At 40.0% G+C, this 144,179-nt stretch overlaps 2 protein-coding genes across 2 annotated transcripts; both read left to right on the top strand.

The window, feature by feature from the left end:
- Positions 1 to 35,877: 35,877 nt before the first annotated feature.
- arhgdig (Rho GDP dissociation inhibitor (GDI) gamma) lies at positions 35,878 to 90,143 on the top strand. Its single transcript, XM_060840240.1, has 6 exons — positions 35,878 to 35,950; positions 46,548 to 46,724; positions 58,168 to 58,251; positions 86,540 to 86,616; positions 87,716 to 87,779; positions 89,754 to 90,143. The coding sequence occupies exons 1-6, from the start codon at positions 35,878 to 35,880 to the stop codon at positions 89,951 to 89,953; spliced, it is 675 nt and encodes a 224-aa protein (XP_060696223.1). The 3' UTR covers positions 89,954 to 90,143.
- A 17,432-nt stretch (positions 90,144 to 107,575) lies between these two features.
- LOC132825592 (protein disulfide-isomerase A2-like) lies at positions 107,576 to 136,553 on the top strand. The gene is made up of 11 exons (XM_060840973.1): positions 107,576 to 107,780; positions 109,443 to 109,649; positions 114,543 to 114,676; positions 114,806 to 114,943; positions 120,042 to 120,158; positions 122,667 to 122,792; positions 123,350 to 123,544; positions 123,873 to 123,993; positions 134,596 to 134,777; positions 136,246 to 136,350; positions 136,455 to 136,553. The coding sequence occupies exons 1-11, from the start codon at positions 107,576 to 107,578 to the stop codon at positions 136,551 to 136,553; spliced, it is 1,629 nt and encodes a 542-aa protein (XP_060696956.1).
- Positions 136,554 to 144,179: the final 7,626 nt, after the last annotated feature.

Here is a 144,179-nt window from a genome sequence, read left to right as displayed (position 1 = left end):
GATGAAGACTGGAGATCAGAAGGACTCAGAATTATGTGACCATAATTCTGTAACTTAAGTTCCTTATGGATAAGGGTGAGAGTTGTCCTCCAGTGAAAATACTAAATTGGGGGAAGATTAACTATCACATATAGAATCAAATATCCTTTATTGTCAAAGTTTTTACAATGGCTGCCTTTAATTGCGCCATCTTAGGTCAAATATTGGCAGAAATTGGGGAATGTAGTTCGTGTGTGTGTGTGCGTGCATGTGCGCGTGCGTGTGTGTGTTTGTGTGACCTCGATTAGAGTTTAGCATCAACATGTTCCTGTGAAAATGAAGGAAAAGGGTGGCAAGATTCAGGAACCTTTGATCACAAGAGAAATTGTGAGCTTAGTCAAAAATGGAAAAATGGCATATGCAAGCTTTAGGAAACTGAAGACAGATATACCCTTGAAGAATACAAAAATAGCAGGAAAGAACTCAAACAAGGAATTAGGAAGGCAAAAAGGAGTAATGAAATATCTTTGGCAAATAGGATTAAGGCAAATTCCAATGTGTCTTATATAGATATAAAGAACAAGAGTGTAGCTTTGGAAAGGTTATGATCACTGAAGGACAAAGTAGGGAATTTATGTGTGGAGTCAGAGGAAGCCGGTAAGGTTATGAAAAGCATTGAGGTAGATAAGTCCCCAGGACCTGATGGAATCTATCCCAACATGCTGAGGGAAGCAGTTGAGGAAATTGCTGGGAGCTTTCATGAAATGTTTATATCCTCTTTAGTCACAGAAGAGGAACCAGTGGACTGAAGAATAGCCAGTGTTGTTCCTTTGTTTAAGAAGAGTAAAAGGATATTCTGGGAAATTACAGGTTGATAAGCCTTATGTTAATGATAGGGAAATTATTGGGGAAGATTTAGGGATAGGATTTATTTAAATTTGGGAAAATATGGACTTATTAGCAGTAGGCAACGTGAGTGGTCATGCCTCACAGACTAGATTGAGTTTTTTGAGGAAATGACAAAAATGATTGATGACGGCTGTGCAGCAAATGCTGTCTCTATGATCTTTAGCAAGGATTTGACAAAGTCCCTCATGGCAGGCTCATACAAAAGGTGAAGTCACATGGGATCCACAGTGAGTGGTAAGATGGATATAGAACTAACTTTGTTGTAGAAGACAGAGAGTAGTGGTAGAGGGGTATTTTTCTGACTGGAGACTTATGACCAGTGGTGTTCTGCAGGTATCAGTGCTGGGATCCTTGTTGTGTGTATTATGTGTAAATGGTTTCCAGGAGAATGCAATTGGCCTGATTAGTAAGTTTATGGATGCCACAAAGATTGAGGGAGCTGCAGATAGTGAGGAAGATATCCAGAGGCTACAGCAGAATAGATAAGAGAAATTGTTAAAATTTTTTTTTTCAGGACAAATGCAAGATGTTGCATTTTGGAATATCTAATGCAAGAGGGAAGTATATAGTAAGTGGCAGAACTCTGAGTAACATGAACACATGGGGGATCTTGGCATGCAGCTCCATAGTTCTCTGAAAATAGCAACATAAATGGATCAGGTGGTCAAGAAGGTATATAGCATGTTTGGCTTCATCTGTTGGAGTATAGGGTAAAGAAATTGGGAAGTTGTGTTGCAGCTGTGCAGAATTTAGTTAGGATACATTTGGAATATTATGTCCTGTTCTGTTCATCACACTATCAGAAGGATGTGTAAGCTTTGGAGAGGGTACGGAAGTGATGTAACAGGATGTTGCCTGTTTTGAAGGGTGTTAGCTATGAGGAGAGATTGGACAAACTTGGTTTGTTTTCACTTGAACACCAAAGAATGAGGGGGCTACCTAATGGAGGTTTCCAAAATTATGAGAGATGTGGATAGAATGGATAATCTGTGACTTTTTCTCAGGGTAGAAATGTTCATTACTAGAGGACATAGGTTTAAGGTGGAAGGGAGTAAGTTTAAAGAAGAGGTGAGAGGCAAATTTTTTTTAACATAGAGGATGATAAGTACCTGGAATGTGCTGCCAGAGGAAGGGATGGAGGCAAATAGAACAGCAGTATTTAAGAGACATCTTGACAGATATATGAATAGGCAGGGGTTAGAGGGATACAGACCTTGTTGAAGCAGAGGGTTTTGAGTTTATAAAGGCATCATGTAATAGAATCATACAGTTATTGAGATATACGGCATGGAAACAACCCTTCGGTCCAACTCGTCTATGCCAACCACATATCCTAGAAAAATCTAGTCCCATTTGCCAACATTTAGCCCATATCCCTCTAAACCCTATCTATTCACATATCCATCCAGATGCATTTTAAACATTGCAATTGTACCAGTCTCCACAACTTCCTCTGGCAGCTCATTTTGTACACTCACCACCCTCTGTGTGAAAAAGTTTCCCATTAGGTCCCTTTTAAATCTTTTCCCTCTCACCTTAAACCTATAGCCTCTGTGTACAGAACTGCACATAGTATTCCAAAAGTGGCCTAACCAATGTTTTGTACAGTTGACCTCCCAACTCCTATACTCGATGCACTGACCAATGTTGGCACAAACTTGGTAGGATCCGTTGTTGTGCTGCACTGTTCTTTGTTCAAAGAAGAATGCAAAAGCCATTGAACTGTGTTCCGCTAACATTATTTTCTACATGCATTAATATCTCATTTCATTTATCTATAGCTGTCTGCCTGTGTGTATGGAAGAATTTAAGAAGGGGTTGTGTTTCAATGAGACAGTTATAAGCTGATCATTCATATTTTGTTTGTCTGTTGTTAGAACTGATTTATTTGTAATGGATAATAATTTCTTGTTAAGTTGGAAATCAGATTGGTATTTTCTATTAACCTGAGCTTATCAGACAGGAGAATTGGGAATTTGGAGTAACGTTTGTGATGATCCTGGGAGTAGTGGGATTCAAGTGTCAACACATTTACTTAGGACGATTATGACAATTTTAGACATTTATTTCAATGCTACAGTATGTGGTGACATCCATGTGTGTAAGTAAGAAAGCCATAAGTCAGCAATGTCTGGATACCTAATTCTTTGGGAAAAATTAGATCTACTGAAACATCTTCTAACGCAGGCAAATCCATTGCTGCTCACACTTCCTAAAACTCTTTCTCATCAGCTGGATCACTTAGGCATAAAAATCACAAGTTTATCTTCATTTCATTTCATACAAGAAACCTGGTTCCAGACATCTTCCCACTCAATAGAGGAATATTTAAAAAGAAAAGTATTAAAATTAGCAGCTTATATAAAGACCAACAGAAAGGTTTGGAAATATGATAATAGACAACACTATTCCTTAAAAATGATGGTTCCCTCCACCATGCAATAGCAAAATACATTATTGCTTTTAATAATTCTATGCTGCTGTCTATTCCCAGAGAAACTTGTTTGATCAAGACATATAACACTGAAGTCACGCTGATGAAGAGGGAATTGCTGTATGCTCTTTCAAAGTTCAATGGATATGTGGATGCCAAGAATACAACCTTGGGCTGGCATGGTAACTCAGTGGTCAGCACTGCTGCCTCACAGCGCCAGGGATCTGTGCAATTCTGTTCGTGCAGAGTTTGCACACTCTCCCTGCGTCTGTGTGGATTTCCTTGGCGTGCTCTGGTTTCCTCTCACAGACCAAAGGTGTGCAGGTTAGGTGGATTTGCAATGGGAACTGCAGTGATGGAATGGTTCTGGGTATGATGCTCTTTGAAGGGTAGATGTGGACTCAATGGGCTGAATGGCCTGCTTCCATATTTTCAGGATTCTATGATTCTAAGAGTATGATCTTCTTGATGCCCTAGCACTGTACTATTAAAATATACTATGCAGCCTGCATCTGGCTCTTAGGTGTCGGTATTTAACTTTCTGTCTACTTTTGCCTCAAGTAAAATTGACTCAAATAAATTATTTAAGAATACATATACTGTAATGGAAGCATTTGCTTCCTTACTTCAAACCAGATATTATAATTACTTATTCATGTGCACATTTCTGTGAAAATATTTAAAACCACATGTTGTTATTATTGCTGTTGAGAAATTCGGGACTCTTCAGAGATCCAATTTCCCATTAGAAAGATCTTCATGTTATCTCAGTAAATTGTATCTGTAAAATGCTGTCCTAGTTTCTAATGATTAGATCCATATCAATGTATTCTGAATAACTTAAGTCAGATTGAAAATGCTGCTTACTATTAAATCCAATTTACCCTTCATACACTGTTGGATGTAGGGAATATTGTTATCCATGCTGAGAGAAAGCACCAGTTACAGTTCAATTTTTCAAAAGCCCAGTGGTGCATGATACAATGTACTTGTCAAAAGTTGTGTTTGTCAGAAAATAATTGAAATTTATAATTTCTTAAATATGGCAGCGTTCTTCTTTAAACAAGAAACAGTGATTAAACTGACTTGTCATAACAAGTGCAAACGCAAAAGGAAGAGGTAATATGATACGATGATTTTTTTTCTGAAAAGGATCATGTAACTCACAGAACTAAGTAACGATGCAGCACAGAGGAAGTCTCTTTGGTAAAGCCAACATATTAATCCCACTGTTCTTCTCTCCTTCCCCGCCCCCACTTTGCATTTCTTTTCATCTCAAATGTTAGTTCAATCAATCTTGAAAGTACTTCTAGTACCATTTCAAGCAGCTCATTTGCTATCAGAACAACTTACAGCATAAAAGAGCTTCCTCCGTTCACTTCTGCTCCTTTTCAAAATCAACTTAATCCTGTACCTTTTGGATGACTGGCCGTCCTGTCACTGGAAACAGCTTCTCTCTATTTACAAGAGATCGGGGTGTCCAGATACATGAATCATGATAAAAGATAGTTGCCAGGTACAACAAGTGATTAAGGAGGGAAATGGAATGTTAGCTTTTATTGCGAGGGGAATGGAATATAAAAGAAGGAATTTCTATGGCAGAGTCTTGGCTAAGTCTGCACCTGGAATATTGTGTTTAGTCTTGGCCTACTTGATGGGAAAGGATCAAATAGCTTTGAAGCAGTTTGGAGAATGTTCACTTATGAAGCATTGGATGGTATTTTCATGGAACTTGAGGCAAACCTTTGTGAGATGATAAAATTCCTACCTCTGAGCCAGGAGGCCTACATTCAAGCCTCATCTTGTTCCAGTGTGTGTCATAACATCATTGAACAGGTTGATTAGAAAGCATCTACAAGATCTTGAGTGGGTGTAATTGGGTGGATAACAAACAGATATTTACTCTTGAGGACAAATGAGATTTAGCGGTCACAGTTTTGAGATAAGAGCTCTCCCTTTTAAAATGGAGATGAGGATGTTTTTTTCTCTCAAAGGGTCTTTGGTCTGTGAAAATCTCTTTTCCACGAAGCAATGGGAGCACATTCATTGAATTTATTTGAGATGGAATTTGATAGCTTTTTGATAGACAATGGGCATGAGGTTTATGGATGGTCAACAGGAAAGTGGAACATGAGACCGCTACAAGATCAGCCATGATCTTATTAAGCAGCAGGACAGCCTCAGATGGCTTAAGGCCCACTCTGGTTCTAAGTGTCACATTTCCATACACTCAACATAATCATCCATGACTTTGAATATCTCCTTCAAGTCTCTTTCCAACTTTCTTTGATCTAAGATGAGTAACCCTAGCTTCTTCTTCACTCCATTTAACAGAAGTTCCTCATCTCTGATGCCGCAATTGCAAATCAAGGTCTTCACATCCTTCATGGGTGGCAAGGTGGCTCTGCTGCCTCATAGCGTCAGGGACCAAGGTATGATTCCAGCCCTGGGCGACTGTCTGTGTGGAATTTGCACTTTCTCTCCGTGTCTGCGTGGGTTTCCTCCGGCTGCTCTGATTTCCTCCCACAGTCCAAAGATGTGCAGGCCAGGTGAATTGGCCATTCTAAATTGCCCATAGTGTTAGAAGCATTAGTCAGAGGGAAATGAATCTGAGTAGGTTACTCTTCGAGGGTTGGTGTGGACTTGTTGGACTGAAGGGCCTGTTTCCACATTGTAGGGAATCAATCTAATCTAACCTTCATAAAGCACAATCCCTAGAAATGAACAAAATGTCTAGAATTTATTGGCCGACTGGAGGTGAATTTGAAGGTCAGGTGGTATTTAAACAGGTGAGAAGGGGTGATTTTGGGCATCTATCATTTTTCTGCTTCCACCCAGTTGAGCCTGCAGTGTGGATGGCTCTCCTGCTCAGATTCCAACTGAGGTCTTTCAATGGCAGTTTTGGAGAGTTTTTTTGGCACAGTGACAGTGAATCCAGACGTTGAGGCTGATTCTCTAGGGACTTAGGTTCAAATCACACCATGACAATGCTAGAATTCAAATTCATTTAATAAATGTGGAATTGAAAACTAATCTCAGTAATGTTGACTGTGAAACTGTTATCAATAAATTGGTCAAGTATGATTTCCCGTTCACATTCATTCTGATTCTCTCTGATAAACTTGAATTTAACCAAATATACTGCCACAACTTCTTTAATAATAGTATCAACATTCCCTGTGATAGATGTTAAGCTGTTTTCTGTTATGGAAAACCCATGTGGTTCCCTATTGTTCTCTGGACAAGAAATTCACCATCCTTACTGATCCTAGACCTACACATGATTCCAATGTGGTTACTCTTAACTGCTGGCCTCAATGCCCTCATCTCATTAATGACTCAAACAAAAATTAGCTGATGTACTAACGAGGAATAGATTCCTTCTCATCTTATCTTTCGAACACAATGAGAGAAATGCTTCTGCCATCCTTACCAAGCCACTGTATTGTGAAGAATGATCTTAATTTAAAATAATTACAATCTCTTAGGGTTAACCTTTCCTCTATTCGTTATTTTTACTGGAAGCATAGATGCAATGGGAATCACTGCTCTATAGTGAAACACAAACTGAAACAACAGCATCTTTGAGAACAAAAGCCAGGTTTTTATATCAATTTAATATATTTTAAATACTGTAAATTCATCCACTGAAACAGAAAAGGTGAAGAGGCAATTTCAAATGATGTAAAGCTTTTGAGAAAGTAAAGAGGAATAGGTTATTTCCTCTGAATCAGTAGCTTATAACATCAATTTATGATGTCATTAGGAGAACAAAGAGAGAGATTAAGGAAAATCTATTTACAAATGACATTGTTAGAACAGGGAATATTTTATCACAATGATTAGTTTAGGAAGGGATCTTTGTTTAAGCTAAAACTTTAGCATTTTGTCGATGCAGGGCTGTCAGGAGGAGCAGGGAATTCCAGGGACAAGTCAATGTAGAGATGATGGTCTGAATAACTTCCTTCTGTAGTGTATATGCCTGTGATTCATCAAGCACATCCTTTGGCAAGAGACCGTTTTATATTTATTTCTTTGTTTATTTATTTCATAAACATAACTACATTTTGTTGCTAGACATTGTCAATGAAGGAACATACAAGACTGCTATTGAATGATCCTACTAAATGCTCATAGCATCCCTGCTTTGACTTGCCTTGCTTTGCGTGGATCCTCCCAGGCATTGCGACTTGCTTCACAATACCTCGGACTTGCAAAACTGTTTAGCACAGAAGCACACTCAGGAAACTTCTTGTTGTCAGCAGTCCTCGGTCAAGTCAGAGGAGGCAGCCCTCAGTCAGGAGCTGCCATGACAGTAAGTAATTTCTATCTGACGATATTTGTCCATCTTGGACAAGATCACCCATCTTGGCTCTTTCTGCCCTGATGTGGGCTGCTTTCTCCTGGAATAAGAGAAAGGGAGGGATTGAGTGAAATGAAAGTGAGCGGCACAATCATTAGTGAGTGAGTAGGTAATGCAGAGAGTATGCAGGTTAGGAGGTCAGTGTGGTTGGGGTGAGTTGGGAAGATGTTGCAGGCAATGGTGGGAGAACATGAGTATTGGTCGAAGTGGGTGCAGTATCAGTGATAGACTGAGTATAAGGTAACAGAAAGAAGATGGAGGAGGTCATTTTTTTTCTTCCTTCACAGTTGGCCATTTTGTCAGAGACCAGAAACCACATGCCTTAGGTGGCAACATTGCACCAGGCTGACACAGTCAGCTGGAGAACTTCCTGTGTTAGGCCTGGAGGAAGAGGATGTCCATCTTTGGTGCCACCATGTCAACCAGGACCTCCTGCAGCTGCCTGACTGCAATGCATGGTGCCAGTTTACTCTTCTCTGCCCTGTCTGGGGCAAATGTGATGAACCAGCAGGGCAGCTCTAGACTGGTAGTTCTTGTCTAGGTGCACAAAATTGTTATGGACTCCAGGAATGCTGGTCTTTTCTGTCAGTGGCAAATTGCTTTGGGTATGGTGAAGGTTAGAATTGGGCTGACGTCAGATATGAGGAGCACCATAGGGCTGGTGTTGGTTGTTAATGAGGTGAGCTGAAAATGTGTTGCTGGAAAAGCGCAGCAGGTCAGGCAGCATCCAAGGAGCAGGAGAATTGACGTTTTGGGCATGAGCCCTTCTTCAGGAATGAGGAAAGTGTGTCCAGCAGGCTAAGATAAAAGGTAGGGAGGAGGGACTTGGGGGAGGGGTGTTGGAAATGCGATAGGTGTTCGGAGGTCAAGGTGAGGATGACAGTCCTTCCACCTCCTTCCACCTATCACATTTCCAACACCCCTCCCCCAAGTCCCTCCTCCCTACCTTTTATCTTAGCCTGCTGGACACACTTTCCTCATCCTTGAAGAAAGGCTCATGCCCAAAACGTCGATTCTCCTGCTCCTTGGATGCTGCCTGACCTGCTGTGCTTTTCCAGCAACACATTTTCAGCTCTAATCTCCAGCATCTGCAGTCCTCACTTTCTCCCCGTTAATGAGGTGAGTTTAGATGATAGTTGTGAAAAATCTCAATAGGCCTCATGGAAAGAATCTCTCCATGAAGCTCAATAAACTCACCACTTAGTCAAAAACGCATAGCATTCTGCCCACTGTTTTAAAGGATTGTATATAATCTATCTCATGGTCTTCATTTCAGCTTTTAGCTAAGCCACCTTTGGAAGCCATGATTGTTGAAACTTGTTCGAATTATTTCTTTCAATGTTTACAGCTCAACTAATTGAACCATAGCACAAGCTGCCCAACAGTAACAACCTTGTCTGATAAATTGAGAATTGAAGCATTTCAGACATTTTGAGGTGGATGCAATTTAAAGGAGGAAAAGTAGAAGCAGATTGCTAATAAATTCAGCTGCACAGTTAGATATTAGATTCTGCATTGATCTTTTGATCTTACATGAAAATGTACCAATTAAGATTCTACATATTTATCAAAATATTCATGACCTTTCCTCTGATTAGCACATTGGCTTTTATGATAACATTTTTAAACAGTTTGAAATGGCTTTTAATTGCTTTCTAAATGGCTTACATATTTTGTTCCATAGTACAGTAAACATTAACTGTATTTGACAAAGTACAAGTTGGGTTTAGAATTGTTATAGTGAAAAACAAAATATAGGCATGGGAGAGTTCAAACCTTATTCCTTATGAACATGCTTCTGCTAATGTTACTGTGCAGATATATAACTGTAACATTCTTAAGTTGAAAACTTAAAGTTTGATGTCTAGAAGGACGCTGCGACAATTCCTCTTTCCTTGACTAGGTCTAAGGGCCTATTTGGTTTACAATGATAGGGAACAACTACTAATAAGCCTTAACAAGATATCATTCATTGCATGATCACAATTAGGTACAAGTAACATTAGATATTTAGACATTGTTATTAAGACTATTACAGACTTAGATGGCACATCTGTCCCTTCTGTGAATCCAATTAATCTCCCAATTTCCTTAGCCAAGATTGTATGAGATTGTCTGATTGGGTGAACTAAATGCAGTCTTTAACTTGAACTCTTTTAGAGTTGTTATTTTGTAGAGCATCTGTCATCTGTAGTAGGATGTCCTGTGTGTGAGACTTGAGTTTGACTTTATGCACAGACACTTATTGCATCAGATAGTCTATATTCATTAAGGTAAAGACAGACAAAAAATAAACATGAGTCCCAGCACAAGTAACCATGAAATGGCACAAACGTGCTGCGAATCTATTTCAAACAGGAGAGAAAGGTGAGCTGTGCTGACATTTAAAGGCAGATCCTTTGAAGTCAGAGGTAACTATCAGCAGCCAAGGAATGGTAGCAGAGAGCATGAGCAAATGGACAATCATGTTAGGGACATGAGTTAGAGAATCAGGTAAGGCACAGGAGCATTTCAGTTCTGGAGTGAGAGGGGACTATCTCATTTGAACTATGTGGGGGGAAATAGCATTGGTGATAAATGAAACAGTCCTAACAAGAAGGATATTCCTGTATTGTCATGAAAGGTTCAAACATTTAACAAGGGCTGCAAATGGTGTAATAGCAGCTGAGGACAATAAAGACTAATTAATGCCTTACCGCACCAGAGGAAAATTGTACATTGCATACGTAAGTATTCCAACATTACTCTGTGGGATATCACCCTGATCAAAAGCTTAACAGCTGCAGTTACTGCATTTATGCATGCATGCCTAACGTCTTAGATGTCACCTGTTATGCACAGGAAGAGTGTCAAGAGTTGATGCAGCGCCACAGGAGAGATTAAAACATTTAAAGGAAAAAAGACTGGGTAAATTTGCAAATACAACATTGCAAGCTGAAGCAGTCTATTTAATTCAGGCTACTGATAACAAAATAAATTCAAAAAAAGACTAGAGCAGACTGTGACTTGAATGTTCCTCTGACTAGACATTTCCACTGGCATAATGACTAAGAAGTCCTTATGGGGACCCTGAGGAATCCCATTCATAGCACACACTGAAGCAATTGCCTGGGATATTGAGTTTTCCATTGAGCAATTCCTCTATTCATGGAACCCTCTGACCAAGTTTTCATTTAAATTGGAGACTTTGGATGGTTCTGATGAAATTATGTAAAATAGTTGTTCTGGAAAAGTTAGACTATTAAGTCCAATTTATAATTTCTGGGCATCTATTAAACTAACCCCATACATACCTCACACACACCGCAACTACACTTCCTCCAGGTCAGTTACACCCCTAGACCCTAAGCTGTCATGATCCAGGGATCCTCCCCCGCCCCCATCCATTTGGATTGGAATGGAGAAAACCTCCTGCCATCAGAACCAATCTGAGCCATTCACTGCCCCACTCACCACCCTAAGTTAAACCCTGCATATCCTGTAGTCAAACTCCCTCCACCCCCACCACTGAGTATGGCATCTCCTCACCCTGCTAGACTTGACACATCTTTCTTCCCACCTGGTCACAAGTTTCTCACTGTCAAAGTGAATACTAAATTCCATCATGTTATGATCACTACTTCCTAGGGCATCCTTTACTTGGAGGTCATTTACTAAATCTACCCATTTCCATGTCCAGGATAGCTTGTTCCCTTGTTAGCTTCATGACATGTTGCTCTAGGAAATTTTGCTGATGTGCTCTATGAATTATTTGTTGCAGCTTTCCTTTTCAATCTGATTGTAGCAAATAACATGAAAATTAAAGTCACTCATAATTATTGATCTATTATATTTACATGCCGCTATTATTCATTGATTTATATTCTGTTTCATGATGTGGACCTTGTTTGGGAGGTCTATGCATGAATTTTTCATTGTTTTTATTTTCTTTCTCATTTCTGATTTGGAAATGCAAACTGAAGTTGAGAAGTAAGCTTTGAACTTTGAATAGAAGCTTGTTTTAAAAAAAGAGAGCAAACAAATTGGGAATTGGCCAAGAAAATTAATTTCAAATTAGTTATTATTCTAAGAAGACAGCAGACCCTTTTCGGCACCAGAGTATGTTATGCTGAAGGACTGGAATCTAGTTGGATGTTGAATGGGTCAATAAAAAAAAAGTTCTGGAGAAACTGCTATAATCTATGGAGAGAGAAAAACAGAATAAAGATTTGAGTCCAAAATGATTGTTTTTGGAACTGAAGAGAGAGTTTACAAAAAGCTTGTATGTTGTTGTAAATGATGGAGAGGAGAAAGTGGAGCAGAAGGCAGGGTCAGGGAAAGATTAGAGGTGAGGGAGATTCATGATCATGGTGTCAAGTTTTACCTTTTAAGACATTTGCTGTAAAATCCAAATGATGATCAGCATTGACTAAACATTAAAATAAAGCAAGGAATCTGAAATAAAAACTTTAGGTGCTGGAGATACTTCGTAGTGAGTCATTTGGAAATTTAAAACTCTCTTTATAAATTAGCAGCCATATGGGGATTGTAATACAATATAGCTAGGATTAGGGAGGAGATTCTTTGATTGAGTAGTATTTTCAAAAGCATTTGAGAGCAACAATCTCCAGAATATTGCCCACATCATATGCAAATATACAAAAACCAGTGGAACAGGAGAATTAACACAATTATTGTGAGTGGAGAGGAAGGAAAGAGGGATTCCTTTGCATGGGACAGTGGAACTAGTTATGCAAAAGAATGGAGCTGTATTGATGGAATGAGTTCTGCCAGAAGCAGATGGACTTAGTGACCTGCTGGAAAAGGTAAGTAAAGAAGCGGTAGTGACTTAAACTGATAAAATGGTAAGAGGTATGTACAAAAATTGAAAAAAGGCTAAATATAAGGGAGACAGGAAAGCGGAACATAGGATGGATGATCTAAGGTGTACATAAATGATCAGAGAATGAATACAGTCATGGAAGAGGATTGTAGAAGTATACTTACAGTTAAAATGAATGGAACTGCTATTAAAAAATAAGTTGTACAACAATGCATGTAGTGTGTAATAAAACAAGAGAACTGAGCTATTATGTTGTGAACAATCAGATGTGATGTAGATTAATGAGGCATGCAGAAAAATCAGGACTGAGAATTATACAGTACAGGTTACAATATAATTAGAAAATATAGAGAGGCAAAAAAGAGGGATGTAGAGTTGAAATACTTATTTCAAGCAATACAATGACATAGAAAAAAGTGCCAGAAGACAGAAATAGAATCCACATGAATTGAGATAAAAGTTAAGAATGGAGAAGCACACAAACAGGGGGCAGTCTGCAGGCCACCAAATAATGGAAGTAAAGTGGAAGACATGGTCACAAAACTAGGGAAATGAGAAACAATCATAGAATACTAATCACAGAGGATTTCAATTAATTGCTCGGACAGGGAACATAAAAGAGACAAGGGAATGGAATTTCTGCAATATGTACTGAACGCTTTTCTACTGCCGTATATAAGAAGGCCAACATGGCAGGATTCACAACTGGATTTAGAAATGGGAAGTAAATCAGGCAACAGCAGGTGCAATTTAATCTGGTTTAAAGCAATAAGTCAGAGGGCCATAAGCATGACAAAGACCAGGGTAATAACTGTAGAAAAGCAGGATTTGAAGAATTGAAAAAATAATTTGGGAAAATAAAATGTACAACAATTATGGCAAACAATGATATAGAACAGCCATGGGAAACATTTAAAATGGTATTCAATAGAGTCCAGGATATAAAAGATATTGTGCTAAAAACAATATGAATCTAAACACTGATAAGACAAAATGAATGAATACATAAGGGAAACATTGAAGCAGAGGGAAGAGACACATGCAAAGTACAGCAGAGCAGAGCATGACAATGGAGAATAGGAAGAGATAAGGCAAAATGGAAAAAAATAGTCAGTTTGGCAAGGAGGAACCATGACATTCAATTATCAAAGACAATAAAACAAAATAGTCAAATTGTCTGCAGGCACAATCATTTGTTTTAGAAAGCGTTTTGGAGGTGGGACTGACAGTACAAAGTCACATGCAGTGATAGCAACATGGCAGAAATAGTCAACAATTATTTTGTTTCATTATTTGTCAGGGAAATATATCACATAGGAATGACATCAAAAGATCAGTTTTGGAATGATGTAGCCACATTTAAAATAAATATGAAATAAATTAATCCAACTCAAAGAGGATAAAATCATTAGTTTGATCAGATTGCATCTATGCATTTTAAGAGAATCTGAAAAGGAATAGCAGAGGCACCTTGACAAACATTTGGTAGGAAGTGGCATGGTGTCAGAAGGCTAACACATGGATAACATAGAGATATATTGAAGAATTGTTCCAAATTTGGACACCACAGGTCCTGACAAATCTGTACCACTTATTCTGTGTGCAATCTCTACATTTTTGGAAGTGATTCCACTCTCCTGATTTTCTGCCAGTTTTTGTACTGAGCCATTTCCATGTATGGAGAGATAACACAATTTTAAAGAAACACAGCAAAGAAACAGACAGTTGCTTTCCCTGTGGGAATATTGTCATTCCATGATTGTGATAGCTTCAGATGCCTTTAAACTTCACAGGCAAACGGCAATGCATTTTCCTTCCTTAGTAATTTTGCTCTGTGATGTAATCATGGTGATCACTCACTATTTAGAGTCATAGAGTCATACAACATGGAAACAGACCCTTCGGTCCAACCTGTCCATGCTGACCAGATATCCCAACCCAATCTAGTCCCACCTGCCAGCACTGGCCCATATCCCTCCAAACCCTTCCTATTCATATTCCCATCCAAATGCCTCTTAAATGTTGCAATTCTACCAGCCTCCACCACATCCTCTGGCAGCTCATTCCATACACGTACCACACTCTGCGTGTAAAAGTTGCCCCTTAGGTCTTTTTTATATCTTTCCCCTCTCACCCTAAACCTATGCCCTCTAGTTCTGGACTTCCCGACCCCAGGGAAATGACTTTGTCTATTTATCCAATCCATGCCTCTCATAATTTTGTTAACCTCTATAAGGTCACCCCTCAGCCTCCGACACTCCAGGGAAGACAGCTCCAGCTTCTTCAGCCTCTCCCTATAGTTCAGATTCTCCAACCCTGGCAACATCCTTGTAAATCTTTTCTGAACCCTTTCAAGTTTCACAACATCTTTCTGATAGGAAGGAGACCAGAATTGCAAGCAATATTCCAACAGTGGCCTAACCAATGTCCTGTACAGCTTCAACATGACCTCCCAACTTCTATACTCAATACTCTGACCAATAAAGGAAAGCATACCAAATGCCTTCTTCACTATCCTATCTACCTGTGACTCCACTTTCAAGGAGCTATGAACCTGCACTCCAACTTCTCTTTGTTCAGCAACACTCCCTAGGACCTTACCATTAAGTGTATAAGTCCTGCTAAGATTTGCTTTCCCAAAATGCAGCCCCTCTCATTTATCTGAATTAAATTCCATCTGCCACTTCTCAGCCCATTGGCCCATCTGGTCCAGATCCTGTTGTAATCTGAGGTAACCCTCTTTGCTGTCCACTACATCACCAATTTTGGAGTCATCTGCAAACTTACTAACTGAAACCCTTATGCTCACATCCAAATCATTTATGTAAATGACAAAAAATAGAGGATGCACTGATTCTTGTGGTACTCCACTGGTCATAGGCCTCCAGTCTGAAAAATGATCCTCCACCACCACCCTTTGTCTTCTACCTTTGAGCCAGTTCTGTATCCAACTGGCTAGTTCTCCCTGTATTCCATGAGATCTAACCCTGCTAATCAGTCTCCCATGGGAAACCCTTGTGGAACGCCTTACTGAAGTCCATATAGATCACATCTACTGCCCTGCCCTCATCAATCTTCTTTGTTACCTCTTCAAAAAACTCAATCAAGTTTGTGAGACATGATTTCCCACACACAAAGCCATATTGATTTCCTCCATAATAATTCTGATTTGTGTCTAAATCGCTTCCTAACAACATGAATTTCTATGTAGTTTTCTGTCGTGGCTAGATAAAACAAAACATTACAGCATCATTGGAAACAGATATCACTGAGAGAACAGCTATGTTATCTTGAAAGGCCCGGGTTGGATAAAATAGTATGGAATGTTTATAATAGATGGATACTGTGGTAGCTGGAACTCAGGACCAGCGCTATATCACCATATACCTCAACCATTGGTGTAATGTGCATTGGACCAGTGGCTGCCAGCTGTTCATACACATTAACACAAGAGGTACAAACTTCAATTGGCATTTTATCTTGTATCGTCTTATTTCTTGCAATAGATCTTATTCCTTTTCTCTAGGTGTACAACAGTGGCAATCTCAGCAGGCCACAGTAACAAAAATTAACTGCATCATTAACTACCTTCTAATCTGTGTCTATAGACAGCGGCAATCAAATCTCAATTTGTTTGAACATTAGTGCCTCAGGAAGCAATGTTTCATCAGAGCGGTTGTGGCCAAGTTTTACTTGATGCTTCAAGTAAGCTTCCAGTCATGCTTACCATAGTAATAGCATTGCCAAGAGCAAGAATAACAAACAGCAGGGCAACTTTGATCTTGGGTTTCAGTTCCCTACTTGCGTAATTAAAAATACTGCAGATTTTTCACTTCACTCCAGTTTTTCTATTTAAGTACTTGTTTGTAATGGCTAGATTATATGGTCCCATAGTGGCAGGTTCGAGGATGGGGCAGGGGGCATAAAATCCAACCAGCACCATGCCAACTACCTGCTTTATGCTACACTTTATACAAACCCTGCTGTGAGCCAGTCTTAGAAAGTTTTCCTTTGTATACTTGCGCTCTGAGTGCCTATATACGCACTCTTATAGGCTACTCTATTTTAATATGTTACTACAATCCTTGGTCTCTCACATTTCTAATTTGACCCCATCCTATGCTGCTGTCTTTCATCTTCTTGCCTCTTGTCCAGACTTTCTGATCTGGTGTCAAAATTGACCGTATGTCAAGTTCTGTTGCTTACTTCTATGGCATGGTGTTTTCCTGTCTTAACCTTCTTATGCGCCAGAGACATTATGTTTGGTGTAAAATTGTACCTTAAGAAAAGTATTTCTGTTTTTCATCTTCTCCCTACATGTGGTTCCCCTGGTGAATATTCATTGTTTAATAGTGTCGATCTGTAGCTGAGTAATACCAATTCCTAGTCTCGTTCTTGGAAATTAATAGCTTTCTGATTTTCACTGCCCTCTCTGCATCTCCATTTGACTAAGGAAGAAGTGAGTAAAATTACAAAGGGATATTAATAGATTTAAGTGAATGGGAAAAATTGTGGCAGATGGAGCTTAATATAAGCAAGTGTGAGGATATCCATTCTGGGCTGCAAAAGGATAGATCAGGGTACTCTTTCAATGGTATGAAGTTCAATGCACTGATGTCCAAAGAGACTTAGTGATTCAAGTACATAGATCTTTAACATGTCATGAACAGGTGCAGAAAATAATCAAAATAAGCTAATGGAGTGTTGGTCTTCATATCTAGAGGATTGGAGGACAATGATCCAGAATATATTTTGCAGTTGCACAAAACTCTGTTTAGACACCACTTGGAGTACTATGAGCAGATCTGGGGACCACACCTCAGGAAAGATATATTGACCTAAGAGGTACAACATAGGTTTAAGAATGACACAAAAACAGAAATTGCTGGAGAAACTCAGCAGCCCTGGCAGAATCTGTGGGAAGAAAGTAAAGTTAAAATTTTGAGTCCCGTGACACTTCAACAGACCTGATATCTGGACTTGAGATTATGAGGAGAGATTATACAAATTAGGCATGTTTTCTCTGGGGTAATCTGATTAAACTATTCAAGGTAGTAACAGGAAAAAACAGGATAGATAAAGATAAACCATTTCCTCTGGTTGGGGATTCCAGAACTAGGGGGCATAATCTGGTGAGTTAGGCCCAGACAATTCAGGAGATATATTCGGAAGCATTTCTACACTCATAGGGTGTTTGAAACTCTGTTCCACCAATGACAGTGGATGCATGACCAGTTGTTAATTTTAAATCTGAGATAGTTAAACTTTTCTTATGTAAAGGTGTTAAGGAATATGGGCCCAAGATAGGTATATGGTGTTAGGCCACAGAACAACCATGATCGCATTGAATGGTGGAACCGGCTTAGACCATAAGACCAGAAGACCATAAGACATAGGAGTGGAAGTAAAGCCATTTGGCCCATTGAGTTCACTCCGCCATTCAATCATGGCTGATGGGCATTTCAACCCCACTTACCGCATTCTCCCTGTAGCCCTTAATTCCTTGTGACATCATGGATTTATCAATCTCTGCCTTGAAGACATTTAGCATCCCGGCTTCCACTGCACTCTACTGCAATGAATTCCACAGGCCCACCATTCTCTGGCTGAAGAAATGTCTCCGCATTTCTGTTCTGAATTTACCCCCTCTAATTCTAAGGCTGTGTCCATGGGTCCTAGTCTCCTCGCCTAACGGAAACAATTTCCCAGCGTCCACCCTTTCCAAGCCATGTATTATCTTGTAAGTTTCTATTAGATTTTCCCTTAATCTTCTAAACTCCAATGAATACAATCCCAGGATCCTCAGCCGTTCCTCGTATGTTAGACCAATCATTCCAGGGATCATCTGTGTGAATCTCTGCTGGACACGCTCCAGTGCCAGTATGTCCTTCCTGAGGTGTGGGGACCAAAACTGGACACAGTACTCCAAATGGGGCCTAACCAGAGCTTTATAAAGTCTCAGTAGCACAATGGTGTTTTTATGTTCCTCTGGAGATAAATGACAACATTGCGTTCACTTTTTTAATCAACCTGCATGTTTACCTTTAGAGAATCCTCGACTAGCACTCCCAGATCCCTTTGTACTTTGGCTTTATGAATTTTCTCACCATTTAGAAAGTAGTCCATGCTTATATTCTTTTTTCCAAAGTGCAAGACGTCGCATTTGCTCACATTGAATTCCATCAGCCATTTCCTGGACCACTCTCCCAAACTGTCTAGATCCTTCTGCAGCCTCTCCACTTCCTCAGTACTACCTGCCTGTCCAGCTAACTTCGTATCATCGGCAAACTTCACTAGAATGCCCCCAGTCCCTTCATCCAGATCATTAATATATAACATGAACAGCTGCGGCCCCAACACTGAACCCTGTGGGACACCGCTTGTCACCGGCTGCCATTCCGAAAAAGAACCTCTTATCCCAACTCTCTGCCTTCTGTCAGACAGCCAATCCTCAATCCATGCCAGTTGCTCACCTCGAACACCATGGGCCCTCACCTTGCTCAGCAGCCTCCCGTGTGGCACCTTATCAAAGGCCTTTTGGAAGTCTAGATAGACCACATCCACTGGGTTTCCCTGATCTAACCTACTTGTCACCTCTTCAAAGAATTCCAACAAGTTTGTCAGGCACGACCTCCCCTTACTAAATCCATGTTGACTTGTTCTAATCCGACCCTGCTCTTCCAAGAATTTAGAAACCTCATCCTTAATGATGGATACTAGAATTTTACCAACAACCGAGGTTAGGCTAATTGGCCTATAATTTTCCGTCTTTTGTCTTGATCCTTTCTTGAACTAAGGGGGTTACAACAGCGATCTTCCAATCATCCGGGATTTTCCCTGACTCCAGTGACTTTTGAAATATCTCAACCAACGCCTCCACTATTTCCTCAGCCACCTCCCTTAGAACTCTAGGATGTAGTCCATCGGGACCAGGAGATTTACCAATTTTAAGACCTTTTAGCTTTCCTAGCACTTCCTCTTTTGTAATGACAAGTTTCCTCAACTCAGCCCCCTGACTCCCTTTAATTGTTGGGATATTACTCATGTCTTCCACTGTGAAGACTGATGCAAAGTACTTATTAAATTCTCCAGCTATTTCCTTATCTCCCAACACTAGGCTTCCAGCATCAGTTTGAAGTGGCCCAATGTCTACTTTTGCCTGTCATTTGTTTCTTATGTATTGAAAGAAACTTTTACTAACATTTCTAATATTACTGGCTAGCCTACCTTCATATTTGATCCTCTCCTTCCTTATTTCTTTCTTTGTTATCATAAGTTTGTTTTTGTAACCTTCCCAATCTTCTGATTTCCCAGTGCTCTTGGCCACTTTATAGGATCTCTCTTTTTCTTTAATACATTTCCTGACTTCCTTTGTCAGCCATGGCGGTCAAATCTCGCCCTGGATAATTTTTCTTTTCTTGGGGATGAACCTCTGTATATTGTCCTCAATTATACCCACAAACTCCTGTCATTTTTGCTCTACTGTCTTCCCCGCTAGGCTCTGCTTCCATTCTATTTTCGTCAGTTCCTCTCTCATGCATTCATAATTACCTTTGTTTAACTGTAACACCATTACATCCGAGGGCTTGAGGGGCTGAATGGCCTACTCCTGTTCCTATGTTGTCACCGGATTGATACTTGTGTCTACTGTGAATTTCTTAAAATTCTCATTCACAAATTGAGGTTTGTTATTCTTGTGTTCCAAGAACTTGCTTCAATGCATTAATCACTGGCTCTGCTGTAGTTGTATAAGATCTTGAAACTCGATTCCTTTGTCTTGAATAATAGTCTACCAGGATTAAATAAGCCTTCCCTCTGATGTTGAACAGAGGGAATCTAATGTTAGCCTCTCCCAGGCTTTTCTCGAAATGTTGACACCATCAATGACTCTGATGGCACTTTCCTATTGATGTCACAAGTCATCAAGATAACATTTTTTATTTCCTTTGAAATACAGGCATTTTTTGTTCATTAATGGAATGTGGGTATCACTAGATAGGTAAGGATTTATTGCCCATCCCCAGTTGCTCACAGGCGCGGTTAAGAATCAATTACATTGCTACGGATCTGGAGTCACATGTAGATCAGGTAAGGATGGCAGATTTTCTTCCCAAAAAGGCATGAGTGATCAAGTAAGGTTTTTACAGCAACTGAAAATAGTTTCATGGCTGTCTCTGCCATTTCATGGCTGACTATTAACTGTCTTTATTTCAGTTTTTTTTATTGAACTCAAATTTCACCAGCTGCCATGATGGCAGTGTGAATTATAGGGGTTTCCTTGTTCCGTCATTTTGCATCTCAATGAGAACTGCTCCTAGGCCCGTCAACCTTCCTTCCAGGCTTAACATTTTAAGTAATTCTGGATTTTAGTAAGCAAAGGCATTTGAAGAGAATTGCTTCTACTTATTCTTCTGAAAAGCTGCAAACTGTTTCATGACTCCAACGCAGTTGCTGGCCTTTCTTCAAAACTTCCCTTATGCGTTGAGTAAGACTGTGTAAATTAGTGGTGGACCTTCCCACTTGGTGCGCAATATCTAAGGATTACGCTCTGGTGCTGGATGTTCATTTATGGTACTTATTTTTCTGAAATCCACAGCGATACCTTATTATTGCTTTGCATAGTCTAAACATACATGGTTGTTATCCCTTGAGAATTAATATTTCTTGTTGCGTGTAAGGACTACATTCTGTAATGTTCTGAGCAGCATTTTGATTCTGTGTTCATGTTTCTTTTTTGTCTAATCATGCACTAGGATATCATCCATGTGATAAATAGTCCCTTGCTTTCTTATAAGAATTCTTGACATTGCTCACTAAAAGATTTCAGGTGCTGACAAAATTCTGAAAGGAGACTGATTAAAATGAAATTGTTCAAGTGATACGATGCTGTCAGCAATCTTGACTTGGAGCGGTGGGATATCTGTTAAAATCTACTGTTTGTGTTATTTGGTAAAAATAAGATTCTTCTGATTAACCTGACAAAGCTGTCATAGACTGATGAAATTATGTGGTCTTCTGTTTGTACTTCTTTCTTCAACAGAGTGACTACTTTCTTCCAAGATTTGCCTTATGAGAACATCATCTGATATAAGCTCTGCAGTGTATAAAGATGAGCTATTCCTCTGCATGCAGGTTCTGTTGTGCTGTTACTGCTGATTCCAAAGCCCCCCTTTCTGGTCTCATTGTGAGCTTTCCATGTTTTGAATTTCAGTGACAATGGTAATGTTGCTACTGGAGCTGTCATCCTTCTAGATGACTGCATCACGCTGACATACGTGAGTACCTGAAGCTTTACTTTCTTCACTCAAAGTCTTCCAGTTAACTGGAGTCTTTCTGATGTGCTGTTTTGATTTCAAAGTTTTCCGAGGCTATCTCCTGCCTTTTGGAATATTTATGCAATGCTTTTTGTGAACTCTGCTGCTTGCCTAGTCAGATGTTTCTCCATAGCATCTCTCGATGTGGCAGCCTGCACATACTCTCTTAGGGGTTGCTGGCTTTATCAGGTTAAAACTGTTTTTGATCTCAAGCATCTTCAGTTCATCCTTATCCTTATTCCAACATAAAGTTTTCCACTCTCTTCAATACTGCCACACTGTTTATTTACATATATCCATTACAGCTTACTGAATAATTTCTGTACTATTGAATCTGAGAATCCTTTCTCTTTACATCTCCTTATCTCTCTGTTTTGCTCTCAGTTTGTTGATGTCAGAGTAATATCATCAGTTACATTATCATTATTTGATACAACATTATATTAACCATCCTCCCAACTACCTCATTCCCGATTACACAGGGATGGGGCTTGAATAGCATCGGTAGCCTGGCCACTATTGGACCTACTGAGGATCCTACATTACAAATCAATTGCTAAAGGGGCTTAATTCACCACTCCAGGTATTATTATAAATGAGGCATAGAGGAGGCCTATCTAGCCAAGAAGTTCAACAGCTTTAATGGCATGTACTATAATCAGTAGGGGACTTCCATTGTGGGACACTCGGCCCGTCAGAAGTGCCCCATATCCCAGGTCATCCCCTGCTTGTTTGTGGGGTCCTTACAGCTTGAAATGATCTCTTGTTGAGTAAACAATATGAGACTATTGCATTACTGCAACTATTTCCAGGTTATAAGAAAATGACCTCCAGATACCGTAAGAAGCTGCATGTCCTCTGTCTCAAACAAGTGCGATCTTTCCTTTGATCAAGTTGCCATGAATCCATCAGTGAGTAATTCTCACTGCATTTACTCAAATAATAACCATTTCAGACTCCTATATCACTCTCATTTAACCTTTCTCCTTTCAGTCTCTTGAACCCATCCATCAAACCCCTTGTTGGGGCTTACCAACCAGACCTAAGTAGACTCCAGATTTATCTGATAGTCCATGCTCCTCAGCATGTTGGTTTGTCTGTAGACCAATTTCAATAGAATTATATCAATATACATTGTCTTTGTATGTGTTGAACAGTCCAGTAACTTCCTTCTTGCTTCTGGAATAGTTAATTGCCTCTGTTGTGACATGTGCCAGTAAAATTCACTAGTCTCATGGACTACTTTGCTGGTAACAGCATATATAAGGTTCCAAGTTTCAAAATATTAGATTAGATTAGATTCCCTACAGTGTGGAAACAGGCCCTTCGGCCCAACAAGTCCACACCAACCCTCCGAAGAATAACCCACCCCCTATTGGAGTCATAGGTTTGCTTGTGGAATTTCGTTTTACAAATAAAACAGAGTTAAAAAAGATTTGAATTCTATCAGCAGCTTTAATCAGCATTGCGGGGGTGGGGTGGTGAGGGTGGAAATGGCCTAGTGGTATTATCACTGATCTGTTAGTCTAGAGATCCAGCTAATGTTTCTGGGACCCATGTTCAAATCCTACCATGGCAGAAGGTGGAATTTGAGTTCAATAAGAATAAATCTGGAACAAAGTATCTAATGATAACCATGAATCCATTCTAAACTGTTAGAAAAACCCATCTGGTAATCCACGCCCTTTAGGGAAGGAAACTGCCAACCTTACCTGGTCTGGCCTATGTTTGACTCCAGACTCACAGCAATGTGGTTGACTCTTAACTGCTCTCAAGGAAATTAAAAATGGGCAATAAATGCTGTATTGTTATTGAATAATTGAAAAAAAAATAGTTTTGCTATAAAATCCCAACTGGTTAAATTTTCTGGTCCCTACTAATTTATAAATGACATACACATAGTCAATTATTAATATCAAAAATTGCAATTTCTTAAGTTTAGATTATTTTGTTGAACTTTGATAGACAGTTGAATCCATTTGTATAAGTTTCCAATAAAAATGTGTTGCATTCAATTCAAAATGTATGGAACTTGGAAACCCTCTGCCTCATTCATTTAAGCCTCACTTAGTGTGACTTGGGAGGTAGGAACTCTGTGATTAGGGCAAACAGGGCATCATTCAGACTGAAGGATTCTCTTTGATGCACATGGAGTCAAAATCAGGAAGTAAGTTAAATAATTAATGAAATTTAAAATTATATGCAGAGCGCACATTAAGGAGAGGGGAAGTAGGATGGGATTAAGATAAAGATAAAATAAGCAAAAAATGTGAAGAAAAGCACTTTAGTTTTTAGTTTTCGGTAAAACCTCCAAACATGATTAAAGTTGAAGGAATTAAATTCCTGAGAGGTTGTTTGATTATGGTCAAGGCTACACCATTAAAATGAGCATACACTTGAATGAGCCAGGTCTAACATAATTATATGTGTTTTAATGCCAAACGTCTTGGTAAGTTACAAGTGTGGAGAGGGTTCTGCAGGGGCAGGGCAACTTACACAGCAAATTCTTAATATGTGTGTTTCATTGCACAAGTATGGATGCACAAGGTTGCATCAACCACAAAATCAAAGAGCTAAATCATTTTTTTTTAACTAAAACCATTTTGCATCAAGTATTTTGGAGGGTTTTCCACAGCAATGTTTGGTCAGTTCTCTCACAGTATCTTACCAAACATCGGTGCATTAACTACCTACCCTTGTGTTCTTCCTCTCATCTGGCCCCCATCATACCATGCAACATTCCCAGAATAACTTGTCACTCAGCAGATATCTGCCAAAAAAAACAGCACCCTTGCACTTTAAGAGGCTGCCGTACTCCTGAATGAGCACTGGGATTCTGAAGCTGCCCCGCTCTGTCATTCTGAACATTCCGGACAAGGGGAAGATAGCATTATGATTCTCCAGCAGGTACCTGAATGTCCTCATGGATAGAGTGTTGCCACCACAGCTGGGCAGATTGGACCATGGTCACCAACCAGATCAGTGCTGTACCCATAGTCTGGAGGAATGGCCAACAATGCCTTAAGAAGGTCAATGATCTTCTCTGGTGCACCAAGGTAAGTGCTAAAGTCTACTTCACCAACTCATATTCACTGTATCTCTGCTATGCACCCACCTCTGACCCTGCTCTGCCACTCGAGTTATTGCCTACAACATCTATTCTTACTCACTCTTAATTCCCCCCTTCCCTACCTCCACAACTCCTACATCCCTGCATACTCTCTGTGCTGCCTCGTCACAACTTCAGAACACCTCCATACCTTTCTCCCAACTGCACCATCGCTAACAGCTGTTTGATCCACTTTTATCTCACTCAATTCCTTACTTTCTCTCCTTCCAGGAGAGGACAGGCCATTATAAGTCAGATCCAGCCCTTAGGGTCTAACAGTGCTGTATGTTAGACCCTCATCCTATAAGGTGAAGAAACAGGGATTGCTTTTGCGGGAATGCTACTTCATTTTGCTACTCTCACATTAACCCCACTGTCTGTGTCATCTATTACACACTGCATCTAACCACTGGCTGTGATACCTTCTCGCTTTTATCTTGCAGGTTAAGCCAATATATTTACCACCATCATGGCAAATATAAAGACTGGAACATTCTGTTCTCACATGGACATTTTCTCAGGAAATCCTCTGTGAAAAATGGAAAAACATTTTTATAAAGCAAGGGAATCCTCTATTACAACCATAAAATTGTGGGCATCTTACATTAAATCCACCAAGACAGAGAAAACCCTTAAACAGTGCAGCATAGCATAAGAGGACTGGCATGACAGTCAAATAAAATCCTTAAAGAGGAAATGTCTAATCACATTCGGAAGTCATAACATCAGCATTGACATTACTAGGAAGGTTTAGTTTCAGAGATGAGCCAAATAGAACACAAAATTGGACATCCCAGAGAAAATAATTCTTGAGATATAGAACACATTTTCAAATGGATCCTATAAATATAGTGACAGTATAGGAGATGTTATTGCTCACCAAGGTGTTAAAGAAGAAACAAATGCATTTGAAGCGGCACCAAAAATCTTTGGCAATTACGTCAGCTTTAGAACTGATATATTTCCTGAAAAAGCAAGATTAAACTGAAGAATACACGTCTAGGGGAACTCATAGTCTATCTCATCAATGATATCTACAGTCTCGGGGAGACATGTGACTATGATGTCTTGAAATCAGAATTCAAATGAAATCGAATTATTGTAAATATTACAGATACATCTTTGTCAAATGTATTAGAGTTCATAAAATCGCTCGAGAGAAAGCCATTCAGATGGGGAAATGAAGCAAAGGGTCAGAAGCAACACATTCAATCCAAAAGGGTGAAGATCAAACTTATGTCAAAACGTCATGCGAATACATTCAGTTCTACGGTGCATAAAAAGTATTTAACTACAAAAGACATATGTAATGAGACAATGCAATGCTAAGGACATGTATCAGACTCTAAAAGTCCTTGCCAATAGTGTGGAGCAAAGAAATTCACAGGCACAAACAATGGTCAACTTTTGAAATGGAATGCCTTTATTGTGTAACATTCAATCACTTGCAGAAAATGTGCTGAAGCAGGATCTAGCTGCAGACCAGCAAAAGATCAAAGAACTATCTCTTTGATGAAGTAAATGAACTAGAATAGTTCAACAATAGAAGGTAAATGCAAGATTTTCTAAGATAAATCAGTGGTCCAGGCAGAACATTTTAGAAAGCTGACGTTTGCCAATGGACATCTCATGAATTTCAATTAATGTGAGAGCAAGCATCGCAGTATTATTGGATATCAAATCTTGGTTGACAAATTACTGTTCATAGGAGAAAGTGAGGACTGCAGATGATGATCAGAGCTTAAAAATGTGTTGCTGGAAAAGCGCAGCAGGTCAGGCAGCATCAAAGGAACAGGAGAACCGACGTTTCGGGCATAAACCCTTCTTCAGGAATGAGGAGGGTGTGCCAAGCAGGCTAAGATAAAAGGTAGGGAGGAGGGACTTGAATGAGGGACATTGGGAATACAATAGATGGAAGGAGGTTAAGGTGAGGGTGATAGGCTGGAGAGGGGTTTGGAGCGGAGAGGTCAGGAAGAAGATTGCAGGTCAAGAAGGCAGTGCGGAGTCTGAGGGTTGGGACAGGGAAAAGGTGGGGGGGAGGGGAAATGAGAAAGCTGGAGAAATCTGCATTCATCCCTTGTGGTTGGAGAGTTCCTAGGCGGAAGATGAGGTGCCCTTCCTCCAGGTGTCGTGTTGCCATGGTCTGGCAATGGAGGAGGCCAAGGAGTGGGAGGGGGAGTTAAAGTGTTCAGCCACAGGGCGGTTGGGTTGGTTGGTGTGGGTGTCCCAGAGGTGTCCTCTGAAACGTTCTGCAAGTAGGAGGCCTGTCTCCCCAATGTATAGGAGGCCACATCAGGTGCAGCGGATGCAGTAAATGATGTGTGTGGAGGTGCGGTTGAATTTCTGACTGATATGGAATAATCCCTTGGGGCCTTGGAGGGAAGTGAGGGGGGAGATGTGGGCGCAAATTTTGCATTTCTTGCGGTTGCAGGGGAAGGTGCCAGGAGTGGAGGTTGGGTTGGTGGGGGTGTGTGGATCTGATGAGGGAGTCGCGGAGGGAGTGATCTTTCTGGAACGCTGATAGGGATGGGGAGGGAAATATATACTTGATGGTGGGGTCTGTTTGGAGGTGGCAGAAATGACGAAGGATGATACGATGTATCTGGAGGTTGGTGGGATGGTAGGTGAGGACCACTGGGGTTCTGTCCTGGTGGCGATTGGAGGGGCAGGGTTCAAGGGCGGAGGAGCGCTTTAAAAATGCCATCCCATATTCCCAATTCCTTCGCCTTCGCCGCATCTGCTCCCTGGAGGACCAATTCCAATACCGAACAACCCAAATGGCCTCCTTCTTCAAAGACCGCAATTTCCCCTCAGACGTGGTTGACAATGCTCTCCACTGTGTCTCCTCCACTTCCCGCTCCTCCGCCCTTGAACCCCGCCCCTCCAATCGCCACCAGGACAGAACTGAAAATGTGTTGCTGGAAAAGCGCAGCAGGTCAGGCAGCATCCAAGGAGCAGGAGAATCAACGTTTCGGGCATAAGCCCTTCTTCAGGAATCAGCTATATGTACTTCATAACCAGTAATTTACAATTGAAAGTTACATACTGACCTTAATCGTATTCAAAAGCTGGAAAGGGTTTAACAAAAAAAAATTCAAGCAATAATTGACAGATAATTTTATAGTGTGGTGTAAGCTCATGATGGAATCTAAAGAAAATGCAAAATCCTCTGAGATTAATAGCATTGAAATAGGAAATTTGTTGAATGCTATGAATGAGTTGGAAAGCTATAACCATACTCATTTGGCAGAAATGTTTTCCATTGCTGTGTGAACTGAAGAGAATTCTGATTTGAAGTGCCAAGAAACTTCAAAAAGAAAATGAAGCAAACAGGCAGCAACAGAACAGTATGTCCCACTCAAAAGCAACTGAAGAATCGACAACTGAATTGAGTCAGATTACAGCACAGCACAGTGAACAAATAATAAATCCAAGTTACGCATTACGATTCTGAGTTGACTGGGAAGAGATAAGTTTCAGGTTGAATATCCAAGGTCCTTACTTTCCAACGAAGAATCCCCCCTGCATTGGATTTCATGTCAAGCAAGAAGGAATCTTCAGTTAACACAATTTAAGAACCGAACAAATTAGTTTCGCCAATAGTTCAAGCACAGTGGGTGAACAAGGAAGTCCAAACTAATCAATCAGTTGAAGAACAATGTCTACTGACTTCTGCACTGATCTGTAGGCAAGTTTGGAGCAAAACTCCACTCATACAAATTGAATATGTAGAACTTATGAGGTGGAAAAAAAACACTAACAAGAGAGGAGCAATGTCTAAAGATTCAAGATACTGGAAAGAAATACACCTGCTGTAACAGGGCTGGAAATATGAGCGATTAAATGTCCACCAGTTCAGAAGAAGACATTAGATTTCAAACGACAATAAAGACGATCCCAAGACAATGATTTTCTACCCAAAAAATTAACATTTTTCCAAGTCTGAAGAGAAGAAGTCCAGGAGGAATAGTAAAATCTCTGGATCATCTGTATTTATAAAGTCAAAGACTTGGGAGGATGTGGAATAGTGGCAAATGTGATGATATTTAAAAAAGGTATAACAATAATAGTTAACTGAAAAGGTTTGGAAGAAAAGTTGTGTGTGGGTCTAGAAGTTTTAATTCATGATCAGATGTATTCATTACCATCCTCTGATGACATAATGAGGACTTGGTGAAAGAGTAAAGTAGGTCTCATGCGAGAGAGATTTAAACTTTCATTCTTTCACCACTTTTGTAATAATGTAGGTCCTTTTCTTACAACATGCAAATAATCCCAGAGATACAATTAACTCCATCTTCTTCACTACACGAGATTATTATTGTTAGACCAGAAAGTGGTTATTGCTAGACCATCTCATGCACTCTAGACTATGTAAGACACTACAGAAGCACATGTTTAGAAGATATGGATAGCTGCACACCAAAAAAATGGAGTAATCTTTCTCCTTGACATTTGTCCTGCAAATCTGCTCCATGATGCTCCAGCTCAGTTCTTCACTGACAAGTGTTCCCTACTTGGCAACCATTCCAATCATTGTGCACACTGTTATGATCCCAACTGATGTCATTACCATCCAACTCAGATCCTAGACAGAAACCTGGCTTAATAGACTGTATTTCGATTTCTTTTGGTTTTAACCTTGTGGTCTCTCACTGAAACATAAGCACACAATGCAGACCAGGCAATATTTCTTCTGACTTATGGATGTGGTGTATTACAAAACTTTTGAATTGTTACAATAAATAAAGAACTGTGGATGCTGGAAATCAGAAACAAAAACAGAAAAAAAACTGGAGAAACTCAGCAGGTCAGAACTGAAGAAAGTTCCCTGCACGTGCAATGTTGACTCTGCTTTCTCTCCACAGTTGCTGCAGACCTGTGCGTTTTTCCAACTATTTCTGAATTGTTACAATGCTGGTTTTAAAGATTAGCCAAGCATTGTATACAATGATTAAAATGAGCACAGGTTATAATATTTATTGCATTACAGTTTAATGACAACAGCACAACTGTTTGAGCAACTAGAGTTTAGACATAATAAGATTAGCTATTTTGGAAGTATACTCACTCCTTTAAAGCAGAAAGTGTTCCTAATGATCAGAGCCTGATTTTGATGGCAAAATGCATGGAACAATTTGCAATAATTACAAGAAATCTACTTGTTGGTGTGCCTTGGTCTGGATTTACACCCTTTAGGTCTTTCAGGCTGTTATGAGTTAGTTTCCTAGAGGAGGTTCCACACTTTAGGTCTTTAGTTGTGAGTTAGACTGTCAGTTTACATTCATTCCCATCCAAAACTGTCTTGCATTGACACAAAAATGGTTATACAAATACAGCATTAGTGACACAATGTTGAATTATTTATTTCACTTATTTTAAACTGTCTTTCCTTTCAGGTTCCTTTGCATTGTACAGATGACAAGCTCCCATGAGTCTGCCAATTCCAATATAGAACCGGTTACTGCGAGTTGTGAATTTGCTTTCCATTCTTCTCTCTTCGTTATCTGAGCAAGCCACAGGCTTTTGTTCACTTCTACTCTTGATATAGTTTGCAGGTGGTGGGGGTGATGGGAGAAGGTTGATTGTGGGTACAGAGAGCCAATTTGTATTGAAACATGCCATTGATCCAAAGGCGATTGGCTGCAAAATAACTTAGTCTTAAACGAGGTTTTATTTTTGAAAAACTTGTTCTGTCTCACAATATTCAGCGTTACTTTGAAAAATAAACCCAAACAAACTTTGAAAAATCGAAGTAGTAGTCATTTCATAAAACGGAGGAAGTGCTTGTTCAGAAGGGTCTCCAGTTTAGAGGCCGGGCACAAGTGACAAAGTTGGTGCCAGGTTTGGTTTTAATGAAGGAAGAAGCTTGCTGACCTGGCTAAAGTTGCTCATATAAGACTCCCAACTCTTTATTCTGTTACTCTCCTGGGTCCTGTCACCTATAGCCCCACTACTCTGAAAACATGCCTCTCCACTTGCCCTTCACTCTCCTCCTATCACTGTAACATGTTTCACTCCACCTCTTTTTATTGGTCCTGCCCCATTCTGTACTGGTTACCACCCTCATGATTACTGTATTTACTTTGCCACAGCTCTCCCACATTTATCCTGATATGCAAGTCCTCAAAACACTAAAACAGTCCTTATTATCTTATAGGAGAAGATACTGCAAGGTACAGGGATACAGGGGAGTAGACAGACACACATGAGACAGACAGCATACTTGCATGTTTTTTTTTTGCAAATAGAGGAGGAGACATTAGACATTGCAAATAGAGGTCAGATCAGGTCCAGGACAGCTAGAAAAGCTGAATGACGATTCCTGCCATCTTTCCTTCACTGTCACTGGGTCAAAATCCTAGACTCCCCTTCCCAAAGGCACTGATCCCTAGTCCAGATAAACTGCAGCAGTTTGAGAAGGCAGCTCAACATTATCTTCTCAAGGACAGTTAACAATGTGATGTCAGTGATACTCACACATCATGAAAGAAGTGAAAATGGCGTAGATCAGAGAGCATTAATGTGTTGGGATGTAAGGACCTTGAAGGGAGGAATTTATTTTGGCTCATTTGAAAGTGGAAGAATGATATAAGTAAATTTCTGCTCGATGATTTTTCTGCCTTACATCTAATGTGTTTGCTGTCATCCTGATCTTCCTGTTTTTCTACACCAGGTATATGTCTTAGGACTGATCACTTTCTCGGGTAAAGGATTAGCAAGCAACTTGGTATGGACCTGGATTCGAAGACACCTCCAAATTGTCAAGATGGTTAAGTCACCTGTACAAACCAAGAGCCTTTGATCTAAGCTTAAGGGCTGTATCGTCACCTTAATTGTTTACAATCCTGATGCAAACTCCTGTTGATCCTGCAACATGGAAGAGAGCTCAGTGGTTATCACCATTATGAAGGAGATGTGTCTCACATAGTACACCTACTCAGATTTGTAACAAATTCCAGTTCCTGAATATATGCATTGTGAGTCAGTTCCTTTTTTTTTATCCTTTCATGTAGCATCTCCATGTCTTTTCCTTTCTGGTGCAGCTCTGGTTAATTTTATTCTCCAATAGCAGACCCAGCAATACACTGTGTTTAAAAACAATTATCCTGAAGACTCTCACATACCTTGAGAAAGTTTTAAGAGTCAAAGGAGGCAAAAAAACTTATAGGCCCACTAGCCACATCTGACCAGAAACTGAACATAATTGTTGTTTCTATAGCCTGTTTCTACCTCATATGATGGGTAGGCTTTAGAATTAGACAACTTGACACAGAACCAAATTGCGAAAGGGTTGATATCTATTTTGCACTGAAGAGTGGTTGCAACAAGATTGACTTTCACTCCTATTAACTTTGAAGTTCCATTACTATATTGTCTTTATATAAGTCACAAGGTGTTTGCCATTTTAACATTGGTGTGATTGGATATACATACATTCCAATAGCTACAGCTGCCAAATTAATTAATTCACTAAATAAAATATCTGCATTCCATCAGAAAATGCAGTACGATGAACCTTTCTGCTAATGTCAAACTTAATAATTGTAATTTTTTTATGCTATCATAATGGAGAACTTAATGTAAAATGATAAGTAACCATTTAAAATATTGATTATAATTTATGGTATTATTTCAATGTCAGCATTTATATAGCTGTTAACAAGGAGACCTGTTTAGATCAAGCATGTCACATGTCATGGTGAAATACTGGGCAGAAAATAAATATTAGCTAGTACGGTCAATATTATTAACATGGTAATCAGGAAAGGAAGTTGTGTGAACCAGTGTTGAATGGCGAGGAAATTCAGAAAGAGAGTACGAGAAGTCTCATTGATGAGTTGAGCTGGAAGTGGATAGGGAGGGGATGATTGAGAGATTTCAGAAGAAGGGTCGATGTTTAAATTGTTAGGGAATTCATTGTTGGGTGAAGAGGGGATGGGAAACTGGAGACTGGGGTCAAAGGACAGAGAGGGAACAATGTAATACATGGGGGTTCTGACATTTACAGGATGTAGGGAAACTATGGGCAAAATCAGAAATGCTGAAGAACCACCTGAGGCTGAGAATGCAGATTTCCAATAAAACTTTAAGCTGTGGCCTCATTATTTTTTGACCCATTCTTGTTGATCAGTCATCCACATTGATAGCTTGTCTGATGCAAGGGATGGAAATTAATAACGGGAGGCCATAACTAGGAGACTTGACGATGATCCCCAACAATGACAATGGATGTTTTGGGAGAGGTTGGCAAATGGTGTTTGAGGAGGAGGCTGAAATGGAGGGGGAGGAGGGAGGTTGTGATATGAAGGGAAGATGACAAAAGTTGGCCATCAGAGAATTTGAAGGTTTTCTTCAAAGCCAGTGGGACCATTCTTACTGATCTTGATTCATAGAAGGAGAGGCAAAGATATGAGAGTTTTATGGTGCATTTCTTTCAAGATCAAGCCTGTTCTGTGGCACTGGCTGCTCCTTCATCCCTTTTACTGCTCAGATTCCTGACCCCTGAAAGAAGCTTCTCTAATATCAGTGATTCTTAAGTCAAGCTCCTGGTTACAGCACATCAACACAAATTAAATATGTTAATGAAGTGACTTGCCCCATTTCGAGAGAGTAATAGTTGTTTGGTCTCTTAGGCGAGCATGTATATTCAGACTTTGGTGAGAGATCAAGCACCACTATTCTCTTGAAAAACCTGAGGCCCTACTTGATAGACAACTCTGACTCTCTGACCTTTGCTAATAATTTTACATTTTTTAAAAAAGCGTTTGTGCCATGTCAGCTATTGAAAGTTTAAAGGGTTTGGATGATCAACACTTTTATTAGCTTATATTAAGAAGGAATTCCTTTTAAAACATAATAGAGAGTATCAATAATTTATTAAAAGAATTTCAAAATGAATTTAACTGTCAATATGAGGCTGTTTAATGATATAAAGTGTATTATGGATGAATAGATGTAAATTTCCTGGCCTGGCACGGGAGATGACAGGGTTGTGGGAAATGACTGGAAGGGCAAGGCTGGATAGGAGGCTATAAGGCAAAATAGATAGGGTGAGTGATGGGTATTGTCTGATAAAACAGGCCATGGAACTTGTTTGGAGGACATACATTTTACACAGAAAGTTTGATGGACAATGTAAGTTATGAGGAGAGCAGAAGGTGGGTTGGATGGGTTTTGTGAAGAGCTTAGGGGCTAAGGGTGTGAATGAGTGCATGGGATGGGATTCTACAAGGCCCTTCTGTTTTTATTGTTAATGTGAGGAAGTTGAACTAGTTTAGCCTTTTAAATATCTGCCCTTGATTGTCTCTGAACCTGATTGCAGCCAGCAGTAACTGCCCAGTGATGAAAGTCTCGCCTTGCCTGAATTAGGCAGGCTGACCCAAGAATACCCAACTGCCACTATTTGTCTCAAGGGTGAAATTTGGACCTTAAATCTTTAGTCCTGTTCACTGATTCTCTCTCACACCCATCAGTGGGAGGCAGGGATGTTAACTAGTGAAGGTAGTATCACGACCTGGGAGGGAGCCTGTTGTATTGCTGGATGAATGGGGACATGTTTGATTCTGCTCAGTTCTGTGAACAAAATGTGTGTACCTCACAATATAACACATGTAATTCCTCCATTTTCACAGGGCCAACTGCTTAGAAACTGCTACAAAACTGCCAGTAGTCTGCCTCTGATTAGCAAGAAGAAATACATTAGGAGCAGAATGATGTCACTTTTTCCGTCCTGTGAGATGGAAATCCCAGCCCTCACATCCTACTTCATCAAGTGGCTCGAAAGAGCTCTGATTAGAAACCAAACCGAAGCAAGTGAGCTTGAATGATCGATAGCCATAATCATGCAATTTTCAACCTTGTTGAGCCCAGTCTTGTGTGTAACAGCTTAAGTCATGTTGCTGATGTAGTCCACAAAAAAGCTGCTGGTACTGTAATTATAATGTAAAGAAATCATCATTGACATGCACATAATGCGATGTCCGCTCGCTGGGAGAAGCTAATTCAAAATGTTCTGCATTCTTGTTTATGGTTGAGCCTATAAATTATGCAGAATATACTTTCAAATATCATTTCACTTGTAGCAGATTTGTCATGCTTAGAGGGGCTTTAATACATCTGGCAGCAAAATGCTTACAATAGTATTTTGGTGCATGAAAATTTAATGTGGTTTTTAAAAGTATATGCATTACTATTTTTAATCGTATGCAGTTGTGACCAGGTGATGCATTGTAATGGAGGGGGGAGATAATGAGAAAATGAAAACAATGGTCTCAGTATATTTGTAAGGATTGACTTTGGCATAAACAAGAGCAAATTATCCTTAGTTTCATTAAATCACCCTAATAACAATTTTACACTTACTTTTTGTGTGAAAGAATAAAATATAAGGCAGAGTTCAGGAAATGGGGGAGCATAGATTAAAGACATAGGATTTCTTAATTTTTCTGTGGGGAGAGGACTATTGCATTGCTCCTTTAACACTGCTGGAGCGGATATATTATTGTTTTCTCCCAGGTAGCGTAACAGGGTTGTACAAACCTCAGGATTACAAACACCAGTCGGTGAATTGGGAGCATTACATATTCTCTCTACATGGGGAAGCATTGTGTTTGTATTCAAGTGTGCGCTGCATGTGGTGGGAGGGAGATGAGATCATAGACATCTGCGAGATAATGACTGATGGGAGTTGAGAGCAGCATAGCATTAGGGCAGCTAGCAAATCAATAGCGTCTGCAGACGAATAGGATTTTTACATTACAGTTCCATTGCAGTCAATGTGTAGCATGTGAAATTTCTCATATCCAGGATTACTTTTCTTTTTAGATATTTTTCTCTTCATATACTTTATGGGTGCAGTGTAAAAAACATTTTGCTCTGGTTGTTTTTTTTATTGTATCCGTTTTTGAGTGAGACAGCATCCACACTGCTTGGAGACAGATTACCATGCTGGGTTTGGATGTATGTGAGTTTGGCAGCCAGCTCCTGGAACTTATGTGGTTGACAGTATGCTACAAAGGTGAGGCAAGAGTTTTTAAATTACTGTTCTGTGCTGTTAAAATTTCAAACCCAGAAGCCCATCCTTTGTTTGAAGAGCTATACCGTGGATTCCCTGTAAGAGCAAAGCCTGCACTCTTCACTGCTGACTGAGCAGATTCTCCTTAATGTCTCTGTTAAATATTCCAGTTCTTTTCACATTTCTGATCAGATGGCTTATTAATTTAGCCCTTGGCATGAAGTTGTATTATACTAATGTTACTTTGTGATGTAATGTGCTATATATATATGTGTAAATTAACATTGGTAAACCACACCCATATGCATCTTGCAGAGGAGAAATAACTTTCTGTTTCTCAGCATTACATCCAATATTTGAGATAATACTTCTTAATGTATTGAATAAGGCTCAAGAAATATATCTGGTGACTAGCTACAGTCATGTGATGGGCTACTATGATGACAGCTCAAGAATTATGCTTAACCCCAATTCCATTTACTTTAGTAAAGCTTGATATTTCTAACTCTGTGTGTATCTGTGAAAACAAAACTACTGAATTTTATGAGCGTCCTTTTTTCTTAGCAGTTTGAAATCTGATCCATTTAGAACCTTGTTTAACCTATCAGATTCACTTAAGTCAAAAAGCTATGTTTTGAAACCTAATGATAATCTTGAACACTGAAAATTCTTATGTCATGGCTTTCTCCAACTGAACCGAGCTGATTGGCGATTGCACTCACATTACCTGGGGCATGTGAAGTCTCTGGAACATAAAATATCACCATGATGCAGTTGTAATGAAGTAGTTTAACAATGAGAAGTATTTTTCATCAGTAATGTAGATTTATACTTAAAGGTGATAATGTTTGGTGTAAGCTACCAAAGGAAATGATGCAACAAGACATTTGAGGTACAACATTATAGCTGCATGTCCCTCCAAAAGTGTCTATTCTGATTAACATATGGTGCAGTTTAAGGCAGGGCTATCACATGTGTAGCTACAGGCTTTCAGTGTGTCGATTTCATGGTTGGAACAATGAGGGTTAAATCACAGGAACACAAAATTGTTACAGTGCAAAAGAAGACTATTCAGCCCATCATTTTGCGGATTCAATAGGAAAATTAATCTCAAGTTAACTCCTCACAATTATTATTCCTAGGCTGTGAATTCTGCACCATTTTGTTTTCTAACTGTTCAGTTATAAGAATACGGTTGTCTTAAAAGTGATACCCCATTTGCTGCTGTTGATTCTGAGGCACTGTTCACTTTGACTGTTTCAAATCAGAATCTAAGTTAGAATTTAAACATTGTAACACTCTGTTTATCCTGCTTAGCTGAAATCTTAGTATTGCGCCCTGTAAGGGATATCTCTGCTCATACGGCCTGGATAAAGCTTCTCCCAATGTTTGCATTATCTGAGTATTTCAGCTAATTGTAGGTGAATTTAAAATGTCCATCAGAGATCTAGGTAGACCCTTGATCAGCTGGCTGCAGTATGAATGTGTTGAACTAATGCTTCATGTGTGGTTTGAAACTTGCCCCCTCACATTTTGTTTCACACTGGATTCAAGTCTTTACTGTGGCTGCTTTATTCTGCTTCTCAGATTGTAGGCAAAATTAAATCTGTTTTAAAGTCTGAGGGAGCAATATACTTTTCAGTGTTTTCCACACCTCAGTACTTTGATAACAATGACTTCTCTCCTGGAAAGTAATCAATGCTTTTACAAAGGAAAGATAATTGGGAATGCCATCACTGGGATTATTTCCTGCAGAGATACAGAGAAGAAAGAAAACACTCAAGAGAGATTCAATTACCCTCCTTATAACTCCTCTTATGTTAGAATTATGCAGTGCATAAGTTGATTTGACAGAAGAAAATACTTGCATTTATATAGTACCTTTCAAAACCACCATGTGTCCCAAAGGACTTTGCAGCTGTGAAGTAATCTTTTGTGAAGTGTAATTACATTGTAATATAGGAAATACAAAAGTCAAATTGTGTATAGCGAGGTCCTGTCATGAACAGAACTGATATGTTCCGTTTACTGGGCATGATTAGTATGTTTGTATGTAAGAAGGATTTTCTTAATATCAGAGTGTGGATCCCAATTAAAATCATTATAATTTTAACAATTGTAATTATCTCAGTCTCTTTTGTTACAGACCTATAGTTTCTTAGATGGTTTTGAAGCTTGACAGATGAAGTCAGGGCCTTGAAAGATTCCCACCAGGTTCCCAGATGTTTTACAGTCAGGAGAGGTTGAGGAGAGTAAATGAAAACAGTTGATCCAGTTCAACCAATTTCTCCTCATAGGACAGTCCTGCCATCCTCTGCATCAACCCAGTGAACCCCTGTTGTACTCTCCCCAAGACAAGTAAATCCTTTCTTAGGAAGACTGAAACTCCTTGAAATATTTTAGATGTTGTCTCACCAAGGTTCTACATAACTGCAGTAAGACATTCCTTCTGAACTCAAATCCTCTTGCAATGAGAGCCAATATATCATCTTCCTTTTTAATTGTTGACTACACGTACCTGTCCATTTTCATTGCCTGGTGTACAAGGACACCCAGATCCCTTAGTATATTCACATCTTTCAATATACCACCATTTAAATAATACCCTTAATTAAAATACAAGTTACTGCTTTTCACACTGAAGTATATAGCTTCACAATTACTTGCATTATACTGCCTCTGCCATGTGTTTGCCCACTCACTCAACTTGGCTGAATCACCTTGAAGCCCTTTGCATCCTTTTCACAACTCACATCAAACCATCAAACCTTGGCCCCCACCCCCCCCACAACACCCCCAAGCCTTGTGTCATCAACAAATTTGGAGATGTTGCATTTTGTTTCCATATCCAGGTCATTTAACAATCATGAATATCCAAGCACTGATCCTTGCACAATCCCACTAGTCATTGGCTGCCACTTGTTCACAATCTCCATTTCCTCTGTTAACCAATTCTTGATCTATCCCAATTTATTATACACAATCATATGACCTTTAATTTTGCCCACAAATCTCTTATGAAGGACCATATTAAAAACTTTCTGAAAATCCAAATACACCCCATCCACTGGTTCTCGGTGATCTATTCTGCTAGTTACATTCTCAAAAAAACTCTATAGATTTGTTAAGCATGATTTCTCTTTCATAAGCCCCTACTAGCGTTTTCTCATCCCATTGATGTTTTCCAAATTTTCTGTTGTTATACCTTTTATAATAGATTGTGGCTTTTCCACTACATGTTGTGCTAACTGATCTGTAATCCCTGTGTGTTTTCTCCTTCCCATTTTAAATAGTGGATTTACTTTTGCCACTCTCCAATCTGTATGACCTGAACAATTCTCCTTTGTCCTACTGCCTTTATTACGGACTGGGTGATGCCCATTGACCCATTGACTGGTTTCCCCATTGTCTATCCCTTCCCCTCAGCTATCCTGAAACAGACAGGTGCTTAAATCTTTACTCCTTTAAATATTCCACCTCTCCCTTAACACATACAATTGGCCCAATGTAGAGGAGGATGTGATTCCAGCCCTCTCTACCCTGCTCTGGCACACTAAAATTGACACACCATCTGATGTTGTCATTTTCAGGCCCCCAGCACCACCTCAATATGCATCTTTCAGGGGAGGGAGTACAAAGAAATTTGACCCCAGTTAACTAACATGATGCAATAAGCAAATTCTGATTCCCATGAGCGCTGTCTGAAGTATCAGGTCTGTCAAGGGAATGGAAACACATCTGGTTTTCTTTTTTGTGAAGTGCAAATTAACAGGCAACTGCCTGGGTTTTCTCTGTAGTCAGTGACAGAGACATCAGAGGAGGCAAAATTACTTGTAAAAAGAGTCATTAATGACATTTTATTTAAATAAAATAAAAAGGATTTGATAATCTATGACCCATAATATTGCAAGAAACAAATTCATGGTAGGCATAATTATTTATATTCCTAACAGTGCATCACTGACTTAAAATGAACTTGTATTTTATGCTGCATGGGAGTATTGTTGTTTTCTCAGTTAGGGACACTTTGTTTAAGAAATATAAATTTGTTCAACTAGAAAATGGTATTCTCCAAAGCAAAGAGACCATTAGTAACAGTGTTGATTGCTTTGCATTGCATCACTGAAACCGTGCAATGGCCTATAATGGTGTTATAGAAATGTGAAGTTGTTAATGATGTAAAGCTGAAATCATCACTTAAAAATCTGAAGCATCTGCCTAATGTAACAGGACGACATAGAGACAGATTTCTAGTGTTTTATTAAAATTGCTGTTTATGTTTCTGTCCATTAATAAGATATATAACTTTCACACCATTGATTAACATTAGTTTCTTCCAACATCTTTCCTCACACTTTCCTGGGAGTGTGATTCTGTTGTTCCAATATTGTTAAATGTCAAACATGTTATCAATGGGGGGCAGCTCAAAACAAGAAATAGTCCCTTTTACACTTTGTAAATCAAGGCAGCAAAGTGCTATTTCTCATGCTTTGCTTCCCCAAAATGAATTTTACCTGCAATCAATTGTATTTAATTGCATTCTTCAGTCTTCAGAGCTTGCAGCACTGAATATTAGGCCTTAGTGAGTGATACAACATACAGAGTATATCTAAATCACCTTGACATTATGCACCCATTCATCCAATAAACGATTAAACATCTTTCGGCCCACAAACATGGCCACACCTGCAACACTCATAAGCAAATATCCTCAAATTAGGCTTATTTGGAAGGTATCTTATGTGACCAGAGTTCTAGACACAGAGGGAAGAAAGCTTTTTTTATGGTGTTTTGCTGCAAAATTTAGTTTTTTTTTGCTTCATTTAATGCATGTTTATGGCCTAAGCATGATTCATGTTAAAAATTGAAAAGTCTCCCAGATGACCAGGTCCTAAGTATGCTGTGCCGAATGTGCATACTTAGAGGATGTGATACCTTGTTAAGTCTTTGATTGTTGCTGTTAAGATATGACACCATTAGATATAGCAGCAGAAGTAGACCATTCAGTCTGTCAAGTCTACTTTGCTATCCAATGAGGTCATGGCTGGGTGGATAAACCTCACTTTCCTGACTTTTCTACATAAATATTGATTCTCTTAGGGATTAAACAGCAACTTTTAATGTAGCTGTATTTTAATAAAGTTGTGATGATACGTGGTCATAACCTCAAAAGAAGTACATTATGGGCTCATTTTATAATTCAACTCTGGGGTGCATCCACTGAAGAAGGTCCAGTCCTTTTTGCTTTTCGTGTCAACACAAATGTACAATTGCAACATTTAAAAGGCATCTGGATGGGTATATGAATAGGAAGGGGTTGAAAGGATATGGGCCAGGTGCTGGCAGGTGGGATTAGATTGGGTTGGAATATCTGGTCAGCATGGACGAGTTGGACCGAAGGGCCTGTTTCCTGTTGTACATCTCTATGACTCAGTGACTCTCTAAAGGTATTTCTCTGCAACTCTGCACTAAATTGTATTTGCAAACAAAATAATTTGTCAAATATCCCTAGGAACATGAATAAAAATACTTCGGCATGATTTGTCACTTTAATGTATTACAATGCTTGGCCTACTTTTTGTATTTCCTGCTTTTAATGTGTCGCTGAGCCATCGAGACATTTGTGCTAATGTAGGACACAGGATCAATTGTAGGACCTTCATTCAGAAATCAAACCTCCATTAGCATAAGCTGCACCCAGAGTCTGGTTTAATGAAGCTGAATCAACACAATTGCAGCAAATTACTACTGATAGTCAGACTTGGAAACAGTAAGTAATTACAATGTTGAGTGAGCAGCCAACCAAACATGGAAAGTTCAGGCTTTCTTTTGGAAAAAATGTGATGTAATAAATTAATTTAAGTAAAAAACACAGGCCAACGCAGCACATTTCATGACCTCAGGATGTAATGCTTTGCAGACAATGATGTACCTCTGAAGTCATAGCCACCTTGTAATGTGGGAAACATGGTGCTTAATGCCCACAAAGTGTGGTGAATAAATGGCCACATCATTTGTTATTGGCACTGGTTGAGAGAGAGAATTGTTGGTCAGAATGCCTGGCAAAGCTTATGCTCTTCTTCCATTCATGATGAGGGATATCTTGTGTGTGCCTGAGAAAGGGGATAGGAACATATAACATTTCACCTGAACCATAACAGTGATGTATTCGTGCACAACTGCACCAAAGTGCTAGCCTGAATTATGGTCTTGTACCCAAAATATTATAATCTCCTACCTGTGAGTTTGAAGGCTGGTGAGTTTGCGAAATGCAATGTCTGGCCTGCATGAGATCCATTTGCCCTATCCAGTCTCCTATATAGCTGTGGTTATGTTGGACAGAAAATCCATCCTTGTACTTGTTAAAGCCCTTAAGTGGCCAGTTAATTATCATTTAAGTGCCTAATCTTGCCCTCTGTCACTCAATGACCCAGGACCAGTAAAGGCCAGCTATTGATGGGTAGCCTGGCAGCTTTCACTGCATAGAATGGCATTGGGCAGGAGAGCAGACCAGCTTTAGGGATCTTCTGTGCCCATCCTACAAGGTCATGCCTCCTTTTTCATTCTCCTCCGATCTCTTAAATCTGGCCTCCCACTCCATCCACCCCACCTCATTGGGACTGGCACTCAGGCCTTGCTAATATGCCAGACTTACCTAAAAATCCAGGATTCATAATTTCCTCTTCTTAATGTCCCAGCATAGGTCACTGCTTGTAACTCTCATGCTGGGACTACAGAGCTGCTGGCCAATTGGATTGTCTGTCAGCTCTCTCTCAGGGAGAATGCCCTCCCCATAAAGAAGAGAAGGGGAGGAGTGTTTAAGCCTTAGGCAAAAATGCCCCATTGAGTGTTAAATGCCTGAGGAGCAGTTACATTCAGTGGGGATGTGTTCTTTATCAACTCTTCGAGGGATATGAAACTAAGCCATCAGAAAAAAACAGTCCATGCCGGGAGTGAAACTTCAACACAACAATATTTGACTCCAAAGCTAGAGTGGCGCCAGAGAGCCAAAATAAACACCTGAAGGGCACTTCCAACATGGGCAAGCAGATTGGATGGTGTGAGGGTGAGGACAATGCTGTGCTTCAATGTCCAACCTCATTTCTACATACCAAGATTACCAACTGAATATGGGGCAGACTGTAAGGTGAAGCCAGACCTTTGCAGATACCTGAACCTCTGCTTCAATTTTCCTGTGGCATGATCCAGAATCTTCCTGATGGGTCCTTCGTTTTGAGATAACCTGCACAACTTGGGTGCAGTGAGGTTGTAGACAGATGTTATAAGTCACTTATGATGCCTGCAAAATCTAGCCTGTAACAGATAAACTTAGAGAAGCCAATCAGTAGTCAAACCAATATTTCATAAATTGACATTTCTTGGCATCAAAGCATTATATAATATAGAAAATAAGATTAGTTAATTTTACAGAATTATTTACTCTTGTGTGTCTTATTTATTCTTAAGTGGGCAGCACTGCTGCCTCACAGCGCCAGAGACCCGGGTTCAATTCCCGACTCAGACGACTGACTGTGTGGAGTTTGCACGTTCTCCCTGTGTCTGCGCGGGTTTCCTCCAGGTGCTCTGGTTTCCTCCCACAGTCCAAAGATGTGCAGGTCAGGTGAATTGGCCATGCTAAATTGCCCGTAGTGTTAGGTAAAGGGGTGAATGGGTGGGTTGCGCTTCGGCGGGTCGGTGTGGACTTGTTGGGCCGAAGGGCCTGTTTCCACACTGTAAGAAATCTAATCTAAAGTCTTTCATGCGTGAGTGCTGGTGAACTGCAGCTTCAGGACTCTGATGAGGTCAGTTGAGATCATCCTGTTGCACTTGGTCTGATGGCTGAACAATAGCTGCCTGTCAGGAAAAGCAAAATCTGCTACAAATCCTACACATCACATTGTCTTTTGCCACTAAGGAAGGCTGACATCTGGTCACAATTAATGTTGCCTTTGACTTCAGTTCTCAGTTAGATTTTCCCACTTGTTGTAATCGATATTGAGGGCTTTCATATTATTATTTGACAGCATTCTTGAAGCAGAGCCTTTAGCCCCTGCAGAGTCTCTTGCCATGGGCTACCTTCTTACTTAGAGTTATAGAGATATACAGCACAGAAGCAGACCCTTCACTCCAATCATCTATGTTGACCAGAAATCTTAAATAAATCTAGTCCCATTTGCCAGCACTTGGCCTACATCCCTCAAAACCTATTCATGTACCCATCCAGAAGTCTTTTAAATGTTGTAATTGTACCAGCCTTAACCACTTCCTCTGGCAGCTCATTCCATAAAAGCACCACCCTCTGTGTGAAAAGTTGCCCTTTAGGTCCTTTTAGATCTTTCCCCTCTCAACCTAAACCTATGTTGTATAGTTTTTGACTCCCCTACCCCATGGTAAATACCCTATCCATGCCCCTCACGATTTATAAACCACTAAAAGGTCAGCCTCTGATCCTCCAGGAAAAATAGCCTCTCCCTGTAGCTCAAACCCTCTACTCTTAGCAACATCCTAGTAAACCATTTCTGAACCCTCTCATAACTCTTTATAATATATCTGTGGCGATATAGCCATCTTCTTCCCTGTGCACATTCCCAAGTCAACAAAGCCTTCTTTACTTGATGAAATATTAACATGCCTGTTTGTACTGGAAAGGGCTAGTTCATTGGTGAGTCCAGTATGATATCAATGATATGTGGTAGGTACTGGAGATAGAAGTCAATGAGCTTTTGCTTTTTGGTAGCTATAAGCTGCTACTCAGAGATGAAAACATTCTCTGTTTGATTCTATAACGTGCTAATGTAACCTCTTAAAATGCAATATTTCTCTCAGCACCATTCAACGAACAAATCCAAACACTTTAGTATCAAATCAATACAGCAGAGTGAAAACTTAGTTCATATTAATAAACATAAGTTTCATAACATTCATGCTGTTTTTCTTATTCAAGTAACTTCTTATTTTATGATTGTGCAGTCAGCATCACTTGCCCCCTCCATCAAATTTCACAGCATTGTATTAAATGCACCCTGAAACTGCAAATCATATCCCTTTCTAATAGACTGCATCTATCCCAAAACCCAAACATCAAGATTGCAGGGATTCAGTAGTGTGGGTACAGCTGTCGAAAAAGATGTTGTGAAACTTGAAAGGGTTCAGAAAAGATTTACAAGGATGTTGCCAGGGTTGGAGGATCTGAGCTACAGGGAGAGGCTGAACAGGCTGGGACTGTTTTCCCTGGAGTGTTGGAGGCTGAGGGGTGACCTTATAGAGCTTTATAAAATTATGAGGGGCATGGATAGGATAAATAGACAAAGTCTTTTCCTTGGGGTTGGGGAGTCCAGAACTAGAGGGCATAGGTTTAGGGTGAGAGGGGAAAGATATAAAAGAGACCTAAGGGGCAACTTTTTCACTCAGAGAGTAGTACGTGTATGGAATGAGCTGCCAGAGGATGTGGTGGAGGCTGATACAATTGCAACATTTAAGAGGCATTTGGATGGGAATATGAATGGGAAGGGTTTGGAGGGATATGGGCCGGGAGCTGGCAGGTGGGACTAGATTGGGTTGGGATATCAGGTCAGCATGGACGGGTTGCACCGAAGGGTCTGTTTCCATGCTATACAGCTCTATGCCTCTAATTGATTTTATAGGTACAATACACGTTACAGACTTACACTTCCACATAGTTTGCACTTGCACCTAATTATTTTCTACCATGCTTCACCAGTGGTTCTGACACTCAGTCCAAGTATTGACTGTTGTGCCAAGATCAGAAATACACGATTGGATCCTGGCAATGATAGATATCTTCCTGCTACCACACCATCAATACCTTCTGAAACCCAACTATTAAACTAGTAGCAGACATTGGCGGGAGAGTGATTGAGACTAATGAATTCTACCTTACCCCGATTCTTATCACAAGGCGGCAATTAAAATAACCATTATAGGACAAGCCAAACAGAGAGCAGCCAGGGAATTCCTAAAGGCATGGCACTCATCCACAGATTCAATCAATAAGCACATCGACCTGGACCCAATATACCGACCACTGCAACGGACAGCTGGAACTGACAACCGGAAGCGGCAGATTCAAACCACTACAAATGCCGGAGGAAAGATCACAGAAGTGCTTCACAGGAGGCTCCAAAGCACTGAGGATGTCACCTAGACTGGGGACGAAACGTCTGCAACACAAATTCTCAGCTCGGCGAACAGAACCACAACAATTAAAATAACTGTCTGATCATTTGAGAATTTGTACCTTTGTGCAAAAAAGGGCTATTTTACAATTTTGCAGAGTTAAAGTAGAATTAATTTGTCTGTTATCACTTTGTTTGTTCCTTTAGTTTGGAGATATGCACTGATCTGCAATGATGTAACCTATGTCTAACCTCAAACTAGTAAAGTGCTTGAAATAACATAAACCCAAATGTTCATGAGGATTAAGGTATTCTCAACGATTTGGACGCAATTATATGTTAAAATTAAAGTTTCTCACAGATGATATTGACATTATGTATTTGGAATTTTCAATTCCATTGATAAAATCCAACTATAGAACTGAAAGCTAACTAACAATAAATCGGTGTGCTTTTTCTCTAAGATATTTTGGCAGAAAAGGATCCAGAGCTGTATCCTGTAGAAGAGGATGCCTTGGTTGACTCAAGCTACAGAGCACCAGCACAGAAAACACTGAAAGAAATTCAGGAGATGGACAATGATGATGAGAGTTTGAATAAGTACAAACAGACTCTTCTTGGCCGTGGCCCTCTAGATATAGGTTAGTGTCTGGTTGATATTTGTGTACTCAGTTATATGACAGTCAAAGGGAAAACACTCCTATTTCCTATCTATGAATAATAGTTGAAGTAATAGTTTGAATTCTTTCTAAATCTTTAATTAATTTCTTGAAATGCTAATTACACTGTTATGCAAATTAAATGTTTAGACGAGTTGCCTCTCAATTAGCAAAAGTAATGGGAGGCTTGCATTAAAAGATATGGAACAGACAGGAAAGGGAAATATGAATGAACTAATTAAAATAATACTACACTCAGATAAAAATATAACTAGAAACTTGGATTTAATTGCAGAAATTGCTGGAAATATAAGGTCTGAAAAGAGAAAAGATTGCTCCTGTTGTTTTCAATGATTTGATTAATCTGTGTTTGATTGTTGTTATGCTCCTAGCTGATGTTTGTAATTGTTAATTGTCTCTCTGATCTATCTACCTGTACTTGATTGATTAAACCTACGGGTGAAACAAGAGAGCGAATTATGCAGAGAAGCTTCCATTGAAAGATCTGAGTTCTGGATGAGATCATGTGTATAGGAAATCATATAATTTCTGAGATGCTAAAAGTATTCGAAATAAATCTGTTCTGATCCAGAACTAGAATCTTCATTGCATTACACTGAGAGAAATCAGACATTTAAGGTAACAGCTCCATATTTTTGCTGGATTCATTTCATTTGGAATTATCAAAAGTATCTGAATGTCAGGGATCCTTCCTGCCAATCTGCAGACCTTCTCCCCACATACAGTGTCTCCCAAACGTCTGGTTTAATCTTCAGTTGAAAATTTGTTGGATTGTTACTTTATCTTTTTACTGCAGCCGGGTCATCTGTGTCTAATGAATTGGGATGGACAGTGGTGGGGAAGTGCTATCAAGACCAATTTTAAGATTTTGAGTGGAAAGTTTGGGGAAGGGTAAGAGAGCAGGGAGAGAGGTATAGGGGCCATGATTCATGATAAGAAAAAAGAAACCAGAGGCTACGTATAGCCTTCCATCCTGCGTCTTCCCATCTCCTCAATTGTTATAACTGAGTTGCAGGAAGAATGGGTTAGAATTGAACAGCCTCCGTAACTTTGGTGGAAGATTCATGAAAATCCTAAATCTGGTCCCAAGATTTCTTTTGGTAGTTTGGAGAACAACGGGAAAAATTCATTCCTTGAAGTGGTTAATTACTGTTAAATACAGAAAGCCTTTCGTGACATTTATCCAGACTTTGAAAGTGTTTGTTTCAGATCTCTCACTGCTGACAGTTGTAGTTGTATCATTACAATGCCGCCCCCCCCCCCCGCCCACACCCATGCCCAAATGGGGTGGAGGGTGATATATTCCCCCATTAATTGGTGGCCCCTGGCCCTACAGGGAATTGAAAGTCAGCCCAGTGATCAGGTTTGTACGTCATGATAAGACTTGTACAGCAATTTGCTGAATCTCTGTTGATTGTCATGGCTGTTTGTTACAATTAATCAATGAGGGAAATTGAAGTGTGCTTCTTAAACTGTTTGGACATGTATGTGGCGTGGTGACTCAGTTGTTAACACTGCTGCCTCACAGTGCCAAGGAGCTGAGTTCAATTTCACCTTTGGGTGATTGTCCGTGTGGAGTTTGCACATCCCCCCGTTTCTGTGTGTTTTTCCTTCGGGTGCTCTGGCTTCTTCTCACAGTCCAAAGATGTGCAGGTTGGATGGATTGGCAATGGGAAATTACCTGTAGCATCCAGAGATGTGAAAGCTATGGTAAATATAGGCTTATGGGGCAGGATAGGGGTTGGGTTGGGGTAGGATACTCTTCAGATGGTGGATGTGGACTCAATGGACTAAATAGCCTGCTTCCACATGGTAAGGATTCTATACAACGATTAACATGCAAATTAATTTAAAATTTCTTGCCAAGTTGCCAAGTATGAAATAACCTCTATCCAGTTTGGAGATCACGAGATGAAACTTTCACAATGCGAAATCTCCCCAGGCCTTGAATGAGGTGGGCTATGGCAAGAAATTTAATAGTATTGTATAAGATGGCAAGAGAGAAATCAACAAGTCACATTTTTGAATTAAATCCCAGATATTGAGACTCACAAGTGAGCGGCGAGAATCCTATTAAATGAGATTATCACTTATTATCACCCTCATTACCACCTAAAGCTCATCTCTTTAATATGCAGGCTCTCATTTCTCCAGCTGTCAGATAAGAAAAAGATGTCAAGTGTTCCTGCCAATGAAGGCCAGAGTGGGTAGCTAACAACTCCAGCTCTTGCTTCTCTGGACCTTTAGCTTGGATACACGACACCAACATTGTCGCACCCAGATTATTGGCAGAGACCTCACACACACCTTACATCTATGGATGCTGGAAACTGACACAAGCCATTACAATATGTTTCTGTCATTCGCTGTGCACTTCAGAGCACAAGGACACCTCTCATTGAAATACACTTATACGGACAATACTGAGAGACAGGCACACAGCTCATAAATCGAACTCACCTCAGGCTGCTTGTTTCCTCTTTTAGTGCTTACTCTTTTGCACCTACTGGGTTGCTCACGACACCCCTGCCTTGTGTTGTATTTCAATGCTTCCCCCCTTGGCTGCACTTTAAAGGCTCACAATATTTCTGACATACCGTGCAGTTTAATGCAGATACAAGATGGGAAAGTAGAGCATGGGAGGGGAAGGAATAAAAACAATGACTGCAGATGCGGGAAACCAGATTCTGGATTAGTGGTGCTGGAAGAGCACAGCAGTTCAGGCAGCATCCAAGGAGCAGCAAAAGCCCTTTGCCCGAAACGTTGATTTCATGGGCAGCATGGTGGCACAGTGGTTAGCACTGCTGCCTCACAGCGCCTGAGACCCGGGTTCATTTCCCGATTCAGGCGACTGACTGTGTGGAGTTTGCACGCTCTCGCCGTGTCTGCGTGGGTTTCCTCTGGGTGCTCCGGTTTCCTCCCACAGTCCAAAGATGTGCGGGTCAGGTGAATTGGCCGTGTTAAATTGCCTGTAGTGTTAGGTAAGGGGTAAATGTAGGGGTATGGGTGGGTTGCGCTTCAGCGGGTCGGTGTGGACTTGTTGGGCCAAAGGGCCTGTTTCCACACTGTAAGTAATCTAATCTAATCACCATTAGTCCAGAATGGGAGGGGAAGGGGTCATGTGAGGGTGTCATCCACCATAGGTAGTAAGCACTCGAGCTTCTATGGGAAGACTGTGCATGATTTTTTTTTGCTATGTCTGGAGCTTGAGGTATGAAGAAGGCAGATGCAAACTGAGATAGACTTCTTTGGTGGTGACTTGGGGAAGTGTAAAGCCAATAGACTTGAGGGAAAGGCGATATTTACACTTGGGGATTCACAAGGCAGAGACATGGAGCATGAGACTCACTGTTTGAAGAGGGACCACTGCTGCCTTCCATTGTGCTTCAAGTACCAAGGGCACAATGAAGATATAAATGGCAGCAACTGCACATGGAGTGGATGGGCAAAGTACTTTATTCTGTGATGGAGGGGACTTTAGCTTCAAGCAAAGTGAGTCCCTTCAAAGGACAACACATCTGCCTTACACTGAAGCTGAAAGACACTTAGAGCTGAGTTGCCAAAGTTGGAATCACCTGCCATTTACCCATTGTCTGCACATGGAGCAGCAACTGCTGTCATCCCAACTGGAGCACTGACTAACATGTAGCACTGACTAACATGTAGACTAACATACAGCATGTAACATGCTGTAATCATGGCTAGACAGGGACTCAGAAACACAGCTGGAAGTGGAAAGTGAGCATACATTTACAAAAGTGGAAACTTATTTACATTGATGACTCTCAGGCATGACCTCAGAAGGTTTTCTTTCTTTCCCTCCGACTGTGTCTCAGTGCGTTCCTGTGTTCTGGAGGGAGACTGATCTACAGTGAAGTACATTTACTTTGGAGATTTGGTGATCCTTTGGGTGTTTTTGTTTAACGTGCTGAGTGTCTCCTGTCCCTGTCCTTGACCTGAAGCCCCATCAGAGCTGTGGGTGGCAGGCAGGGAGAGGTGGAGGGACTTCCAGTGTGTCTGGGAGGAGGTGTCTGGGCGTGGGGCTGGTGTTAGCGCTGTGAATGGTTCCTTCTCTGGCTTGATGCCTGCTGTCCTACTTGTGGGGAAAAAGCACCTGATGTGAAGTCCTGGTCTCTCATTCCCTCATTGCTTTGCTGTTAGTGCTGAGCACTAAAGGCTGCATGTATATTTATCATTCTCTGAGATTTCTGGACCTGGCTTCCATGCAGCTGCCACCCTTTAGATAGAGGAAGTGGACAGCCTCATGCCTGAGGCAGTGGGATCCGAATAACAATGCTACAGCCTTTATGTCAGTTTGCGCAGTGTCTCTGACAAACTTAACCATTTTTCCTGTGCCTGATTATGTAATTGTATGAAGTTCCTGATAAACCAATATTATGAGGCCGTGCCCTACTAATGACTGAACGGGTGTCTGGTCTCCAGCAGTCTTCTGAGTGACAGTGACCTGGGTCTTTTCTCCTTCCAACTGCAGTCATAGCAGTCAATGCTCACCAGCATGTTGTCTTGACTCTAATCTAGAAAAGATACTCACCGAGATGTCAGTATCTGAGCTGATGAAGGATGGTGAAGACAGCTTTGCTTAGTACTTCCTCTGAGGCCTCTCTGTTCTCTTAGAAGATGATAAGGGGATATCCTGCAGGGGTCCTCATGTCTCCAGCCAAGTTGCTGTCAAAGGAGCAAAAGCTTGTCATGTTAATAAGAAATTCACAGTAGGCAATAGTGGGAGAATGGTACAACAATGACCAATTCTTCTTTCTTGGTTTCTGAAACATGGACGTGTCTGCATCTCAATGGGACTGGTCTTGATCTTTACCTCCAGGGCCGAACTCTCCTTGTAATGGATGAAGAGATGAATATTTCCACCATCGTGGGCTATTTTCTCCTGCAATGAGAGAAAGGAAAGGACTGAGTGAAGTGAAAGTGGATGGCATTCCTAGTGCTGATGCAGCTGGTAGAAGGGTAGGGAGCAGCTTGGGTGAGTGAGTAGGCAGCACAGAGCCCTGCAGGGTTGGTGGTGTCAGGGTTGAGGAGAGTGTCAGCGAGTGAGGAAAGCTGCTGCAGGCAATAGTAAGAGTGGTAGAGCATGAATGTAGGTGGGAAAGGAGTAAACAAAGATAAAGGAAGTATGGTATAGCACAGAGAAATGTGTAGCATTTAGCCATTGGAGCAGTGAAGGTTATTGACTTACTTCCTACACTGGTAGATATTTTTCCAGATGGTTCTGACCATATGACCTGGGTGCCAACTTTAGATCAGATTGGCAATGCCTGGCCTTCACTGCCAGCCCTGGGGAAGAGGTCAGCCCTTCTCTGCACCACTCTGTCACCAGGATGTCGAGGTGCCTGTCCACAACATGTGACACTGTCTTCAGGATAATTCACAGGGACTGTGCAGGGTAGATCTGGACTGATTTTATGGTACCGGCACCAGGGATGCTGGAATATCCTAGCAGCACCAAGTACTTCTGGCTATATTTAATAGGAGAATTGGGCTAACATCGGACAGGAGGAGAACCACAGGGGCCTGGTAGATACAGGTCATTCTGTTATAACGTGCATTTCGTCAATGCAAATTCGGTGTAATGCGATTGATGAATTGGGGATGCAGTTTCTACAGCGCGAACATTTAAAACGTATGTTGACTGTAATGCGATATAATGTTTTAAAAGCGTGAGTTTTCTATAATGCAGGGTTGTGCAAGAACACAACCATCATATTATAGAAGTACTGACTAGAGTTAGTGACTAGGCTTCACACTGAGAAATGGTACATTAAACTCAACAAAAATGACACAACCAGAATATGGGAAGATTTAACCCTTTATTTCATTCTTTTATTAAGGTTTTACTCACTGATTTCTCTATATATTGTCAGTTTTTCTATATCACGATGGTGCAATCTCATGTTATAGAAAAAAACGTGCTTTAGAAACAGCACTTAAAGTGTTGGTGATGTAATTGTGTTACAGCCAACACGTTTTAAAATTTGCCCTTTAGAAACAATGTCCCCAATTTGTTAATTGCGTTATAGCGCATTAATGTTAGCAAATTTCATTTGCTTCTTTTGATCTACCATACCAGGTTTCATTGTGGGATCTGATTAGTCCAATATTACTATCACCAGGTTTCATTGTGGGATCTGATTAGTCCAATATTACTATCAGCTGGGATCCTAACATTATTACTTTATCCTCTTCCTCCACTGTGAAAACATGTAGATGTGTTTCTGTAATAAATCTTCCATATTATAGTCTCACCTGCACTCATCTTTAATAGGCCACATTCTCCTTCTCAATTTATTTCAAATATATCCTACTCTTTCTCAACATATTACTTTAACTTTTGATGGTATCTCTGTCTTTTTAAGAATACTTCTGGTACTTTCTTTCTTTATATTCCTTTATTGCTATTTATAGCCTTTCTACCTCTGCTGGATTTGCACTTTCATAACCTTGACATTTGTGTAATATTCCTGAATACTTTTAATGGTAATGAACCTTTAAGCCAGTGAAGCCTGCCTTTAGTTCAAGATGGCAACTTGATTAAAGATTTGAAGTGTGCACTAGAAATGGTAGCTCTAAGGATCAAGTCTCCCATTGACAAACCACCATTGTGGTGTGAATTGGTGTGAATATTGTTCTGTTATCTATGACATCAGTTAACAACCCTTTCATTGAAACATAGCAGATATGAACAGGAATAGGCTATTCAATCCTTGACCCTGCTCTACCATTCAATATGATCATAGCTAATCATTGAATTCAATAACCTAATTCCACTGTCCTCCCATAGCCCTCAATCCGTTTAGCCACAAGTAATATAGTATGCTTGCCTTCAATGGATGGGGTATTGAGTATAAGAGCTAGCAAATCATGTTAAAATTGTACAAGACATTGGTTCAGCTGCATTTAGAATACTGTATACAGTTCTGGACGCCACATTACCGAAGGGATGTGGATGCTTTAGACAAGACACAGAGAATGTTTACAAAGTTGTTGCCTGGTATGGAAGGTGCCAGCTGTGAAGAGAGATTGAGTAGGTTAGGTATATTTTCATTAGAAAAAAGGAGATTGAGGGGAGGCCCAATTGAGGTTTACAAAACCATGAAGGGTATAGACAGGGTGGATAGAGACAAGCTTTTTCCCAGGATGAAGGATTCAATAATGAGAGGTCATGCTTTCAAGGTGAGAGGTGGAAAGTTTAAGGGGGATACACAAGTCAAATACTTCACACAGAGGGTAGTGGGCATTTGGAACGCGTTGCCAGCAGAGGTGGTAGAGGCAGGCACGGTAGATTCATTTAAGATGCATCTGGAAAGACGCATGAGTAGGTGGAGAGCAGAGGGATACAGATGCTTAGGAATTGGGCAACAGGTTTAGACAGTAGATTTGGATTGGCTCAGGCTGGAAGGGCCTAAGGTCCTGTTCCTGGACTGTAAATGTTCTTTGTTCTTTGCACCACCTTCTTGAAAACACCTAATAGTTTGACTTCAACCACTCTCTGTGGTGATGATTTCCAAAGGCTTCCAACTCTCTAGGAGAAGAGTTTCTCCTCATCTCAATCCTAAGAGTCTTCCCATTTATCCTTAAACAATTATCCCTGATTTTGGACTCCCTTATAATAGGAAACATCTTTCCCTCATGAAACCTATCGAGTCCTGTTATAGTTTTATCGGTTTCTATGCACTCCAGTGAATACAATCCTAACCAACACATTCTCTCCTTGTATGTCAGTCCGACCATCCCAGGAATCAATCTGGTAAACTTTTGCTGCACTTCTTCCAAAGTAAGAACATCTTTCCTCAGGATCCCCTCCAATGTCAGTACATTTTTCCTTAGATACCGGACCCAAACCTGCTCACAATATTCCAAATGCAGTCTGACCAGATTCTCAGCAGTACATTGCTGCTCCTGTACTCTAGTGCACTTGAATCACATGCAAATATTGCCTTCCTAATTGCCAACTGAACCTACATGCTAACTTTAAAAGAATCTTGAACTAGGGCTTCCAAATCTCTTTGTGCTTCCGATTTCTGAAATTTTTCCTCACTTCTCAACCCACTCTCCTAGCATGTCCAAGTCATTTTGTAGCATCCCCACTTCCACACCATTACTTGTTCCTTCACCTATCTTTGTGTCATCTGTAAATTTACAACAATGCCCTCAGTTCCATTGTCCAGATCATTAATGTGTAATGTGAGTAGTTGTGGCACCAACACTGACCCCTGTTGAATTCCACTTGTTACCAGTTGCCATCCTGAAAAAAAAACCCTTAATCTCTACTTTCTGTCTTATGACAGTCAGCTAAACCTCTATCCATGCCAGTGCCTTGTCTCTAGCACCATGGGCTTTTATCTTATTTAGCAGCCTCCTGTGTGGCACCTTGTCAATGGCCTTCGAGGAATCCAAATAGATTACATCTACTGACTCTCTTTTGTCTAACTTGCTAGTTATCTCCACAACAAACTCTAACAGATTTGTCAGGTATAGCTGAGGGTTACTTTTTCACGCAGAGCTGCCAGACAGAGTGGTGGAGAGGGCAGTATAATTAAAAGGCTTCTAGATGGATATATAAATATGAAGGGTTTAGAGGGATATGGGCCATATGCTGAAAAATGGGACCAGGTCAGATTAGAATGGGACTATGTCGGCATGGATGAGTTGAACCAAAGGATCTGTTGCATGCTGTATGACTCTATAAGAAGAAACCAAACTGTACAAAATATTCCAGGTGTGGCTTCACCAATGTCTTGTATAATTGCAGCATGACATACTTGTTCATGTATTTGAATCCTCTCGCTATGAAGGCCAGCATATAGTTTGCATTCTTTACTGCCTGCTGCACCGACGTGCTTACTTTCAGTGAATGCTGCATGAGGACACATATGTTTCATTGAACATTTCACTCTCTCAACTTTCAAATAATAATTTGCCTTCTTATTTTTGCAACCAAAGTGGATAACTTTGCATATATCCACATTATGCTGCATCTGTCATGAATTTGGCCACTCACTCAACCTGTCCGAATCATGAACCTTCCTCACAGTTCACCCTTTCATGCAGCTCTGTGCCACCTGCAATTTTTTTTTATATTACATCCAGTTCCTTCATCTAAATCATGAACATATATTGTGAATAGCTGGGATCCCAGAACCGAGCCTGTTGTATCTCTCTAATGACTTCTTGCCATTCAGAAAAAGACCAATGTATTCCTACTGTTTGTTTCCTGTCTGCTACTAACATTCTATTCATCTCAATACATTACCCCCAACATATCTGCTTTAATTTTCCACATTAATCTCTTACTTTGGACTTTGTGAAAGTCTTCTGAAAGTGTAAATAAAGTTCATAATAAAGCAGTTACTAGTGGTGTGTCCCAGGGATCACAATTATTTACAATTCATAGCGATGATTTGGAGTTGGGCCCACGTGTATGGTGTCAAAACTTGCTGATGACATTAAGATGAATGGCAAAACAAAGTTTGCAGAGGACTGAGTAACTTTGCAGAGGAACATAGATACATTGAGTGAGTGGGCAAAGGTCTGGCAGATGGAATACAATGTTAGTAAATGTGAACTCATACATTTTGGTAGGAGTAACAGCAAAATGGATTGTTACTTGAATGTAAAAAGTTGCAGCATGCTGATTTGCACAGGGGCCTGGGTGTCCTTGTGCATGAATCAGAGAAGGTTAGTCTGCAGGTACAACAAGCCATTAGGAAGGCAAATGGAATTTTGTCTTTCATTGCTAAAGGGATTGAGTTTAAAAGTAGAGAAGTAATGTAACAGATGTACAAGGTGCTGGTGAGGCCATATCTGGAGTTCTGCATACAGATTTGGTCTCCTTACTTAAGAAAGGATATACTGACACTGGAGGGGGTGCAGAAGAAGCTGATTCCAGAGTTGGGGGCGTTTGCTATGAGGAGAGGCTGAGTAGATTCAGATTATATTCATTGGAATTGAGAAGAATGAGGGGAATCTTATAGAAACATATAAAATTATGAAGGGAATCGATAAAATAGAAACAGATAGGATGTTTCCACTGGTGGGTGAGACTAGGACGAGAGGACATGGCCTCAAGATTAGAGGAAGCAGGTTTAGAACTAAACTGAGAAGGAACTTCTTCACCCAGAGGATTGTTATTCTTTGGAATTCCCTGTCCAGGGAAGTAGTTGACGCTACTACAGTAATCACTTTTAAAGCTGAGGTAAATATTCTTTTGAAACATAAAGGAATTAAAATAAATGTTGAAAAAGAAGGTAAGTGGAGCTGAGTCCATGAAAAGATTAGCCTTGATCTTATTGAATGGCGGAGCAGCCTACTTAAGCTCCTGGTTCTTCTATTCTGCTCCTGATCAACTCCACTAGTTACATCCTTGAAGAATTCCAGTAAATATATCAAGCATGATTTCCCTTTCGTAATTCCTGTTGACTATGTCTAATTCTAACACTGTTTTCAAAATGGTCTGAAATAAAATCGTTGATCATGGAGACTAGCATGCTCTCCACTATAAACATCAGACTCACTGATTTCTCTCTACCTCTGTTTTTAATTAGTGGAGTTAAATAAGCTAGCCTTCAATCTCTAGGAACTGTTCCAGAGTCTAATGAATCTTGGAAGATGACTGCCAATGCACTCACACTTTCTAGGACCACCTGCTTTAGTGCTCTGGGATAAAGCTGGTCAGGCCCTGAGATTTATTAGCATTCAATCTCATCAATTTCTCCATTACCATTTCTCTACTAATACAGATTTGCTTCAGTTCCTTCCTTTGTCTGAACCTGACATTCCCATCATGTCCAGTCCATAATTCATGTCCTCCTTTGTGAACGCAGAGGCAAAGTATGAATTCAGTTTGTCAATCATTTCTTTGTTCCCCATTATAAATTCCCCAGTTTCTGACTGTAAGAAATCTACATTAGTTTTCACCAATCCTTTCTGTTTACATACCTATAGAAAGTATCACAGTCAGTTCTTATGGTTGCTGCAAACTTGCTCTCCCCTTCTTTAACAATCCTGTGATTCTTCTTTTCTGACTTCCAAACTGCTTCCAATCCTCAGATCTATTGTTATTTTCTTGCCAATTTGTATGCCTCTGTTTTACATCTAATACAATCTATAGCTTCCCTCATAAGCCATGCTTTGGCTTCTGTTTTCTTTGTACTCTTCCAGCAGATAGAAATAAACAATGTTTTTAGCTCACCCATTCACTCTTTGAATGTTTGCCATTGCCTGTCCATTGTCAATCCTCCCTGTAACATTTTCTAATCCACCATAGTCAACGCATGTCTCGAGCCATTGTGATTTCACTTTTAAGATTCAGTACCCAGCTGCATGTTAAGACCACTGACTTAAGCCTGTTCTGATGAATGTTTACCTCTTGCAGATCCCCAAACTCCCAACATTCAAGTAACAAGTTTGACCTTGGTCTGTCCTACTGCACCTGAGCCCATTTTCATGGATCTAACAGGTAAAAAATTTTAGTTAAACTATGGACTTTGTATTCCATTAAGTTAGATTGACAACTGTTGAATTTAATATTGACATAAACAGTATTAATTTATAACAAAGCAGCATGTTGTATGTTCCTTATCCTTATTTCATTTGCCATCGTGTAATGTGAATGCCAGAGTTAAATTACAGGTTAATCCTTGTGTTCATCCTTTTGACTCAATGAAATTAGCATTATAATATGAAGATTCAAAAGACACCTTCTTGAATTTTCTGATGAGTAAAGGTACTTTTAAAATTTGGAACTCAGGAAGCGCACACCCCAATTTGATGCCAGGTTGAATGGGTTGCAAAAACAACAAAAAATCCATGAAGAAAGCTAAACATTTTGCTTATGAAATCAAATGTTCTTCATTCAGAAGATTGTGAATCTTTGGAATTGTCTACCCCAGAGGATTGTGGTTGCTCCAGCTTTTAATATATTTTTGACTTGAATAAATAGATTTTTATATATTTATGGCTGGGATAAATAGAGTTTTTTTAGTGTTTTGGGGAATGAAGAGATATAGCGAATAGGCAGGTAAGTGAAGTTGACGCTGAAGATCAGTCATGATTGCATTGAATGAAGGAATGAAAACAATTCTCATCAACTCACTCTTCAAAGATTGCCTGTTATCTTGAGACAATGTCCCCACGTTCTAAATTTCCCAGTGGAGTAAACAATCTCGTAGAGTCTATTCTTCAGGCTCCTTCAAAATGTTGCATGTCACAACTAAAGACCATCAATCAAAACCCTTATTTCCCACATGACTCTCTGAGTCACATGTTTAATTCCCTGATTCACTTGACCCTGTGCCAACTGGAGCATGGTTTAGGTAAAAAGAAAGATCACCTTTGAGGTTCTGTGCTTTCATTTGAACCTCATGTCCTCAAACATACTCAGCAAAATATAATTTCTAGCTTGACCTATGTTGTTTGTTCCTTTGTGAACCATGACTGATGGATCCTTATCCTCAAAATCTGTATTTGGCTCCATTCATAAAGACATCTGCCCCAAATTTGTCAATTAGTTATTAATTTAGTTTGTTAATATGAGACCATGTTATAGTCTCCAAGCCTGTATACAAAAGTACACTCAACAGCTACTACAGGTTAGAAAAAAATGAACAAAGTAGCACCTTCTTCCTCCTCTGAACCAAAATTTGTGACTTAGCACTCCATTCACAGGTATTTTAACTCTCCATCACTCTGTACTTCCTCACTTGTAATAAAACCTGTCTACTGTTATAGAGAGCTGATGTCTCACACCCAAGCTGCAACTACTAAATTTGTTTTCTGCAACAACAATTATGGGTGGCATGGTGGCTCACAGTTCCAGGGTCCCAGGTTCAATTCTAGCCTTGGGTGACTGTCTGTGTGGAGTTTGCACATTCTCCCGTGTCTCCTCTCTCAGTCCAAAGATATGCAGGCCAGGTGAATTGGCCATGATAAATTGTCCATAGTGTTAGAGGCATTATTCAGAGGGGGATGGGTTACTCTTCAGAGGGTCGGTGTGGACTTGTTGTGCCGAAGGGCCTGTTTCCACACTGTAGGGATTCTAATCTAATATCTATTTTAGCAACCACTTGCAGCTGATTGACAGATAACCATCACTGCCACCAACTCAGTTTCTTATGAACTTGCTCCTTCCAAGTTCTAAATTTGAGTCTGGTTGTTAATTCAAATTACAGCTGGAGAAATACTTACCAGAAAGACCCCACCCACAACCATATTCTGATTTAGCACTCATTCATAAAACATTTTCTCCTCGGATCACCTCGTGCTTCCTCACTCTTCTAAGCATCTAAAGTGTTGTATTTAAGTTAATGACTGAATGTTCTCATTGGAAAAAGGCTGTTACTGTAGGAAGATTCCCTACTTTAAAAATGTAACAATTCAGAGGCTTGATCACAAAATCTAGATTGAAGCTGCAGTGCACTGTCATTCAAATGAGCCTTTAAATTGACCCTCAATCCAGTCCCTTGATGGATTTAAAAGGTCCCATGGTATTATATTTAAGATAAGCAGGAAGTTCTCTCAAACCACCTGGTCAATATTTATTCCGGAATCAACATCACTACAACAGATTAGCTGATCATTACCATATTACTAGTTATGCAAAAATCAGTTGCTATCTTTCCAGCAACAGTGACCGCACTTCAGGGGTAATTGGTTGGTTGTATAGCACTTTGGGCTATTCTGATGGTTGTGCAAAACACCATTTAAATAAAAATTTATCACCTTTCTTTACAGTCTCTGACTTGGAACTTGCTTAGTTGCTAGCAAAATTAATAAGAGCCCATGGTTTGAAAGAAAGATGATGTAATCTGTGCATGAAACTAGAACTGTCAGATTAAATGGCAATGAAGTGAATCTAGAGGTACAATGAATTTATGTTTCATTGGAGTTGGCAGCTGATGTAGCTGTGAATGATGGTTTCCAGTAATTGCTTATTTTCTTATTTGGTATCTGACAAGAGCAAGTGTGATGCCGAAACAGAGCATTATAAAAAGGTCGTCTGAGTTGTTAGAAATTCAACTTCATATACAGAGGAACCTTGATTATTCAAATGAGATGGGTGGGCACTATTTTGTTTGGACAATTGATTATTCAGATAATCGATTTTACCTTAAACAAGGGAAACCAGGGTGATCAAATGCTGTGCTCTACTGGCGAATTTATTTAAATCTATAGTTTTAATGTGTTGACCGCAAGATGACACATATTTCACATGATGAACAAAATAAAGTAATGATAACATGAGAAAATGTTTTTAAAATGCAGCAGTAGTTAACATATGGCAAAGAGTGGTGAAGACAGCATTAAACAAGGGCCTGAACAGCTTCGGCGATCGCAGCAACCTTTGTCAGTTTCCGGGAACTCAGTCCTGCGATAGAAAGACAGAAGCATCGCCTCGCGCATACATTTACATTCTCGGCCTTTTTGTTCAATGAACAGCCCAGTAAAGTGATGGGAATACTGTAAAACACTTACCTTTGCAAGGAGCTGTGTAACAACCTTTACCTAAAAAACATCCAGTCGCTGATGTTTGAGCTGCTCGTGTTTCTTTGTTCTTGCCAGTGTTTTCACATGTTCTTCAGTATAGGTAAATCAAATACACTTAGCTCTTTCACATAACGTTTTTGCGGGACCTTGAAATCTTCTTTGGATAATCCAAAATTCGGATAATCGATAACCAGATAATCGAAGTTCCTCTGTAAAATATGTCTTCTAGCAATGACAATTTCAGAGAATGAACTGTTTTCCATAGGTAATCAATCACTAGTTGATCATTTTAAAATGGATTTGTGGCAAATCAATTACAATTTCACATAATCTGGAAAAATCCCACCTAGTAGGTGTGCAAAGTATTTTTGCCTCTGACTTTACATTGATGCCATAGAGGAGGGACAACACTTATTCCTGGTAATGCTTGCATGTGCACTTATTGCAAATCAAAATATATCCTTGCCCTGCCTTGATAGAGTTATGGCTGTCGAATTATCTCTGACAGAACTGCTCCAAGCATAAAGCTCGAAGTTGTATGGTGTTTTACTTGACCAAGTTCAGAAAGTTTTCATATGGACAAACATTGCTTTAGAGGAATGGTGTGTAGTCAGAGACCAATATACTTGTAATTTAGCAAAGGAATAGAAAGCTATGCAAATAAAAAGCAGGTTTGTCAGTGTGTATAAAGAGAAAAGATAAATTTGTATGATATAGTCAGAGTCATAGAGATGGACAGCACTGAAACAGACCCTTTAGTCCCATCCGTCTATGCTGACCAGATATCCCAAACTAATCTAGTTCCAATTGCCAGCACTTGGCCCATATCCCTCCCTATTCATATATCCATCTAGATGCCTTTTAAATGTTGCAATTGTACCAGCCTCCACCACTTCCTCGGCAACTCATTCCATACATGTACCACCATCTGCATGAAAAAGTTGCCCCTAATGTTTCTTTTCCCAACTCCTATACTCAATACTCTCTCCAATAAAGGATAACATACCAAATGCCTTCTTCACAGTCCTATCTACCTGTGACACTACTTTCAAGGAACTATGAACTTGCACTCCAAGGTCTCTTTGTTCAGCAACACTATCTCTAAAAAAGTCAGTAGCTGTGAAAAAGAAATCTGGTTCACTAATGTCCTTTAGGGAAGGAAATCTATATTTACCTGCCCTGGCCTACTTGTGACTCCAGGCCCACAGCAATGTGGTTGACTCTAAGCAATTAGTGACAAGTATAAATGCCAGTGATATCAACATCCCATAGTACAAACAGTAAACAATGGCACAGGCAACTTACAGTTTCAAATGATAAGGGCAGAAGGAGAAATATAAGGCTTCCAGTTTTCCCCGTGACTCTTACTCAACTTCCTTCCCAACTAAATTGAACTACACAGTATTTTCGGAACAGCATCAGTAAGTTGGGTTTAGCTAGGATAAGTTAACCGGTATTCTGTTCTTTGTGTTTCATTCCATAATTTCGTAATTAAATTTTGTTTGTTTAGAACTTGGCAGTCGAACCAGCTCATTTACTCCAGAAATATCCACTATACACCTAGCTAAATAAATAGCAAAGTTATGGTCTGGGCTACCTGCTTAAAAATATTTTGAGGGGTCTGGCCTAGTCCATAACAGGGTTCTCTATTTAGAATTTCCATTTATAGTTGGCATGTACTTACTCTGAGTATTCTGAAATATTCCCTTAAATACATGCCAATGTGTCTCTATTGGTCTGTCCCCAGTCCTATGTGCTAAAACAGTTCAGTTAGCTCAGTTTTCATGCCTATACAGTTAGTCCTATTTAAGTTTAACACAACAATCTTAGACTCAATCTTCTCCCTTTCAAACTGAATATAAATTGAATCATAGTGTGGTTGCTGCAATCTAGGGATACTATTACTCTGAAGCCATTCATTAATCCTGTCATATTATTCATAAAGTCTGTGTAATTTTACTTTTTCTGTATATTCAATTTTGGACTAAAATAGATTGGATTAAGTGGATTTATTGCTGCACTTTTGAAAACGAATCTCTGAAACTCATTGTGTGCAGTATTCACTTTGCTGCTTTGTTTTAGTAATGGGGGAGAATGTCTCTGGATAGAATGGCACTGGGATGTATGTCCAGGTGCTATTTGGCTGGCAACAGGTAGCTGATTGATTTTGTGCAATTGTGGCCAATCCTGGGTGCCAACAGGTCTTTCAACAGTTAGCTGAACAACTTGTGGATGTGAACGATACTGAAAAGAATTCTCAGACTGCTGGAAGGGTAGGTTTTGTGTGTGTCACTCTCTGCAGTAAAACTGAAACATGAAGAAAACCAATTACTTTCTCAACCCATTATTCTGCATCTGACCAGTAACTAAGAGACTTTGTAATTACTGTACCGATTACCCTGTGCCAACTGCAGGGAAGTGAAAGAAAATGGAGAAAGCAGATTGAAGAATAGAAAGTCCTGGCAACCAAAAGGAATAATTACTGGGGTTTGGTGCTATTAAACTGTGGTATCCAGTTTTTTTACCATAAACCCATAAACCCATTTTTTGTTTTGTTTATCTCAGTCTGTTTGTGTGTATGTATACAGGTTTTAAGAAGATGGTTCAAGTTTTATTTAGTAAACCGTATGTTGATGGTTAATAGCTGTTTACTTGTGATTAGAATTTACTTATTTGTAATAAATACAATTCTTGTTAAGTGTGGGAAACTGGTTAGTATTTTCTGTGGACTTGATTCCAGCAGGCACATAAATTAGGAACTTTGTGAACTTTGATTAAAACATAACTTTGTGGTGACCCTGGGTGTAATGGTGTTTGAGATTCAATGCACTTTCCCGAGTGAGTCATAATATTATGCAATACCAACTCTAATAGAACCTGCTCTCTGGTCTGTTCCAGAATGATCTGGCCTAAGAAACTATCTTGAATGCATTCAGGCTATTACTGTCAATCTGCTTCTCCCAGTTAATGTCCAAATTGAAGTTACTCATGGTTACTGCTGTTCCCTTATTACAAGTACTCAATATTTTTTCTTATATATTGTCCTATATTGTGGATACTGTTAGGGGGTCTGTAGACCACTCCCACTTAAGACTTCTTTCCTGTGAATTTTTCTTATCTCCACCTGAACTGATTCGACATCTTAATCTGCGGAACCAGTGTAATCTCTAACTATTACAAAAACATCATGCTTGATTAACAGTGCTACCCCTCCATTTTATCTAGTTTCCTATTCTTCTTGAATGCCATGTATTTCTCATAATCCAGAACTCAGTCCTTATTATCCTGCAGCCATGTCTACATCCTGGCTATCAGATCATATTTATTTATTTCAAAGTGTTTTATCAATTCATTTACTTTATTCATCACAATGTAGTTTTGTCTTTTTGTTACCATTGTAACATCTAGTCTTGACTGCTTGTGGATTTCTAAGAGCATTTTTCTCTCTGTCACTTCCTGCCATTCTGTGACCCTCATTTTCCACATTACTATTGTCCTCTCTTATTTTGTGTCTATACTGTTTAGGAGCAAGTGAGGACTGCAGATGCTGGAAATCAGAGCTGAAAATGTGTTGCTCGAAATGTGCAGCAGGTCAGGCAGCATCCAAGGAGCAGGAGAATCGACGTTTCGGGCATGAGCCTCCTGAAACGTCGATTCTCCTGCTCCTTGGATGCTGCCTGACCTGCTGCGCTTTTCCAGCAACACATTTTCAGATCAGATATCCCAACCCAATCTAGTCCCACCTGCCAGCACCTGGCCCATATCCCTCCAAACCCTTTCTATTCATATACCCATTTTAAATATTGCAATTGTACAAGTCTCCACCACTTCCTCTGGCAGCTTATCCCACACATGTACCACTTTCTGTGTGAAAATGTTGCCTTTTAGATCTCCTTTATATCTTTCCCTTCTCACCCTAAATCTATGCCTTCTAGTTCCCTAATTCCAGGGAAAAGATTTTGTTTGATTATCCTATCCATGCCCCTCATGATTTTGTAAACCTCTAGAAGGTCACCCCTTAGCCTCCGACACTCCAGGGAAAACAGCCCCAGCCTATTCAGCCTCTCCCTACATCTCAAATCCTCTAACCCTGGCAACATCTTTATAAATCTTTTCTGAACCCTTTCAAGTTTCACAGCATCTTTCTGACAGGAAGGAGACCTGCATGCAATATTCCAACAGTGGCCTAACCAATGTCCTGTACAGCCGCAATCTGACCTCCCAACTCCTGTATTCAATACTCTGACCAATGAAAGAAAGCATACCAAACACCTAAGACACTATCCTATATACCTGTATCAAGGAGGTATGAACCTGCACTCCAAGGTCTCTTTGTTCAGCAACACTCCCTAGGACCTTAGCATTAAGTATAAAAGGCCTGCTAAGATTTGCTTTCCCAAAATGCAGCACCTCGCATTTATCTGAATTAAATTCCATCTGCCACTTCTCTGCCCATTGGCCCATCTGGTCAAGATCCTATTGTAATCTGAGGTAACCCTCTTCACTGTCCACTACACCTCCAATTTTGGTGTCATCTGCAAACTTACTAACTGTACCTCTTATACTCACATCCAAATCATTTATATAGATGACAAAAAGTAGAGGACCCAGCATCGATCCTTGTGGTACTCCACTGGTCACAGGCCTCCAGTCTGGAAAACAACCCTCCACCACCACCCTCTGTCTTCTACCTTTGAGCCAGTTCTGTATCCAAATCGCTAGTTCTCTCTGTATTCCATGAGATCTAACCTTGCTAACCAGTCTCCCTTGGGGAACCTTGTCGAACGCCTTACTGAAGCCAATATAGATCACATCTACACTCTGTCCTCACCATTTCTCTTTGTTACTTCTTCAAAAAACTCAATCAAGTTTGTGAGACATGATTTCCCATGCACAAAACCATGTTGACTATCCCTAATCACTCCTTGCCTTTCCAAATACATGTACATCCTGTCCCTCAGGATTCCCTCCAACAATTTAGTGGGCGGCACAGTGGCACAGTGGTTAGCACTGCTGCCTCACAGCGCCTGAGACCTGGGTTCAATTCCCGACTCAGGCGACCGACTGTGTGGAGTTTGCACGTTCTCCCCGTGTTTGCGTGGGTTTCCTCCGGGTGCTCCGGTTTCCTCCCACAGTCCAAAGATGTGCGGGTCAGGTGAATTGGCCATGCTAAATTTCCCGTAGTGTTAGGTAAGGGGTAAATGTAGGGGTATGGGTGGGTTGCGCTTCGGCGGGTTGGTGTGGACTTGTTGGGCTGAAGGGCCCGTTTCCACACTGTAAGTAATCTAATCTAATTTGCCCACCACTGACATCAGGTTCACTTGACCTTACCACCCTTGACCTTACCACCCTTCTTAAACAGTGCCACCACATTAGCAACCTCTAGTCTTCCAGCACCTCACCTGTGATTATCGATGATACAAATATCTCAGCAAGAGGCCCAGCAATCACTTCCCTAGCTTCCCACAGAGTTCTAGAGTACACCTGATCAGATCCTGGGCATTTATCCACCTTTATCCATTTCAAGATATCCAGCACTTCCTCCTCTGTAATCTGGACATTTTGCAAGATGTCACCATCTATTTCCCTACATTCTATTTCTTCCATAACTTTTTCCACGGTAATCATCTGCATCATGAGCTATTTCTACCTCAGCAGAGAGAAGTAGGATTAAAGGACATTTGTTTGTCAGGCTACTAGGAGTCCCAATAGTATGGGTCATCATCAACAGCGCACACATGATTCTACACTCCTCCTTGTATACCTGAGGTACAGGACCTCAAGGGCTACGACATAATTAATAACCACTTTGTATGCAGCCATTCACAGCACAGCATATTGTTGGGTGCCCATTTTCCTTGCAGAAGCCAAGACGTCAACATTCCCACTATCTTGATGTCTCTACAGATTACCAGAAAATAACTGTTGTACCAAATGACTCACATTCACCACCTGACTATAAGATTCTTGGGACTGAGGGACAGGTATTGGCAAACCAGAATATAGAAATGCATTAGCTACAACAATGGCTGCCTTTATTCAAAGGGATTTTCTGTGCCTCAACATTCCTGCAACACTGTCTTAATGGTGTTATTCTTAATGGTAGATTTAAATGAAAATTTATATTTATATGTCTTTCAAAACACTACAACACATAATGCCATGTAGAATAAAAACACATCACTTGATTAAAGTAAAGTTTCTGACACCTGGATCACTTAAGGAAGCCATTCAGTTCTTGCATGAGTTGGTGTCCTGTTTCATGGCTTACTGTTTGCTTCCGGGAATCCAGTGGTCACCTCGGCAGGAGATAAAGTAGGAAGCAGGCAAGACCTCTTCAGACAGGCTGAAAAAAATCCTCTGCTCAAACTTCAGTTTCCATCAGACAAATTCCCTTATTTGTGACTCTCTGCAATAGCATGCTTCTGAGGCACACTCAGTAACAAATCCCATTTGTTAAAATCCCACAATAAACATCAGCAACGAACTCCAGTACATTGATGATCATGTTGCTTTGTGTTCCAGTGATACGCCTGCCTTGGCTTAATATTTGCAAATATGTGGAGACAGCAAGAGATGAGGTTAGCATCACATGAGGCTGAGGTGGAATTCTGAATGTTTGGGATGAATGCTGATTGCCAGGCACTGCTGCTGGATGACTGATGGGAATGTGGCAGTGTGAGAGGTGATGGTGAGGTTGGTATGGGATGCCATGTGCTCATATATTCACTGACCTTGACGATCTGTGTGAAGTTTTTCTTTTTAATTCATTTGTGGGATGTGGGCATTGCTGGCTGGCCAGCTTTTAATGGTTGCCCTAGTTACCCTTGAGAAGGTGGTGAAAATGTGTTGCTGGAAAAGCACAGCAGGTCAGGCAGCATCCAAGGAGCAGGAGAATCAACATTTCGGGCATGTGCCCTTCTTCAGGACTTTGGGCTCATGCCTGAAACGTCGATTCTCCTGCTCCTTGGATGCTGCCTGACCTGCTGCGCTTTTCCAGCAACACATTTTCAGCTCTGATCTCCAGCATCTGTAGTCCTCACTTACTCCTTGAGAAGGTGGTGGTGAGCTCCCTTCTTGAACCTCTGGCTGAGCATCAATGAGCAGGTTGTTGCTGAGCAGATGCTGTTGGACAGCACTGTTGATGACCCCTTCCATCACTTTACTGATGATTGAGAGTAGATTGATGGGGCAGTAATTGTCAGAGTTGGATTTGTTCTGCTTTTTATGTACAGGACATACTTGAGTAATTTTTCACAAATAAACCAGTGTTGTAACTGTATTGGAACAGCTTGGCTGGTGGAGTAGTAAGTTCTGGAGCACAAGTCTTCAGTATTATTGCTGGAATGTTGTCAAGGCCCATAGTTTTTGTAGTATCCAGTGTCTCCAACCATTTCTTGATATCACATGGAGTGAAACGAAATAGCTGAAGACTTATACCTGTAATGCTGGGGACCACTGGAGGAGGCCGAGATGGATCATCCACTCGACGTGTCTGGTTGAAGATTGCTGTGAAAGCTTTAGCCATACCTTTTGCACTGATGTGCTGAGATGTTGCATTATTGAAGTTGGGAATATTTCAGTGAGTTGTTTATTTGTCTACCAATATTCATGACTGAATGCAGCAGGATTGCAGAGCTTAGATCTGATTCGTGGGTTGTGGGATTGCTTAGCTCTATCACTTGCTGTCTATGCTGTTTGGCATGCAAGTAATCCTGTTTGATGGTTTCACCAGGTTGACACCTCATTTTCAGGTATGCCTGGTGCTGCTCCTGGCATGCGCTCCTGCACTTTCCATTGAACCAGGGTTCAATCCCCTGGCTTGACGATAATGGTTGAGTGAGAGATATGCCCGGCCATGAGGCTACAAATTATGCTGAAGTTCAATCCTGCTGCTGTTGATGGCCCGCAGTGTCTCATAGATGCCCAGTCTTAAGATGCTAGATCTGTTCGAAGTTTGCCCCATTTAGCATGGTGAAAGTTCCACACAACATGATGTAGGTTATTTTCAATGTGATGGCAGGATTTCATCTTCACTAGGACTGTGAAGTAGTCACTCTTACCAATACTGTCATCTGCAGCTGGCAGATTGGTAAGGATGTGGTGAAGTATGTTTTTCCCTCTTGGTTCCCGCACCACCTGTCGCAGACCCAGTCTAGCAGCTATGTCCTTTAGGACCTGAGCAGCTCGATCTGCAGTGCTGCTACCGACCCACTCAGTGGTAGATATTGAGATCCCCTACCCAGAGTATTTTATGCCCTTGCCACCCTCAGTGCTTTCTCTAAGTGTTGTTCAACGTACAGATTCATCAGCCGAGGGAGGATTGTCCGTGGTATTCAGCAGGACCATTCTTTGCCTATGTTTTACCTAAAGACATGAGACTTCATGGAGTCCCAGAGCAATTCCCTCCCAACTGTATACCACTGTGCCACCAACTCTGACAGGTCTGTTCTGCCGATGGGCCAGGACATATCCAGGGATAGTGATGGTGATGGTATGGAATCACACCATTGTCTGTAAGATATGATTCTGTGAGTATGACTGTGTCAGATTGTTCTTTAACTAGTCTGCGATATGGTTCTCTCAACTTTGGCACTAACCCCCAGATGTTAGTAAGGAGGACTTTGCAGCATTAATAAGGCTGTTTCTGTCATTGGCTTCTGGTGCCTAGGTCGATGCCAGGTGATGCATCCGGTTTCATTTCTTTGAGGCTTTTGTAGTGATTGGTATAACTGAATGGCTTGCTAGGCCATTTCAGAGGGCAGTTGAGAGTCAACCACATTGCTGTGGGTCTGAATTCACATGTAGGCCAGTCCAGGTGAGGATGGCAGATTTCCTTCCCTGAAGGATATTAGTGGACCAGCTGGGTTTTTTCAACAATCAACAATGGTTTCATGGTCATCAGTAGATTCTTAATTCCAGATTTTTTTTAACATCTTCTGCCACTGCTTCCAGGTGACAGACATCAAAAGTTGGCATCTCTGGCCATCTGTCCCATTCCCTTTGAAAGATAGTCCTCAAAGTCCTTCTGTGCACTTCATAGTCCCTGACAGAAATATGGTATCCACCATTGTATTCTCCTTCTTGACCAATGCATCCAATACCTTACCTGTGATCTGCAGGGACTTGTGTTTTCCCTTTCCCTCTTCTCCAATTGCAGCATTTACAGCCAGTAGCAATCTCCTTCCATTCAAGAGGAAGGACTGCCTTTAAGAGCTGCAGGCTAGTTGTAATACAAGCATATTGCTAACCCTTGAAATGTGTGCAGCGAGCTGGTAGGATTGGTTGTGCTGGACTGCGCATAGAAATCATGAACGTAAGGAGGTCCTGGCTCAACAGGAACAGCCATTAGGAGATCATGTTTCCAAACCCTGTGCTTCAAAATAGTCCTCATCAAAATTTTCTCCCTCAAGCTTAAGAACTGTAATTATACAAAATTAGAATACTTTCTTATCTGATATGTGAACCATTGGATCAATTTTAATGTGTAAAAAAAGTGTCGTATCATGCTGCACATGTTGAATTTAATCCACAACTCAAGCATTGGGGAATTGGTTTGTCCGTTTCATGCATCAGCTTTATATCTACTGCAATTGTCTCCCAGTGTTTTCATGTAAATTAGTAGATTAGAGCCTCAAGAGAAGGCTGAGGTATCATTTGAATCATTTAAGGGAAATTGTCTCTCAAGGTCTATAAACTATATATGCAACACTTTTCTATTTCTTTTTCTGGACTGTTTCGGTTTTCACATAGTCTGATGTGACAATGGCCTTTATTAAAAGAGGATTAAAGTGTTGTGGTTCTGCTCGCCGAGCTGGAAGTTTTTGCTGCAAACGTTTCGTTCCCTGGCTAGGGAACATCATCAGTGCTGTTGGAACCTCGTGTGAAGCGCTGCTTTGATGTTTCTTCCGGTATTTATATTGGTTTGTTCTTGCCGCTTCCGGGTGTCAGTTTCAGCTGCAGTGATTTGTATGCGGGGTCCAGGTCGATGTGTCTGTTGATGGATGTTCTTGCTGTTTCCGGGTGTCAGTTTCAGCTGTAGTGGTTTGTATATGGTGTCCAGGTCAATGTGTCTGTTGATGGAGTTTGGGGATGAATGCCATTCATCCCCAAACTCCATCAACAGACACATTGACCTGGACACCATATACAAACCACTACAGCTGAAACTGACACCCGGAAACGGCAAGAACATCCATCAACAGACACATCGACCTGGACCCCGCATACAAATCACTGCAGCTGAAACTGACACCCGGAAGCGGCAAGAACAAACCAATATAAATACCGGAAGAAACATCAAAGCAGCGCTTCACACGAGGCTCCAACAGCACTGATGATGTTCCCTAGCCAGGGAACGAAACGTTTGCAGCAAAAACTTCCAGCTCGGCGAGCAGAACCACAACAACGGATACCCGAGCTACAAATCTTCAATCAGATTAAAGTGTAAGCATAAAAATGTCCTACTGCAATTATATACAGACTTAGTGAGGCCACAATTTGAGTAGTGTATGTGTGCAATTTTGGCCTTTTCAGCCAAGGTAAATTCTTTGGAGGGAATGCAATAAAGATTGATTCCTGGGATGGTAAGATCATTCTCTGAGGAAAGATTAAATATACTTGGGCCTATGTTGTCTGCAGGTTAGAAGAAGGAGAAACAACCTCATTCAAATGTAGAAAATTCTTACAGGGTTTGATGGGATAGACGCAGGAATGATTTCTTCATTAGCATTGTGGAGTCAGCTGGTTGCTGGGGATTGAGTGTTGGGGATGGGGTTGGAGGGAGGTGGACAAAAGGAGGGAATGTGATGAAGTGGTCTAGAACCAGGAGACATAGCTTCAGCGTAAGAGGCAGACAATTTTGGAATTGAAATGAGGAAGAATACCTTCAGTTCGAGGGTGGGCAATCTTTGGAGTTCTCTGTCCCAGAGAACAATGGAGGATTAATTGCTACGTTCAAGACTGTGGTTGATATATTTTCTACATATTGAAAATATCAAGGAGCACAGGGATGATGCATGAAAATAGTATTGAAATATAAGATCACTCATGATCTCAACAAATGGGGGTGAGGCTCAAAGGGCTGAATGGCCTATCCCAGTCCTATTTCTTACATTCCTAATGGCAAGTAAATTTTCTAATTTCCAAATAATTATCAGGTGAATTTCCCCTAGGAGAGTCCTGCCCACAATCTCTAAATTCAAATCCCTAAAACGTATATTGGCAAGATATTCCAGGTCAACATGTTTATATAATTGCTGATAATTGCTATGATTATTTGAACAGAGGTACATGTAGCAAGTTATTTTCTGATGTTTGTCTCAGTTAAGAAATCACATTTTGAATGGGCACTTTTACTTATTTAAAGTGACCAGCTAACTGACTTACAGCGGTACATTAAAACTAGGCCCCAAAGGAAGAAGAGCAAACATGTAACGCATTGTGTCATATAGTGTCTCCTATTTATACATTTAGTGAACCTGGTACATAGTTTGTCATTTTAGTGATCTCTTTACGAAGTATGTCATCGTCTGAAATGAGGTTGTTGCTGTCAAGGGACATGCCTGCATTTAATCTCTCTGAAAATGAAAAGCTTTTACTGTACAGTTCAGAGAATCAATTGTTAGTAATAAAAACATGTCTTCCTGCACTCAAATCCAACTGATTCAATATAATTGTTTTTGTTTTATTAACTGAATACAAACTGTTTTAAAATTTATCCTGTGCAATGTTAAACTCAGCCAAATTAAGCTGTCAGGTTTTATTTTGGATTTTGTCAAAAATTAACTGAATGTAATGCCAGCTCTATTAAATGTTCTGTACTAAAATGGATTAAGCTTTGAACTGTCTCTTAAATAGAGTAGTGTTTTTATCTCTCTATATAATGACAAAATATTTATTTTCAACCTAAAGCTACCTGAGGTCTTAAAAATCTTTGTATGATTGTTGTCTGTTTAGTTGGTGAATACATTGTCTATTTTTATCAACAGCTGTCATTTTGAATTGCTCATTCACCTTCTCCTACCTTCTAACCATATGTTCCTATGTCTCTGCTTTTTTTTTCTACCTCTGTCCTTTTCCATTTAAGGTATTATTTACTTTCTTGCCTTAAAACCACTAGTTTCTCCCTTTTTGTCAGGTGTGCGTTCTCCTTTTTGTACGCTCTCCAGCTCATTGATGAGAAGCAGGAGAGAGGAGGGCTGAGGGAGTGAAGAGCACTTTAGCAAAAGCCAAACAGAGCTCTGGGAGCGAGGTGGGATTGGGATGGTGTGAGGTCTAAAGCAGAAGGCCAGGATTGAGTGGGTAAGGCACATACAGCAATAGACGCTATAAGGTTAAAGAGTAAATGAATATGAATGCAAAATATGGTTTCTGGAAATCTGAAATGAAAGTGAAAAGTGGTGAAAATGCTCAGCAGGTTTGAGAGAGAGAAACAGAGTTAACTTTTCAGACTGATTAATTTGTTAGAAGTAGTTGACCTGAAACCTTAACTCGGCTTCACACTTCACAGACACTCCTGAGTATTTCAAGCATGTTTCATTTTTATCTAAGAACTAATCAATAGCTGATTGAGGAAGTGAGAGGTGAGCAAACAGCATAGGGAAATGGATGGACGCAGTGCTACCCAGCTTTAAAAGGACGAGAAAAGAAATGTCCATGTAAATAGACTAGATTACAGTTTAGTACTAGTTCATAGATGTGACACTTGCGTTTCATGGAAATAACAAAGTATGATGTGGGTTAGCGCCATCATACAGATGTATGTGAGGGAAAGATAAATTAACTGATTATCACAATATAGACAGTGCTGTAGAATTATGGCTCACAACCATATTCAGAAGGCTGCTATACAGGCTCAATGTTGTTTATATGCAGGTTTCATTTTTCTCGAAATTTAATACAACTTCAGAAACAAGATCATTCCTGATACAGAAACATGCATTTATTTATCTATGCTTATCATTCCTTCCATTAGAATTATTGCACTCAAACATGCATAATTCTGTTTACCTTAAATTATGAAAGTAACAAATACCAGATTAACATCAGAGCAGGTGTAAGCCACTTAACCACTCATGCCTGTTCTGTTGTTCAATGAGATTGTGCCTGGTTAAGGTTTTGTGTTTACTCACAAAAATTTGCCAATCATATACCTGGACTGGTAAATGGACATTGACTTTGGTTATAGAGTCATAAAAACATCGAGATTATACACAGAAACAGGTTTCTGGTCCAACTTGTCCATGCCAACAAGATATCCTAAATAAAATTAATCCCATTTGCCAGCATTTGGCCCATACTTCTCTAAATCTTTCCTATTCATATACCCATCCAGATGCCTTTTAAATGGTGTAATTGTACCAGCCTCCACTATTTCCTCTGGCAGCTCATACCATACACACACCATCCTCTGCGTGGAAAACATTGCTCCTTAGATCCCTCTTAAATCTTTCCCCTGTCACCTTAAAACTATGCCCTCTAGTTCTGGATTCCCTCACCTCAGGGAAAAGACCATGTCTATTTACCCTATCCGTGCCCTTCATGATTTTACAAACCTCTATAAGGTCACCACTCAGCCTTGACGCTCTAGAGAAAAAAAGCCCCAATCTAGTCAGTCTCTCCCTATATCTCAGTCCCTCCAACCCCCGGCAACATCCTTATAAATCCTTTCTGAACCTTTTCAAATTGCACAACATTCTTCCTATTGTAGGGAAATCAGAATTGCATGTAGTATTCCATCAGTAGCTTATCCAATGTCCTGTACTGCTACAACATGACCTCCCAACTCCTACACTCAATGCACTGACCCATAAAGACAAGCATACTAAACACCAGTACCCTGTTGACTTGTGACTCCACTTTTAAGGAACAATGAACCTGCACTTCAAGATCTCTATGTTCAGCAACACCCCTCGGGACCTTACAATTAAGTATGGCAGATTTTCCTCCCTAAAGGACCTAATTTGCATTTCCAAAATGACACCAAAATAGGAGGTGTAGTGGACAGTGAAGAAGGTTACCTCAGAATACAATGGGATATTGATCAAATGGGCCAATGGGCTGAGAAGAGGCAGCTGGAGTTTAATTTTGGAAAGGCAAATCCGGGCACGATTTATACACTTACCGATAAGGTCCTGGGGAATGTTGTTGAACAAAGAGATATTTTGAAGATCTTATACAGGACTTTTTAGAGACTACTTGACTACATTCACCACACTATATGCTGCAAGCTAGACTGACAACAACGTACTTTCTATATCTTCATCATTTGCTTGTTTACACGGTCCCTTTTTAAGTGTTATCACTACAGTGGCTGATATATGACCTAACTCCATTTTCCTGCTTTTTATCCCTTATTCCTAGATAGCTCTGACTGACAAGAATCTATCAACCTCAGTTTGACGATTAAAAATTTATCAAGTATTGATTACTCTTTGAAGTTGAGAGTTCCAATCTTCAACCACCTTTCAAGAAAATAAGTGCTTATAACTTTTACACCCAAAAGATCTGGCTCTGAGGTTTTGTTGATGAAATCACATCCTTGATTCTCCAATGAGTGGTTATAGTTTCTCTTGATCTACCCTGTCTGTTCCACATAGTATCTTGAAAGCTTCACTTAAAATTACCTCTTAACCTACTAAACTCTGGTAAATGCCAACCTAATTTGTTTAATCTCTTTTCATACTTTAACCCTGGAGTCCAGCTATCATTATAGTAAATGAATGCTGCACTCCTTCCAAAGCTACTATACCTGAGATGGTGGTATAGTTGTATTGTGACTTAACTAGTAATGCAAAGGCCCAGGATAATGCTCTGGGGATATGATTTCAATTCTCATGGTGGCAGCTGATGGATTTTTAATTCAATTAATTTGTCTAAAGCATAAAGCTATTCTTTGTAATGATGAATTTAATAAACCAGCAGGATTGTCATAATGTCCTCTAGGGAGGGAAATCTGCCATACTTGCTGATGTGTCCTACATGTGGCTCCAGACCTACAACAAAATGCTGTAGTTAGGGGTGGACAATAAATTATGGTCTTGTCAGTGACACCCACGTGAACTGATCAGAGTTTTGTAGACCTGAGGCTTAGTTTCTACCTCCTCGCATTCTACTCAACAAGTTTATTGATTCTCAAACCTTTTTGACCATGGACCACCTTAGTTGGGACATAAGATCTTATGGTCTACCTTTACATCATACACAATCCACTTTTGCAACCACAATACATTTCATCAGAATCAATGGGAAGAATGGATCTGGTTTTGATAAATATTAATGAGTGGCTCCAACAGGGAGAGCTTCAGTGTTCAAAGTTTGTGAGGCTCCCAAGCAATGAGAATATCACCTAGACAGGAGATGAAACATCCGCAACACAAATTCCCAGCTCGGCGAACAGAACCACAACAACGGAGCTTCAGTGTTATTGCAAGCTTCACTTTTCAGTGGTTCCATATTTGTTTTCAGCCTGCTGTATTGAAAATCCTATCACACTGCTGTATATTTTTACTGTAATATCAAGCTTTGCTGATAAACTTTTTATGCATTTATTGTAACTCATTCCACTGACACGGTGACTGTTTGGTTCGGGAGCATCATTTGAGTGGTGAAGATAAGGTTCTATACCTTATGGCCATGGCTGAGGCCATGTCGGTGACTGACATGTAAACCAAGCCATGGACCATCTGGATGACCCTTTAAGACAACATTTTATGAACCATTGCTCCACATATGATGAGTAAAGATTTACAAGGGTTTTGCTAGGGTTTGGAGAATTTGAGCTATACAGAGATGCTGAATAGGCTGGGGCTGTTTTCCCTGGAGCATCAGAGGCTGAGGAGTGACCTTATAAAGGTTTATAAAATCATGAGGAGCATGGATAGGGTAAATAGACAAGATCTTTGCCCTGTGTTGGGGGGAATCCAGAACTAAGGGGCATAGGTTTAGCATGAGATGGGAAAGGTTTAAAAAGGACCTAAATGGCAATCTTTTTCACATAGAGGGTAGTGAGTATGGAATGAGCTGTCAGAGGAAATGGTGGAGGATGGTACAATTATCACATTGGAAAGGTCTCTGGATGGGTATATGAGGAGGAAAGACTTAGAGGGATATGGGCCAAGTGCTGGAAAATGGGAATAGATTAGGTTAGAATATCTGGTGGACATGGATGAGTTGGACCGAAGGGTCTGTTTCCTTGTTGTATTGGTACACAATTCTTTATCCGAAACGTTCAGGACCAGCTGGTTTTCGGAATTTGGAATTTTTTGAATTTTGGAATAAGTGACAGTTTGACGGTGAAATTAAAAAAAAATCTTACCAAACGGCAGACTCCCTGAGTACTAGGGGCCCTGAGGCAGAATTGAGGCCTGCCAGTGCTAGACCATGCCCCCTCCATATCACATCTGAGTGACATGCATCAAGTGGGTATGGAGTTGGGTTAACTGTTTGCACACCAAACTACCTTGTTAATGAGAACAACAAACTTCAGGAGAAAACCTTCGGATTTCAGAGCTTTTTGGATTTTGGGATTTCAGATAAAGGGTTGTCTACCTGTACATCTTTATGACTCTATGACTCTATAAGAAATGAAAAGCATTGAAGTGAAAACAAAGTGTTGGAAATATTTAGCAGGTCTAGCTGTATATATGAGAAACAGAGTCAATGGAGTAAATCCTACCTCTTGTGGGCTGAACCCTCGGTTGCGTTAAGGTTTTGGAGGACTTTCTGCCGTGAAGCTGAGCGCATTTTTTCACTGTTTCTGATACATTTGCCTCATTTACAACTGACCATGCTCTAATGGTGCTCCTCATATCTGATTCTAGCCCCATCTTACCACATACCATTCTCAAAATAACTGATAACTCAATGAATTTCCCAGAATTACCAGCAATTCCAGCGCCATGCCATTTTTAAGATCGTGCTGTGCTCCCAGACAAGTAATACTGGTGGGCAGCTTCTGACATTTGCTCAGTGAAGGTAGGAAATCGGCTTGCTGCTGTGCAGGCCTAGGATCTGGAGGTCTAGCTGGATGGCTGGTGGATGGCTCTTCCTCCTCCAGGACAAGCAATGCAGGCTTGACACAAGACGATTTCAGCTTGGTCCAAGATTGCCACTCAGGGTGGTTCAGTTTTAGCTTTCTAGAAGAATGTCCCAATTTTAGTTGCTGGTGCATCTTGAGGTGCAGCAGTGAACTGCAGAAGCAGCCTGTATGTTTATGTATGCACCAGGAAGAAGTTGACAGATTGGAATATATCGAATGCCAATGGCTATGGATGTGGGGTACAAATGGCAGGTGTCCTTGGAGCATGTCCTGAGATATTGGCACCCAGTGTCTAACATGGAATTCATTCAGACCATTCTTTGTTGAGTTTGCTCAATGTCGAGCTTGTTTGGCAATTAAAAGCTGAATATTAATGAGGTTAGTTGGGCCATCCACAAGATGGTTAATGAACTCTTAACTGGCATCTTGCTGCTGCCTAGTGAGAAATTCATGCCTCTGTGAAAAACATAAAATAAGGAGCAAGATGCTGCCTACATTAAAATGGACCTTGCCAGCTGGATCTTCTCATCCAATTCTACCACAAATCTCAACATAACCCATATCACTCTTCTTCCAATCTCCAGCATCCACAGTATTATGCTTTTTATTGTAACAGAGGAAGTTGAGCTGACAAAATAAGACAAGGTTGATTTCATGAAGTGACAATGAAATGATGATGCAGCTGATATTTCTTATATGAATTTTAAGAAAGCATTTGACAAAGTACAGTGTAAAAGCTGGTTAACATAATTGTGACTTATGGAAAAAGGTCAGTGTCTTAGAAAAAGTTTAGATAAAATATTGAGTTAAAGGATGGAAACAGCAGATCATAGAAAATAATCATTTTTCAGATTGGAGGATGGTAGACCTTCTTGTTCTCCAAGAGAACATTGGCATATTTTATATTTTGATATGATTTTGATGTATATTAGTGACTTGGATACTAGAATTTAGAAGAATGTTTCAAAAAAATGTGGAGGGATGGCAAAAAGTAACAATGATGCAAATTTATTGCAAAAGCCACAGATGGGTGAACGCATTGGGCTGATTAGCGACAAATGGAATTTAATACTCAGAAATATGAGGCAGTGCATTTTGACAGAAGGAATTGTGGGAAAGACAACAAAGAATTAATGGCACAATTCAGAGATTTGCTTTGGGCAGAGGGATCTGAAGGTGCATCAATCTAAGAATATGGAAAGACATATTAGGAGAGTTGTTAGTAAAGTAGTCATGATTATGGGCTTCACAGAGGTACTAGCCTGGATATTCTGCATGTTTTGAGTAAATATCTCAGAAAAATGTTTCTCAATATTCTTGCTTGGGGCAATTGTGGAATGGAGTTGGATCCGTACCCCTCAATGGTATTTGGAGGTGGCCATTGAGGTGGCTGAGTACCAAGTCAGATTGCTTAAAAGGCCAGCCTTGGTTCTCTGGAACCTTCTCCCAGTATTTTCTTAAACATTAAGCTGTAGCTGTCTGGACATCAACTGTCACAATCCTTCACCCAACCTGTTCACTCCTTTTGTCCACTAATGTCAACTGATGTCCACTCATGATCTCTCATTCACCTATGGCCCCTTATGACTCTAAGTTTACTCAGTGCCAACTCATGCACTCCATTCCTCACCCTTTGTCCTGATACCTTCCAAGCCAACTCATCTAACAAGAACTCAGGATCTATACTAAGATGAAGATAAAGTTCTGAATATCTACCTTAAAAAAAACTTATTTGCGTAAGCCCAAATGATACATTTAAATCCCTTTAAGTAATTAATCCATTATAAAATAAAATATTTATATTCATTACCCTACATCAAAAACAGCTAATCTTTTACTAATGTCTTTGAGTAGTCATTCCCTCCCTAGTAGAAGTGAAAGGCTGTGGAAAACAGTCAAGCAGCTCTAATTCTATAAGAATAACAGTTAAGATTATATCACCAAGCAACAGCTATAAAAGCTAAAAAAAAAACATATTTTTCAACTCAGAGGCTGGAAGGAATGCTTTGTCATTTTTTTTTACGGGCTAGCCACTTAAATAATTTACCAGCTACATTCATGAAAATGTACAGCTTCTGTAAAGATCTGAATTGCCCTTACTCTGGGATAAGGCCTTTGCTGCAGTAAGACTGTGGTCTGTTTGAACTCTGCACTGGGTTCAAGTGGCCCTGCAAACTTTGAAATTCCCACATGGGGGTGTCCATGAAACCTCTTCTCAACTTTCTTTGCCCCTATCCGTCACTGCTGGTGAAAATGGGATCTGCCAGAAACAGTAGCAGAATGTCCAGGTCTGGAGTCGATCATTTTGGAGCCTGCACAACTCCAGGCCAATAAACCCAAAAGCAGGTGAATGGAGTGTTTTCAAAAGCTCTAGTTCGGTCAGAACTGGAGTATTCTTTCGACTTTCAGAATGATGTGAGGATTTTTGAGATGGAGTGCAAAAAATTTACCAGAATGGTTCCAAAGCCATGGGGATTTTAACTCCAAGGTTAGTTTGGAGAAATTGGGCTTGTTCTCCTCAGGGCAAAGAAAGTTGAGAGGAGATTTCATGGACGTGTACAGAATAATTAGAATTTTGGATAACACAGTAAAAGCTTATATTCCCGTAAGCAGTTGGTGCAAGAACAGTTTTAAACCTTTGGGTAAGAGGTAAAGAGGTTAAAGTAGGAGAATTTCTTTCATATAGGAAAGGCTAATAACTGAAATGTGCTGCCATGAGGGGTGTAGAAACAGAGACAATCAATAATTTCAACAGAAAATTGGATGGGGATTTGAAGCAAGTAAACTTTCACAGTTACAAGGACATAGCAGGGAAATGGGACTGACTGTTTTCTTCTATTGAGAGCTGGTATGGTCTCAATTAGCTAAGTGCTCTTCTCATGTGTCCTAAAGGACTCTATATATGTGTATATATTCCATTGGTCTCTGATCGATTTCTGTGCCTGTTCATAATCAGTGTATCTGAACCTTCAATTCTCTTTGACCCACTATGATTCATAGCTTTTCTCCACCTTGATCTTTCACCAATCAAAGTGACTTTTGGCCAGTTAGAGTGCTATGAATTCCCCAGACACCAAGAAGTTGTGGAGTTCAGTTTTATACCTGTGTGTATGTTTTAAAACACTTACAGCCTTCCTGACATTTCTGCTGTACTAGGCTTTTTCTCCAGGCTGTAAATTTACATTGGATTACTGCAAGCCCTTCATTGCTACAATGTTGACGAAATTTAGTGCCTATCTATTCGGATGCATGATATTCAAACATTTTGGCACTATTATGAAAATAAGGTACTCTTCAAACATTTATTATATATTCTTAAATGCAATGACAAATTAGTTTGTGGAAATAGATGCATTTAAATTCCCACTATAAATTTATTCTGAATGTACAAAGTAGAGTTTTGAATTTGAGAACTTCACTTCTGATATGATTTGGACTGGGGTGTCAAAGTTAAAACTCACACAACACTAGGTTATAGTCCAACAGGTTTAATTGGAAACACTAGCTTTTGGGGCGCCGCTCCTTCGTCAGGTGATTGTGGCACAACCCATAATCACCTGATGAAGGAGCGTCGCTCCGAAAGCTAGTCTGCTTCCAATTAAACCCGTTGGACTATAAGCTGGTGTTGTGTGATCTTTAGCTCATTTCTGATAGTTTTATTCATCAGTTTGCACCCAACCAGGGATATATAACAGGGATATAATTTTCCTACATAAATACTTATCATGCCAAAAACTGTTGGTCACATCTGCATACCATAGTGTGTTTTTTATTCACTCAATTGTATTTTTGGATTTGGCCTTTTCCATTTATTTTCTTCTTTTCCGTGAAATAGTTGGGATGATTTTGTAATTCGCTGTTTTGGTGAGGAAGATACACTCTCACAGGATGCACTAGTTGAGGAAATATCACAGCATTAGCCACGTCCTGTGCTCCCAAACAGTGAGCCTTTTCTGCTGGGAGCACACTATTGCTTCTTGTTTATTTTCATTTGAAATACATTGGCAGCAGATGGACAGTAAGTTAATACAGCATTCTCATAAACTGCTGTTCTAGGCTGAGTTTGTATTATACCAGTTCCACAACCTCATAGTATCCAGATCTTACCATTTTCTTCAAATGGCTACTGATTTGGTGAAAAGAAAATAAACTTAGTGCAACAATTAATTGAAAAATATTTACACTTCTACTTCTGAATAGTTTACTGTGTTTTTATATTAATATGAACTAAAATGATTATTAATTATCAGTTCCAGGATGTTAAAAATGTATAACTGTTCGAAGTTAAGGTACAGTGCAGTTTTCTGTCTCTGATTGTGCTGATGAATGTCTTCCCAGTTGATCGATTGAGCAGTTATATAGTTTAAAAATAATATGTAAGATTTGTATGAAGGGGTAATTGATACTGGTGTACACAATGTCTGTCTTGGGTAGGTAGATGAACAATAACATCGTGTAGAATTACATGGAGCATACTGAAACAAGACTTTTGACTCAACCAGTCCATTCCGGTGTTTCATTTGAGCCTCTTCCCATTCTTCCTCATCTAACTATAACAGTATAACCCTTCATTTCTTTCTATCTCATATGCATATTTACCCTCTCAACGAGTGCATCTGCATTTTCAGTCTGAAGAAGGTTCATTGGATGGATATATTAGCTCTCTTTTATTTCCTCATGCTGCCAGATCTGTTGAGTTTATCCAGCAATGCTTTTTGCAATGCATCTGTGTTACTAATCTCAAGTTCTGTCCACATTCTCACCACTATCTCAATCAATTGAGTATCTTCTCAATTCCCTCTTTGAATTCTTGGTGATTCTCTTATATCATTGGCTTTTTGTTTTACTCTTCTTCAAAGTAGAAACTCTGCCCTGAATTTGAAATGGGAGGTGTAATCTGTACAGGGCTGTGCTGTTCATAGTCTATATCGATGATTTGGATGAGGGGATCAAATATAATATTTCTGGTTAACTGATGATACAAAATTAGATGGGACAATTTGTTGTTAGGGTGATGCAAAGTGACTTTGTGGGACTTAGACAACCTTAATAAATGGGCAAGAACATTGGTGAGGAAATATAATGTGGAAAAGTAGGAAAACTTTATTGTAGAGCATTTCTTAAAAGATAAGAGACTGGGGAGTGTTGATGTCAAAAGTGGCTTTGTGTCCTTTTTCATGAGTCAGTGAAAATAAACATTCAGGTGTATCAAGCAATTTGGAAGGTACAAAGTGCATTAACCTTTTTTACGGGACGATTTGCAAACAGGCGTAAGGATGTCTTGGTGCAATTGCACAGAGACTTAGTGGAACCTGGGGTATTGTGTGCAGATTTGGTTTCCTTACCAAAGGAAAGATACTGTATATTTGCCATATAGGAGTGTAATGAGGATTCACTAGATTTCTGCATCAGCAGAATTGCCTTATTAGGAGGGAGTAAGGAGACTGAGCCTGTATTCTCTAGGGTTTAGAACAATGAAGGGTAATCTCATTGTGACACAAATTCTTTTACAGGGCTTGACAGAGTACAGGCAATTAGGATATTTCTCCAGGTTTGGGGCAGGGGCTCTAGAACTAGGAAACACGGTCTCAGAATATGGGACAAGCATTAAAGACTGGAATGGGGGTGGCTCAGAGTGGAGTGAATTCTTGGAATTGCCCACCACAGAAGGTCAAGGTAGCTTAGTTGCTGAGTATTTTGAAACCAGAGATTGAAGATTTCAATAAATATTAAAGAATTCATCAACATGATCTCATTGAATCATGGAGCAACATCGAAGAGCTGAACATCTTACTGATACTTCTAGTCCACACATACTAATGATGTAAGGTCAGGAAAGCCAGGAAGAATGGATCTCCTGAATGCTAAACAGCACTTGATTAGTTAGAATCCTGTAGAGATTAATAATTTTCAAAGCACTGTCCATTAAGTGGACACTCTGTTCTCCCTGAACTGATCCATAAGTATTCTCTGCTTCCAATTATCAGTTTCCACTTTCCTTCCCCTGTCCAGTAAATTGTAATCCAGAACTCACTTTTATTGTAAGCGTTACACCAGAAACTCCACCCAAGGTTCCTCATAATGAACAGCCGAATAACTAGTTTCTCTGCAGCAGATGCAAATCCACTGTCTTTATTTCCTGGTATCTCTCTGAGATTATTTCAGACTCATATGGGTTTGTGTGGTTCAATGATAGTTTTGGAAACTATTTAATCAGTATTTCATTGCTTGCTATAAGCTATAATCTTATCAATATTCAACTTCACTGCAAAATGAATCACATGGGCCTTACATCCAGGTAAAAATGTCAACTAGCTACCCTTCAGACCTTCAACTCTATTTGAGATGAAAATTATATATATAATTTAAAGTAAGTGTCTTCAAACAAATCTAGCAAGGATGCATTTGTCATTTTGCAAAAGTGTGAATGCCTTGCACCTTCTCAGCAAGTCTCGTGACTTGGATTCTTCTTGTTTTCATAACTTGTTATAACATAAAGCAATTTGCAGATAGAATTTGGAGTAGCTCATATGATCTCCTTCATCCCTGCATTTTACTTAAATTAAAGAGACAATCTCAAACAGCATAATTTTCTTATAGATTTCATATTTGTGAGAACTGCAGGGTGCCTTTAAGTCAGATTCCCATGAAAGGCTGGAAACCTTTTCGGAAAAGAATCTTGTTTTATAGGGATGAGGAATACAAGAAATTATTGGGAGAGTGAAAGAGATCCTGGAAAGTTGTGCTAATCACAAGACAGAGATTGGGGCCTGATATTAGTGGGCGGCACGGTGGCACAGTGGTTAGCACTGCTGCCTCACAGCGCCTGAGACCCGGGTCAATTCCCGACTCAGGCAACTGACTGTGTGGAGTTTGCACGTTCTCCCCGTGTCTGCGTGGGTTTCCTCCGGGTGCTCCGGTATCCTCCCACAGTCCAAAGATGTGCGGGTCAGGTGAATTGGCCATGCTAAATTGTCCGTAGCGTTAGGTAAAGGGTAATATGTAGGGGTATGGGTGTGTTGCGCTTCGGCGGGTCGGTGTGGACTTGTTGGGCCGAAGGGCCTGTTTCCACACTGTAAGTAATCTAATCTAATCTAAAAAAAATTACCAGGGTTTGTGCAGGCAATATGGTTTGGAGTCCAGGGGTGACTAAGCTAGCAGACACATCATGAAGGTGTGTTTACTGAGTAGCTTGTTGCACCTGATGGAAATATTCCTGCTCCTTCTGGCACACAAATAGCGCCATAAAGATGTCTGGCACATGCAGCCCATCTCATCTCATTTTAGCAATCAAATTTCCCAAGGACTCAAGAAATCTGATTGGGACATAATTAAAAATAGGAACACTGTTAAGCAGCCTCATTACAATATTTAAATGCCCAACTGTCTTCCCATGAACCAATTGGTTATGCACCCCACATCTCATTGCCATTAAAACTGCAAGTTAAAGGTTGAGCTGTATTAAGTTGTTCTTTAAATTTTCTTACATTTTAACCATGATCCCAACCCACCCTTTCAGCCAGCTTAATGGACTGTGGCAAATTCTTTCACAATTTTAAAGACCAGTATTAGGTTATCCAACAGACTTGGCTTTACATCCTTTCCTTAGAGGTGTAACCTTATATTTCTGGTAGCATTCTTTTATTTTATTTTCCCTACCCTCTCCAGTACCTCTCATACCCTTTTCTGTTATACAATGGTGAAAATCATATACAGTGCCCCAAATGAGATCTACCAAGTATTTAGCATAAATTTTCAGTGTTATCCCACTATAAAACTCTCGTACTTTGTTCCTTTTACAACCTTATTTGTCTTCATCACTAAATACATGATTTTTTGCATTCTTACTCCACAATCCTTTTCTCTTCTACCACTTTCAGGTTTGCATTTTCTAACAAATAAGATTATTAAGAGACCTCCTTGTTTTCTTATCAGTCTCACCCTTATCTAAGTTGAAGTTCATTTGCCAGGTCCTTGGGAGTGTGGCACATTTGAGTCCATCTTGTACTTAGCCTGTGCATTAAACTCCTGATTTCAACCACATCATTCTGGGCAAATGGAAGCTAAATCCCTTATTGGAGGTTGGTGAGAAACATAAAGAACCAATTATATGACCACTTTCCATGTTTATTATTGTAATTTGCATTGCCTGTTTCATATTGAGTAGCCCCATTAAAAAGATTAAATTATGAGCTGGTTTGTTATACCATGTGTTTTGTAGGTGACCTGGCAGCTCTAAAGAAGAAGACCTTTGTGTTGAAGGAAGGTACAGAATACAGATTGAAAATTAACTTTAAAGTAAGAGATGTTTTAATGCCATCCTGTGTATTATGTTTAAAGTGTATTTAATGCCTTCGTCCCATACTTTACATAGAGAATTACAATTACAGAACAGCGATCTAATGATGGCTCTGTGCTAGTCATTTGAACATTGGTTACATTACTGCTTTAATATTGTTTCCTGGTATTTTAATAGAATATTTGATGTTTATTTTATGTATGGCCTTATTATTCAATACAATTTTGTGTCACTTGGTGCTGAATATCAAACTATTTGTGCACCACATGTGCTTGATGCTTACTGATCACCCCAGCTAAAGATTAATGATTTTGAAATTGTCTTTCTACATAGTATAAAACAGAGTGATTCATTGTTGCCTTTATTGTGCTATTTCTGAAAACTGATTTCACATCAATGATTCTGACATTACTTCAGAGATTGAACATTTTGTCTAAGAACATTATTTCTACAGTACATATATTCTATAAAACCTTAGGAATACATCTCTATGTAGGGTATATTTTTGCATTTGATACATTTAACAAATTTATATGCCTATACATCAATTCATTCTTTTCTCCATTATTGGATCACTATGTTGTTTTATGTTTGTACTAATGCATGTTTGTCCATATAATATAAAATGTAAACATTGTTAGTTTTCTTGAGCAAATCTGTCTGTATAGTAATTTCTACGTTAGGTTTCATGAAAGCAATGCTACTTACTATTTGACAAAGGCCACAATACCAGATATGCTTTACTTAAGGATAATACTCTGGCATGCCAAACATTTTACAGCAATGTTTTGCAAACTCCTTTGTGAATGGCTGGCACATATTTGTGTCCGTCTTGAACTGAGCTTGCAGACTTTGAGCCAAATCACTCCAAGTGAATGGAAGCAAAATAGCTTACCAAAAGGATGTGAGTAGTGCATATGGAGCTGCAAATCTATGGAGAATTGAAATGAGATGCATTGGTATTGAACCAAAGCCATATTATGAATGTAACTGTATAAATGTATTGAGTTGAAGACATTGTTGTAAAATGTAATCAATTTTAATGCATTGATAATGTTGAAACTTAAGATTCAAATGACTTATTGATTTATTTTTTAGGTGAACAGAGAAATTGTTTCAGGCTTAAAGTATGTCCATTTTACGTGCAAGGGCCGTTTGCAGGGTGAGTTGCATGTTATGATGTGCCTAGGTAGTTCTCCTATAACGCAATAGTTGCACTCCCGTGCAATGTTGTGTTATAGAAAATAGTGCAATCAAAATAATGGGGTCTATGGGAAAAACAGGGTTCGGGGTGAACCACCAAAAAATATCAGTAAAAATCGAAACAAAAATAGTCGTTAGCTTAACACAAATGATAGCACAGTCTAAGTAAATTTTTGAATCCTATATTTCAATGAAATAATATTTAACACTTGAAGGGATTTTTGAATTAAATAACGTCCCATCTAAAATTTACAGGTGTTCACCAGTTTGCCGAATTCAATGCTACTTAAATGCTATTGCAGCTTCTAATTTTCATTTCCAGCTAAGAAGTCACTTCATAAAGTGGGTAAAGAATTCAATCAATGGGATTTTGCCCCAACAAACTTATTCCCAAAAGCATTTCCAAAGGGGAAGAAAGAAAAACAGGAAGTTTGCTTTTGGCGCAAGTAAAATCTTTTTTTTGAGGGTGTGGGTAAAGCGCTGGGATGCTCTGAGCAGTTGGAGGTTTTGGTGGGTCTCAGGTTCCAGAGAGAATGAGTGGCTGAGACTCTTAAATTCTCTCTCTTCCCCCCTTCAAACAGAGACTGGGTGAACTTGGATCAGGCATAACTTGGGAATGGGTGGGATGGGGAGAGATGAGGGTCGCCAGTGGTGCATCCTTAGTTTGACGCATTCCCCCTTCCACACATACACACTTCTCTTGTCAAGTCAGCATGTGTTGAAGCTTCAGATATCCAGCAACTGAGTCTCTGCTTGACAAAAGGCCCTGCTTACTCTCCAACATCTGCTCGAACCGGTGTGTTTGCACCTTCTTTCGCTCCCCATCTCTCTCTCTTTTTGCTCCTCACACCCCCACCCCACCAACTCCTTGCACGATCCCAATAAGCATTCCAGAGTGGTGTGGTATTATCCCCAAAATGATTGAACTGTTAGCTCTGCGAGCAGATTCTGTGTTTTTGAAGCAAAAAAATACACACACACAGACGAAAACCTGTTGCAATAGATATGCAACAGAATAAATCAGGTAATGGCTGGTAGAACTGGGGATGGAATTGCACAATGACCAATGAGAGTTTGCTTTATAAAAAAAAGTCCGCAATTCACAAATCGCATTGCAGCCAAATTGCATTTACAAAACGCGTGTTATAGGAGAACTACCTGTATAATATTTTAAATTGTTAGTCTAAAATGTATGACATGATACATATCTGTTCCACCATACGGGGAGATAGATGAGTTTGCCTATGCCACATATTCATGTGTTGTACTTGGAACTTCTTCTGTTATGAGATTTAGGCTATAATGGCTTCAAATTGTACCTTAGTATTTCTGCGACCAGGCAAGAAATAAAAAACTTGTGTTTTTCATTGTTCTTGAAAGGTTCATTGCACTGTCATACCTAATTTTCATTTTACGTGAGGTAATTAGCATGCTTTTCGTAAGATTAACATGAGCACAACATAGTTTTCCCATCAAAAGCTCAGATCCTTCAGTGAACAATCTCAGGACATATATTTCCAGAATCAAATTAGTAGTTCTCGTTAACAATGATTAATATTAAGACCAAGCAGTTAATCTTTGCTTATTGATGATCTTTTTCACGGACAATAATCCAACTGCAACAAAAAAATCCTTACGATACTGTAGTGATTTTATTTGCATAAATTAGAATTCCAGCTTCTGCAAGTGAAGTGGACGTAATTCACATCCAGTTATTTGAAAATTGTGTCCACAAATAGAGTAAGCCCTGAAGGCAGCCATGTAACTCATTATACCTTTCCAGTACCATTAATAGTCAGAAATGCTTTTAGTCAGATAGTTATAGCAGCATTTTCTGATAGGATTGTTATTAAGGGACTGTTTGAGTTGGTTAAGAGGTTGCAAGGTGTACTTCCTAAATCTTTTAATTGTCTTAATTCTTTATTCCAAACAGCAAGTAAGGATACCTATATGGTTGGCAGCTATGGCCCTAGAGCAGATGAGTATGAGTTTATAAGTCCAGTTGAAGAAGCACCCAAAGGAATGATGGTGAGGGGCATGTACACCATGAAGTCCCATATCACAGATGATGACAAAAGTGACCACCTGCACTGGGAATGGAAGCTCAATATAAAGAAAGATTGGAAGGACTAATACCTGCTCACTTTGAAATGAGTAACCAGGATTACTGTCCTTTGGTACCAAAGTTACTTTAAGGCTTTTTAATTACTGTTCCTAACTGTGTACATCATTATATGTGCAAAAGTAACTATTTGTCTGCAAACCTGTTGTTTTTAGTACAAGTGCTTTCGGTAGTTATGTGTGTTCTGGTGTTTATAATGGTGATATGAAGATCTTTATCAAAATACTGACTATTCAAAAATGGTTACATGTAAACATAAGAATGATTAACTTGTTCTGAGCGGCTAACAATATAAGATGTAATTCACAATGTCAATAGTGAATAAATGAATAATGCATTCAGTAGAATACTGGATATGCCTCTAAGCTTTGCACTCAGTCCCAAGTTCTATAATGCATTCTGCTTCTTCATAAAATATTAGCAGATTTAAACTTGAAATAAAAACAAAAAATGATGGAAGTGTGCATTAAGTTAATTGGCATCTAAAAAAAAGGAAGACATTTCAAGATGTAACACTTCATCAGAACTGCAGATAAGTGCTCTGAATTCTCTTATATTTTCTGCAATAGTTGAAGTTTATTTCCATGGTGTAAAAGCACCCGATATGTAGTTAAAAACAATATTTTAAACTTTAAATGGCAAAAACAAATATCTGATGAATTATCAAAGTAAACAAGTTAAATAATCAAATTGAATAGTCATTTTACAACTTTACAATTGACACCTGTACTATTAACTACAGTGATTACACTTGAAAAGTACTTCAATGGCTGTGAAGGATATTGAGATGCCCTGAGGTTGTGAAAGGCACTCTGTAAATGCTTCTTTCTGTCTTTTAAAATTTTTTTTGAGACTTTCACATCAAAGCTGCATTTATCATGTAATATCCATAGTATTGAATATAGAATTATTTGTTAATGTCAGACATTCTTCATATCTAGAAACTTTAGAGTTTTGTACTATCAAAACATATGTTCCTTTTCTCTGTGCACACAAATAACTTCTGCTTAAGGTACAAAATTGGAGAAACTGAAATGTTATTGCCTCGTTGTGATTTTTTTTCTTGATTTTGCCTTCCACAAAGTCTTATTCATTCGGATAGCTCTTTTGTGATTATTGTGGTTAAGGCAGCATGTTAAATAGTATGAAAATGTATGTTAAAGTGCAGAGGAGTGTAACACAATGGAGCTAATGCAATTCATTTTCCAGCTTTCGCTGTTGTGTCTATCTCTGAGGATCAAGTATGTAGCTTACAAATTCATCTTCCTATTGACCTCTTTAATTTCAGAGCTCTTTGGGGTACTGCAGTAAGGTTCTGAAAATGTTAGAAGATTCAAATCTGAAAAACATAGCACCCTTGTTAACTGCAATCAAGGTTTCATTGTGTGATCAACCTGTTCTACTCAGTTACAAACATTCGGTCTTCTTGTGGGATTATTATTTTTCTGTGACCTGTATCTAAAGGGATGATGCTTCAAATAAAGGCTGGGCATGAACAGGACTCAAAGCTGATCCTTTTGGTGTTTTTGTTTGAACACAATGAATGGCATATTTACATCTGTAAAAAAACGTACATCTTTGGCAAAGCTAATCTGAAGAAATCTTCTGTAATTTTTAGCTTGGCAAAGTGTGTTGGACACACGTGACTCAATTATTGTCCCCCTGAAATCTTTGCATTGGAGGGTAGATTGCTCTACTCTTTTATGCACTGTCTCATTTGTTTCTATTGGCTTCACCATAATTGTCTTAATGCATGCAGGATGAAACCTTGGGCTGAATTTAGTAGCGCCTACCAGAATGGACCTGATGAGACTGGATATGATGATCGGGGATGGACAGATCAGGGTGGGAATACGCTCCCACTGATTCCTGGCAGCAGGAAAACTGGCCCTAATCAAATTGTGGATGGGCAAGGCTCGATATGGGAATCCTGCCTACTGATCGTGGAATGGCAGTTCAGCTCACAAAAGATCAATTTAAAAGCAATTAATTTTGAGGCCACTGTAACTCACTGGTGGGACAGGAATTTAACGGGATTTGCACCTGTCTCCCATGGTTTTCAATGGTGGCCCTGCGAACTCTATCAGGTTTCCCTGTGATCATGGAGTGTGAGTCTCTCTTGTTGACAGCTGCAGCAAAGGGGAGAGTGTATAAATGCAGTTCACTGCCTCTGAAACCTCCCCCTCCCTCTCCCTTACTCTGTCTTTCATAGCATCAACTGTTCCTAACTCTACCCTATCGCATCTCTCTGATTCAAGCATCATTTTACCCCCCACTGTATCACTCGCCTTTACTGAGATATCCCACAATGGACTGTCAGCCCTTCTGACATCTTTAAAAACCTGTTTTGCTCTTGGACAAGCACTGTCAGTCAGGAGTTATCCTGTGCTGTTCCTGACGTTTGCCCCAGCCATGGCAGACAGGGAAAATTCAGTGCCCTGTTTTGTGTGCGGGGAACTGGAGGTCCTGGTGGACAGGCGGTACAGGGGCAGAGTGTCCAATACCCCCAGAATCAGTGCAGAAGATCACAAAGCCAAGCCATGTCAGCCTGGTCTGATATTGCCACCTGGGTCAGCACAAGCTCAGCTTTATGAAGGAATGCCCAGCAATGTCAGAACATTAATGACCTTCCCCAATCCACGAGTGTAAGTGTCATCATCATCTCTCCAATATCTCACACTCTCTCTCTCTCTCTAGGGCTGTACCACTCTCATTATTGCCTGCAACATCTTGCCTCAGTCACTGCTACCCCCCTGAACTCCTGACATCAATGACCCTGCATGCCCAGCACACTCATTTGCTCAGACCTTTTGTCTACTTGCACTTGCCTGTCTCTCCTCCCAAGAGGATATTATGCCACAACACAGCAGATAGACCCAAGATGTGTGGTGGGCTGCCCAGCATTCAGCTCTTCACTCACTATATGGACAGCAACCTGATTCGGATTGCCCCGAGCAGCTGACTAAGCAAGTCCAAGCCCCTGGACTGGTGTCAGAGGATGCCCTTGACATGTTGTGCTGGAACCTTCTGTCTGAAGACTTGACTGAGGCTTGCTCATGACCTTGGCTTCCTAATTTTGTGCCTGTGCTAAACAATATGGCAATAGAGCTGTAGTGTGGGCTTGGTTGCTCCAGCTGAAAGGCAAGACAAGGATGCTGTGACCATCCAGGGAGGCTCAGACTGAACCCTATGACAGTGAGTGAAGAGTCTGGAGATGCAGCCTGGTCGAGTCCAAGAGATGGGTGTGTTCCTGAGTGCACAATATCCTTGCAGCTGCATTACAATGATGGTTGGTGGGGAAGTTGCAGCATTGATGTGCAGAAGCACCCTGGAAATGACAAATTACCATGAAGGGTCTTTGAGGCTGATACATTGCAGATGCCAATGTCCCTGTTTGTTCAATGCATGTGGTCAGTCCCATGAAGCATGACCAGAAATGTTGCTGTTAGGTGTCTAATATGGAGGTTCTTTGGAGCAAGTGGTGAGCTGGAGTTGGCAATTTGATCAGGCTTTGCTCAATTCATTGGATGAGTGCCAGAGATCTTTCTGGAACTGGAGCACATTTTCAGGTAAGTTCACAGAACAAAGGAATTTTCTCAAAGGACAAGAAGCCTCCCAGACGACATATCGGAAGCATGTGCCCTGAAGGAAATTTTCAGAGAAGACAAAGAACCATAAGGTGGTATCTCCACAGAGAACAAAGTTGGCCACTTCACTCAAATCAGTTTCAAGGCAAACTTACAGAATTGAAGTAAAAGAGTTAGGCATAAATGTGGATTAAATTAAAGTAAGGTAATGTGAAGTTAAATGAAGTGAATTAAAGTTGAAGTTAAATGAAATAAGAAGTGAATGTCGCAAAGAGTGTGCAATGTTTTACATTGTGCATTGGTATTTAAAGATTAAAATATACAAGGGTCTGTTTAGTGAAGCTCTGAATCAGTTCCCTGCCTTTTGTCTGTCACAAAAGAAGAATACCTGGGGAAAAGGTTTGGATACTCCTTTTCAGGCAACACTACAGACACAAAAAACAGAGAAAGATAGTTGTTACTGATCATCGGCTGGTTGATAAATTGCCACATAATGGACTTGTCAGCAAAATTAATGTCTTTAGGATTAAAGAGGTAATGGCGACATGGATATGAAATTGGTGAGAGAGTAGAGAACAATGGGCAACAATTGTATTTCAGACTCCATAAAAGTACGCAGTGATGCCCTCAGAGGTCCCTATTAAATCCATTGCTTTTTAATTTACATTTTAATGAACTGGACTTCGGTACAGGAGGCAGAATTTCAAAGTTTGCAGATGACGCAGACCTTGGAAATGTAATTAACAGGAAGGAGGGTTGGAACAAATCTCAGGAAGATAGAGGCAGACTTGTGAAAAGGGTAAATGCATGGGGAATGAATAAATGCAGATAAGTGTGAAGTCATATATTTTCGGAGGAAGAATGAGGAGAGGCAACGAAAACTAACAGCTACTCTTTGAGGGATGAGGTTAGGAGCAGAGAGACCTAGGGTTTTGCATACATGACTCCCTTACACGGCAGAAGGAGTTGATAAAGCGATGTAAAACAGCATAAATGATCCCTGGCATTATAAATAGTAGCATACAGCCTGATTTTCACAAAGAAGTGGGCAAGTTGTAGTAGAGCAGATTCCAGACAATGTAAACCCGTCTCCTGTAAAAATGACCCTGTTGTCCTTACTTTGCTCCAGGAAGACAGGGGTTTTGTGAATTGGTGTTTTAGTGAACATCAGCCTCTCAAACCCTCATTCTTCCCTCACTTCTCCACCGCCTGCCTCATGTGCTCCTCATATTCACCCATAGACCCTCATACCTTATATCTTCAATGCTGCTAAGAAACAAGCTCCAAGATTTTGACTCAGTGGCAGTGACGGGATGATGATATGTTTTCTAGTCAGGATGGTGAGTGACATGGAGGGGAATTTGCAGGAGGTGATGTTAAAATGCATCTGCAGCCTCAAATGATAGAGGTTGAAGGAGCTGAGCCTGTTGTCCAGCTTCTAGTTTTAATCTTTGAAAATTCATTTGGTGGGGTGTGAGAGAGACAAGTGAAATTTGACCATAAAAAATAAATGTAGAGAACGTGAATGAAAATTGGCTCTTAATTCAAACATCATTAAATCTCAACAGAATAAGATTCATATAAATCAACAGCTAATTAACACCTTGGACCCCTACATGAGTTTAAACCAGCCCGAGTATGGATACAAATGGCAGTTACAAAATATTTGTAGGTGTAGGCTTACAGGTTTTGTGTTAAAATTGTTTTTTCAAGCTTAGTCCTCTTGCAGTCTAGGAAGGTTGGAACATTGTATCAAACTCATTTGAAGATACAAGTGATGGAAAACTTTGTTTGTAGAAAGTCTTTCTGGTGCATTCTCCAAAGTTCAACTACTTATCAGTACAAATGATCACCACACGCAGACAAATCCCCAACAATGATTCCAGGGAGAGTCTGACACTGGGCATGGTAGCTGCCAAACTGAGTAAATTGCAAAGTGGTCAGCTTCATTTAGCCTTTAATTCATGAACCCCCTTTCATACAGTCTGGTTCTTCAGAGCTCAATATACTACAATAATTCAATAATTCACTGCAGTAAAGAACAAAAACAAGTTAAGTGTAAATGTGGGAAAGGTTCTTGAAATGTTATTGTTAAAAGCTCTATTTCAGTGGTTTTACTGAGCTGACCTGTTATCATCCCTCTAAATACTAGATCTTGCTTCTATCTGAATAGCCTGGGAAGTGGCAACTTTGCTATCATTAGGCGAAGGAGCAGATTTGAAAGGCCCTGAAAGACAGTAGCATGCATCATAGCTGGCATGGAAATCAGGAAACAAGCCACTGTCTACTCTGTTCTTACTTTCCAACAGGATGATAATCTGTACTTCCCTGGAATTGGAGGAATCTCTTATGGTGGAGCATGCTAATGAAGCTCGCACACATTCCATTCACTTTGGTAGCAAAGTCAGAGATTCCCTGATCGCTCATCTCAGTCCTTCCAAAGAAGAACGATTTTCTTGAAACATTCTTTTCATGTATGCACTCATAAGATCTGAAGGTAAATCCCCAATATTCCCCACTCCTTTGTCTATCCTGACTCTGGGAAATCATCTGGTGCTACTTCCTTAGTAAGGAGAAGTGAGGACTGCAGATGCTGGAGATCAGAGTGGACGATTATGCTGCTGGAAAAGCATGGCCGGTCAGGCAGCATCTGAGCAGCAGGAGAATTCTTGATGAAGGGCTTATGCCCAAAACATTGACTTCCCTGCTCCTCGGATGCTGTCTGACTGGCTGTGCTTTTCCAGCACCACACTCTTCAACTACTTCCCTAGCAACACTAACTTTCCATGATGGATGGATCTGAAATTGCACTTGAAATGGACAGGAAAGTGATCTTAGTGGTAAGTTCATTAAATTCAATAGCTTACAATAGATGGTCAACTTATGATCAACTCATAAATGATCACTTTCTTTTGTATCATCTCCCTCCTTGTCTTCATCATCATCACACCAGTTCTAAAAGAAACTATTCTGACTTCTACATACCAGACATGGTGAGAATGGTGGAAATTAGAGGGGCTGAGTCAAAGAGCAGAGAGGGAGTCACAGGCCTGGTTATAGAGGTGGAGGCCTCGATGAGGAAAGTGGAGGATGGGATGGAAATAGGAAGTCTTAGGATAGGCATCAAAGGTTTAGGGAAAAATTCTGACGACAAGGAGGTAAACCAGATGTGTCTGGGAGAGAATTGATGTCAAAGGGATTGAGGTCAGAGAATTAGAGAGTTTGGGAGAGTTGATTCCCAATGCGGTTGTAGCCTCATTATCATATTTAGGTGCAATCTGTGTCCATGGAGCAGATATGCCAGCAGCTCACCATCCTGTTACAGTTAAAGTCAGAAATAATTGGGTTTGGAGTGGGAACTACGTTTCAATACTTTAATGCTACCTCCACATCCGAACCCAAGTGTACCTTTTTGGGGGCTAAAATTGTCCCACTGTTAAAGTGGAGGAGAGCAATTTAAGGTTAAATATGCAAAGAATTGCTGCTAAGCAGATAGCGCAACCATAGTATAGGATCCAAAATTGATGGCTCCCTTAACCAGGCTATAATGTGAAGGGTTCGATGCACTGCTGCTATGTCTAAAAGACGAGTACTGTGTTGTGCTCCGAGAATAAAAGGAAGAAAGAGGAAGTTATTTTATTTTGCTGATCTGGACAATGTCTTTCAGCTTTTATCTCAGCTGTGGGGAGAACTGGAACTTCGCACTCATGTCACTTCTCTGCATTTGACATTTTTGCTAATTTTCCTACCCAAAACACACAACACTGCCACTCTGTTCTGCTTATTTTAATTCAGCAGGACTTGCAGAGTCGACTCTATGAATAGTAAAATCTTCCTTTCTGTCTCAGCTGCCTTCTTAGCCTATTTCTGCCAGTCATACACATGTTAGACATTCTGGTATAATGCCACAAAACAATCATGAGACATCCAGTCAAGATAGCTGACAATCAAACTAATGAGCCAAATACTTCGCTCTGATTGGTCCCCCAAGACAACTTATAAAATCTTCAACCGAGACTGTGCTTTTTAAAGAAAGTTCTGAAACCTCCATGCATCCTAGCCTATTGATCAGTTTGGCTTTCCTGTAGGATTTATGTTATTGACATTACAATGAGCAAATTTTCTCCAAATGATGAGACAGAAGGATTCCATTGGTCCCCGTGTTTGAGCCAACTCTCTGAGGTTCGCAATTATTGCCATCCTGCTTCTCCCTGTAACCTGACATTGATCCTTTTCAAATAATCATTTAATTCCCTTTTGAATGACCGACAGATAACACATTTCTATTTGACATAATTACGATGCAATCTTGGCAGTTTTGTATAATCTAATATTTATGACTGGCTGAGTACTTTAGCATGAATCTCATTTTTCTCTTCAAGTTGTAGAACACATAAGAGAGGTAAAGAGAACTGTGTTTATATCGAGTCTGAGAGATAGCTATAATAGTTAATGCAACTCTTTGTTTTACTTACTCTTTAATGGGATATGGACACCACCGACAAGGCCAACAATTATTGCCTTTTACCAAATGCCATTGAACTGAGTGACTTGCTGGACCATCTCAGAGGACAATTGTACCTAGACCAGAGAAGGACAGCAAATTTCGTCCTTAAAGAGTATTGATGAACTAAATGGGTTTCATAGTCATCATTATGGAAGCTAGCTTTCAATTCTAGATTGCATGACTTAAATTCAAATCCCACCAGTTGGTGTGGCGGGATTTGAAACTATGCACCCAGAGCTTAATGTTCCAGGATACAAATGCTACAGGAAGGATAGAAAGGGAGGCAAGAGAGGAGGGGGAGCGACGTTTTTGATAAGGGATAGCAATACAGCTGTACTGAGGGAAGATATTCCCGGAAGTTATTTGGATGGAGCTGAGAAATAAGAAAGGGATGATCACTTTATTGGGATTGTATTATAGACCCCTAATAGTCATAGAGAAATTGAGAAACGAACTTGTAAGGAGATCTCAGCTGTCTGTAAGAATAATATGGTGGTTATGATAGGGGATTTTAACTTTCCAAACATAGACAGGGACTTCCATAGTGTTAAGGGTTTAGATGGAGAGGAATTTGTTAAGTGTGTATAAGAAAATTTTCTGATTCAGTATGTTGGTGTATCTACTAGAGAAGGTGCAAAACTTGGCTTACTCTTGGGAAATAAGGCAGGGCAGATTACTGAGGTGTCAGTGGGGGAGCACTTTGGGGCCAGCGACCATAATTCTATTAGATTTAAAATAGTGATGGAGAAAGGTAGACCAGATCTAAACGTTGAAGTTCTAAATTGGGGAAAGGCCAATTTTGACGGTATTAGGCAAGAACTTTCGAAAGCTGCTTGGGCGCAAATGTTCGCAGGCAAAGGGACAGCTGGAAAATGGGAAGCCTTCAGAAATGAGATAACGAGAATCCAGAGAAAGTATATTCCTGTTAGGGTGAAAGGAAAGGCTGGTAGGTATTGGGAATGCTGGATGACTAAAGAAATTGAGGGTTTAGTTAAGAAAAAGAAGGAAGCACTTGTAAGGTATAGACAGGATAGATCGAGTGAATCCTTAGAAGAGTATAAAGGCAGTAGGAGTATACTTAAGAAGGAAATCAGGAGGGCAAATAGGGGACGTGAAATAGCTTTGGCAAATAGAATTAAGGAGAATCCAAAGGGTTTTTACAAATACATTAAAGACAAAAGGGTAACAAGGGAGAGAATAGCACTCCTCAAAGATCAGCAAGGCGGCCTTTGTGTGGAGCTGCAGAAAATGGGGGAGATACTAAATGAGTATTTTGCATCAGTGTTTACTGTGGAAAAGCACATGGAAGATATAGACTGTAAGGAAATAGATAGTGACATCTTGAAAAATGTCCTTATTACAGAGGAGGAAGTGCTGGATGTCTTGAAACGCATAAAGGTGGATAAATCCCCAGGACATGATCAGGTGTACCAGAGAACTCTGTGGGAAGCTAGAGAAGTGTTTGCTGGGCCTCTTGCTGAGTTATTTGTATCATCAATAGTCACAGGTGAAGTGCTGGAAGACTGGACGTTGGCTAATGTGGTGCCACTGTTTAAGAAGGGTGGTAAGGACAAGCCAGGGAACTATAGACCAGTGATCCGGATGTTGATGGTGGGCAAGTTGTTGGAGGGAATCCTGAGGGACAGGATGTACATGTATTTGGAAAGGCAAGGACTGATTAGGGATAGTCAACAAGGCTTTGTGCGTGGGAAATCATGTCTCACAAACTTGATTGAGTTTTTTGAAGAAGTAACAAAGAGGATTGGTGAGAGGAGAGCAGTAGATGTGATCTATATGGACTTCAGTCAAGTTTTCGAGAAGGTATCCCATGTTAGACTGGTCAGCAAGGTTAGATCTCACGGAATACAGGGAGAACTAGCCATTTGGATACAGAACTGGCTCAAAGATGGAAGACAGAGGGTGGAGGGTTGTTTTTCAGACTGGAGGCCTGTGACTAGTAGAGTGCCACAAGGATCAGTGCTGGGTCCTCTACTTTTCATCATTTTTGGATGTGAGCATAAGAAGTATAGTTAGTGAGTTTGCAGATGACACCAAAATTGGAGGTGTAGTAGACAGCGAAGAGGGTTACCTCAGATTACAATGGGATCTTGATCAGATGGGCCAATGAGCTGAGAAGTGGCAGATGGAGTTTAATTCATATAAATGCGAGGTGCTGCATTTTGGGAAAGCAAACCTTAGCAGGACTTATACACTTAATGGTAAGGTCCTAGAGAGTGTTGCTGAACAAAGAGATCTTGGAGTGCATGTTCATAGCTCCTTGAAAGTGGAGTTGCAGGTAGATAGGATAGTGAAGAAGGCATTTGGTATGCTTTCTTTTATTGGTTAGAGTATTGAGTACAGGAGTTGGGAGGTCATGTTGTGGCTGTACAGGACATTGGTTAGGCCATTGTTGGAATATTGCAGGCAATTCTGGTTTCCTTCCTATCGGAAAGATGTTGTGAAACTTGAAAGGGTTCAGAAAAGATTTACAAAGATGTTGCCAGGGTTGGAGGATTTGAGCTATAGGGAGAGGCTGAACAGGCTGGGGCTGTTTTCCCTGGAGTGTCGGCGGCTGAAGGGTGACCTTATGGAGGTTTACAAAATTATGAGGGGCATGGATAGGATAAATAGACAAAGTAACTTCCTTGGGGTTGGGGAGTCCAGAACTAGAAGGCATAGGTTTAGGGTGAGAAGGAAAAGGCATAAAAGAGACCTAAGGGGCAATGTTTTCATGCAGAGGGTGGTACATGTATGGAATGAGCTGCCAGAGGATGTGGTGGAGGCTGGTACAATTGCAACATTTAAAAGGCATTTGGATGGGTATATGAATAGGAAGGGCTTGAAGGGATATGGGCAGGTGCTGGTAGGTGGGACTAGAGTTGGGTTGGGATATCTGGTCAGCATGGACGGGTTGGACCAAAGTGTCTGTTTCCATGCTGTACATCTCAATAACTCTATGACTCTATGATTAGCCTGGGCCTCTGGATCACCGGCCCAGTGAGATTGCCATGATGTCACCATTTTCTAAATTATTAAATGTCAGCTTGTGGCAGTTTTAAATGGATAAATGTTTAACCGGCTAAGAAGAACATTGTTTACAAAATGAAGAAAAGATTCCCTGAAGTTGCTGATAATTTTACTTGAGCTACTTTTCCATTGCTTGGTATCTCCCATGCTTGAAGAAAATCTGTTGCACTGTCAGTTTCACTGTTGTAATGAGAAAAAAAAAATCAGTAGTGTGGAAGAAAATTGAATATGTAATTTTACTATTTCCCTGTTCGTTGAATGGATATTTGTCTTAATTTTGGCATGCAATATTTTACACTTATTAGCCAGATGCTGTGAGCTATATTGACTGTCAAAGGTCAAGTGCTTCATTTCCAGTTGCTTAGCTGCAACATTTGCTTTATGATGTTACATTATATTGAAGCATCATTTTCATCTCACTAAATTGCAGTGGAGTAAAATGACAATGATGGCCATTGCAATAGAACCTCTTCTTTTGCATGTGGAAATAAAGATTCATAATCTTACTGAAATAAACCACTTGAAAGCAGCTGAACTTACATCTGCACCATATTTGAATGCCATTCTCCCACTGTTAAGGTCAATAATTTTTTTAAAAATCTGTCAATGGGTAATGACATATATTTTTGTGCAGAAGTAATTGCCATAGATTGCCTTTTTGGGATGCGAATGCTATAAAAATTTCTCTTAAGAAGCTCTTTGCAAACTGAAGGTCAGTTTAACAGTTTATAACAGTATAACAATGTGGCTGGACAGAAAATGAATATATTTCCAGCTTTCAAAACTACAACAAAATCACATTCAATTAAACACAATATTATGTAAAACTTAAAACAACAAAACTATTAAATGATGATTGATTGAATTAACCTAATATGCTGTTTGATTTGCTTGTTTGAACATTCATTCTGATCAGTTATAGTGATAACCATTATGAGACTTAAAAGCCTATAACTGTTTAACCAACATTTTAGTATCTGCATTCCTGACCTGGTTCAACATTTGGCAATAACTCTAAGAATGTTTCTATGACTCCAATGACTGCAGAGTCAGCAAACAGATTGGATGTATTGAATTTATTGATAATTTCCACATGAAGCATTGCAACTGTTGAACAGTTAAAATTTCCCATGGTTTGTTTGCTATACATTGAAGTGTACAAACAATCCAAATCCTGCATTGCACATATGGATAAAGTTGTTAGATTCTCACACCTATGCAAAGGTCTAATTACACACTGGATATAATTTCATCACAGTGACTCACTCATAACAAAATCAAACATTGTTTAATTTAAAGTCAATGTCATTTAAACCTATGAAGCGATCATTGAAATGTGAACAGCAGAATTAGGATGAGGAGTGAACTGTTGTAGCCTGCTTCACCATTCAACAAGATCATGGCTGATCTGACTATTCCACATCCCCACTTATCTCCAAATAAATTTCACTCCCTTTATAGTCAAGAACCTATCAGTATCTGCCTTAGATGTATGTGAAGGTTCTGCTTCCATCACCTTCTAAGGGACAGTGCTCCAAACCCTCACGATGTTCTACGAGAAAAATAATTCCTATCTTGAATAGGCAACAGCTTATCTTTAAACAGTGGCTCTGAGTCCGAAATCCGCCATAAGATGGAACATCTTTCCATACCCACTTTGTCAAGATTCCATATATAATTATATACATTACATTCAATCAAATTGCCTCTCAGACTTCTAAAGTCCAGTGGATACAAGCCCAGTTTGTCTAACCTTTTCTGATAAGGCAACTTTCCTATTGTGGCCCAGTAACCCTCCTCTGAACTGCACCCAAATATATACATCCTTTCTTAAAAATGAAGACAAATATGGCACTTATTATTGCAGATGTTGTCTCAGTCCTGATGAACAGTCCTGCCAAAAGCATTCACTGTCCTGCTGTCCTGATGCTCCTTGATCCACATTTTACCAAGTCTGACTTTCCAGCATTTGCAATCCTCACTATCTCCCAGATGTTGTTTCATCAAAGACCTCTATAACTGAAGCATAACTTCCTTAATTTTATATTCAATTCTCCTTGCAATAAATGACAACATTCTATTAGCTTTCCTAAGCTGTAGCCAATAGGTTCATATGAATGGAGATTCAATCAGCAGCAAGTAACTGCGCACTAACCTTTTGTGACTCTTGCAGTAGTTAACATACATCCCTATACATCCCAGAGCTCTGCAATTTCTCACTACTTAAGATCAACATAGTTTTATTTTTACTCTACCTGCCAAAATGAACACCTTCACATTAACCCACATTATATTTGGTTTTCTGGACCTTAGTCCACTCAGTTAACCTATCTGTATTTTTTGCAGCTTCTTTTTATCCTCTTCATAACTTATCATTCTTATCTATGTTTCTGTTAGCTAGCTAATCTTCTATCCATGCCAATATTTTATCCTCTACAACATGAGTTTTTACATTCCTGCAATAACCTTTGATATTGCACCTTATTGAATGCCCTCTGGAAATATAAATACATGTATGAAATTTCTTCCCCAGCACGTGCTACTTCTTCAAAGAACTTCAATAACTGTAACATGATTTCCTTTTGACTAAATCATCTTAAATCTGCTGATTACCTTGATATTTTCTTATTCCCCTGCCATAGTGTCTTTAATAATTGTTCTAATATTTTCCCTATTATGGACATTAAGCTAACTGGATGGTGGTGTCCTATTTTTCTCCCCCTCTCTCTCTGTCTCCCCCTTTTTGAATGAAATGTTAGAATCACTATTTTCCATACCAATAGAGCCTTCCTAAAATCTCAGGAATTTTGGGAAATTAAAACCAACACATCAACTAATCTCACCAGCCACTTTTTATAAGATCCTAGGATGAAAAGTCCACCAAGAATCAGGAACTTGTCAGTTGCAGCTCTATCAATTTGCTCAAGAACATTTCCCTTGTAACTGTAATATTCCTGAATTCCTTCCAATTCCTGGTTTACAGATACTTTGGGATGTTGCTTGTATGCTTTGCAGTGAAGACTGAAATAAATACTTGTTTAATTCATCTTCATATTTTCAATGACTAATTCATCAGACTCACTTTCTGTAAAACCAGTACTCACCTTGTGGGGTTATATTTGTGACCTTCCAATCTGCAGGCACCTTGCAGTATTCATGTAATTTTGAAATATAGTCACAGATGCATCAACTCACTCTATAGCACCTCTTTCAATTTTCAAGAGGGATCATCATCAGCTCATTGTGTTTGGTCAGCTTTCAGTCATATTAATCTCTCCAATACTGTTTCAGTGATAACTATTATGAGACTTAAAAGTCTGTGACAGTTTAACCAACATTTTGGTATCGACATTCTTGACTTGGTTCAACATTTGGCAATATCACTAAGAATGACTCCAATGACCGCAGAGTCAGCAAATAGATTTGATTAATAATTTCCACATGAAGCATTGCAACTGTTGAAGAGTTAAAATTTCCCATGGTTTGTTTGCTATATGTTGAAGCGTACAAACAATCCAATTCAATCCTACGCTTTCCTTAGATCTTTGGATCTTCACTATTTCAGAAAAATTCTTGTGTTTGCCTGTGAAGGCAGGCATGAAGTACTTTATTTATTCCGTTGTCATTCAGTATTTCCTATTAGAAATATTCATGTCTTACGTAATGGATCCACATTTGTTTTTGCTATTTTCTTTGCATGTTTACAAAAACTTCTGCAATTCTTTTATAGCATTTTTTGTTAGTTTACATTAATATTCTATTCTCTCCTTCCTTTTCAGTTTCTTGGTGCCCTTTAACAGAATTATAAAATTCTTCCAATCCTCAGGCTTACAACTGTTTTTGGCAGCTTTATAAGCCTCTTCCTTTAAACTAATATTCTCTTTAACTTCTCTTGTTAGCCATGGGTCTCTTGTTTTTTTCTGTGAGTATTTTTGCCTTAAAAGAATCTATGTTTATTTTAGAAGCCAATCATTCATTCCTTAAATGGTAGTTATTGCCTATCTATTGTCAAACCTTTTAATATATCTTTTCCAATCTATCACAGCCAACTTCCTCTCCATAGCTTCGTAATCGCCTTTAGTTTTGAATTTGAAATCCTAGTTTCAGATTGAGTAACATCTTTCTAAGCTTAATGGGAAATTATATTACCTTCTGGTCTACTCTGAAAAAGTTATTTTGCTGTATAATACTAGATCTTACATAGTCTGTGCCCTTATTGGTTTCTCAATATATTGCTCCAGAAAATGCCAGGGATTCTTCCTTCACAGCATTGCTGTCCATTAGATTTACCCATCTATATGTAGATTGAAGTCATCCATTATTACAGCATTCTTCTTGCTACTTGCATCTTAAATGTCCTGATTTATACCATGTTTTACGTTACCACTATTGATTCGTGATTTCTAAACTACTAATTCCATTTTTGCTACCCTTTGTTGTTTCTTAGCTCCACCTAAAAAGTTTTTACATCATATTCTTCTAATCAGAGACCCTCTCCTATGAATATATAATCTTTATATATCTATGCTCTCCAATATGTGGCAATGGGAACAGTCCTGAGATTACTTGCTTAAAAATCCTGCTTTTCAGTCTGTTATCTAACTTCCTCACTTCTTCTTTCAGGACTGTCTGATCTGCTATATCTTTGCACAATAATAAATTCATTTTATTTATATATAGGATAGGTCTCAACTTAGAACTTCTCTTTCTCATTGGAATGTGTCAATTCTGTATGTTCTAGAGTATCCCCTTAATTATCTGGCACTGCATCTCTATTGACCTGTTCCTGAACCTAATTAGCTACGTCTGCTTTTATGACCTTATAACCTCAGATCAAAATACTAATCTTGGGTCCACTCTTCCTTCTCTCAAACTGAATGTAAAATTCAATCATATTATGATCACTATCACCTAGGGATACCTTCACTGTAAGGTTATTATTTAATTGCACAATACCAGGTCTTGTACAGCTTGCTGTCTGGTTAGTTCCATAATTTGATATATTAAGAAACTATCCTTAAACTATTCTAATGAAATGCCATTTTGAACAACTTTCCCCACCTAATTTTTCCAGTCTGCATATTGAGTAAAACCCCATTATTATTGGCCTGTCTTTCTGACAAGCTCTTATTCTTTCTCAACAAAACTGAATGCTGGAGATCTGATATAAATGTAGCAATTAGCAGAGAAAGTGAGAAGATCTGGCCAGCTTCTCCAGAAAGAGAAACAGAGTTAATGTACACTTTACTGCCTTCAGGAGTTAACATTGAGTGCAACAACTTCTGATCATGAACTCTGTTCTCCATTTTGATCAGAGCTAAGCTATTTTCTGTAATTTACATCAACGTTTCATTTATATTTTGGGTCTACTACCATTAGCAGCCTACTGGCCTTTTGCTCTGGGAACTACCCATCTGTTACACTCGCTCCTCCTTCCCATTTTTTCAACAGCATAAAAACGATCATTTACCAGACCCCCTTTTCAACGAAGAGTCAAATTGGATTCAAAATATTAACACTGCTTCTCTGTCCACAAATCTCTCAATATTTCTTCCATAATACTCCATTCTACCATGCAGCTACTCTTATTAGGCTCTACACCACTCACCAAGGGACGTCTTGCCTTTATTATTTCTCATCCCTACCTAAACTGCTTTTACATTCTAATTCCTGAACTTGAATCATCCCTCTCTATGTGCTGTAAATATCATCAATTAATAAAACCAGCTGCAAACATTTTCCAGCTTCCTGCATTTCCTAAATGTCATATACCCTTCAACATGCAGCTTCCAATCTATGTCACCCTGCAATCATATCTCCATTGATGACTACCAGCTTGCACTTACTTATTTCTACTTTTCTCTATCAGTTAATTTGTTCTGTTCTAGACACTAAGTGCTGTCAGATACAGAGCTTTTAGCTTTGTCACTTTATTATTTTTGTAACCTCTAGCCAAAATATGCTGACTTATTGTTAGATTGCTATGATCCATCTCTTCTGTCACAAGCTGTCACTTTCCATATTGCATGTTTACATTACTCGTAATACATGAAGTCAAATTATTAAGGACTGCAAACAACAAGTGCTGATCTGCTCAGAATTATTGGCGATTACATGTAGTAAACGATATGTCAGTTTACTTGCAAATAAATTTTAAATGATTTAAAATAGTGACTAAGTTATGATGAATACGATAAAATACTAACACATTATAAACACATGAGGACAATGTCTTATTAATGGGATCATTTCAGCAGTATAACACTGATAAAATCACTAACTAGCTGAGATGAACTTTTAACAGTACAATTTTGCCATTATTCTGGGCTGTGATCCTACAGTGTAGAGTCAACGTATTGTAACTCCGCAGGTCAATGGTAATCCACTGGCAGGTAGCTTGGTTATAAGTACAACCAGTAGTAATAGTCCACGAGGTATTCTCAGGCAGGCGTCACCCTGGCCTTGGCTTTATCAGCGCTGTTTCCAGACAGCATGCAGTCCTTCTGAACAACATGATGAAGTGCTGTGTCCTTATGTTAGTCCTCGCCTTCCTTTCTACTGTGAAGGCTGGGGAAACGGAGGTAGAGGAAGAACCAAAGCAAGATGCTGAAGAAGTCTTTTCAGATGAGATTATTGATGACCAGGACGTTTTAGTGCTTAATGAGCACAACTTCCAGAGAGCACTAAAAGAGAACAAATATCTCCTGGTGGAATTTTGTAAGTAGGCAATTTCATTCTTTTGCTTGAAAGTTAAAACTAAAAAAAAACATTCTTGTCAAGCCATGTACTTGCAAATATCAATACAAAATTGAACAACAAAATGTGCCAGCTCATACTTCCAAACTTTACTTATTTTAGTCAACCTGTCATGCTCTGATATGTGATAATGCACTGCTGTAGCAGGTGGGACTTAAATGCAGACGTTTTGGACACTATCACAGTGCCACAACACCTTATTTCTGAACTTCACATTTAATTGTGTGTTTAGCCAATTAAGGAAAGCAAAATTATCACTATCTGAAAATAGTGGTGTTGGAACCACATATATTGCTGATTAATTATAAATGGAATCTAAAACTTTTACTTTATCTCTGCAAATTTATAACTGGAATCATTTTGCACCCTTGAGGACAAGGCCCAAGTTTCCAGAGTTCCTTGGAGGTATCATTAATTCGTAAATAATAATAACTGTAATAATATACAGTGCATGTTCTAGAAGCTTCTGAAAAATTCTGCCTTGTTATTATATTTTAAAGGTAAGAATCTGAGCCACCACAACCGCAATTCAGTGCTACGGCCACGAATGAAATCCATTACATTTAGAAGCAGACTCAGCCATGGTGGTACTACAATATCTTATTATGCATTACAAACCCTTGCATTGCCTGATTAGCATGAATCCATAATGCAGAATGCAAAACTCCCATGCAAAATTGTCCTAATTGCAAGCACTAGAAATTCAGCACAAGAGTTCACAGCCAGCTATTGTTTCTTACTTTGTCACAATTGGCCTGCCAGACAAAGTAATGCATAAAATAATTCTGAGAAAACAAAAAAAATTATTCTCGAGCCAAGCGACGTTACTTTTAAAAAAAAAAATTGGGCTATATTTAATTCTTACAGTAGGAGGGGAAGCACGTAGCTCAATGGTTAGCACTGCTGCCTCACAGTGCCAGGGACCTGGGTTCAATTCCAGCCTCAGGCAACTGTCTGTGTGGAGTTTGTGCAAAACCTCCACCACCTGCCCTCAGTCTGCGTGGGCTTCCTGCAGGTGCCCCCATTTCCTCACACAGTCACAAAGATGTGCAGCTTAAGTGAATTGTAGGTGTAGTGGACAGCAGAGTTCAATGAGATCAGAGGGGCTGAGGAGTGACAGGTGAGTTTAATTTGTGGGCGGCATGGTGGCACAGCAGTTAGCACTGCTGCTTCACAGTGCCAGAGACCCAGGTTCAATTCCTGCCTCAGGCAACTGACTGTGTGGAGTTTGCACATTCTCGCCTTGTCTGCATAGGTTTCCTCTGAGTGCTCCGGTTTCCTCCCACAGTCCAAAAATGTGCAGGTTATGTGAATTGGCCATGCTAAATTGCCCGTAGTGTTAGGTGAAGGGGTAAATGTGGGGGAATGTGTCTGGGTGGTTTGCGCTTCGGCGGATTGGTGTGGACTTGTTGGGCCGAAGGGCCTGTTTCCACACTGTAAGTAATCTAAACAATGTTTTACATTGTTATGTTTACCCTGTTTGTTTTCTGTGCTAGAGCATTCAACTGGGAAAAGAAACAACTTACAAACTTTTTTTGAAGGCTGAAACTTTATTAGCTGATATATAACATTTTAGTTAACTGTTTATCTTAAGGTTAATATTTCTACATCTCCTTTCAAAAGATGCCCCTTGGTGTGGACACTGTCAGAATTTGGCGCCAGAATATGCCAGTGCTGCAGGACAGCTGAAGAATGAATCCTCTGAATTAAAACTTGCCAAGGTTGACGTCATAAAAGAGAAGGAGCTTGGTTCAGAATTTGGGATCAATAGCTATCCAACATTAAAGTTTTTTAAGGACAGTGACAGAAAAAGTCCTATTGATTATACAGGTAATGCCATGTCCTTACTGGTATACCTACTGACAGACAATGAGAATGCGACATGTAAAGACAGTTATAGCTAAAGGGAGTACCACAACAGATAAAGTGAATGAATGGCATGTACGAAATGATTTTTTAAAATATTTTACCCTTAACCTAATTGCTCTATGATTGGTTTCAGGATTTCTGTGTTTACGTTGATTGTTTTTAGCAGCAGATGATAAAAATACCACAATTTTCAGGAAGAACTACTCCAAATCTTGCATTACACCACTTCTTTGACTTGGAATATGTGAACCTTTGAGTGCTCCTTTTTTATTGGAACAAGTGACCTCTTTCACATGTCCTTGAGTTAGCTATTATCAGTTTCAATTCATTGATAATTACGACTATTTTGGCTGGTCACATTAACATACTCAACTCCCTTTTAAGACTCTGACTGAGACTGCCCTGCATTGTGATAAACCAATCTTTTTTTATTTAGTTCTCATCCATACATCCTAATCATCTAACATCATTCAATGCTTCCATGATAATCTATATGACTGTGTGAAGAGAAGATACACTGTCCTTAGTCAAAGCAAATGTGATTGCTATAGTCATGGAGATTCTTCCAGGAATACCATTGACATTTTACAAATATAGGAGAAAGTGAGGACTGCAGATGCTGGAAAGCCAGAGTTGAAAAGTGTGGTGCTGCAAAGGCACAGCAGGTCAGAAAGCAAAGGGAGTGGAGGACTGCACTTTGCAAGGTTAAGAGGTTGGATTGGGTGAGAGGGGTGGACAGGTTGAGGCGATCATTGTCATGGCGGCAGTTGGACATAAAGAGGTTGAGAAGAGGTAACAGACCAGGATGGGTGTCCAAGAGACTGGAGAATATTAGAAGCAGGAGAAGGGGTCTCAGAGGGTTGGTGGGAGTCAGAACTGAAAAGGCGAGCATGGAGACAGAGGCGGCAGAAGAAAAATTTGAATTTGCAACGCAAATGGAATTTGTAGTGGTATGAAGGTGAGACCTTTACTGAGGATTGATCATTCATCCTGGGTGAAGGAGAGATTGGGGGGATGGTTAAAAATTTGGCAGAGCTGGGGCTTGGGGCTTAGTGTAGAGGTGGAGTTGGGAGTTGGGGGAGGAGATTTTCCTTGGAGTGGGGTGGTCCTGTGATCATTGATGACATCATGGGTGATGTCACTGGAGGAAGTGACATAAACAGAGGTGGTTGGGGAGGAGGGGGGTGGAAGTGATATACTCAGTGGCATCCAAAGTGGGGAAAGAGAGATTCCGGGTGGCACTGGCAGAAGCGATGTCTTTGGTGGCAGGGTTCTTGGCGGCGGTTGTGGAGACAACATGGTCAACAGAGCCTCCCAACCTATCACATTCCACAGGGACCACTCCCTCCGTATCTCCCACCACCTACCCACCCTCCACACCCGGCACCTTCCCATGCTGCCTCAGAAGGTGTAAGACTTTCGCCAACATCTCCCACCTCACCTCTATCCAAGGCCCCAAACAATCTTTTCATATCCAGCAGAGATTTTCCTACACGTCCACTCACATCATCTAATGTGTCCATTGTAGTTGATGTGGTTCTCCTGTACATCGGGAAGACATGACACCAACTCGCAGAATGTTTCATGGAACATGTCTGGACACACACACCAAACACCCCACCACCCTGTGGCTGAACTCTTCAACTCCCCCTCCCACTCATCCAAGAAGATGCAAGTCCTGGGCCACGTCCACCAACAAATCCACATCGACTTCACTAGTTTCCACATCTTCCCTCCCCTCACCTCATTCCAGATCCAACCCTCCAACTCAGCACCGCCCTCTTGAACTGTCCTACCTGTCCATCTTCCTTCCCACCTATCCACTCGACCCTCCCCTCCGACCTATCACTATTACCTCCCAACCTCATCCACCTACCACCTTCCCATCTACCTTCCCTCCAGCCCCATTCCCATCCCCATCCCCCTATTCATCTCTCAGCCCTCTTTCCCTTTCACATTCCTGATGAATGGTTTATGCTTGAAAGATCGACCCTCCAGCTCCTCGAATGCTGCCTGACCTGCTGTGCTTTTCGACTTTGATCTCCAGCATCTGCAGTCCTCTCTGTCTCTGTCTTTGTCTCTCTCTCTCTCTCTCTCTCTCTCTCTCTCTCTCTCTCTCTCACACACACATACACACACACATACACACACTCACAAGAACAGTCCATGGGCAAAGCCTTCACAGCTTAAGTGGAAATGCAAATGAATGCCAAACAGAGTGTGGGTTCAAAGTATCGGTATCATCCGTTGTGCTCTTCGGCAACCTGGGAAAAGCCTATTGTGAGTATATTAAGGGCACTGGTAATGTTTCCTCTAGCTGTGGCACAGCAGTCTAAGGTTTTGGCTTATGGGTGATTAAGAGTACCCCAGAAAGTATGGCTGCCTGACCTGCTGTGCTCTTCAGCGCCACACTTTTCAACTTTACAATAAAAGGTTAGAGTAGACCAGTATTGTAAAGCATCCTGGATTATCCTGGATAATCCATGATTTATTTTATAGTATGGGCAGTCTGGGAAACATTGGTGTTTGAGGGCTACCCAACTGTGGTTCAACTGAATTGTGCAGACCTTGCCTGCTGACTTAGACATCACCATAACATAGGGTAAGACCGTTTCCACTATGTACAATGGATCACCAACCTACATTTAGTATTATTTTCTCAGATATCATGTTTGTGTTAATCTCCTTTTTTAAAGCCCTTAAAGTGAAAACTGTTAAGAGCAGCAAGTTAGCATTGGGATTCCATTCCAGCCCTGGGCCAGGTATAATACAGTTAGGAGCAGAGAAATATCCATCCACTCTGTTCTGGACTTTGTCTCTGCTTCCAGCCTAAATTATTATGGGAGATTTAACACAGAGAGATTTTTATTGGAATTAGAAGCAAATTACCAAAACATGTCAGGAAATTATCTGTAAAACATTGACTTCTGCCTTTTACTCAGATGAGATGAATGGCTGGTGTCCAACCAACTGTCAGGAGGCAAATTACATTTGAAATAAATGAATGAAGGTGGAGCTTCAAATTTAATCTATTTTGCGTGTTTAAGTGAGACTGGCTGGTTTTCCATGACACCTACAGCAAGGTCGTGGACCTCACTTTGTGTGGGTCGAGAGGAGCAGGGATGTTTCTTCCCACCTCTCCAAGCTCTTCTTCCAAGAACTAGGATAATCACCATTCAAAGCCATCCCCACAATTGGACCTTAAGGTTATGGCCCCCTCCTAGGATTTTACACCCTTGGCCATCATGAATCAGACCATTCCTCCCATGGTCAGAGCTGCTGATTGTTCTGACACTGCAGTCCCTTCCTGAAAACCACCCAGCAAAGGGGGAAATGGCACCTGCACAAGGAGGATACAGGCAGCTCTTCAGATAGTGAGAACGAGCATAAGGAGGGTCATCACCAGAGAAAAAGACAGAGCATCGCAGGAAGAAAAGAGGGCAGCACCCCCCAACAGGAAATGAAGAACCCTCTGAGGGGACTGGTAAAGATCACCCCCCACCCGGTGAGAACTAGGAGGTACCCACCGCCCCACAGCTTCAGGTAACTGGGAGCAGCGCTCCTCTGACAGCCCCGCTGTCAGACAGAGAACGGGACTGTGCGAACCCTGGTCCCAATCCGAAGACACCAGAGCAGGGAAATGCCTGCAGCGTGGAGCCGGACAGCTATCTCAGCCCTGCGAGTGTCCAGCAGTTCGCATTCACCACAGGAATGCAGATAGCGACCCCAGAGAGGTCCAGCAGCAAATGGACACTGGTAACCTCATAAACTGTTAAAATGGTGATAAAAATTGCCAGTATTAATGTGTGTAGCATTAAATCTGCTACACAAGGTGTCTTTATGTTGGCCTTCCTGTTAAAGCTGATGTCCTGTTTCTGCAGGAGTGTGGGATACCGCACCTCAGCAGCTACAGGAGAAGGTCAAGCTCATGGGCCCATGGGCCGTCAGTTTGGTCGTGGGGGCAACAACAGCCGCGCCTCAGACCTGGGTATCCTGTTGTGAGGAGGCAACTTCAGCATCTCCGAGGTTAAGGAGGTGGTGGGTGGGTGCCTCCTCGTCGCTGATGTCACGTACAGAAATGTTCACCTGAGGCTGATTAACGTGTACGCCCCAATGGGTAAGAGTGAACGCTTGGCCATCCTGCAGCAGCGTCCACTGTTGCTGGCTACGTCCAGGCTGGTCATTCTGGACGGAGACTTCAACTGTATCATTGATGGAGATGGACAATCCGGCGGGGGGGGGGGGGGTCAGTAAACTGGACGCCACGTCCAAAGTCCTGATGGAAACGGTCAAAGATGCCAAGCTGCACGATGTCTTCAGCACCCCTGCAGACTGAACACAACGAAGATACACCTGGTCACGGGCAGACAAGTCTATCCGCTTAAGGATAGATTACCTGTTTGTGTCCCAAATGTTCTCAGTCATCCAGTTTGCATGGCTCTTTAGAAGGCAATCTCCATTTCTTTATCCATTGAGCTTTTCCATCAGCAGTAGATTTTCTAAATCATAAGTCTTTGTGACATGTCTAAGAAATTCCAACCGTCCTTTCCCAGTCTTGGTGTCCTTTTTTCAACTAAGTCTTTGCAAGCAGCTCTTCACTGGTAGTGCAACTTTCCCAAGAAATCATACCTCAACATGTCACTTTATCCATCTGCAGTAAAGACTAACTTATAACATAGTTGATTTCTTACAAATTATTTTTCAGAAATTCAATTCTGTTCAGAATAATCAGTAGGACAAGTCATGTTATTTAAGAGGCTTAAAATACAATATTAGAGCAAATGTTGACCATAGATACATGAATTACTTGTATAAGACATATTGATGCTCAGCTGGTGCTTTATCTTCTTCCAGGAAAAAGAAATGCCAAAGGCATTATTAGCTGGCTAAAGAGAAGAATTGGTTCTAGCTATACAGTCCTGGACAGTTTATCTGAAGTTGAAAAGCACATTGGCTCAGCTGAAATTGTCATTGTTGGCTTTTTCAAGGTGATTGTTTTATTTATTGGCACAAAAATCTTGCACAGTACATGTACAGTTATTCAGACTTGTTCATTTTACATAGTTCTTCATATGCTGGAATATTTTACAGAACTGACTTTACATTTCTTTATTGAGGACCTTGAAAGTGATGATGTGAAAACACTTTCAGAGACAGCAAATGATATGGTCGAAATACCATTTGCTATCACCAATGATCCAGAGACTTTAGAAAACTATGGCATATCAAAGAATACCATAACGTTGTTCAAAAAGGTAAGTCATGCAAACTTTATCTAATATGGCTGTCTTATTTGGAAAAACAATTATGCTTTAACAAATGCATCTTTGATCCAGTTATAGACTACCTATTTACTTTCTTTTATAAACAGACAGAAACGCAGAAAAAAACTATCATAACAAGCAATAAAGAAAACCAAAAATCAAAAAAAGGTCTACCTGAAACAAGGGGGAGAGACCAAGAAAACTCTTCTCCTTAGTCGGAAAACCAACAGCAGTCATGAATAACCTGACTGTGTGGTCCAGGCAGTTCAGAGGTCAGTTCCCTCCCTTAACACAAAATGGAGAGTTCTTCACCACTGATCCAGCTCCTTCAGAGCCAGGTCTCACCCTGTTCTTTTTAAAAAGTTTTTTCATTTTTTTCCCAAAGAGTGTCCATTTATTAGTCTCTTCCCAATTAAACTAATCACAACATCAGTTAACAAACCATATATCTTTCCTATCTTGCACAATCTCTGAAGCAGTTCTCCCAGCTTTTGGTCAGTGTGCAAAATAATTAGTAATGTTGTTGAAGTGCACTAATAAGGATGTAAGCCGTCTAATGTGTGGAATTCTGTTTTCTTTTCAGTCATGCTTTTAAGTGACTTTTTGAAAAGAGCCATAACTCCAAAATTTGTAGATTAAAATCACATTGCAGAATTGTGAGCAAAGCATAATACTACTCTAAACTAATTTTATTCAGAAGTAGATGTAAATCACAGAATGGAGGGGATTACAGTCTGGTCTGCTGCCCATCACAGTGAATTGTGAGATCTCAGTCGAAAAGTGTGGCGTTGGAAAAGCAGGTCACACAGCATCTGAGGAGCAGGCGAGTCGACATCAATTCTCCTGCTCCTCAGATGTTGCCTGGCCTGCTGTGCTTTTCCAGTGCCACACTTTTTTGACTCTGATCTCCAGCAGCTGCAGTCCTCATTTGCTCCATTGTAAGATCTCAGTCTTGGTTGCAGAGGAGTGACTTTTGCAGGGAAGGAAGCTGGATTAAACTTTTCCATAAAGGAAGGGAGGTTTTGCATTGAGCACTTTCAAAATTAAAATAACATGGTTCTTTACCTAACTTTGTAGAGAATTTCCCTTCTATAGAACAAAATGGAATTCAAAAATGCCCCCTTTGAAGCAATGGATAAGGTAATTCAGTCTTAAGTGGCACAGTTTCAAACTACAGAATCAGTCTTCATAAGGCTCTTGCTCCTGTACTGATCACTAATCTGTTGTAACCCTTACTCTTCTATGAATGTTTGAAAGGGTAGCAAATTTGGAAAGGTAGAAGAAATGATGAGGTCAAGGAAAAAGGACAGAATTATTTTTAATGCTAATATCAGTTGAAATAAAAATGCCTAATGAAACAATGCATCTTAACTGTTAAATTAATATGTAAAAAATAAATTGTGTAAAACTGTAACTTATTATTTCTGTGTTTTTGATTGTGGACTGAAATGAGATAAGCTTTTCTAAACATTAAGAATTCTCAAAAGGATTATTTAACTTTTTCAAAGCAAGTCACCTGACCCTAATTATAAGTGCAGTTTACACTGCTGTTTGTTGAGATGAATAGTAGCCAAGGTGTTCATACAAATGGAGTTTCAGTCAGCAGCAAGTAGTAAATTGGCCCCTGGACTAGTGACCAGTTGGTGATGACAAAGATCTTCTGCCTGCCAACAATGATACGATTGCCTCCCAGGTAACTGAACAGCTTGTGGGTATGAATTTTTCATGAGAAACCAATAGAGGTCCAAAAAGGAAGGAACTGTCCTTTGCAGTAAAAAAAACCCATACCATAGTAGGCCATTTTATCTTCCTTCATCAGTTGCTATAAACTGTGGCTCTTATCCAATAAGCCGTACACTTTATAAATATGAACTAGTCACCTAATGCCCCCTGCAAGCAAGTGAAAGAAACTGGAGAAGAAAGAACAAGGAGCAGCAGTATCTGACTGGATTTGATTGAATCAAATGATCAATCCATTGACCCATGTGGACAGGGACTATTGAACCATCTTTGCAGTTTTCCCTTTCATTCAAAACACAATTTTTAATTTTTCTGGCAGTGTGTATAGGGGGAGTTTTAGAAAGGGGTTAGAGTTTTAACCATTGGAATTATCTACCAGCAGTTCATAATTGTTTACTTGGAGCTGGAATCTATTTAATTGCAATAAATACGCATCATTATTAAGTATAGACACCAGCCCCGCACTTTCTATCAACTTGTGTCATAAGGACAGGTAAATTAGGGCATTTTGTCAACTTATATATAATCTTTAAATTTTGTGACAATTCTACAACAGCAACATTTGATTCTCTGTGTGCTATTCTATTAAGGCATAATAATTGATTATTATTGATTGGATCTGTATGTAAAAGGACAAAAAAATAGAAAAGAAGTTTGTCTAATTAGATTTCTTTAAAAAAAAAACAAGTTTTTGAATTTTGAAAGCAAACAAGCAATATAGATGGGAAGAGAGGGTGGGAGAAAAACTGAGGAGTAAGGAAACAAATTGGTACTGAGGATGTTTCTGTCCTTTACAGATTATGAGTGGAGATAGGCAGGAGTGGAGGGAGGATTAAGGATAAAAATGAGTAATAGTGAAATAAGGAAAAGGGCAGAACATGTGGCTTGACTGTGTTATTCAAAGGGATAGAGAATCACTATGTCTGTGAAGACTGGAATACAGCTTCAGCAACACTCAAGAAGCTTGACAACATCCAGGAGAAAGCTGGCCATTTGACTGACACCCCATCCAGCACCTTCAGCCTTCAATTTCCACCACTGAACAAAGCAACATCAATGTGTACTATCTGTAAGATGCATTGCAAAAGCTTACCCAGTCTGTCTTCACAGCACTTTCTAAACATGTGACATCTCCCAGCTAAAAAGAAAAGGACAGCTGATGTTTTGGAACACCATCACAATTACCACATTTAAAAGGCATCTGGATGGGTATAGGAATAGGAAGGGTTTAGAGGGATATAGGCCAAATGCTGGCAAGTGGGACTAGATGAGGTTAGAATATCTGGTCGGCATGGATGAGTTGGACTGCAGGGTCTGTTTCTGTGCTGTACATCTCTATGACTCACACCTGAATGTTGCACTCCAAACCACACAACATTCTGACTTGGAACTATATCACTGCTACTTCATTACTGCTAGGTCAAAATCCCAGAAACATAGAAAGATAGAAAATAGGAATGAGTAGGCCAGTCAGGCTTTTAAGAAGCTTCATTATTTAATATGATCATTGTTGATCATCCAATTCAGTTCAATATTACTGCTTCCTCCCTAAACCCTTTCATCCCTTTAGCATGAAGAACTGTATCTAACTCCTTTTTGGAAACATCAATGTTCAGACATTCAGATAAGGAGACTAAAACCGCACCCTCCAAATGTAGTCTCACCACGGCCCTGTATCATTGCAACAAGAAACCCCTAATCCTATGCTCGGATCTCTCATTGTGAAGATCAACATATCACCAACTTCTGCAACTGCATCCTTACTTACAGAGAATAGTGTACAAGGACACTTTATCTTGTTGCACCTTCCCTTTTTCCAATCTGTTGCCATTCAGATGATAATCTGCTTTCCTGTTTTTGCTACTATAATGGGCAACCTCACAAGTAATCTCATTGTACTCCACCTGCCATGCATTGTCCACACACTCAACTTGTCCAAAGCACACTGGAGCATCACTGCATCCTCCACACAGTACCCCTTTCACCTAGCTTTGTGTTATTTATAAACTTAGGGATATTACCTTTATTTCCCTTATCCAAATTGTTAATACGTAATGTGAATAGCTACGGTCCAAACACTGATCCCTGTAGTCACTGTCTGCCATTCAGAAAAAGACCCTTTTATTCCTACTCTTTATTTTTGCCTGTAAACAATTCTCTGTCCCAGTCAATACACTAACTCTAATCCACCCCGGTAGCACTTTCTCCATGATGGTTATGGATGGACAATAAATGCTAGTCTAGTCATGTCTCATGACTGAATATATAGAATATTTCTTCATTTGGCTGGTTGGTGAATTTTATTTGATAATTGCTTCTGTGAAGTATCTTGGGACATCTTACAATGTTAAAGGTGTAATATATACGTGAATTGTTTAAATTCAATAACACATTCTGATTGAATTTAACTTTGCCCTGACTTTCATTTGGTAAACTGACAGGATGTCAATTTGTAGTCAATTTATGTCAAATTTATTTAAATATGCTGAAATAAAGCATGGCTGTACTTGAAAAAAACCCTCAAAGAACTGCAGCTGCTGGAAATCAGAAACAAAAACAGAAATTGCCGGAAAAGCTCAGCAAGTCTGACCACATCAGTGGTGAGAAAGCAGAGCTAATGTTTCAGGTCCAGTGACACTTATTCAGAACTGTTTATAGCTGTGACAATTTGGTATATATGCTGAAAAAGAGGTGGGGGGTGGACGGGGGTACGCCCACATTGAAGATGTCTCTTACAGGATTTCTGTTCCAATCTTTTATCTTGTTCACCTTCATTACTGTTGTTGTTGTTCTGGGCTCTGTCTCCACTTCTCGTTTACTCCTTTCTCCTTCCCTTACCTTTTCTCTAGCATATATACCAATGTTTTCACAGCTACAGTTCAGAAAAAGTGTCTCTGGACCCGAAACATTAACTCTGCCTTCTCTCCACAGATGCTGCTGTGTCTTTGCAGCAATTTCAGATTTTGGTCATAGCTGTATTGATTGAACATGTCATAACCTCATCTGCTGTTTTTTCAATAGTGGCTGTTAAAACTGCACCCAAAACTGTAAAATATGATGGTTTGATATTTGTTGCTCTTCTGATCCCAGTTATGATGTCATGATCTGAGTTATTTAACCTGGTCTAGCACCTTCACCTTTATCTATATGTTTATCTTCAAGCTGTGGCGCTATTTTGTGAATGCACTTTGGACTTAAGATGATGTAATCTAGAAACAGTGGAGGTTCTAAACAGGTAGAAATACAACTACCAGAAAATTAAAGAATTGTTCTTTGTGTATGAGATTGTATTAGATCAATAGTGATTGCTATGACTGAATCAAACTTTAGCATCTTGTTGTGCCTGCAGTTTGATGATCAACGCGCTGATTTTGAAATTGAAGCTGAAACTGGTTTGACTAAGGAGGACCTCAGTAAATTTATCAGAGTTAATGAAATGCACCTTGTAACTGAATTTACCAAAGAGGTATGTGGTATAAAGCTTTAGTTATTTTGTTTCTGAAATAAAGGATTATATTTAGACATATTTAAAACAAATACTGCAGATGCTGAAAATCTGGAATAAAACAGAAAATGCTGAAAATCTCCAGCAGAATGCCCAGGGTCAGTATAAAGATGAAGACAATTGACATTTCAGTTCTTTGGAACTTATTTGTTCTAATGTTCCTGATTTACAATTCAAGTTTGTCAATTATAACAAATTAGGAAAAATAAGTGATTCAGGCAGACAAGAGCAGCAGCCAGCCCAGACTACCCTATTAGAGTGACCTCTCTGCTGGTTTTGGGTGAGTAGAGGAGGGTGAAGTGTTGAATTGCCTTGTTCTGCCTCAATTTAGCCCAATGAAAGCCAGTCTCCAGTCCTAGCCTTTGATACCCACTCCACAATCCTTCCTCACCTAACCTTGACTGCTACTCCAGGATTTCAGAGTTGCTAAACAGCCAATAGCCTTCACTTCTGTGACAGTGCAGCTGCTCACAATGACTACTGGGGGCTTCAGCTGGGAAGGACACCGCTGTCCCAGGAAATGATGTACCTGGTGACCACTTCAAGGCTTGATGGCTATGTAAGCTGTTGATGGTAGTGTGGGTCATCCATACATTACACATGGAGCACAAAACTTTGAATAAAATGTTAGAAAGTCTAAGCCACCCAGTGCTTAGTGTGCAAAGTGTCGAACCTGCAGAAGCAATAGATACACTCCTGTGAGACATCAGTGGAGGCAGAGACAGAGATGAAATTGTAGATTGGTGAGCATTCATCAGAACAGGGAAAACATTGTAAATATGATGGATTTTAATCAGATGAAAAGATGGCAAAATAACAAAGAGTAGGTCTGTGATAAAATGCAGGCAAGACTGATTATTTACCAAAACAGCTGGTGGTGCAACGTTGAAAGGAATAGTAATTGGACTGTCATAAACTGAAACCAACTTTACTGAATGACCCCTCAAATTAAAAATACAATCCACTTTATGAAAGCCAATGTAAAATGAATAGCAATTATCAAACAACTGGGAATTCAAATGAAAAGGTACATTTTCATTTCAAATAGTTGATGCATCAAAAATATGTCAATACAACCATAAGTATCCCCATCATTCCCTGCAGACATGTGGTACCACTTGCAGTTTCAAAATTCTCCAGCAAACCCCAGAACATAAGGACTCATAATTTCTCATTTAGTTGATTGGGCCATGAGACCCTTTTTACTGGCAACTATGTTCTATTAATGAGCATTGGAGATGGTTATCACTTGAATGGCTCACCCCTGCAAAATCTCCAGATAGATAATCTTAATGTCACAGATCACCTTACAGATTCTTTTATTCTACCAATAAATTTTACTGAATGGATTACTTTGATCTGGCAAATTTTCAGTGACAGTGGTAAATTCATAATCTCTGCATAACTGCATCTTTGGTTTTTTGTCCTATTTTAATATAACAATAACAAAAACACATGTACATGTCATCTTGAAAATGGTTCCTATTTGTTTCCTCCTTTGTCAGCTGATTCCCGTTATATCTGCATAGTTTCCTGTCTAACTTCTTTTCTGTTGGTACTGCTTGCAAGTTAAGGATCATCAGGTCACATGGACTTTTTTTTATTACCAAAGGAAAATTGCAGTTTACCTTTTCACAATTGATGTAAACTAAAGTCACTTTCAAACATCATTGTAAACAATCACAGATTTCAGTCCATTTTTAATGAAATCATTTCCTATACTGTTTCTGGGTCAAAAGACACTATTAAACAAGTAAGGAAACAAAAGATGTGTCCAACAATGCTGCGAATGGTAGAATACTGAACAGTTGTTCTGGGAAAGAGATAGAAAAGAAACTGAAACATGTAAAGAAAGGGAAAAAAATTATGATCAGCATTTCCAGTTTAAAATGGTTGAACTCAGTATTGAATTTCGATGACTGAAAAGTGCCGACCCAAAATTGTAGGAGATTCAATACTGACCCTTTTGCCTCCTCTCTCCTCATCATCCAAGGTTCCAAACAACACTCCCAGGTGAAATGGTGATTTCCTTGTACTCTTCCAATTTAGTACTCACTGTTCTCAATGAAGTCTCTGTATATTGACAAGACCAAGTCAGATTACATAATTGCTTTGTTACAAACAAATTGAACGTTTGATGGTCCATATTGCATTCGCTCTGACCTCTGTCTGTTCTCAGCCTACAGTGATTATCCAATTAATCCCAATGCAAGCCTGAGGAATAATATTTCATCCTTTGATTAGACAATGTATTTTTTGCTTTTTTGGAAGATTTAGCATTATGAAGCATTGGGGAGGGTGATACTTTAATGTGCACTTTTGAATGGGTAGATTGAATATTGAAGGATCTTTTGTTGCACATGCTTTTCTATTAATATTGATTGTCTTTTCACTAGAAAGAACTCAATATTGCATTGAATAGTTAATATTTCATCAAACTGTCATTCTCTCACAATGTTTAATTTACAGAATAATGCTAAAATATTTGATGCTAAAATTGACAACCATATCCTATTGTTCATCAACAAAACAATTGCAGAGCATAACCAACTCCTGAAGAACTTTAGAGATGCTGCAGCTTCCTTCAGAGGCAAGGTATAGAACCCTATCATTCAGACCTCACAACTATTTTCCAATAGACCATTTACAAATGTTTAAAGAGGGAACAGAAAGATTTATTTTTTTCCTCTTTCCCCTCATCTGAAGCATTTATAACTCCATAAAGCATTTGCTGGGTTTAAAATCAAGCCATTTCAAAATGTATTTTTGGATCTCGATCTGAGGATGTGCTAACCCACATCTGTGTTCGTACAAATGGGAGTGAGGGGAGGGGGTGTCTGCATCAAGCATGGTGATGTTGGGTCTGTCTGATTGATATGTTTATATGGTCAGATGTTTTTATCTTGTTTATTGCATGATCTTGTGAACTGTGATAGTGTTTAAATCGTCCAGCATGTCAGACACAAACTTTTATTCAATTCAAGCCATCAACATTTCTTAGTTTGCTCAACAAGAGAAGACAATAAAGATAAAAGTGAAAGCAAGAAGGATAATTGTTTCCTCAAGCTGTGATTCAGAAGTAACATCATGCTAACAACCAGTCCTTCAAAGACTAGTCTCAATCCCAAGCCTGTCTTTTCTCTTCTTCTCAGATCCTATTTGTTTATATTGAAATGAATGGTGACATTGAAGATGTGCTGGGGTACTTCTCTGTGAAGAACGAGGATGCACCCACAATACGATTAATTAACATCAGCAGTGTTAAGAAATATAAGTTTCCATTTGATGGTATTACCACAGAAAATGTGAAATCCTTCTGTCAGGATAGTCTTGATGGAAAACTTGAGGTACTCTCTCTCTTATTAGATTTCTATATAATATTTCACTTTTGACAGAAATTGAGAAATTAAGTAGTTCTACCCAGAATATTGCAATATGTTAACTTCCATACTATTCGTCCTTTTGTATAATTTGAAGATTTTGTTCATAAGTTACATTTCATTTAATCATTTTAAATTTCATCGGTAAATGATTACACCTCCAGCAGTAAGTTGATGAAAATAGTGCATGCTGCAGTAGCTGAATTAGTCAAACATTGACTAAAATTGGTTATCATCAGTTCAAAATCTATTTCCTCTTCATCTTTTGTACTAAAAGTTTCCTTCATCATTTTAGCCTTACCTAAAGAGTGAAGATGTTCCAGAGGACTGGGACAAAAATCCAGTCAAAGTTCTGGTTGGAAAGAACTTTGAAAAAGTTGCTTTTGATGAGACTAAGAACGTGCTTGTTGAGTTCTGTAAGTACTATTCATGCATATGTAGATATACTATTGGATCACAAATTCTATCTGCTTGAAAGGTAGAATGGCTATTTCATGTAGAATATCATGCACAGTGCCCTAAATTTATCTATAATCATTGCTTTTCCAAAAGAACGATGTGCTCTTTTATTGGAACTTGTATTTTGTTTGAAAAAAGCCTTACCATGGCTACATGTACTTGGTGTATTCTAAACAAATACAGTGGAAAAAATATGGATTAAAACTTGTTAAATACTGCCTCACAGAGGCATTCCTATTTTACAACCGTTGTACATCTTTAATGTTTCCTCGAAGGGGGTAGACTGCAGCTCGAATTTCATTGGTTGGTCTAAATGAGAAACATGACACCATATCATGTTCAGTTTGAAAAGGGAAGGGGGAGTTCATGATAAGTATTTTAAACCTAAATACAGGTAACTATGAGGGTATGAAATCAGAGCTGGATAAATTGAATGAACTGGGAGACTAACTTCAAAGGTAAGTCATTAGAGTGGCAGTGACAGACCTTTAAGGTGGCATTTAATAACAATCAGCAATGATTTATCCCTGTCAGAAAGAAAGACTTTTGCGGAAGGATGCACTATCTGTGGCCATATTAGGAAGTTAAGGAATGTGTTTAATTGAACCACTGTACAAACTTGCAAAGATAAGTGATAGGTTAGAGGATTAGGCAGATTTTAAGAAGTGGCAAAGAATGAGGTAATAAAAAAGTAAGAAATAAATGCTTGGTAGTTCAAAACATAAACATTGCGAAAAGGAGACCAGAAGTTGAAGTTTTTTGCCTTCCACTCATCAGAACTAGGACAGAAGAAACAGATGAAACAAAGAGACATCATTTGATACAGAATGAGAAGAGGGTGTTGCCATAATTAGCATGGTGATACACCAGAGTATTAAGAGTGATGGCTATCTGGTCTTGCTTCATTTCCTTGCCAAGTGTAACCTGATGAATGAGCATCATTTTCTCATGTGCAACAATTGCCTTCAACCCCTCCTCCCTGCTAATAGCCACAGATTGGCATCAGATTCGTGCCAACCTCGTTAATTCATCATGGTACATTTCAGACTAACTTTGAATACAATTCTCCACTTCAACATTGTATGTTTGAGTCCCTGACACCTTAAGTTATAATGTTGCTGCCAGGCTACTTTGTGTACCGATTCAGTCTCCTATCTCATACATTGGAGCAAGGTGAATCTCTGAACTCTTCCTTCTTAGCATTCACAGCAGCTCTGCTTTGCCATACATTATCTTGCTTTTTAATACTATGTTGCCTTTTACAGAATTTACAGCCTCAGTGCACATGTATTGCCTTCCTGTTTAACATAGACATAAAGCCTAGCAGCTTATTGCCGCTAACCGTGACTAATCAATGGAATGGGACATGTTGCTGCATGGCACCTACAGCATGCATAGGTAGCTTGTATAGAAAACACACTGCATATGCTTCATCCACAAGCATGTCTCAAAGCCAAAGGGGAGTAGTCCACAGTAATGTCTAGCAAACCTGTCACCACAGTTAGTCAAGAATAGCACACAATCTCAGTCCAGGAGCTTGGAGATGGTCAGTCAGCTGCTTGGAGCAGTCAGGAGTTTCTTATAACAGCAAACCAGGGAATGAACCACAATGAGTCTTGTAAGCTCAGTGCAACCAGTTCAAGGTTTCAGAGTAAGTCAGTTTGGATGCTGCACAGAGATCAGTCAGGGATGTGGTCACTCATTAGCTGGAATATCCTTCAAAGTCATTCAGGTAGTTGGGCCCTGGTCAGTCTGACGATCAGCTGACTGAAAGTGAAAGGGGGCTTATCAGGGCCTGTGATAGGAAGGTTAGGAAATCATTAAAAGAGGTTGGATACAGCAGTCTGGGATTCATGGGGATAATTATGAAGGGAATCAATTCCACATATAAGGGTAGGAGACAATAGTACATTGGAGGACATAGCTTATTCCAGAAGGGAGATTTCATCACCACTCTGATGGGGACTCAGTGCAGCATGGTAATTAACATGGCTAAAGTGTTGGGCTGAGGAGCAGAGGATAAGGTTGGGAGATGTTGTGGCAATAACAGAGGCATGGCCCTAGGAAGTAAAGGCCTGAGTTTTAAATATTGCTCGGTATAATGTGTTCAGAAAAGACAGGGAAGGAATTAAAGAAGGATTGGTGGCTGCATTGCAGTGGTTGAGAAAGAGGACATTTGGAATAAAAAGAGTGCAGTCACATTCCTCAGTGTAATCTATAATCATAAATGGAAAGGATTGCAGAGTAACAAATCTACAGGGAAATTACAGGATGTACAAACATCATAAAGTAGTTATAATAGGGTGCTTCAAATACCCAAATTTCGACTGAAATAGTGGTCATGTTAAGGACAAAGATGTGTAATCATTCCTAGATTATGTTCTTACTGTCGCATGTGTCCAGTCCAACGGGAAAAGAGACAGTGCCAGGCCTGGTTCTTTGGAATGAGGCGGACCAAGTAGATCAAATGTCAGATGGGTCACATTAATAGGACAGAGATCAGTGCATCATTAAATTTTAGAATGATGGTGGAAATGATAATGATCAATCCAGAGTAATTAACCTGAGGTCAGTTAGCTCAGTTGGCTGGATAACTGATTTGCAATGCAAAGTAATATCAACAGTATGGGTTCAATTCTTGCACCATTGTGGTAACTATGAAAAGACTCTCCTCTTCAATCTCTTCTGCACCCCATCAGGTTAAGCTACCACTAATACCTCTCTGTAATGAGAGAGCAACTCTATTGTCTGGTAAGTCGTTATTTTTATTTTTCAGGCTAGAGGAATTTTTGTAGTGGTATTCTGCTGGGGTTGATACTGGGATGTTTGCTTTTCCTGATTTTTACAGGATCTTGGTGTGCAGGGAACAATTTTGAAGATGACACAAAATTGGGAATATTACAAGCTGTGAGTGTGACATTTCAGAATCTCAAAAGGACATTAACAAGTTGTTCAAGGATATGGAGATACTGTGTACAATGAAGGGTATGATTCTAAAGGTTGTGCTGGAGTAGAGACTGTATACATGCATTATTACCCTTAAAGGTGGCTGGACAGGTAGGAGAGCTGTTAATGAAGCATACAGCAGTCTAGACTTCAGTACTAGGTGCATAAAATACAGGAGCAATAAGGTTAGGCTGAAGTTATATTAAGACACTGTTAGACCTCAGCTGGAGTATTATGTTCTGGGCACTACATTTCAGGAAGGAAATGAGCTTAGAGGGGAGTGCAGAAGAGCTTTCTCAAGAATAGTCCAAAGGATAAAAAAACTTCAGCCATGAAGATCGATTGGAGAAGTTGGGATTATTTTCCATGGAGAGAGAAAAGCCAAGAGGAGATTTGATAGAAATTTTCAAAATTATGATGATCTCATCATAGGGATAGGGAAAAACTGTTCCCACTCGTAAAAGGATCGAGAACCAGAAGGCACACATTTAAAGTGTTTTGCCAAAAAAGAAAATGCAAGGTGATAATAAAATCTTTTTAGACTGCATGTAGCTAGGCAATGGATTGCAATGCCTGGGAATGTGGTAGAGACTGGTTTGATTGAGACATTCAAGAGGACATTAGATGATCTTAGCGAGTTTTGAGAAGATTTGTAGCTCAGATTGAGGTTCTGGATGTAGGTTTGCTCACCGATCTGGAAGGTTCATTTCCGTGTTTCGTCACCCTACTTCAGCTGGCCTCAGGCAAAGCACTGCTGATAGTTCCTGCTTTCTATTTATATCAACAAACACATCGGGTTAGACCCCATCTATCACCCACTGAGAAAAAGAACAGGATGTGAATTTGCCACAGGAAATGACATAATCACAGGAAATGACATCACCAGCCCAAACAAAACCCAAACATATAAATAGAAAGCAGGAACTATCAGCAGTGCTTCACCTAAGGCCCACTGAAGATGTTACCTAGTAGGGTGACAAAAAGTCTGGAAATGAACCTTCCAGATCAGCAAGCAAACCTACATCCAGAACATTAGATGATCACTGAAATAGAAATCTAATCATGGTTTCAGGGAAAAGGAAGATGGGCAATAAACCAAAACGTTGAGAAAGCCAGTGCAGATAAGGTTTGCTGAATAGATTCCAGCTTGATAACAACAATTTGATTCTGTGACTCAATAAAAGAATTGGTTGGGAACACATGGAATTTCAAAACCTTTGGAGTTGTGAGAGAGTGTAGATGGGGCAGAAAGGAACACAAAGGTCTGGCCGGGGTCCCTAGCTTAACGGGCTGATCCTGCGCCTCACTTTGTGAAGCATGATCTCAGGTGCTTTCCATCCTCATCCAAATTTCAAAAGTGCATTGGAAATGGACAATGGCTAGCTCTACACCTTGAATGGGTAGATTGTGTAGATTTTTTTCTGCCTGAGCACATGATCCCTGTTTGTGAACAATGTGATGCCCTTCAAAGGGTAATTGCATCAATCAGGCACTTTCAATGTACGTTTTGAAATATTTGTAATTGTAGCGTCTTGTATGTAAAATGCATGCAGTGTCCAATTGTGTGGGATGCAAATCCTGTTCCACAAGTAATCTTGACTTTGTCATCACAAATTAATCATAGTCATTTCTGTGAAGCATAAACAATCACAGGCAACCTTAGAAATGCCATCTACAAGGCCACAATTCACAAAGACAATCCACAGTCTCATTGGTTACACAAGGGCAGGAGCTGATTTTCTCTCATCTTGAACTGTAAGTATTTACCAACAAGTTCGTATGTGCAATGTTGTCAGCATGTGATGCTTCCAGATAAAACAGTGACAAGGGGTTGTGCAGTGCTGGGAATTAGAAAAAGACTAGCATTGCCTTAGATAGGGTTCTAATGGGGCTGAGGATGGGTAGCTGCACTTAAAAGGAGAATCGATCAGTCAGGTGATGATGGAAAGTGGTATTGTCTTTACAATTGTGGGATTCTATTTGCAATCAAAGGCAATCTGTGCTAACAATGCCCTCAACAATTTTTCTTTATCATTTCCCACCCGATATATATACTATGAAGGGCTGTTTGAGGCTGGCAGCAATTGACTTGATGCAGAGCTGGGGCTTTAAATAAAGCATGGGTGGTGGGTATCCCTGAGGTCTCAGCAGCAGGGAGCACATGATAGTGCGAATGTGGGCTGTCAGGGTGTGGTGCATACATAATGTGGTGAACAGTATAAAACTATGTGCTACAATTCATATCAAGGTCATGGATAGAAACTGTCCATGAACCTTCCTGAAATTGACTCTTAGCTGAGTTTTGGTAAAATTCAGCCTGAGGTCTACTTTTCCAAGGAGCATTTTTTTTCTCTTTCAGAGGATTGATAAGGAATGGAATAGTCTTCCTCAGAAGGTCGTGAGGGTTGCGTCTTTACATTCATTGAAGGCTGAGTTAGATAAGTCCTCCACAGGCAAGGAAGGTGAGGGTTATGACAGGCAAAGTGAAGATGAGGCCACAACATAGTCTTATTGAATGGTGATTTAAACTTGAAAGACTAGATGCTCTACTTCTGTTCCTTAGTACGATGTTCCTTATGCCAGCTTTTCATTTCTCAACCTTTTACTATCACATATTTTAGAGACCATAAACTAGCACACAGTAATACAAAAGGGTTAATTTAGAACAGCACACTGTTTTAAACATCCATACCCTGCACCGTTGAAGCACTGTGACTGCAGTGTATCTACCTTCATGATGCACAGGAGGAGCAACTTGCTTAGACTTCTTCTAAACTTTTAACCTCTTCCCAATAGAATGGCAAAGGCTGCAAGTGCATGGGAGCTCCAACACATCTACGTTCCCCACAATGTCTCACACCATCCTGATTTGAACATTTATCTGCACTGTCACTGGCTCAAGATTCCAGGAATTCTTGACCTCAGACTATGGGAGTAGATGTGCACTTGTTCTCTAGCAGTTGAAAATTACCACTTTCTCAAAGTCAGTTAGGGATTGACAATAAAGGTTGGTCTTGCGAGCAACACCCGGATCCCCAATAATAATAAATACAAATGTGCTTTAGAAAAGGAATAGCAATCCAAAAGATGTTTTTTTTTCATGTTAAAGTTGGGAATTCCAGTTAGTTTTAAATAAATAATTCTATCTTTTTCTATAAAATCTGTAATTTCACTTGCTCCATCCTGTGCAATGGCTGGAAAAGAAATTCCTTTTTGGACATCAGTCTTTTCAGATCCCCATAAACTTTAAGTGTTCCAGCACCTGGTGTTGCTGAGTAAGGCATTGGATTTATGTCTCTGTGCTGTGAATTAAGTGGCGCTGCAATTTCATTAGTCTGCATCTTTGGAGCCTGTTCACTTAGTTGGTTTATTACTTAGGTATCACTGCAATACCACAAATCGAACAATTCAGTTTCAAAAGTGATGCATAATTCCATAATTTGCATTGAAAGTAGCCTATTTAATTATCAAAAGATGTCCACCATTCCACTGATTCTTAGAAGAATGACAGTTTGCATACAAAACAAACGTAGGGACAACCAAAATAGCACCAGGTCCGGATGGGATCTATCCCAGGTTATTGGGGGAAGCGAGAGAAGAAATAGCTGGGGCCTTAACAGATATCGTTGCAGCATCCTTGATCACAGGTGAGGTCCCGGAGGACTGAGGACTTGCTAATGTTTTCCCCTCGTTTAATAAAGGTAGCAGGGAGAATACAGGTAATTATAGACCGGTGAGCCTGATGTCAGTGGTATGGAAGCTACTGGAGAAGATACTGAGGGATAGGATCTATTTACATTTGGAAGAAAGTTGGCTTTTCAGTGATAGGCAGCATGGTTTTGTGCAGGGAAGGTCATGCCTTACCAACTTAACAGAATTCTTTGAGGAGTGACAAAGGGCTGTAGATGTCATATACATGGACTTCAGTAAGGTGTTTGATGAGGTTCCCTATGGTAGGCTGATGGAGAAGGTGAAGTTGCATGGTGTCCAGGCTGTACTAGCTAGACGGGTGGAGAACTGGCCGGGCAACAGGATACAGACAGTAGTAGTGGAAGGGAGTTTCTCAAAATGAGAAACTGTGAACTGTGGTCATTCACAAGGATCCATGCTTGGGACCACAGGGATCTGTGTTTTTATATGCATAAATGATCTGGAAGAGAGTATAAGTGGTCTGATCAGCAAGTTTGCAGATGACAGTAAGACTGATGAAGTAGCAGATAGTGAAGATGACTGTTAGAGAATGCAGCAGAATATAGATAGATTGGAGAGTTGGGTGGAGAAACAGCAGATGGAGTTCAATCCAAGCAAGTGCAAGGTGATTCATTTTGGAAGATCCAGTTCTCCAGCAAACTGTACAGTAAATGGAAAAGCCCTAGGGAAAATTGACATACAGAAAGTTCTGGGTGTTCAGGCCCTTTATGCTCTGAAGGTGGCAACACAGGTTGATAGAGTGGTCAAGAAGACTTACAGCATGCTTTCCTTCATCAAGCAAGGTATTGAGTACAAGAGCTGACATGTCATGTTACAGTTGTATAGGACTTTGGTTCGGCCACATTTGGAATACTGCATACAATTCTCATCGTTACATTACCAGAAAGATGTGGATACTTTGAAGATGGTGCAGAGAAGATTCACCATGATGTTTCCTGGTATGGAGGGTGCTCGCTATGAAGAAAGGTTGAGTAGATTAGGATTATTTTCATTAGAAAAATGGAGGTTGAGAGTGTACCTGATTGAAGTCTACACGATCATGAGAGGTATAAGCAGGGTGAATAGCAAGAAGTATTTTCCCAGAATTTGGTGATTCAATTACTAGGAGGTCACGAGTTCAAGGTGAAGGGAAAGGTTTCAGGAAAATATGTGTGGAAAGTCCTTTACGTGGTTGGTGCCTGGAACGCATTGCCAGCGAAGATGGTAGAGGCAGGCATGATAACGTCATTTAAGATATACCTAGACAGATACATGAATGGGCAGGGAGTAGAGGGATACAGATCCCCGGAAAAAAGGGGAGAGGTTTAGATAGAGGATCTGGATCGGTGCAGGGTTGGAGGGCTGAAGGGCCTGTTTCTATGCTGGAATTTCCTTTGTTCGTTTTTCTTTGTTCCAATTGCCCTTGAACTGATTTCAGAAAGTAGTTAGGCGTTAATGAGACTGCTGTGGGCCGAAGGGCTCATATAGGCCAGACCAGATGGGGACATCAGGCTTCTTTCGCTAAATGACATTAGGAAACCGGATAGAGTTTTCCTGACATTCAGCAATTGCTTTTGTGATATTATTACTGAGACTAGTGTTATATTCAGATTTTTAATTCATTGACTTTACAGTTTGCCATGGTGTAATTTGACCCTGTGTCCCATCAGCATTAGTCTGTGGATTTTAAGTCCAGTGACATTATCTCTATGTCGCCCTGTTCCCAATGGTTCCCATTTTGCAAAATGTCCCTGTCAACTCATGGGGAATAATGGACACAACAAATTGGTGGACTGAAGGCATGAAGACTGTATTTATAACATACACATGTGTCAAGGATACTGAAGTAAGAAGCAAGAAGCTCCTATTAAATAGCTGGATACTTTATTTACAAATGGACATATGGATGATGAGGGTCTGCACTTGTATGGATGTTGTATGTCCTCTCTGGAAATTAAATTAATCTTCACTGAGGATGCAGGGGTACCAGAATTGGGAAATCATCCAGAGATTCATTTAAAAGCCACAGAAATAAGATTGGACTTTTTAACCTTTTTTGTGTTTGTTTTCTATTAGCACTGATTTTCACTGACTTTATACATGAATTGCTTAGTGGGCTTCTTTTCCTCTGACAAGACAATGTTGTGCTCATTGAGTTACTCAAGTAAGAATCCACCACCTCAGCTTTTGGAAGACACAAGTTCAACTGATAGGGCGCTCTGCAGCAGTGGTCTTCAGTGGCCATCTTCTGGCATTCAACTTTTTTCACTTGCAGACACCTCACTCTAGCATGTAAACACAAAACGTAAAGACGTCCTTCACTATGGAAGCTTATAACAACAGACATAATTGCAGAGATACAATGTGTCAACAATTGCTGAGGTTTGTTTTGGTTCGTCCATGGGATGTGGGCACCATTGTTTAGGCCAGCATTTTATGGCTCATCCTTAACAGCCCAAAGGGTACCATATTTCTGTTGGATCTGGAGTCACATGTAGGCCAGACCAAGTAAGATTGGCAGTTTCCCTCCCTAAAGCACATTATTGAATGAGATGAGTTTTGACAACAAACAACAATGGATTCATGGTCAAAATTAGATTTTCAATTCCAGATTTATTATTGAATTCAAATTCCATTATTTTCCATGTCAGGATTTGAACACAGGTCACCAGTCAACTCCCTGGCCTCTGAATCAATGGTTTAACAATAATACCACTAGGCTATTGCCTCCCCATTTCTAGGTTATTATTATTCAGTTCTGTGTCAGTCATACTTCTCAAATTTAAAACAGTACAGCAGGCAAGAGTGATCAATAGGCTGATTGGCCACACTACCAACGTGCTAGCAATTGTTAACAGGTTAACAAAGAAATAGCTACAGAGCTGTACCATCTACTGGAAGAACACATCGTTAAAATGTGCATTGGACTTACATAACCAATGCTAGTGCCAGTCAGCGGTAGCCCCAAGCCTGCATTTAGCACTCCTCAGACATGCTGCACAGGGATGATGCCATGAGGTAACAAACAGAAACACCTGATTGCCCACCTCTACACCAGCAGACCCCAAACCGACATTCACATGTTAAGCTCCCCCACCATGTGCCTGCAGACTCATGTCTGCTTGTTTCTTTTCATTTTTATCTCTCATTTCAAAATGTTGATTCCATTCAACCCTGAAATGAAGCCTTTAAATGGGCAATTAATGTGTAATTAAGAACTTCATCCATCTCTCCCACATATCAGTTGGCAGCAAAGGTCTACATCCAACTATGGTCTGGCAGGTCAAACCCTCTGGGATGGCTGCCTAGAGAAAGTTGGAGGAGGAGATGTTTCCTTCCTGGGCATCTGGTGCTTTTGGGCTCCCCCACCCCACTCCCAATACATGTGCCTTCCTGCATCTATCCTTCTCCAGTCCAGTCTAACATGTTCCTCTCATTTCAGTGTCGCCGCCAATCCCTCCCCAGTGAGATACTGGACTTACTTGCGTGTGATGGCATTCCATGGTTATCCAGTGCCTCCTGCAACACCAGCACTGATTGCTGATTGTGCCTGCTGGCCCACAATTGGTCAGCAACTCTCTGAGGCAGGACTTGCTTCCAGAAACAGACTGAAATCGCTCTTCATGTAAATTAAACATCTATTGCCTGAGAAAGCAAACGTGAGGAGAGGTGGTCAAGTGAGAGGCGAGCTCTGCCCCAAATTGATGCTGGTTTTGGGGGATCACCCTCCATGTATAATCCAGCCCATGATGACTGGATACAAATAGCCATTATTGAAGAATAGTTGCTAATTAACTAAGACACTTTGTCACACTGGTTTCATTCCTATGTAATAGGCCTCACCATTTCATACAACATGATCTGTGCAGTATGATGAAGAGAGCATAGTTGTTGACAATTGGTGTTTTAATTTTATCTTACAGATGCTCCCTGGTGTGCCCATTGTAAAGAATTGGCTCCCATCTGGGACCAACTAGGCGAGAAGTACAAGGATCATGAAAATGTTTTAATTGCTAAAATGGATGCCACGCTTAATGAAGTTGAATCTATTAAAATACAAGGATTTCCAACCATAAAATATTTCCCTGCTGGATCAGGGAAAAAGGTCTGTTCATTTTCCCATTCTGCAGATAACTGTGGGTAACTATTTTGACAGCCTCCTGCCTGTCAGCAGCACATAGTGGCAACATAGCTAATTTGTATGAGTCTCCAACTGCTCACTTTAATGGTTGAACAATCTTGCCCTGTGATTACTTTGATGAGAAAGAATGGAAAATTATCTCTTATATATGCCAAATCATTTTTGTTAGTTATTTCTTTAATAAAATTATTGTGGCAAAAACAAATCCTACACTGCTGAAACAATGCATGAGAAAAAAGTAGGAAGATATTAGCAAATTCAAGTTAATAAACATTGATACATTGGCAACTGCACCCAGAGAATCTCCAGGAAATACACACTGGAATCAGTACTTAAAGGTGGTTATGACAGCTTCTTAAGATAAGATAAACTGATCTCTCAATTATGTCTCTCTGGAAAAATTGGCATCTGGTTTCCATAGAAAAAGCTACAAAGAAAACTCATCAAAGATCAAAGAACAGACTTTAATACTTTGATTTTGTTAATATTTCCCTGAGACTGTGATGGATTTTGCATTCCCCTAAGAGCAAATTGTTTGTCTTCGTGCCTACACCTTGTAAGATGGTTTATCATTTTTAAGCAGTTTGTCTAGTTTGAGTCCAATGTCCAACTGCTTCAACCAGCTGAAAATTTTAGAAATTATATCTTCAAAAATAATGGGGTACAGCCCCATGACAAAAATTCGTAATGAACCTGTAATCTTTTTCTGTGGAATAGAAATGGGACATTTGCCACTCAAAATTGATCTGTATTAGATTTTTTTTGCCAGTGTTGGCCAATGAGGTCTTTCCCCAGCCTAATTGGTAGCCATCTGAAATACTTAACCTGAGTCAGGTAGAGGCCCTATGCAAAATATCAATATTATCCTGATTGCTGTTGTCATATGTGAATCAGAGGAGTATGCATTATGAATGTTTTGACAAGTATCAGCTGACAGCTGGTTGGTGCATAGCCCAGCAGCCATGTTTACATTTATTGTCATGGGGTGAAGAGAAGCCAGAGTCCACCTTTACAAGACCCCTCCACTTCTGAGAATAGATGCCCCATCCCACTGACCCATTTTACTGACCTAGATGTTGAACCAGTTGTTAAATATTACAGTAAACTGGAGTGGTTCAATTATTAACAGTCTTCAAAAAGGACTAGGCTTCTCACTGGAATTATATGAATAAGATGTGATGAAGCTCTGCCTTCATAATATGAAGGTCCCTCTGGGAACAAACATATCGAACAGCACAATCAACAGTATCAGATGGTGTTAGGATTCGCTTCTTATTGGAGACCTTAGTACAATTTGTCGACCTTAGTAAAATTTGTCGAATAAGATTAATTCATATTTTCATATTAAATTCTAAAATACTACATGGTCATCCCTTGTATATTTTAGTATTTTGTAATAAATTCCAAAAATTGCATGTTGTTTATTTTGCAGATGATCGACTATGAAAGAGCAAGGGATCTGGAAACATTTTCAAAGTTTTTGGACAATGGAGGCCAATTACCTCAAGAAGATGATACGGATGAACATGATGAACTGGTCAGTATACTCTATATTCAATCAGCTGTGATTTTCTTGAGGCCTGTTTTGTCTCTCAAATATTCACTATTGCAATGATTAATATTTTCTTCTAAATATTGTAGGATATTGATGATATTCTTAATGGAAAGACCAACAAAACAACAGTACACCATACCACAGGCGAGGACACTGCCAGTGACGTTAAGAAGGATGAATTGTAGTTTCTCTTCTTCAAGATTCAGTCGTATATCTTAATAATATAACTAGGCACAAAACAGTATCATGCCTTTGATAATGTCAAAGATCTCATGAAGGTTGACCATATCCCATTAAAAGCATGACATTTCTAGTTGAGAAACTATTATTTTAGTAAATTGGTTGTTTGTAATATAATGCGTTGTCCCATTAAAAGCATCACATCTCTAGTTGGAAAACTATTATTTAAATAAAGCAGTTGTTGATAGTACAGTGCATTGTAACACAATGAAAGAATTGGGGAAAAGGACTTTTTTTTAACCATTAACATGAAACAAAGCCTTTTCTAAATAATAAACAATTTACTCTCTAAGACCATAGACTTGGTTTTCATGTCCAAATGTTTGAATGCACTGCATCTACTGGTTTAGCTGAACAGAAGAAAATTAAATAGAAGGAATGTATAGTAGAGAAGCAGGAGGCTGGAAGAACACAGCAAGCCAGGCAGCAGCAGGTCAACTTTTCGGGTGTAACCCTTCTTCAGGATTGGGGGTGACCGTTGACTTCTCCACTTTCTGATGCGGCCTAGCTTACTGTGTTTCTCCAGCCTCCTGCTTGTCTACCTTGAATTCCAGCACAAGCAGTTTTTGTCTCTAAAGGAATGTATGGCAACCTAACAAGCTCTTCACACATTTTAGTTATAGGATGGGATTTTAAATGTGAGTTGTTATAGACACTCCAGACACTAACAGATTTTTCTCACTCGCTAAGCCCAGGCAATCTTCTTTATATCATCACCTAACTGATTGATTATCATAGTAGCTGCAGATATAGGAATGAAGCGACTTTGCCCTAAGCCCATACCACGTTAGAACGCTTGTCTGAAGAAGTGCTTCTCTTTTCCCAGTGCACAGCTTCATTGTCAAATGTGGGAGCACAAGATGTTGGAAAACCTCAAACAGTGGGTAATGTTCATTTCTATTGAGCAATAGGAAAGGTACAGGAACAAAAACAGACAGATGCTGCATTTGCTTCTTGGAATAAATAATGACTCCTTTACATTTGAGCAATAAATTTGCAGTCAATGGCTTGATTCCCTTACAGCTATTATGAATCCAGTAAGTATTATTATCAGACAAGTTAAATCCCAGTATGAAATCTGGCTTCAGAGATCAGATTTGGTTTTGGTTTTATTTAACAAGGTGGTTTTTCATAGAAACACAGAGCACATAATGCTGCAGCTTTGATTTTAACAATAAAACAGAAGTTTATTCCGCAAAAGAAATTAAGATCAATTAGAGTAAATCAAGTTACATGCATTTAACACAATCTGAAGGATTTCAAAATACATAGCAAAATGTATTCTATCCCAACACCATCACTTTACCATGCTTAAATGCCAGAGAGAATCCCCTTCACTATCACTCTTGTGGGTTTGACTTAACCTATTCATTTAGTCTGAGATTTTGAAAGTTCCTTGATTCATTGCACAACTGAGCTTAGACTTTCTCAGTTTCAAGTAACCCTTCAGGGTAACAAACAAACACTTCTGATCTGGAACTTTCCAACAAAAACCCTTAAACTGGGGTAGCTTATTTCCTAATTGTTCTGAACTGTCTCCCTTCTTCATGTGAAACTCTGTTCTTACATTTAACTCCAACCAGGACTTCTACAAACTGATATGAAAGCTTTCCAAGCTATGAGTCTTTTATCTAAGCAAAACAAAAAATGTTCATTCTTCTGAACTGAAAGCTAGATAATCACGAAACCATGCAAATAAATTCCCATCCACACCAGAAACTATCTCACTCATACGAGTGTAACAAAAAGAGGCTCCAGAAATACTAACAAGTTATTGTTTAAACCTCCTCACAACACAGATTGAAACCCACATGCCATTAACACAAATAACTAAAATAAGTGACATTCAAATGCATATAAATCAGACATTTTGCATCACACAGCTCACACCTTTTGGAATTGTGAGCCAAGAATTCCTAATTGGTTTGTTATGACCAAGGCTGCACTACTGTAATAAGCTGAAGTTGATATTCCTTGTTCTCAATATCATTGTCTTCAACTTTGGAAAACTGCTGCTTCTCTCCCAGCTCTTTGGCATCCATCAGATCCACTCCTTGCCTGCTCTACTTGTGCAGAAGCAACAAGGATTAAGTAGCACATTCTGCCTGGACACCGATCCAAGAATTAGAACCTCATATTGTCTTGTCTTGTTAAAAGAATGGGCTGCATTCGATCTATATTAAGTCTCCATCAGGGGTTTATATAACAGAGTCATTAGCCATGATTGCACAAGGTAATCCTTGACTCACAGCAGCCATCCTTCTAAGACTTCTAATCCTTGAAATGAAGCAGGAACATGCAAGTTTCCAAGGATATAAGCATCATGGCAACTTCCAGTGTATTTGATGCAGATTCCTAAGATGGTGGCGGGAATGATCAGAGATGACTTGTACATGCAGGGAATCTAGTTATTTTGGTAAAGCCTATGGCCCAGGCGGCGGCACTGACATTATCCTATGCAAGCAGGATGAAGCATGTGATCTGGCACAAATTGCATTGGTAACAGCCTTGATACACCTGTGGGTTAAAGAGTGAGACATTCTGCACAGTTCCCCAGTGGAACCTGGGAAGCAACAGTAGCACAACAATTTTACACAGCAGACACCTTGCTGGCCATTGGGATATTCAATGCATCAGATCCCAGGTCCTTCTCCAGGAGATGGCGCAGTTCTGTGATGGTGTTCCAGGATATCCTTAGTCTACAGAGACAGTGCATCTGGTTCATCTGGAGGGAATAGCACTGAGAACAATGGACCCTGTGCCTCCTGTACTTCCTGCATATCCTGAGGGGTCCAATAGCTATGATCTCTTCACGTGGAGGCTGTTCAACAGTTGCTGGTGATTGCTGCTGGTGCTGGGTTTGCTGGTGCACTCTGTTCCTCCTCAATGTCTTGGCACCTTTGTTGTATAGTGACAATAGCAAGGATTACCCCAGCTGTAGCTTGGCCACACTTCCAATTTATCTATGTGGGGAACATCAGAAACATAACGGGCCTTTAGTGACAGTTTGGTAATTTACTGATACAGTGGAACATCTGCATTCTCAAAAGGAGGTCTATGGGATGCCTCTACATGGAGCTCTAACATATTGTAATGCATGCAGCACAAGTTGTAAATGCTGTATGAATACTGAAAGCTTGTCCTCTCACGTTTCCTCAAAAGACAGCCCTACATACAACAGCATATTGTCAAATATTTATAGTCCAAAGTCATGGGAAATCAGATATGTGCCCTTGTGCAGCTAATGAAATCTCGGACTGTCTTTGTGAATTTTAGCCCACAGGTGGCATTTGTAAGATCACCTCTGATTACTGCTGCTTCACAGAAATGGCTATGATCAATTCTTAATGATTAATGATGTGGTCAAAGATTGCTTGTGACCAGGATTTGTATTCCACGTAAGAACTGAAAAAAACTGTGGATGCTGTTAATCAGAATCGAAAACAGAAATTGCTGGAAAAGTTCAGCAGGTCTGATAGTGTCTGTGCAGAGAAATCAGAGTTAGTGTTTCAGGTTGAGTGACCCTTCCTCAGAATTTCTAGCAATTTCTGTTTTTGTTTGCATTCCACATAGGTGAATTTGTGGCGGGCGACCGACTCAACACAGACATCTACTATAAACCGACTGACTCCCACAGCTACCTGGACGACACCTCCTCCCACCCTGCCCCCTGTAAAAACTCCATCCCATATTCCCAATTCCTTCGTCTCTGCCGCATCTGCTCCCAGGAGGACCAGTTCCAACAGATGGCCTCCTTCTTCAAGGACCGCAGATTCCCCCCAGACGTGATCGACGATGCTCTCCACCGCATCTCCTCCACTTCCCGCTCTTCCACATTGAGCCCCGCCCCTCCAACCGCCACCAAGACAGAACCCCACTGGTTCTCACCTACCACCCCACCAACCTCCGTATACAGCGTATCATCCGCCGTCATTTCCGCCAAATCCAAACGGAACCCACCACCAGGGATATATTTCCCTCCCCTCCCCTATCAGCGTTCCGCAAAGACCACTCCCTTCGTGACTCCCTCGTCAGGTCCACACCCCCCACCAACCCAACCTCCACTTCCGGCACCTTCCCCTGCAACCGCAGGAAATGCAAAACTTGCGCCCACACCTCCTCCCTTACTTCTCTCCAAGGCCGCAAGGGATCCTTCCATATCTGCCACAAATTCACCTGCACCTCCACACACATCATCTATTGCATCTGCTGCACCCGATGTGGCCTCCTCTATATTGGGGAGACAGGCCGCCTACTTGCGGAACGCTTCAGGGAACACCTCTGGGACGCCCGGACCAACCAACCCAACCACCCCGTGGCTCAACACTTTAACTCTCCCTCCCACTCCACCGAAGACATGCAGGTCCTTGGACTCCTCCATCGCCAGAACATAACAACACGACGGTTGGAGGAAGAGTGCCTCATCTTCCGCCTGGGAACCCTCCAACCACAAGGGATGAACTCAGATTTCTCCAGTTTCCTCATTTCCCCTCCCCCCACCTTGTCTCAGTCGGTTCCCTCAACTCAGCACCGCCCTCCTAACCTGCAATCCTCTTCCTGACCTCTCCGCCCCCACCCCACTCCGGCCTATCACCCTCACCTCGACCTCCTTCCACCTATCACATCTCCATCGCCCCTCCCCCAAGTCCCTCCTCCCTACCTTTTATCTTAACCTGCCTGCCACCCTCTCCTCATTCCTGATGAAGGGCTTATGCCCGAAACGTCGAATTTCCTATTCCTAGGATGCTGCCTGACCTGCTGTGCTTTAACCAGCAACACATTTTCAACTGTGATCTCCAGCATCTGCAATCCTCATTTTTTACCAGTACATTTCCATCGGCATGGACTAGTTTGGCCCAAAGGGACTGTTTTCATGATGGAGGACTCCATGACTCTATGACAATACGCAGCATGTTTATTTTCCATTATAAATGTTTAAGATGAAAAGCTGACAGTAAACATTCAATCAAAGCTGAAGCTGTCTCAGATTGAATCTTTCTCCACATGCAATAGTAATCAGTGATTGGTTAGAAAATGAATCCTGTTTGAGTTTCTTTATGTAATGGTATCCTTTCTTTACTACAGTAATGCACACAGAGATGATTAAATCTAATTGTCAAATATTAAAATTTGAAGAAATAACTTTTTATAATCACATTCCTATTAATGGGGGTTCAGAGAATCGTAGAATGAAAGAACACATTTGGCCTTTGAAACCGTAATGCATTTAGTCCTACTCTCTGCCCCATCCTTGTTCTTTCATGATAAATCTACAAATATTTATTTTAATCTTTATCAAAAGTACCAATGTCAACACAAGAGGTAGGAGCAAAAGTCAAATAGACAATTTTTTCAGTCTACTCCACTGTTCAATATGATCATATTTGCTCTTTGACTTCAACTCTTGCTCACTCCCCATATACCTTGATACCCTGAAAGACCAAAATTTTGTCTAGCCTATCCTCAAATGTAATTGAAGATGAAACATTTATATTCTCTACCCTCTGGGAAGAATTCTAAAGATACATAACCTATTGTTTGATTGAATTTTTCCTTATCTCAGTCTTAAATAATCAACATCTTAATGTGAGACTGTGCCCATGTTCTAGATTCTCCAGTAATGGGAAATCTTCTTGGTGTCTATTGTGTTAATTCCTTTTATCATGCTGAATGTTTCAATGAGATCACATCTCATTCTTCGAAACTTCAGAACATATAGCCGAATTTATTCAATCTTTCACTACAGGCCAACCCTCCCATCCCAGAAACCAATCTAGAGAACCTCATCCCTCAAGGCAACTATAGCCTTCCTTACATATGGAGACCAAGAATGTACACAGAACACCAGGCATACTCTAATCAAAGCCCTCTAAAATAGGAAGAAACAGTTCTGAAGAAGACTCATATTTGACTCAAAATATTAACTCTGTTTCTCTCTCCACAGCTGTTGCCTGACCTGCAGATTATTTCAAACACTTGCTGTTGCTATTGTCCCAAGAATTATTTATTCCAGTATTCTAATCCCTTTCAATAAAGGCCAAGAAACAAAGGCAACTTATCTTCCTAATTGCTTGCTGCATTTGATTTTTTGTTTATTTGTTCAATAATGGCCAACATTTATTGCCCATCTGTAATTGCCTTTGAACAGGTAGCAATGAACTGCAATTCCTGATGAAGGACTTTTGCCCAAAATGTCGATTTCACTGCACTTTGGATGCTGCCTGAACTGCTGTGCTCTTCCAGCACCACTAATCCAGAATCTGGTTTCCAGCCTCTGCAGTCATTGTTTTTCCCCTGCTTACATAAACAGTTCAGTCCTTAAGGTACACACCATTATGTTAAGAGGGGGATTCCAAGATTTTGGCTTCGTGACAATGAAAAATTGGCAATATATTTCTAAGTCACAATAGTGTGTGGCTTTGAGAGGAACTTTCAGATGGTGGTGTTCACATGAATCTGCTGTTCTTGTCTTTCCAGGTAGCAAAGTTGCAGGTTTGGAAACTGCTGTCAGAGGAGTCTTAGTGAGATATTGCAGTGCATCCTATAGATAGTACACACTGCAACTGTTGTGAATCAGTGGTGAAGGGGAACAGGTGGGATGTCAATTAAGGCTGTTTTGTTCTGGCTAGTGTTAAGCTTCTTGATTATTGCCCAAGCTGCAACTATTCAGACAAGTGCCGGAAAATAGGATTAGAACAGATGGATATCTGACGAATAATGTGGACAGAATGGGCTGAAAGGCCTCATTCCATACTATAAAACCTCCATAACTCTAAAACAAGTGTAGAATATGCCAAACTACTCCTGGCTTCTCTTGTTGATAGGGGACAGACATTGCAGAGAGAGAATGTGTGTTACTCACCTTGGTATTCCTAGCTTGTGATCCTAATTCAGTTTGTGGACATTGGAAACCTTCATAACATTGATACTCGGGGTAAGCGGTGATGATATTGCCATTATGTAACAAGGGAAATGGTTAAATTCTCTCTTGTTTGAGGTAGTCAGTGCCTGATATTTGTGTAGTATAAATATTGCTTGCCAATTATCAGCCCAAGCCTGGATATTTTCCAAGTCTTGCCAAATATGGACATGGAGTAATTAGTTATTGAGGAATTGCAAATGGTACCGCATGACATCAGCCAATATCCCCACTTCTGCTCTTATGATTAAGGGAAGGGCATTGATATAGGTAGTTAAAACTAGGATACTATCCTGCAGTGATGTCCTGGACTGAGATGATTGACCTGCCTGAAAGGGTTAAGAGAAGATTTACATGGGTGTTGCCTGAGTCGGAGGGCTTGAGCTATAGGGAGAGGGTGAATAGTATGGGGCTATTTTCCTTGGACAATTGGATGCTGACCCTATAGAATCATGAGGGACAAGGATAGGATAAATAGCCAAGGTCTTTTCCCCAGGTTAAGGGAGTCCAAAACTAGAGGGCATTGGTTTAAGGTGAGAGGGGAAGGATTTAAAAGGGTCAAAGGGGCAACTTTTTCACACAGAGTGGTGCATGTATGGAATGAGCTGCCAGAGGAAGTGATAGAGGGTGGTGCAATTACAATACTTAAGAG

Source organism: Hemiscyllium ocellatum, chromosome 20, assembly GCF_020745735.1.
Source record: "Hemiscyllium ocellatum isolate sHemOce1 chromosome 20, sHemOce1.pat.X.cur, whole genome shotgun sequence".
NCBI classification, from domain to species: domain Eukaryota; kingdom Metazoa; phylum Chordata; class Chondrichthyes; order Orectolobiformes; family Hemiscylliidae; genus Hemiscyllium; species Hemiscyllium ocellatum.
The sequence above is the reverse complement of the archived record's forward strand: the minus strand, read 5'-3'. Positions and strand labels throughout refer to the sequence as shown.

Coding starts and splice junctions, on each gene's coding strand:
- arhgdig (XM_060840240.1), top strand. CDS start 35,878: ATGCTGGGTTTGGATGTATGTGAGTTTGGCAGCCAGCTCCTGGAACTT. Junction 46,725..58,167: donor CCGTGGCCCTCTAGATATAG/GTTAGTGTCTGG, acceptor TACCTCTTGCAG/ATCCCCAAACTCCCAACATT. Junction 86,617..87,715: donor GATTGAAAATTAACTTTAAA/GTAAGAGATGTT, acceptor TTTATTTTTTAG/GTGAACAGAGAAATTGTTTC.
- LOC132825592 (XM_060840973.1), top strand. CDS start 107,576: ATGATGAAGTGCTGTGTCCTTATGTTAGTCCTCGCCTTCCTTTCTACT. Junction 107,781..109,442: donor ATATCTCCTGGTGGAATTTT/GTAAGTAGGCAA, acceptor TCCTTTCAAAAG/ATGCCCCTTGGTGTGGACAC. Junction 114,944..120,041: donor CCATAACGTTGTTCAAAAAG/GTAAGTCATGCA, acceptor TTGTGCCTGCAG/TTTGATGATCAACGCGCTGA.